This window comes from Desmodus rotundus, chromosome 4, assembly GCF_022682495.2.
Source record: "Desmodus rotundus isolate HL8 chromosome 4, HLdesRot8A.1, whole genome shotgun sequence".
NCBI classification, from domain to species: Eukaryota; Metazoa; Chordata; class Mammalia; order Chiroptera; family Phyllostomidae; genus Desmodus; species Desmodus rotundus.
Genome location: NC_071390.1, coordinates 140,805,888 through 140,950,066, shown reverse-complemented (window position 1 = coordinate 140,950,066; position 144,179 = coordinate 140,805,888). Strand labels below are relative to the sequence as shown.

The 144,179-nt window shown below is 39.0% G+C and overlaps 1 long non-coding RNA gene across 1 annotated transcript; it reads right to left on the bottom strand.

The window, feature by feature from the left end:
- Positions 1–69,994: 69,994 nt before the first annotated feature.
- On the bottom strand, positions 69,995–116,093 carry LOC123478210 (uncharacterized). Its single transcript, XR_006653362.2, has 3 exons — positions 115,888–116,093; positions 86,692–86,826; positions 69,995–72,969 (listed from the first exon to the last, which is right to left on the bottom strand). It is a non-coding gene; the product is annotated as an uncharacterized lncRNA (long non-coding RNA).
- Between the last annotated feature and the right edge of the window lie 28,086 nt (positions 116,094–144,179).

Genomic DNA, 144,179 nt, shown 5'->3' with positions numbered 1-144,179 from the left:
AATATGTGAAGCAAATCTTGATAAAGGGAGCACAGTACTACAGTCATAGTAGGGGATTTTAACACCCTATTAAGATCAATGGATAGATCGTTCATACAGAAAATTAGTAAGGAAACAGCAGCCTAAAATGACACACTAGATCAGATGGATTTAATTAATATCTTCAGAACATTGCACCCCAAAGCAGCAGAATATACATACTTTTCAAGCACACATGAAACAATTTCTAGGATAGACCATAAGTTAGGACACAAAACAAGTCTCAGTAAATTTAAGAAGATTGAAATTATATCAAGCATTTTCTCTGACTATCATGGTATGAAAGTAAAAATCGATCACATGAAAAATCAAAGGACACAAAGAGGTGGAAGCTAAATACCATGTTACTAAACAATGAATGAATGGGTTAACAATGAACTCAAGGAAGAAAAATTTTAAAAACCTTGAAACAAAGAAAATGAGAACAAAACAACCCAAAATCTATGGGACACAGCAAAAACAGTCCTAAAGAAAAATTCATAACATCACAGGCCTAATTTAAGAAATAAGAAAAACCTCAAATAAACAATCTAACATTACACTTAAGAGAACTAGAAAAATAGTAACGAACAAAGCCCAAAGTGAGTAAAAGAAAGAAAATAATAAAGATCAGAGCAGAAATAAATGAAATAGAATCTAAAAATTTTCAAAAGATCAAAGAAATCAAGAGTTGGGTTTTTTTGAAAGATAAACAAGATTGACAAACATTTAATCAGACTCATCAAAAACTAAGAGAGAACCCAAATAAATAAAACCAGAAATGAAAGAGGGGAAGTAACAACTGACACCAAAGAAATACAAAGAATTGTAAGAAAATATTACAAACAACTATATGCCAACAAATTAGACAATCGGGATCAAATGGATAAACTCCTAGAAACATACAAGTTTCCAAAACTGTATCAGGAAGAATCAGAGAATAGACTTGAAATTGAAGGAGTAATAATGAAAACTCCCAACAAACAAAAGTTCTGGACTGGATGGCTTCACAGGTGAATTTTAGAAACATTTAAAGAGAACTAACGCCCATCTTTCTCAAACTATTCCAGAAAATTCAAGAGGAGGGAAGATTCCCAAGATCATTTTACAAGGCTAACATTATTCTGATTCCAAACAAGATAAAGACACTACAAAGAAAGAAAATTATAGGCCAATATCTCTGATAAATTCTAGTGTAGTTTTGAGTATTGTCTTCCTTTCCAGAGTCTCTTCTGTCTGCCTTGTTGTATTTCAGGGCAAATATATGAGGGGTCTTCTGAAGTTGAAAATTAAAATTGGCTTTGCTGTGCTCTTAATCAAGTTTCACATATTTAATCTCATTATTTTATCCTTCTCAATATTTTCATCTCTGCACTACCCACCATGGATAATATATTTGAACCCAGACCAGGGTCAGGACCCAGGGACCCTGGGAAATGGGTTCTTGTTTGTTTGTTAACAGATAGATTCTTCTTGGTATGCAGCTTCTACTTTATATTAGTATTTTTGTCATGATAATACTTTATGTCAACTTTAGTAAGTTATCCTTGTAATTCATTGTCCTTATTTATCGTTATGACTCCTCAAGTTTCTCTTTCTGGAAAATGAATCTTCCTTTAATGGTTTGCAATTTTTCATGTGTATTTATAACTAGCCCTTACTTCATATTGTTCTTTATTAGAGTTCGTGTTGTTCTTTGTCAACTAAATCAAATTCATTTTATTTTATTCTGTATATCTTAGGTTATTAGACTCATATAATCATAGAATTCTGGAGCTTAGAGGGGATTTATGGAGTCCAGATTCCCAACCTACTGCTACTAAATATCCCTTTATTATTTCTCTTTCTCCTTTGGATTCCATATTTTGAAAGATTATGGTCTAAAAACAACCCATTTGCTTTATTAATCTTTGCATTGTTTTTCCATCCTCTGTGCCCAATGATGTATATATTGCTCTTCTGAATGTCCCATCAGCATGAGACAACCAGTGTCACAGCACCAAAGTGATACATTTCCTGTCCATGGGGAAAACAAGGAAAACAACCAAACAATGAAACGTAATGTCTCCATGAGCCCCACAGTATTACCTTGAGTGAGTGAAGATTTTCCTGCAGTCTATTTAAAAAAAGAAAATGGCTCACAAAATACTTATTAAAAACAAACAAACAAACAAAAAACCAACTCCTCAGAATCAGAAAAACTTGGGTTGCAATTCATGGACTTAATCTAATCCTGTTCCACAAATAAGCAAAGTGAGACCCCAAGTCACACCTCCCGGAAGGAATGGGTTAGATCCCAGTTTTGTTTTGATTCTGAGTTCATGTCTTCTGCATACTTCCTGTCTTTGAGAAGGTATTGACTAAGGCACCATCATAATCGCAGACTTGCCACTGATTGCCTGGAACTCAGTATCAGTGTATGGACATTCTGCAAACCCTGGGATGCCAGATGTCAGAATAGTTGTGGGTGAAGATGGTACCCAGTCATAATACAGAACTTTTGGTTGGGCAATCTCAGTGTGTCAGATGAGTCTCTCTAGGAATATCCTTTGAAAGTATGGCTGAGTTTCCCCTAAGAGGCCTTTACTTTGGACTTCTATCCATTTGTCTTAATAAATACTTTTAAAGATTTTTATCCTCCTGAGTATCTTATACAAACTAACTCATTTAACTCTCTCAACAGCCACATGAGGCAGGAGTGCTTATTATTTTTACTTTACAGATGGGGAAACTGAGTCCTAAGATAGTTAAGAAAGATAGGAAATCACACAGCTAGTTAGTAGCAGAGTTAGGTGATGCACTCAGGCAGTCTGGTCAGAGTTCTTATTCTTCACCAATATAGCATAATGTCTGGCTTCTTGCAGAGTAACTAAATACCCTGTGGTTAAGGGGTAAGGAAAAAAGAGAGATGCCAGTACTGGCTTCGTCTTTGAGTTGAAGCCTTGGGGATTATGAAGGTCATGGCCTGGGCAGTTGCATGATTGCTCCCTGCTAATCTCTTGGGGCCCATGCAAAGAAATTATCAAGAGGGCCATTTGGGATCCCCTACAAGGATCTGCAACCAATGGGGCACATCAGTATGGTACACATGGGTGATTACTGTGTTACTGTTTTGTTTGAAGAGACTTTAATGGGTTTAGGGGGGCTGCTCGTACCTTAGCTATGGGCAAGGAGCACCTTTCACTCTCCCTTTACTCCAGCACGATGTAACTGCTATTTATTCATCTTAATTTTTGCTTGTCAGTCTCTATTATGGAAAAATTGAAGTGTTGATTCATTATTTTTCTGGTTCAACATTATACATTATAAAGAGCACAGGTAATATTTCTCTTCCTTCAACAGTAGGTAACAGAAAACTAACATTAGCATCCAAATCACTCTAACACCAGAGTTTACAATCATCAAACTATGAAAACACAGAATTTACCTTTTGTGAAGTAGCAGGACTGCTGTGTTGTTGGTGAAATTATCCTTGATTAAAAAGAAAAGAGTTCAAACTGGAATAACCTGCTGAGGATGGAAATTCTGACCTCATTTTGTATTTTATTATTTGCAGGGAATTTTTATTTGCTTTTGCTTTTCCCAGGTGGCTTGCATGTTAGAGGGAAGCAAAGTATATTATTGATGCTTTGGTCAAAAAAAATGTATTCCTTTAAGAGTGTCCCTTTAAGTTACTGTTTGTAATATTCATCTCCAGCAATCTCCAGGGGCTGTAGGCACATTTGCTTGGAGATTATTCCGTCTGCCCAATCTTTAATACAATAACCAGTGGACAATTATTTCATTTGCCCCCCACTGCTCAGTGACATTGATTCCTGCGGCTTACAGACTCCAATGTACCAAATTGGAGGAGATTGTGGCTGTGCATAATGTGGTCACAAGGAAGTAGATTGTTTTTCCTGTAAAGTGCAGTGGGGTTGACTGCTTCCTTTCGTTAGAATGTCTGTTTAGCTGTAGAGGTTAGTTTCCTTGGGCCTGTGTTTCAAGGAGGAAGAAAAAGACTAATTGAAAAACATTATGTGGAAATATTTTCTTCTTTCTTGACTGCATGCCATTTAAAATCTGCATGCCAATTGTTTGTCAATAGTAATAATTTTCCAAAATATTATATGTGATTTCTTACAGCTGTCAGTTATTTAAATACTAAAGTAGAATGAACTTTAGTAACTGTTGAGGAAACTTCAAGGAAAATATTCTCCATTTTTATCTATTTAGGATAATCATAACCCTAAATTCAGTCAATTTAGAGGATAAATTACATCCCTGTAAATTCCAAAAAGGTCCCAAAGAACCCAATTGGTCATTAACATCTTGCAGCATCTACAAAGCATCACTCATATATCTCCAGTGAGAAAGTGCAATGAGCAGATTATGAAATGAGTGACTATTTACTGCATGAGAGAGGTTTCCAACTTGGCAATTTGAAGGCTTTTGCATAATAACTGAATAATAATTATTATAATCAAGTTTTGCTTCTTTGAATAATAGATTCCTACTTAATTAGTAAAAATTACTCCAGCCTGCAATTCATAGAAAATTGCGTACAAATTATGCAAGTCTCTGAGCATTTTTACCTATTTTATCATATACACAATTACTTAAAATTGCCTTAATCTCAGTTCTTTATCATCTTGGGAGATATTTAACTTCACAGGCAGTCTCCAGGGACACAAAATGCAAGTCCTTCTCATCAAAAGGCAAAATAATTGTATTTTTCTTTGATAGTATAATTTTGTTTTGACAAATGAACACTTTAGTCATTATCTGGGCCAAGGTTGTATAAGAAAAGATGGCACAGGAAAATATTCTTTCTGGAACTCTGCTTATCCCAGGGCTCACTGGCTGCTTCCTCTGCTCTCTGTCATATGTCATTTTGGACTCTAATGGAAAATAGGATACGTGAAGAGAAGAAAGGAAAGTTTGCCAGATTCTGTGATGACGATACAGAAGTGGGATATAAACTTAATTTTAATTTGCATCACTTAAATAGGGGAATGTATTTACAGCTTATTCTGCTAACTTGTGAGCTAAATTTATTTTTTTTAATTAGGTGGGATATCACTATGTGACCAAGAAACAGTGAGATCATAATTAGGAGAATGGTTTCAAACTATGTATGTATCAAAATCAGTGAGGGGGAGTTTTGAGTTTGAATATTTTTGGTTGAGTTTGGGAGACCCGTCCATAAGAACGTCTGCAATAAACAACACTCTGATGGCTAATGGCCTTTAAGGTATGATGGGCCTTCAACACCTGGATTTGTTGGGTCTCTGTGCGTTTCTCTGGTCCTCTCTGCACACCTTACTCTCTCTCCCCATGGCCTCCTTACTTCTCAGACCCCATAACCCTCTCATTTCCATTCTGCAGACTTTCTTAGGACTTTCCCTGTCTGTTCTGTGAGCACCTGGTGGGGTTCATGGGGACAAAGCTCGCAGGAGGGTATGAACTCCCTCTATCCACAGCCCCTCCCCTGGGGGCCTTGTCCTCTCTTGTGCAGCACACACGCACACTCAGCAGGCCTCCACCAACTCACCCATCACCCCAGCTGAACTCTGCTTAGTGTGGTCCCACTGTGTCTTGCCCAGGTAAGTCAGAACACCCAGCATAATTTTAATTTATAGAAAAAAGGAGGATGGGAGGGAAAGGAGAGAGACAGATTCCCAGATAGTGACATAATTGGCTACTTTTTAATTTTTTGGCCGATATCATGTCGTAACTTTTATTAAGTGTCCACTTAGGAACATTTAGTTTGATTATTTTATCTCTGATCTAAGATAACATTGCTAGTCTAGTGGTACATCCTGATGATTGTCATTGGCCTTCTCCCTGCAGGGTGGGGAGTCAGTGCCTAGCAGCTGTATTGATCATTGTTTATTCTCAGTCCTGAGACTCTGCTGACCATCAGCAAGAGATTTGCAATCCATAACCTAGTTGTGTGGTTTTTTTCCTTCAAATTCCTATCTTACGTTTAGGTAATAGTTATCTACATTGCAATTGGCTACTTTAAGTCAACTGTTTACTTCTACACCTATCAACCTGGTGGAGGGAGAGATGACTACAGCTATAAAATGGCTGTTTCCATAATAATTACACATGTGAATAGAAGGAGGTGGGATGTGGGCACAGTCCACAGAAAAGTGGTCAGGAGCTGGGCAGATGTGACAGTAGGGTCTAATGTAGGAGCTTTAGAAATATGTTCAAACACTTTCAGTTCCCACTCAGACAGAAAGAACCAGAAAGAGACATGTCCCTAAATGTCAATTTTTTAAGTATTCTTTATTGATTATGCTATTACAGTCTTCCCAATTTTTCCCCCTTTATACCCACTCTGCCCTATACCCCCCAAGCCTCCAGCATTGCCCCCCCTCCTTAGCTCATGTCCATGGGTTATACATATAAGCTCTTTGAGTTCTCTGTTTCCTATACCATTTTTTATCTCTCCCCATCTATTTTATGCCTACTAATTATGCTTCTTCTTCCCTGTACCTTTCCCCCATATTCCTCCCTTCCACCTCCTGACTGAAATCCCTCCATGTGATCTCCATTTCTGTGATTCTGTTCCTGTTCTAGTTGTTTGCTTAGCTTTTGTTTTCATTGTTTTCTTTTCTCTTAGATTCATTTGTTGATAGTTTGTTGTCATTTTACTATTCATATTTTGTATCATCTTTTTTTTCTTAGATAAGTCCCTTTAACATTTCATATAATGGCTTGGTGATGATGAACTCCTTTAACTTGACCTTATCTGGGAAGCACTTTATCTGCCCTTCCATTCTAAATTATAGCTTTGCTGGATGGAGTAATCTTGGATGTAGGTCCTTGCCTTTCATAAATTGAAATACTTCTTTCCAGCCCCTTCTTGCCTGCAAGGTTTGTTTTGAGAAATCACCTGATAGTGTAATGGGCACTCCTTTGTAGGTAACGGTCTCCTTTTTTCTTGCTGCTTTTAGGATTCTCTCTTTATCTTTAATCTTGGGTAACTTAATGATGATGTGCCTTGGTGTGTCCCTCTTTGGGTCCAACTGTTTGGGACTCTCTGGGCTTCCTGAACTTCTTAGAAGTCTATTTCCTTTGCCAGATTGAGGAAGATTTCTTTCATTATTTGTTCAAATAAGTTTTCAACTTCTTGCTGTTGTTGTTCTCCTTCTGGCACCCCTGTGATTCGGATATTGGAACATTTCATCCTGTCCCAGAGGTTTGTAAGTCTCTCTTCACCTTTTTGAATTCTTGTTTCTTCATTCTGTTCCAGTTGGATGTTTATTTTTCCCTTTTGTTCCAAATTGTTGCTTTGAGTCCTGGTTTCCTTCCTGTTACTGTTAGTTCCCTGAATATTTTGCTTTATTTCATTTTGGGTTTCTTTCATTTGTTCTTTCGTTTTTCGACCAAGTTCAATCAGTTCTGTGAGCATTTTGATTGCCAGGGCTTTAAATTCTCTATCAGATAGGTTGGCTATCTCCTCAATGCTTAGCTCTCTTTCTGAGAGTTTTTCTGTTCTCTCATTTGGGCCATATTGCTTTGTCTCAGCACACCTGTTAAGTTGTAAGGGGGCGGGGCCTTAGGTACTCAGCCATGCAGGACAACCCTCCTTGCTGTGCCAGGGGCACTGCCTGTGGGGGAGGGGCCAGAGAGGGAATAGTGCAGCCTGCCTGCTTGTCTCTAGCCCCACTTTCCAATGAATTCTCCAGTGAGACTGGGAGTTTCTGCCACCTGGGGAAACCCCTGCAGTACCACAGTGAGCTCTCAGTCTCAGTTTCCTGTTCAGCCAGCCCTGCCCACGTGGTCCACCACCTCCCTGCCGGTTTTTACCAGTATGGTTGTTCTGGCTGACTTTTTCTTTAATTTCTTGGTTGTCAAAGTTCCGTGCAGTTTGATTTTTTGGCACTTATGGTTGTTTATTGATTTTAGTTTGGTAGTTGTCCTCCTTTCGGTTGTGCAAGGAAGCAAAGGATTTCTACCTAAACCTCTGTGGGGAACCGTTCCAAGCGTGGGAAATGTGGCTCAGCCCCCACTTGGAAAAGCCAGTGGGGAGCAAGGTTGGTGGGCAGGACCCATGTCCATGGATAGGTTCTCCGGTGGGAAATCAGGCCTGCATTGTACCTTGACTGCTATGAGGCTTGCTCTTGCTAAAACTCCCTCACCCTGAATTGAGGCAGCAAATGTTTACTGAGTATCTTTAACTTCCTGAAGTCTGTGCTAAACCACCCAAGTATGGAGTGTGAGCAGTTTCCCCCTTCAGCTGTAACATCCTTGTCTTTTAAGTAATTAGCAGTATTCTGTCCTTTGTTGTCCTTAAAAGGTAATCACCTGTGGTGAACCTGTGCATGGCAAATGAAGACCATCCTCCATGTAATGTGCCCAGAAAAACAATAAAAGCCTGTCCAGGCGGGGATTGGCTCTCTCTTGGGCTCTCTCTAACCCTGACGCCCTCTCTCACTTAGAGAGTGGCCATGCCGTCCCTTTTTCTCCACAGGGTTTCTGTAGTCCATGTGTACTTGTATATTGCAGCCACAACACAGGATCCCGTGGGCCAGGATCTGTGTCACACCTCCATCTTGGCCAGAACTCTTCATAAATGTCAATTTTTAAAAAAGCTACATACATAATAACTTCAGCCCTTTCTTGAATTTAGCTTTTCCTATATATTGGAGTGGTGGTAAGGCAACCACCTTGCTCAGAATATGGGGAGAGAAGGAGCCTGTGAGAGATGTGACTGGAGCACTGACTTAACCTGGGCAAGATGACACGGGGCGGCGGTGAGCAGAGTTCTGCCAGAGTGATGGGTGAATGGGCAGAGGGCAGCTGAGGATGCACTGGCAGAGGGTGAGGCCCTGGGGGGAGAGGAGGCTACAAACAAATAGGACTTCACACCCTTTCTCAGGCTCTTTTCCCCCATACCCCACCAGGCCACAGGTAAAAGAGAAAGTCGGCAGAATGGTAGAGAAGGGTTGTCAACAAGACTCTCAGTGGGGATCCTACTCCCTTTCTTCCCTATGAAACAAAATTCTTAATCTGCGGGGAAAGGAATGAAATCACTTTCAACCCCAGGGTACTGATGAAATTCCACTGCGGTTAAGAGGGAAAGGAAATTTTAAAAAATGTTGAATCCTGAGTGAGAGACAGGAATACGTGCTGGGTTCAGAACTGCGTGAGAATTGTACAGCTGTGGGAAATATACCTGGACCGGAGGCTTTGCCACACCCCATGGCAACACCCAGGTTGCTAGTGAGAATCTTCACACCTAAGTCATAGGTAGTATGGATCACAAAAGTGCCAGCCTACTACATATTTGGGTGGAATTGGAGAGCAGTGAAATCCTTCCCTATTCCATAAATATTTCTCCACCTCCAACCTGGAATATTTTGTTTTGGTGGATCTGGAGCAGGCCTGAAGAACTTGGGTTTAAGAAAAAAATCTCATGGGTTTCCACTGAGAAAATCCAAGGTGTTTGAGTATAGCAATTTACTAATTGGATTTTGTAACTCATAGTAGCTATTCAGTGTTCCAGGTAATGGTATCTCAGTTCCACCACTGTATGACTGGCAATTAGTTGTATGTGAGAATTGAGGATAAAAAAGGAAAAGAATTGAGCAGCTTGAAAGCAGGACCTGTCTTTTACACTGATTGGGAATGCCAGATTCAGCAAATTAGAATATAGAACCCTCAGTAAGACTTGAATTTCAAATAAACAATAAATAAACTTTTAGTATATGTGTCCAATGAAATATTTGAATATTTATCTGAAATGTAAATTTAGGTGGCTTTTTGCATTTTTATTTGGCAATTCTAGTACCAGTGTGTGCTAAGTGCTAGCACAAAGCCTAGCACTTAGTAGGTACCTAACAACTATGTGTGCAATGATTGAATTGAAAGACATCCTTAAACTCTTTGAATATTAATTAAATTATAGTTGCTGGTTTGAAACTGAAGAATCAAAGTTTAGATATGTTGCCAATTCAGAGTCCTGAAGTCTTTCATCCCCAAATATTCCTACCATCAGTCAGGGGCTCAAATTTGTCCATCCCTTTATTCCATGGTGTCTTTGAGATCCCTATGAATCCCTGTCTTCAGGAACTACGGCCTCCTGAGCCAATCTTTAACAAATTTAATGATTCTACTAAATCCTGATCTTTAGAGAAATGGATGACAGAGACTGGCAAGAATTACAGAAGTGAAAAAGGTCCAGGTAGTGAAGTGACTTCCTTAGAAATAAGCCCTGTTTTCAAGGGGTATTTGGATTCTATTTTCTTGTAATGCTTCATTCAGTCTTCCTCTTTCTTCTCCCTCTCCTGAAATTTATGGTTGTTGACAATAGGATGGATATCATCTATATGTGCCCATTACATGGATAGGCTCAAATAGCTTAGCACAGGACATTTTAAGGCCTCAGGTATCTGCTTATGTTTTCAACCTTCTAACAAAATGTGATTAGTAATCCCACTCTCCGTGGTTACTCTAACAAAGAATCTATTGGTGATAGTCTATAGTCACTTAAATAGTAATTTCTGCATCAGATATCAATACACTTTATGGTAGTAAAAATTGCAAAAGCAATAGAGAGCCCTAGAATTAAGCATTTTTACTTTTAAGTAAAAACCTAGTGTCATTTATGCTGGTAGACACATTGACTAGTTTTGGAAATGATTTTTTATTCTAGGAAGAGCTACCTGAATGACTGCTATTTGTTTGAAAACAAAAAAATGAAGAATCCACTCAGTGTTTCGGGGAGAATTTGGAGCTAAATCAAACATGACCTTCACTTTGAATGCAAAAGTCCTATCAGTTTCTTCCAATTCCCACAGGTACCTGGCATTTGGAGTTGCTAGTAAGGTGCTCAGCATATTTACATAGGAGTATGACATTTCCTGAAGTTTGGAGTCATTATATTGAAGAAGATAGGACCTTATTTGCTAGTCTGAGGCATCTGTAGTCAAAAGACACAGGAGGTTTTTGGACATATGTTTCAGCCTGTGATGCTGCCCCAGTAATAGGTATATATGACCCTCTGTACCTATGTACCTGGTAGCTTTTCCATCACCAAAACTAATTGGATAAGATTGGACAGATTTTCTTAGGATACAGAACAGGAACTGTTAATAATCAATAGTGAACTGTGGAATTGAAAAGGCACAATGATTTGGGAGACATGGCATCTGAAATTGTTGGGAATTAATGAGTTAGAAGAGGAAATAGATCTTTCCAGAGGAGAATGAAAAGATGCTCAGAAAGAGTAGAAGAATCGTAATGTTTCAGGGGAGGAAGATAGAAGGTGCCTGATGGCTTAGCTGTAATTTTTTTCATTCTTTGAGATTACCCACATCTTTACAAAAATGCTTATTTTACTTGGATTTCCTAGTATGAGTTTCTGTTCTTTGCAATTGATGATTCCAAAGGCTATTCCCCCCCCCCCCCCGTCTCTGTTGATTTTTCCTTAATTATTTTACTCTGGTAAAGATGGGTCTTCCTAAATTGCCCTGGCTGGAGATAATTGGACATTAAGGTAAGGTTGAAATTTGCAGGAAAATTTTGCTTTTCTGAATGGTTTAACCCATTTTACTCAAGTCATACTCATGAAAAATCATGAACATTACCTATCCTCTATATTAAGCCATTAGTTCATAGGAAAAGCAGCTGCTCTCTTAAGAAAAGAATCTCTGTGTCAACAATGGCAGCTAAGTCAGAAAGAAAGAATGAGGAAAACACATTATTTCTGATGTGTCTGTTTTACCATAATACCAAGAAAGGAGCAACTGTTGCATTCTTTGTAAATTGCTATTTTCAAAAACTGCTGCCAGCAATTGGGACTCATTCAATTTTACAACAGACTTACCCAGCTTGTAACTGAAAAATTCTCTTCAGTTCTTTTGGCAAGTAGATAAGTGCTTAATTTCAATTAGAAGCTAGCGATCACAGAAGTGTGTACCGTTATTAGGTAGATTTGTTAACTACTGTATTTTTCAGACTATAAGACGCAACCCCCCAAATTTGGGAGGAAAATGGAGGTGTGTCTTATAGTCTGAATGTAGCTTACCTGGCTCACTGGGCCGGGGCAGGGGTGGAGCAGAATTTTTTTCCTATTTTCCTCCTCTAAAACCTAGGTGCATCTTACGGTCCTAGGTGTGTCTTATAGTTTGAAAAGTACAGTATTTCTCATTTGTGAGTGTAGGAAGGTAAGCACTTAGGTGCTATCTTTAAAGAAGACAAAGGTACAGATCCACTGTCACTTTATTCCTTCTATGTGTTGGGACTTTTCCTGTGTTTTCTGGGACCCCGTATTAGTCAGGTTGGGTTGTCATAACAAAATACCAGCAATTTATTTTCTCACAGTTCTGGAGGCTGGAGGTCTAAGATCAGAGTGACAGCATGGTTGGGTTCTGGTGAGGACTGTGTTCCTGGCTAGTCGATGGCCACCTTCTCTTCCTATATGGGCAATAATCCATCACATGGGCCTCTCGACCTTATCTAAACCTAATTATCTCCAAAGGCCCCATGTCCAAATACTGCCACATTGAGGGTTAAGGTTTCAACTTATGGATTTTAGAGAGACACATGCTAGTCCATAGCAGGATCTAGGAGAAAAAGATGTATGTCTTGGAATACCAAATCATGTGGGAAGAATCCAAGGAACTAGATTTGTTTGTTGCAAGTAACTTACTAGAATAGTTGTTTTTCTTTGGATTTGAAAATGACTCTTTCATTCTCTTGACTCTTCTGTTCTCTTCTGAAAGCTGGCCAACATTTCAATTAGATTGTGATTATTTCTGGTTTTGATTGGATTGCCTGGTGAGTTGGTGATTATGGCCTTTAATACTTTGACTCTGTTGAAGATAAAATGTTTACATTCTTTCTTCTAAGGAGTAGTGGTTTTTTCATTGTTTGTTTGTTTGTTTATTTATTTTTGGTGCACTGAATAAATCAGTGTTAAGATCCTGAAGAAGTTGCATCCATAATGAGAACTTCAAGGCTTTAATAGAAGTTTTCAATTACAGTTCAAAGAGCTCTGCAAAAGCGGAAAAGCATATTTCTAGTATTTCATTTATTTCTGTTCATGGAGGTTTGGTCATGTAGTATCACTACCATTTTCTTATTAACCACAGTCACCTACAATAACAGCTTGAAAACTCCCTGCTTTTTCTTCTTTATTAAATTTTCTTGGAGAATTACAGCTTGCATTTCATGATCATTAACATTTTTATACCAGCCTTTTCTCGGGAGCTCACATTTCTAAATTGGAATAATTTGGTTGTCATAAAAACTATTAAGACAATCAACTTCTCAAATTGTTTCAGATATTTAAAATTTGGATGTACTACTGAACACTAAAGAGTTCCAGTTGCCAGATTGGTAAGACCTGTTGACTTTATGACCATTTGATGATCACAGAGCAAACGGATATTGATCGAATGCCATCCATATACTGGGAAGTGCTTGGGTTCTGAGGCTACACCAATGAATAAAACAGCTAGAACTATATTCTACCAGGGGAAACAGGCAAGATGAAAATCCATATGTAATCATGTCTGCAGATAAAATAAAGTCAGGGAAGGAGAGAGAATTTACAAAGTGATTTTTGATCAGAATCCCAAGTGGAGAGAGGAAGCATGGAACCATCTGGTAAAAGAGCATTCCAAGTGTGAGGAGCAGTGAATTTTGAGGTTGGAACATGTCTCCCATGTTTGAAGAATTATAAGGAAGCCAGAGTGGCCGAATTTGACAGCATGGTGGAAGCAGTGGGGAATAGGAAGGCGAAAGAAATAAAGGTCCTTTGGCCAGGGTAGGATTTTGGCTCCAGCTACACCAGTCTTGCTGTTATTCAAATCTGGTTTCCATCTTTGGGTTCTTGCCGTAGATCTTCCCTGGGAAATTATTCTCCATGATTTTTCTGATGACTCATTCTTATTTCTTTCATAGCTTTACTTAAATGCCACCTCTTCATTGAGAACTCCTTCACTTGCCTTTCATCACTTTCTTTCCTGCTTATTAGTATTGCTATTATTACTTAGCATGCATTTGTTGCATATAGTTTGTCTTCTCCATCAAATGCTAGCTCTACCCGGGCAAGAACTTTCACCATTTTGTTTTGTTCATAGCTTTGCCCTCGCACCTTGAAAATAGTAAGCATTTCCCCATTATTGATGGATAAATGTTATCATTATATAAACTACCCCACACAATTGGTCAAACACATAAATAGTCATAAGGAAGGAAACTAACATACAATCTTTAGAAGAAAATTTGAGATTTGAATTATGTAATAGGTATAAATCATTTGTAAAGGAAAGAGAGGATAGCAAGCATTGGAAAAGGAGTATAAATAAGTTCCTGTTCAAACCTTGAAAATGATGCTTTATAAGAGTGAGCTATCTGGGCTGGCTACTTAAGATGGACTGTAAAGGAATAATCAAAGATGAGCTTGATAGATACTAGAAGATCAGTCTTTGGAGGTCTTACATGTCACAATGAGACATTTAGGTTGTTTAGGTTTAGCAATAAAGAGCCCCTCTGGTTTCTAGAGCAGAGGACTTAGAAATGAAAATGGTGTTTGGAGTGGACTGTCATGGCATCAGGTGTTAGTGATTGAAGCAGGGAGGTAATAAAGGTGGGAAGTTCACTGGGCAGTTATTGCAATGATTCCAGTGAGATGTAATTATAGAAATTTAGAGCTAGATAGACCCTTAAGCCTTTTCTAGTCTACACCTTTTATTTTACAGATGAGGGAACTGTGACTGTTAAGTGATTCTCAGACATTTAAACTGGGATGGTAACTGGAGAGGTGAGAAGGACAGAAAGATGTTCGAGGGGAATAAAAATAGAAATCAGAGTCATCTGAGAGAATACTTTTCTTTTGCACTAGCTAGCAAGAACATCTGATGTTTAAAATAAGTATGTCTCTCAGGAGATTAATATACATAAGAAATAAAATTATGCTGATTTGGAAGAATTATTCTTAGTATCCTGTGCTGTGCGAGAGTCCTGCAGAAAGTATGCTTTTTAAATAAACAATAGAATTAGATTATCTGATTTTTTGAGGGTTGATTTACTGATGCAGAGCTCTCTGGTGGAAAGCACAGAATGTTGTGATGTACACAGAGAAACGCAATGCTCACTGACTGTTAGACTAAGAGTCATAACCTTGCGATGGGAGCTGAGTTCCGAGAGCTCTAATTCATGAACCCAGTGGTCTGATTACTGTGTCTCCCTTTGAGCGCTGCTTCTTCGAGCATAAGAAAAAATGTAAGAGACACGTCCTGGCCAATGAACATTTTCTCCGATACTAGGTATGAAAATAAATTCATCCTTGGCCATTAGTAATTTTCCTGATTTTACAGTAGAACATTTTCAAAGTTGTTATACTAGGTGTCTATAACTCACGTAGCAGGGAAGTTCATTTGTTAGTGTAAAGAGGTCCTGCTATCTTCCTTATTGTGTGTAAAATTTGGTTTGTGGTCGAGTGACCATGAATTCAGGCTTCTCTGGGACAGTTCCCATTTATGTCTATTGTCCTGCTATAATAATTAATAGTTTCTCAACCTTTCACTATCAAACGTGTTCCAATTTGGATGATGAATTGTATGATGGTTGGAGCTGCAGAAGAAGCTCCTACTGTAACTGCTGTTCACCAGCAGACTTGTCCTAACTTTTAATTACAGGCCATTCATCTCTCCTAGTCCATACCTTCCACACAGAAGAATCTATAGAACCTTTAGTTGCACAAGTCCTTTTCAAATTAAAAAAAACTAGAAATGACTCTAATTAATGAACACATTTTTCTGGCATAACATTTTTCCCAAGAGTGACTATAAAGGAAAGCAAATGATTTTTATCATTTGTGTCCTGGGATGGAAAGTGATTGGACTCAATCTGACTTGAAAAAGCAATCCCTTAAGTTGTGTTTTTTAAACACTTCACACTCTCCTTTATAGGTGGGTACCCAGAACTGTTTAGATCAGTGTATTGTTCGGGCTAGTAATTTAGGGCATACAACAAAAAACGCTGTAACTTGAAGAAAGACAGTATGATGTATTATCAGTGGGCAGGAAGTAAATTATTTCTCCAAAGCTTTTAAAGGAAAGGGTGGCTGGCTCTGGCCAGTGTGGCTCAGTTGGTTGGACCATCATCCCATAAAACAAGGACGTAGGTTTGATCCCTGGCCAGGGCTCCATCCTGGGTCAGGAGCGTAAGAGAGGCAACTGATCGATGTTTCTCCCATCACACTGATGTTTCTCTCCCTCTCTTTCTCCCTCCCTTCCCCTCTCTCTAAAATCAATAGGCATGTCCTTGAGTGAGGATTAAAAAAAAAGGAAAGAAAGGAAAGGGTCATAGCTCTTTCCGATGATCTTTTGAACTGTCTGTCTGGGAAGGATAATATAAGAAGATTCTTTGAAATTTTCTTTCAATCTTATAATTGTATGTCACATACTTTCAATGTACCTGGATGTTAAAAAGCTCTGTCTTGCAGTAGCAGATGGTTTTCTCCTCAGAGACGTCATGGACAGAAAATATGGACCCGTTCTCAGAACTCCTTATGTTTTAACACTCCTCTTGAAGGTTTTCCTTTGGTTCAACAGAAATCTGTCCTGGGTCAATTTCATTGTTTATACCTGCCAATGGCAATCAACAATCTTTTATTGCCTTTCTTATAAAATCCTCTATACTTTAAAGTCAATTATTATTTATTCCTTAGCCTTCTCTTTTCTAGACTAAACAATAAAATTCCTTCATTTTCTCTTATCATTTTCCATGGTAAGACAAGACATTATTTGGACTCCATTGTTTCTTGAGAAGTCACTGCTTAGGCTGGAAACAATATTAGATTTACTAATTTAATATATTTCCTATGTTTTTAGTTCATTCAGGGTGCTCAGTACCTACAATCCATTCTTGAATGGATGAGTGCTAAGACCTCCCAAGTATTTCTCTTAAGGCAAAACTCTATGTGAGTGTTTACTGCAATTTATATCTTAATGACTTGTTGACTTCCTTTACCAATGACTGCAGTACTGGCTCATAGTTAACTCATGATTGAATTAGGTCACACAGATCTTCCCCATTGATTGTTTACCTTGTAACCAATAGGTGTTCTTCCTTCTCAAATGTAAAGTTTGCCAATTTAGAGAAGAAGGTGGACTTACTCTGACATCACCATTCCAATTAGTAAATTAGGTTTCAATGCACTCAGTGTGATAAAACTTATGTTGTAAGGTTAATAGACTCAATGTACACCATAACTTTCATTTATTCATTCTAGAAATGACTCAAAGGAGAAGCAAATATTTATTGAATGAATAAATGGATGAAAGAAATATTTAAATATATTTGAAGTAGCTCCATGGAGATAAATTATAAATGGGACACAGAACCAAATAAAAATGCCTTTCTGCAGAGGAAGGGCATCAAAACTCTGTAGATGTCTTATATCAGAAGGGTAGGGAGGAGGGGAAGGGAAGGAAAAATGAATAATCGATACTATATTTTATTCATGTTGTTTGTTTACATAAGTTTTGTAATTCTCATAATGCCTCCATTAACTAAGAATGATTACTACCCTCATTTTACAGGTGAGAGGCTCCAAAAGTTAATTAACCCTCAAGCTCTCATTGCAAGTAAGCAGCACTCTGCCTGAAGATTGTTTTCCAATTGTACCTTGCTGCCCACCCCCTCAATAAATCAAGAGAGCCCAAAGTTGTGAAGAAAGCAGAAGCACTTTGCTTTACAACTTGGACAGCAATTTGAAATATGGACAAAGCCACTGGGGCCAATAATGGACCAACACAACAAAGCCTTAAATAAAGGATGCATTAGATATGGTTAAGGAAGAAAGGGCACAAATCAACCAGACATGGAGTTTTTTGTTTTGGCACATGGACATTTCCCAATTGCCCACACATAAAAAAGCCAGCTATAAGACGTGAAACCCAAACAATATGTCATTATGGTACAGATATAATGCAGATTTAGTTTAGAATTTTTGATATTACAATTGAATATAACCTTTTCTCTGGTATAACAGGAGTGTCAATATCCCAAATAAGTTGATGAAAACAGCTTATAAATGAGGATCTTAGAAAAGACTTCCCAAGCTATTTCACTTGCCAGGGTCTTTCTCCTAGGTCCAGTGTGTACAGGGAATGCATCAATCTGACTGAGCGGAGTAGACCTGGAGTCTAAGTTTATGTATTTTCATCTGTATCTGTTCAAGCTCTCCTTGAATTGGGGTAAAGGTGAAAAAATTTAGATGACTTCCTGCTGAATAGCTGAAAGCATAGGGAAGTAAAATCAACAACAAAAAAGGACTTATTATGTAAACAGATGATAATCTATATATGTCAGTTGGAAAAGAAGCTCTGATATGAGTAATTTATTCATTCACCAAATGCAGTGTGTCTTGAGTTGAGAAAACAGTATAAAACAAAAGTCCTTTCAGTGTATGATCATTGTTCTCCAAGACCTTAAAAAATTGTCAACATAAACATGCCCAAAACTGTAGATAATTTGTATGGTTTTTTTTTTTTTTTTTGAGTCAAGGTGGAAATATATGCTGGGGAGTGAAATCTCAAATGCCCCAGAGAATAACAGTCTTGCAGCTTCTTTTATGCATTTGAAATTAAAAGGGAATGTAATGAAGATTACATGGAGGTGAGAGAAAGCAAGATGGGCTTTGGATTACAGGATAGTTAAGATTATGTGCTTTCTAGAGGGTGGTTACACTTATTTCAAAGGTGTGTTAACTAGGTGCACAGAAACAATGAACAGTGCTTAGTTAAGGCAAAGATAAACCTTTTACAAAAAAGTCGTAGGCCTGGGGCTTGACTACCCATGGTGGCCTCCCAGTTAGAAATTTAGAATCAGATCACCTTTCAAAGTTTCTTTGCATAGAACCTTTTTCCACCCACATATTAAAGAAGAGTTTAAACCAGCCCTACATGAGTGATAAAGAGAGGAAGTGGATGAATCCCGAAGTAGATGAATGAGTTCATGAGGAGATAGAATGTCTCCAAATGCACACCACTTGAGCTGCACCTTACTGATTTGCAACGATCAGAGATGGGGGTTCAATCTAGCCTGCAGATGGTTTTTATTTTTTGTTTTATATATATTTTTTGGCTAATCTGATTTTTAAACATTTTTTATTAGTTGTAATATCTTTTAAATTTTTATTGAATTTATTGGGTGACATTGGTTAATGAAATTAGATAGGTTTCAAGTATGCGATTCTATTATACATTGACTGTGTATTGCATTGCGTGCCCATCATCCAAAGTTGTCTTCTTCCGTCACCATTTGCCCCCTTTACCCTCTTCTGCCTTCTCCCCCCCCCCCCCCGACCCCGTTCCCTCTGGTAATTACCATACTGTTTAAAACTGGGAAATTTTATATCAAATTCCAGAGTTCCGGTTTCTCTTGATAAATTGTAAGACCCAGTCACCCTGGTTCCTCATTTCCTCATGGCCTGGAGCTGTGGCATTTGAATTTGTCTCCTTGATGTGGAAACCAGGACTATACAGGCAGAGGGGCAATCTGCCAGCAGCCCTCAGACTAATGTGACTAATACAAAGGGTTTCCAGGAAGAAAACTAAAAACAAGTTGGAGCCAAACTGAGGGTGTATTTATTTATTTATTTATTTATAGAGGGGGGTGGGGAGAGAGACATTTATTTGTTGTTCTACTTACTGGTGCATTCATTTGCTGATTCTTGTATGTGCCCTGACTGAGGATCAAACCTGCGACCTCGGGGTATGTGGACAATGCTCTAACCCACTGCGCTACCTGGCCAAGGCAGACTAAGTGTATTTTGAAGGTTAGAAAGTGCAATTTGGATTTGTATCCGGAAGGTTCTTCTCACCACACTCCTATGGAATAATTTGATTTTGTGACTTGTTCTGAGGTGTTTCGAGGTTAATATCAAATAACATCAGACTTTTTCAATTTTCTAAATTGGCACCCACTGCTGTTAACTCATCCGCTAGCAAATGTTTGTCAATGTCAACATATGAAAAGATAGTTTGGAGGCGGGGGAGGGAGGTGGGTTCTGCTGGGGTGGGGTGGAGGGATGGGGAGAAAATGCAGACAACTGTAATTGAATAACAATAAAAATTAAAAAAAGAAAAGGTAGCAAAAAATTATTTACCCTCCACATGTAGAATTAGCTAATTGGGTTTAGTGTAACAGCTTTTCTTTCATGAGAACTTGACCTTAGTTTATATTGTATATTACACAGTCATATATAGTGACTGCTACAAAAATTATTCTAGTTTGAATGATTAATATTTTATGGTTTTCTGTAAAGAACACAGTATTTCACTAATGGAAAGGGGGGAATTAGGATTTTTGAGCTCTTACCAAGTGCCTGGTGCTGCACTTTACATGTATCAATAATATCACATTTTATCCTGTCAGTAGAGGCTGTAGGTTGGGGGCAAAGGCTCAGAGAGTACACACAGTCTGAGGTGCACAGCTACTAAGCGAGTCCTCATAATTTAACCCCAGGTCTATCTGTGGCCAAAGTCTTTTTTTTTTTTCATTTATAACATTGCTAAAGCAGCATGATTCCCAGTTACACTTCAATGTGAAAAAGTTTGAGAATCGTGACTACAGGCAATTAGAAACTGTTGAGTATTTTTTAAAATTATTTTTGATATAAACCAGTGTCCTATATTTTAAAAGGGTGGAATTGGTATTGCAGTATAGGATTGATAATAAAGGAGCACAACTGGAGCAAGAATTCTGACACCGTGAGGATAGGTATTATCCAAAGGCATTACAGATACATTTGAGCCCCCTCTCCCTATTTGGTGTTGACATTTGCCTACAAAGGAATAAATACATAAAGCAAATCTTGGGAACACTTTTATACATTCCATGCATAACAAAAGTTAGTAATTTGTTACAAAATTGGAATAGAAACATTCTCCAGCATATTTTGACACCCCCAAAATTTGGTGCTTATGGGAACTGCATACTTCTGCACACCATCCTCACCTCTCCTCTGAGCAGGAGGCCGAATAGGTGGTCATCACAATGTGTTGGAAATTATAAGATGATGGTTTGGCTTAGTACTCTAGCAGGAATTTAAAAAAATAAATAAAAGGATGGGAGTGTGGCAAGTTGAATAATGGTCCCCTAAGTATGTCCACCTTCTCATCCTGGACTCTAACTATAATAACTTAAAAAAGTTATTAGAAGTGACAAATGAATTAACTCATGCAAAGCCCTTGGAACAGTACCCAACATATTGTAAAAGTCAGGTAATGATAACTACTATTATTAACAGAAAACCTGAGATTTAGACAATTAACCTGACCAAGTTGATACAGCTAGTACATGGTAAAACTGGAATTCCAACTCAGGCAGGCTGTGTGAGTACCGGGGGGGCTGAGTTAATTCAATTCAATAAGCAGTAGATTCAGTGTGAACAAATCAGCCAAACCAGAATTTTTTTAAACATCTTTTGGATTAAAGTTATTCACCTGGTTTGTTGACATCAATAATCTTTTTTCCCCCAATTAGTTGTGTTGGATTAATTAGACACTATTTTAATCTCTTGATATTTTCAGGAAAGAGAACAATGGTGATTCATAATTTGCTTTCAAAAATACAGGTAGAACTCCCTACTACTGCTAAATTATTTCCACTATATTCCTCAACTGTGGAGAAAAAATTTGAATGATCCTTAAATAATATTCTAGAGGCTGAAAAAAATTAATTCTTGCTATTTTGGCCTCTCCTTTAGCAACCAATAATAGTTAACAATAATGTTGGGATCAACTTATTTTTATTATTATGTTTATTAAAAATAATATCTACTCCTGATTCCTGCCTGCTTTTTGTATACAGCATGAGGAATTAATTAAGGCCAAAATTAGCAGGCCATATAGTATATGCAAAATTTTTTAGTCTTAATATATTTTCTAATAACTAAGACTGACATTAAAGACTTTGTTAATTCATATAGATTTATAATTTTAAATTACTATGGCAATTTTAATCAAACTAGATATGTGTAAGTAAAACTAGCTTTTCTATTTGACTGCAGTTGCAACTCACAGATCTCATAATTATCAGCTACTTTCTGGTTTTTAAATGTTTCATTTTTCTGAAGCAGGTACATATTAAAGGAATCTAGATACCATTTTAAACTCACTGCAAATAGCACACATTAAATTACATTTTTCTTTAATAGATCAAAAGAGCTTCTTGTATTTCCCTACCACCTACTTCCAACACACACACAAACAGGCATATCAAAACAAGTGGTTAACTAGCTTTGGCTGTTGCGGAGACTTGGAAAATAACACATATAAAGTCTGTAGGTTGAAATGAAAAATCATAGCTATAAGGGTACTTATTGCAATTATGTCTTCAATTAACTATAATTAAATCTTTTTCTTGTTAATAGTAGTTTTTAAAGCAATATATTCTCAGTTCCTTTTCATTTTTCAAAGCTCTCCAGATGATTTTACCAAGTTTAGTTTGTGATTGGCAGCTTTAAGATCACCCAAGGACTTGCTACTCCAAAAAGTCAAGCCCTCACTTTCTTGCCTCTGGGATCATAACATGAAATTGATTCAGGAGCCCCTGTTCATTTCCTTGTACACCTAACTTCCATCATGTCTGTGTTACAACCTCACAAGCCAGGTGCCCGAAAAATAGCTCTTGATTTGCCCCCATAGTGAGACCGAGGCTTAGTGAATGTGGATTTACTTAACCCTGAGACTGGAGGGTATGAGAGATTACAAAATGACAAGTAATCATGGCTCCTCACCAAGGAGACAGAACACATGGTTCGTAGAAAACAGACCAGAACTGTCTGATGGTAAACTTGGGACCCTGTGTAGTCTGTGACTTAGCTGTACCTTCAAGACACAACAATTCTGAAAACTTGACTGAAGGTTCAAGCCTACTTTGGACACTGAGGCAAGTTTTGGTTTTGATTTTAGTTTTTAAAATCCTATGCTATTTCCTTTCTACAAAACCCCATTTTGCAGGACTTAATGCCTCTGATATATCATGTTTTTCCTTGCTTGCCTGGCAGGAAATTCTGTATAAGCTTAACTATGTCTCAAAGCTTAAGTATTCCTCTATCACCTGCCTATGTTCCAAAGACTGGAATAGCTACACCACCCACTCGTTCAGCTCCTTTTGAATCATTAGGATGGTCTTATTACATAGTTCTGATAAATGAGATGCAAGTACTATCTACTGCTGCTTCTTGCTTTGTTCTCATGTTTCCTCTGGATTAGAATGCAAACTCTATGGCTGGAGATTGGGCAGCCATCTTGTGACCATGAGTTGATGCTTATGAAATAAATGTGAAGAGGTTTGAAAGAGTATCTTAAAAAATAACACACCTCTGGTCTTTTGGTTATGAAGAAAATAAAATATAAAGGGTGACCCCCCAAAACCAAAATTTATTTATAAAAAATGTGTATTTTTTCTTACATGTTTAAACTTCAGTCATCTTCAAAGTACTCTCCATTTGATGCAAAATACCTATCAAGACATTTTCCCACTGCTCAAAACAGGGTTTTTTTTAATGCCTTTTAGAGTCCTTGTTTTTTTGTTCCACCTCTTCCACATTGGCAAAATGTTTCCCTTAGAGGACTTTATTCATCCAGGGAAACAAACAAACAATGCTAGAGGTGAGATTGGATGAATAGGGAGGGTGGGGCATGGGGACTATGCTGGTTTTTGGTCAAAAACTGCTGAACACTCAGCGCGATATGGGCAAGTGCACACATAAATCACCCATAATGAAATGGACAAATGCATTGGAAGAGTCTTAAAAAAAAATTCACGGAAGCCAAATGCAGTCTCTCACAACAACGCAAGCTAGTGCACTGACACAGATAGGTTCCTAGAACACTCACCTAGTGGGGGAAGCCTGCACTACAAGGGACCTGCCCTCCAGAAGATAATCACATTTTGGGGGGCGTCCCCCATGTACTATCCGTTTAACCAAGTCAGCTAAATAAAATCTATTAGTTGTGTTTAAATGCAATTCTAACTGATAGAGCCAGCAGAACAAGTATCTAGGAGCATAAGTCCTGGAGTAATAAAATAATCACCTTTCAACTCCTAATTTCAGCACTTACTAGTTATATAATTCAGCTTCAAATTCTTCATCTATAAAATTAAAGTAATAGTAGTATTTATTCCATAGGGTTGCTGTCAGTTTAAATAAATTATATAAATCCCTTATTCTCATGACTGAGAAAATACTGCCCAAAATATTATCAGTATTGTAAGGATTACATTGCTAATAATAATACTTATGTGCCTAATCAGGGCATGATTAGGAACATTTAAAAACACTAATTCAAGTCACATGGGGTGTGTGTTTATGCGTTTCAAGTGAGTAAATTAGGACATTTCCATTCCAGGTGTGCTAGGCTGGCCAGCCATGAACAGGCCAATTTTCCTCTATAGGACTTTGTGTAATCAGGGCCTAGAATTTTTTAGCTTGCCCTAGTCTTCAAATATTGCCACCACAACCTAACTGCAGAGGGTTTCCATTTAGTAAACTAGGACTTTTCCAGAAATCCAGAGCTGATGTATGTGATTAGCTTGGGACCAGATGGAACACCACAGGGTCAGGTTGGCTTAACAGAAGGTGCTTACAGGTGATTTGTCATCAGAGAAAGTAGAAAGCCCTAAATTACTTCTGAAACTCCATTGGACAGAGAAGTTATTCTAGTTGAAATCTTTTGTTTTCTAATTTTCTCTTTTTCTGTGAAGGAGATGAAGGCCAGCTGGTGATTATCCTTTGCCTGCAAGCCATAGCTATAGTTCTTCAATCGTCGCTGTGGTTACCCCCTGGGCTGGTTTAAAGTCTCGTCTTTCTTCTCTGAGAGCTCAAATTGAGCATTTGGTTTTCCCCAAGCCTGGGATTCTCTTCCCTAGTTTCTTCCCATGCTTCCCTCGTTCTCATCCTTCAGGGCTTAGCTTAAACCACACTTCCCAGAAAGGCCTTCCTGCCTCCTCGCTATCAGACCCCCAGTCACTGAGGGTGCCACAGGCTCCCCCACCACAACTGCCTAGAGAGAGCCCTTTTCACCTAATTGCTCACACCATGTTCCTCAGAGCCTAGGTCCTATGCCTGCATCCTGTCAGCAAAGAAATCTGGAAGGATCCATTTGTTTCCACTTTAGGGAGCTGAATTCATAATGTGAATCATTCTCAGTCAAAGAAAGAGTGTCCCAAAATGTTAAGGAACCACACACATGATAATTGTCCTCTTTACATGGGGATGGATGAGTTCTGTAAGAAAAGAAGGAGGGTGGTAATTTCCAGCAGAACAACTAGCATGATGAATACAGGTTGAGATGTTGTAGCCCAGGGGTAGTGTAGAGAACTCACTGACAGAGCCCAAGTAGATGAAGAAAAGTCATAAAGATAAATGTGGACGAGATGAAAAAATCTTGAATGACAGTATTAATAGAATGCATGTCTTCAAACTTTATTTCTGCAATTTTTGGAGACCTTGCTGATAGGAGCTAGAAAAAGTCATAAAGAACCTGCAAGCCCTGGCTGGTGTGGCTCAGTCGGTTGGAGTGTTGTCCTATAATGGAAAGGTGGCAGTTTTATTCTTGGTCAGGGCACATATTTTGGTTGTGAGTTCCATCTCCAGTGGGGCATGGATGATCCCAGGGCAGGGAACCTCCAGGAGGCAACCAATCGATGATTCTCTCTTGCATTGATGTCTCCTTCTCTCCCTCCCTCCCTCCTTTCATCTCTCTTTAAAATGTCCTTGGGTGAGAATAATAAAAAAAAAAAAGAACTGTAGAAGTTTTCTCCATGCAGGAGAGTTGAGACTTTAATCTACCTGTGGGGCAGACAGACACTTACTTTAGTCTGGAACAAATAGGCTACCCCACAATAATAAGTTTGAGTTTATTCCTGTAGATGACAGTGAATCTTTGAAAAGATTTGAACAGAAAAATGGCATCATTCACAGCATGTGCACTATGGTAAAACCAAAGAGATGACAGACGAATGAGAAATAGAATCAAGGAGTGAAGCAGCATGATACTCAAGATGTGTGATTTCCTCTGAAGTATCTGTGTTTATAAGAAAAATATGAGAACACAAGTTCAGTTGATCATATCCCATTTTTATTCCATCAGTTGTCAATATTGTCAATGTTAACACTAATGGAATACTTTCCTTTATGTAAATGTAAAAGCCACATGATTAGTTTAGTGTAAGGAAGCCTCATTATGGAAGGAATCAAAAGCACATTGAGTCTGATCCAAGTACCAGCTCTAGTATTTTAGGAAATCAGCACAAAAGGGCAACAAGGGAACATTAAAAGTTAGTTTCTTCTTTTAATCTAAACTTTCCCTGTTTAGTGCTTTAGGTCAAGTTCTGTGAAGATTGATGGTGTTTTCCCCAGACTGCATCGACATGTCAGAGTGGTCCTCCGGTTTGTCTGGGCTTACTCCCTGTCTGCCCTTGCCATGGGGGAATGAAAAAGGAACTGACAGGATCCACAGAACAGGGTGGTTAGATGCCCAGATCGGGTCTCCAGTCTTGGCTCTACCTTTGGCAATTGATTTAATCCCTCTGGGCCTCAGTTTCCTCAGGATCATCATCAATAAAATAACAATAGAAACTTCCTTAGGTAATTTGCCCGTGTCAGGCCCTGTTTTAAAGGCATGTAAACCACCAAGCTGAGGGCCAAACACACAGAGGCACTGAATACTGTTACCATTGTTTTGTTATGGGGCAAAGAACAGAAAGAAAGTTCCATCCCAATTCCCCCTTTCTTTTTTCCCACCTCAGTGTGTGCCCATGAAAATATTATCTCATGTTATGGCTGTCAAGAGCTATGTCATATCAACTGCCAGGAAGGACAGAGATTTTATTATTTCTATTTTATTTTTTACTCTCTCTTTTGAAACTGTTTTATAAACAATTGTACATCTTTTCAAAGGTCACCCCGAAGGAGGTGAAACTCTAATACAGAAGGAGATTGCATCAGGTATTAAACACTCTTGTAGGACTTACTCACTCATAGTGTCTCTCTGAGCCCAGAAGGCAAGATTTCTGGATTGGAAACGGAGAGGAAACATGTGTTCTCTCTTTCATTGTATCTTAGGTTTATATAGGTACAGACGATGATCACCAGCTACAAAATGTACTCCTGTGTGTCTACTTCACTGGGCTTCAAATGTGATAACAGTAACATATTAGGATGCTGTACATGAAGAAGATATTAAAATTCATGGGGGATCTGCTCGGTATGGGGTACTCTACAGTGAATTCTAAAAAATCTTGAGGATTTGTAGATTTAGAGATGAGTAATCCTCAACAATTAGTGCATCATGGGGTGTAATGGGAGGTAGGCTGAGAGCCTCCCCTCCCCTCCCTCGCAATCTGGAGGGGGGATGAGAGACATGGAGCAGGGCCATTGAGAGTTACTTTGCATATCAATAACAGTAGGCTAGCTTCACACCTATATACAAAAACCGTTATTTTGCGTATCAACAGCAAGCTAGCTAGGGAGATGGGAGTGAGTTTGACCAGTGATGTAGCTGGGAGGCAGCTCCCCCTGGGTTATGGCACCTGTACAAGAGCTTGGAGATGGTTCACTCCATGTCCTGGGGCCACACCTTCCCAGACTAATTACAGTGGCCAAGAAAGGCAGAAAATGTGGGAGTGCTAGCAGGTGTAGACGATTACAGAAGGAGTCTGAAATGGGGTTACAGATGAGGTTCCAAGCTGGGATTTAAACTAAAGGCCAGCCACCGTGAGGGAGACAATGAGGGACAATGTGGGAAGAGAAAGGGTGAAAGGACTTTCGCTGGTGGGTCATGAGGAGGTACCACGTGGTTTTGGATTAATAACCGGAGATCCCAGTGACACAGCTGATGGTGATAGGGACTGCAGGAGACCTGCTCAGCCAAACACAGGAGGAACCCAGAGTCAAGTCAAGCTATGGACTTCTATTTCTTTTCCTGAGATACGATACCCTGGACTGGCCTGATTTAGCAAGGGGAGGCAGGATTGTGTGTGTTTTACAAGGACTTTGAAATTTAACAGTGACATTCCACCCTTAATTTAAACCTGTATAACTTTTGAATAAATAGTTCCTTCCCTTTTCACCAAACTCTGGCATTGAGAGCCACAGTTCACACGATGGTGGTGAGCAAGACAAACCTAGAGCAGAAAGACCGCAGGGAAGGGGGCTTGTGTCAGTAACAGTATCTGGGCTGCCCAAAGGGATTAATTAATTCTGCAACAAGAGTATAGTACCCAATGTACAAATGCAGCTATACCTCATAATTTACTCCATTAAATGGGGTAAAGGGTATTGAGTGTCACTGCCTTTGAACATAAGCATCAGAAACCACAGAACCTCATGGAGATGCAGTTGCTGACCAGTTGGCCTAGTTTATCTACTAGCTAAGTGAGTGCTTTCTTCAAATTCATGCATCAGAAATATTTCATTTTTATCCCTGGCTGATGTGGCTCAGTGGATTGATTGCTGGCCTGCAAACCAAAGGGTTGCTGGTTTGATTCCCAGTCAGAACTCGTGCCTGGGTTGTGGGCCAGGTCCCCAGCAGGGGACATGGGAGAGGCAAGCACATATTGATGTTTCTCTCCCTCTCTTTCTCCCTCCTTCCCCCTCTCTCTAAAACTAAATAAATAAAAATCCTTTTTAAAATTACACATTTGAATGTTAACTTCTGCTTAATTAGAACTGGAAAAATATAACCAGTCCTTATTAACAGAAATTATTATACATAAAAAGGCAGTTTTTAGTCACTGATAAGACAATCAGATTAATTTAACTGGTGGTCAAGTAAAAATGACTTTTTATCCTCCAGGCCAATATACCTCAAAATGTGTTTTGCAAAACACTAGTCCAGAAAAATAGTCTATGAAAGTAAATGTAGAAATTCTAACACTAACAATATCTTCTAACCCCCATTCTTATAAGACCTACATTTGAAGACTGAGAATCTGAGATATACTCTGGTAAAAACCCTGTTTAACTTTGTTTAAATAAACATTTTCCACAATTATTTCACCACCAAATTCTGTGAATGCAATGTGCTCGTGTTCTAGGGACTATGTTTTAGGGAAGATTGTTCTAATCAAAAACAACTCACAGAAACAGATTAGAAAAAAAAAAAAAAAACTTTAGAAACCAAAACCTGAACCATATTTCTGTCAGATTCTCATAAATTTTGTATTTTATAAAGTTTCATATTCTAGGTTCTTTTACCTTTGCTGTGTAATAATGTTTTTTTAGACTGAGTTTCCAAAAGAGTAAAATTTGTTTGATTTGAAACCCTGCTGTTTTTTATTTTTTGGCAATTTAAGTTTTAAATGAGTTTAGGATAGTAGAGGTATAGGAAGATATTTAAAAATTACATTTACTCAACTCTCAAATGAGTTGTTGAACAAGGTGGTCATGTATGCTATACTTTCTTAGAGAACACTTTTCAATCTGGTACATGTTGTTTCTTCTGTAAAAACGGTCTTCACTAAATATTGAATACAAAAAATAAATATTTCTAAAGTATCTGAAGGGTCTAAAACTTAAGAATAAAACATACCTGCTATGTCCTTCATCAGGCTTACAAGAGAGAATAGCAGGCATGGCCTGGAACCCCTTGTATGGTCCTCCTCAGTTCCATCCCACCCCTACCCCCTCACAGGTAACACTGTCCTTAACACTGGAGCTACCATTTCATCCTCTGCTCTGTAATTATCTGGTATATCCATCAGTCCATGGACATTTTGAATTTTCTCAAAGAAAGAGAAATATCTTTTTTAAATTAAGAAACACTTTTTAACCTCACTATCAAAAAGCAAAGCTGATGAATTTTAAGTATCTTATAGAAGCCTCATGAAAAATTTATTATTAATCTACATCTAAAATAAAACTCGATTAGAGAAACTAACATGAAAGTATCACAAAGTAAAACTAAAAAAAGATAATTAAAAGACAAAAATAAGTTTCAAGGGAAAACATTAAGTAGACATGCACACATATATATTTGTAAAGTGTAGAATTTATAATAAAAATGTGACAATTTTAATATTTTTTTCTTCTTACACAGCACTGGAACTGTGTGGAAACTTTTGAAAATAAAAGACCCCCAACATGAAGCAATTGTGAAGATTTTTGTATAAGCGTTCACATGTTATTAAGACAGCTAAATGAGCAAAAATAATGAAATAAAACATTGGCAATTAATGTTCTAAAAGAAGTGTGATCTGTGTCAAATGAGCAAAAAAGCATTAAGATTTTTTAAAATAAAAAAAGCATAGTTCATCAAATGAAATTTAAAGAGCAATTTACTTTGAAAATAATTTAAACCATCCTGGCTTTGGTCTGCAAACATTTCTAAGCAAACAAAACTACTCTTCTTAACTTGAAATTTGGTTCTTAGAAAAGAGAAGTTGTGATTTGTATGGAAATGAAATGCTGTATATTTTTATAAAGTGAATATATACTTATATCATATTCATTTCCCTTTCAGAATGTTGGTATTTTTTGACATGAAATATTAAGCATTCAAATGTAGTAACTTGAATGAGATTGGGGTTTGATCGTGCATCTCACAAAATGCTAAGTGTTTGCGCTGTTCTGAGAGAAGGAGTAGTGCAATCATTTCACGAGCCTCTTGTCAATTACATGTTAGTATCAGCAACTGATCAGAAGTCATAGATCCATATGTGAAATAGTTCACACAGGCAGTGACTCAGGAATCTCAACTTATTCACACTTTACATCAAAGGATATTAATAGTTTAGCCTATTTGACATTAATACCCTTATTCAATGTTTGATCTATCAGAGTAAAGTAGATATAGTTTCAATTACTGGTTTAGCATTTGATCATTAATTTAAAGTCAAAAGGTTTTATATTTTAGATTCACAATAGGTTGATGGGTCTAAAGGAAATTAGTTTAAGAGTTATCAGCAGATGTGGGAGTAAATTGTCAGATCAAAAGAGAACCCGTCCATTCCAGCAGAACTACTTTTGAGGCCAGTGACCTTTGTCTAGGACTCTCCCAGGAACCATTGCCACTCCTGCTATCAGTTTCCCTTCATTTCAGTCCTTTTCCTTTCTATTTCAAGAGTCACAAATCGCCAATAGAGTCAGATTGTGTCACGTCTTTGCTGCAGATTCTCCTCTGATTCCCTGTTGCCTCGAGGAGAATGCCAAGATTCTCTCAGTCTGGAATCCATACCACCCCAGCTTCATCGCTACCCAACTGTAACACCACCGAGCCTCCCAGCTAGGTGCTACGTCTCACCTCCCCTGACTGCAACATATACTTTATGGCTTCATGCCACCTGCCTATTGTGGCATATGGCCACTGAATTGTGGCCTCAAAAGATATTTCCACTTATAATATCAGAATACCACCTTTGTTTTTAAGAATAAAGATCTTTGGAGATGTAATTAAGAAAAGAATCTTGCAATCTTCCTGGATTAGAGTGGGCCCTAAATCCACTGGTGGGTGCCCTACGAGAGATAGGAAACACCAGCAGAGGAGAAGGCCATGTGAAGATGGAGGATTGAAGCCGGGGCAATGCGTCTACAAGCCAAGGAACACCAAGGATGGCTGGTAGCCATTAGATGCTGGAGGACAGACAATGGATAGTCTTCCTCGGAGCCTCTAGAAGGAACCAGCCTTGCCAACCCCAACTTCTGGCCTCCAGAACTGTGAAGAGAATAAATTTCCATTGTTTTAAGCTACCAACTTTGTGGTAATGTTTTATACACAACATCCCAGCAACCTAGTACATCCTCCCTCAGCTCAGGCCTCTGCTGTTTTCTGTATGAGGAGAATACCTTCCATAACACTAAGCTCAAAAGTCTTAATTCATGGCAACAAGTTAGAGGTGGAAGTTGAAGCCTTGACTCAAATCTTATCTCTGACACTTAATGATTGAAAACCTTTGGTTAAGTTATTGGACCTCTCTGGGCCTCAGCTTTCTTTGTGTAAAAAGTAGGGATAATAATAGAATTTTTAGTAAATACTATGGAATGTATCAAGCACTTGGAGTAGTTCTAAAAATATTGAAAATACTCAAAAGATGTCAGCTATTATTTTTATGTGTCAGAAAAATAACTAACACTGTTTAATGGGAGTAATAATATATAATGATTTTTGCATATCAACAATGAAATATCAGAAAGAGAAACTAGGGGAAAATTTCCCATTTACTATAGCAACAACAACAACAACAAAAAAAACAAAGTACTTAGGAATAAATTTAACCAAAGAGTTAAGAGACCTGGACTCAGAAAACTATAGAACACTGAAGAAATTAAGGAAGATACAAATAAATGGAAGCAAAAAAAAAAAAAAAAATGGAAGCATATACTGTGTTCATGGATTAGAAGAATTAATATAATTAAAATGTCCATACTACCTACCCAAAGCAATCTATGGGTTCAATGTAATTCCTATCAAAATGGCGTATTTCACAGATCTAGAACAAATATTTCAAAAATTTATATGGAACCAAAAATCTTGAAAAAGAAGAACAAAGTAGGGCGGATCGAAATATCTGATATCAAACTATACTACAAGGCCACTGTAATCAAAACAATCTGGTACTGGCATAAAAACAGACACATAGATCAATGGAACAGAATAATGAGCCCAGCAATAAACCCATGTCTCTATGGTTGATTGATATTTGACAAAGGGGACAGGACCATACAATGGAATAAAGATAGCTTCTTCAACAAATGGTGTTGGGAGAACTGGATAGGCACATGCAAAAAAATGAAACTAGACCACCGACTTACACCCTACACCAGAATAAACTCAAAAGGGATATCATAAAAGTCATAAAGAAAGACATAGGCAAGAAAATTTCACACATCCCACATAGCAATATTTTTGATGATATATCTCCTAGGGCAAGGGAAATAAAGGAAAAATAAACAAATGGGACTATATCAAACTAGAAAGCTTCTGCACAGCTAAAGAAACCATCACCAAAATGAAAAGGGAACTGACTGTATGGGAGAATATATTTGCTAATAACACACCAGACAAAGGTTTGATCTCCAAAATATAAAAAGAATTCATACAACTCAACACCAGGGAGACAAGCAGTCCAATTAAAAAGTGGTCAAAGGACTGGAATAGACACTTCTCCAAGGAGGACATACAGGTGGCACATAAACATATGAAAAGATGTTCAACATCACTAGCCATCAGATAGATGCAAATTAAAAGCACAATGAGATATCACCTCACACCTTTCAGAATGGCCATCATTAATGGCGAGGATGTGGAGAAGAGGGAACCCTAGTGCATTGTTGGTGGGAATGCAGACTGGTGCAGCCACTGTGGAAAACAGTATGGAATTTCCTCAAAAAACAAAAGTGGAACTTTTGACCCAGTGATTCTGCTGTTGGGAATATACCCTAAGAATCCCAAATCACCAATTCAAAAGAACTTATATTCATAGCAGCACTATTTACAATAGCCAACTGCTGAAAGTAGTCTAAGTGCCCATCAGTAAATGGGTGGAGCAAAAAACGGTGGTACATTTACATAATGGAATACTATGCAGGAGAAAGAATGAAGAAACTCCTACCTTTTACAACAGCATGGATGGAACTGGAGAGCGTTATGCTAAGTGAAATAAACCAGTAGGTGGAAGACAAATACCATATGATCTCACTTATAAGTGGAATCTAATGAACAGCATAAACTAACAAACAAAATAGAACCACAGGCCTGGCAACATGGAACAGACTGACAGTGACCAGAGGGGAGGGGAGAAGGGGATAATGGTGGAAAGAAGGGGAAGGGACTAGTCAAAGAACATGTATGAATGACCCATGGACATAGACAACAGTGTGGGAATTGACTGGGAGCAGGGGGTGGTGGGATGGGTAGAGGAGGGCAAATGGGGGAAAACTGGGACAACTGTAATAGAATAACAATAAAAAATGATAAAAAGGTATTTAATAAATGAGCTGGTATACATAAAAGACTTAGAGGAGGGTCTGGTACGTGGTGAATAGGCAGTGAATGTTCACTACTCTGATTATGTACAACCTTCTCTGAATTCTTCCATCTTCCAGACTCACTGTAACTGGCCTGTGTGTCTGTCTCTACTGGAATGAGAGCTCTGCACCCATAGGAACCAGCACAGGTCACGAGGCTCAGCACGTAGGCAGTCAATGTTGCATCAGTGAATGCGTGAATGAGCATGCACATGAAGTTGGAATGTGCTTCTATTAATACTAAATCCATTTATTTTGATGTGCGACGAGTTGATTACTCGACTCTCTCACCTACAGTCTGGTAAGCTCCTGGAGGATGAAGCACCAGGCTTTGCAATTAGCAAGTGCTCAATGAGCGCTTCTTGCTGTGCTGATGGACATCCACGTGACAGGCAAAGACCTGCTTCGTATTGGCTATTTCCCGCATTTGGACTGATTCTTTCCCTCACATCTTTGATTCTTCATATAGTTACTGGCTCAGAGAGGCCTCGTTGCATACAGAGGTTTAGGGTTTGGTTGAAAGTATATGAACATTGGTGTTTCCTTGATAAAAAAGTGTTTCTGTCTGTGTGTGCCCAAACACCTGTTTAGGAATGGCATTTCCCAACCATCTGCCACATCCCAACTCTTGTGCCAGGGGAATGTAGCTTTCTAGATGCGGGGGCAGTCATTCAGTACCCACCTTTTCCAAAGCACTGGGTCTCTGTTATGGGAGAATGAATATGGTGGGAGGCAGCATTTGACAAGGAGGCTGGCCTACCACACAGAGGCCCTTTTGGATGTTTATAAGTGAGGAGGTATTGAATATTCCATATAAAGTGCCTTGCTTAATTAAGTATTCTAGTAAAATACCTATCCATTTATTAAATAATGATGAGATATTCTTGCAATGCCAGGCTGTAAAATATAATGGTTAGTAAATATTCCCTAAAACTAAATTTCAAAACACACATATAAAAATTCAGTAAAATTTCATATAATTTCAGCATCCTGTCTTTTCCTGGTGACAGGGAGAAAAATTGCAGAAAGACCTACACTGAAAAATACATTAAGATATGATCAAGAAGTATTTGTGTTGTATTCAAATACCAATAATAATAACACTGTATGTTGCAAATAATTGAATATGACGTCAGTTCAAATTTTCTTCAATCCAGGTAGCTTGTAGGGCCTGCCTGAGAAATACATTTGCTAGCTCCATAAACTTTGTATTTTGGGCTTTCAAGATAATAAACTTGTTCACAAATCTTTTTTGGGGGAAACTCCTATAAGGGAGTCTTATAACTTTAACTGAAATTGTAAATATTCACTTAGAGGTGTCATAATAACTGCTGTCTATTCCGTAAGGCCAGTTTCAGGAGAGAATGTCTCCAAGATAAGTTTAAGATAAGAACATGGGGTAGCAAATGCATTAACAAATCAGACTCATAGAAAGACTAGAAAGAAAGATGGTGCCGATGGTTTAGAAATAGTTTCCAACAGGTTAAATTCTGGCTTTAATTACAAGTCACAAAGCCCAGGAATTGTATATCAAAAAAGTTTATTGGAAGTAGCTTTCTTAGGAGCACTAATATATGTACAATAAATAAACTGGGGGTGATGAAGACAGGTGCTTTATCCTGAATAAGTAAATGCAGATAGACTCATTAATGAGCACATTCCAACAAATGCATTCTCTTAAAATTACTTCCTCAGCCAACAAGCATTATTTCATTAGATTGCAAACATTATGTGTTTGTCATTAAATGTGGGTCATAAATATTCCATTTTGACAATGCTTATTCCATAAAAATCAAAACTATAATATAAATGTTCACTGAATTCACTTAGTAATCACCCCAACATATATCTCATGTACAATAAATTGATCTAATGCCAAGCATCTTTTCTCAGGCATAATTTCCCACACATTTCCAAGTGGGAGTTCAGCATTTATTTCTTTGACAATAAGTGCAGTTTCTTTAAGGAAGCCTCTTTGCTTCAGTGGCATTGACTCTTTCCTCAAGCACATCCAGTCTACCGGTGTGCCCATCAAGGCATTCTTTGTTTCTGCCAGTGTTTTCCGATTTCGAACATTTCCTCTTGATTCTTTCTTAGACATTTTCTCTCTCTGCTTACATTACCCCTCTGTTCTCGCATGTTGTCTACTTTTCCCATTTCAGCCCTTAGCATATTAATCAAAGTTGTTTCAAATTCCTGGCCTGGAAATTCCAACATCTCTACCACTGAGTCTGATTCTGATACAGTTTCTCTCTCTCTCTCTCTGTCTCTCTGTCTCTCTCTCTCTCTCTCTGTCTCTGTCACCCTCTGTTTTCAAACTGTGTTTTTTCTTTTAGTACACCTTGTCATTTTCCGTTAAAATCTGGATATTTTGTACTGAGTAAAAGAAACTGAGGTCAATAGATGTTTAGTGTGAGGTTTTGTATTTATCTAACTAGGACTTAGGATCTGTTCACTATTTGTTGACGCTGTGAGTGTCAGAAGCTGAAATTTCCCCTGGTGTCCTTGTTTGTGTCTCCTGTTATCTTTGGGTTTCGCTCGATACTTCTTATTAAGTGAAATCTGAACTACACAGGTCTTCCCATTGTCTTCTTCCCAGTGCTGACCCCAGCAGCAGTTTCTGCTTTGGGGCTCCTGCTTCATTCAGTTGTGATTCTCTGTATCCGTCTGTCTCTCTAATTTTGGGAGCGGTGGATTGCCCCACCGCTTCAATTTTCTGGGAGATCTAAGAAGAGTGGCTGATTTTAAGTTTGTTCAGTTTTTTGTCTAGTTGTGAGGGCAGGGTGTATGACTTTCAGTCTTCTTACATGCTAGATTGGAAACCAGAAATCTAGAAAGACTTTTTTTTTTTAACTTGTAAGAGCTTGGGAGAAAAATTGAAAAGGTTACTTTTCAATATACTTTCTCCACTATCAACTCAGCATCATTATCAGCTCACCTGTCTGGGCCAGTCTTAAATCTCAGATCCTATGAGATGGGATTTCAACAAACCTTAAAATAGAACGAGACCTCAAGTGTCTCATAAATCAATCTGCTTCCATCTATTTTATTAACATGAACATGTCAGAATCCAAGATGATAGGATTTTCTGAATTTATTCTGTGCTAGAGTAACATCAGTTACCTATGCAACCCATGGGGAGTTGAAGATTATTCCTTGCCGGGCAGACAAAATTAGGTGTTTTCTTCCAATAGTTCCACCCTTTAAAGTTGAGGTGATGAAAATTCTTAGGATATAACTATTTACAGGTTATGAGCCTAATTTTTTTCCTGGCATGCATTACATATAATATGTCATTTACTTTCCATAATTCACACTAGAAGGTAAGTGTTAACACTCTTTGTTTAGAGATGAAAGAAGTGAGGTCGAGAGAGGTACATTGGTTTTCTCAGGGTCCCCTTGCTAATCAGTTACTAAGCCAGGATTCAAACTCAGCTCAGTTTCCAAAGAGAGTACTCTTAACCACTACGCTCTAATTCTCCCTCCAGGAGCAATCATTAGGGAGACAGAATGTTTTTAACATTTACCCATAATTTCTGTTTATTCAACAAATGTTTATTAATCATCTATACATGCCGCCCTCTACGCTGGGCACTACAGATCTGAGTCTCATAAAATGGACATTCTCGGAAGGGAGGGCAGACAATAAAACAGTTTAGTAAGTTTTATAATATACTAATAGATTTAATGTGCTATAGAGAAAGATAAAGCAGGGAAGGGGAAGAGGGACTGCGTATTTAAATACAGCTCAGAGATGTTCTTACTGAAAAGGTAGCATTTGAAGAAAGACCAGGAGGAGCTAAGGAGTCAGCCATGAGTCTGACTAAGGGAAGAGCATCAGAAAAAGAACTGACAAGGGCAAAGGTCCAAGTAGGGAGCTTGTTGGGGGGTCTGAGGAACAGCCAGGACACCACAAGCGGGATTGGATCGGCAGACTGGTAAGGTATCTTGCATTAGGATCTTCAGGTATTTCAGTATTGGATTCACAGAAAGGATGGAGACCATTAGATGGAATGGTTCTTGGGAAGATCCTAATGTTCTTATAGAGGCAGACAACAGAAAGGTGCTGGAGTTTCCAACCAACATTGTTTAAAAGCATGGATATTCCTCAGTTTCCCATCAGCTAATCCAGTGTCAGAAGTATGTGAAGAGACAAGAAGGTAGGATGTGGTGGTGTGAAGGTGAGGCATAATGGTACAGTAGGAAGGTGGCTCGGATGAGTCACAGCACCCTCACTCTACCCCTGGTCCAGTCAGTAACTGGTTGCAAGGCCAAGGGTAAATACCTCTCTCAGTCACAGTTACTTTATATTGAAATAGACTTTTGGATCAATTTTTTTTTCTCAGCAATTATCATGCTTCCTTTTCTCCCTTCTACATCATGTTTCTCATTCTTATATCAGCTCCATAGTAGTAGAGTCATAGCTAATATTTATGGAGTACTTTTTATACCTGAAGTATCATTCTAAGAGCATTAATGTATTAAATCATCTAATACTCAAGAACTGTGTAACATGTATATACTATTATAATCGTCTGCACTATACTTCACAGAGGAGGAGACAGACACCCAAAGATTGTGAATTTGCCCACCCAGCTTTGAGAGCAGGATTCCAGAGAGTGAAGGTGGGCGCAAGGGGGATGGGAAAGAGTCTGCATACAGGACTTCCTGGTCCTGGCTCAGGATCTGCTCAAGCGGCCTCCTTCCACAGCCCCTCCCTGCTCTGTTTCTATAAAATAGTAGAAATAGTATGTAAGATACACAAGCAATCTTAAGTTTTCTAGTAACTACATTAGAAAACAATGAATCAAATTAATTTGAGTAACATTTAACATAATATACTCAAGATATTATCATTTCAGCATATAACCTACATAAACTTATTAGTGAGATATTTTACACCTTTTCTTTGCTTGCACTTAGTTTTAGGCAGCCTGTGTATAATTTACACTAACAGCTCATCTCAGGCCAAACTACACACATTTCAAGTGCTCAATAGCCGCACGTGGCTAGTAGCGGTTGTATTGGACAGCACAGATTTAAAGGGGGTGCCACTCGACTATCATCTCCCTTGGGATATTTTATCAAGAATAGTTGAGAAAATAAACTTTGTTGTCATTGAACAACAAAATAAAATAAAAGGTGTGCAGAATATGGGACAGCAACAAAATGTTATATTTATGTTTCATATGTTTACATAGCTGTAACAAAAGCTAACACACACATAGGACTTACTATATACCATGCTTGGTGCTTTATTTGTCTTAACTCGTGAAGACTTGTGACAATCCCATGAGTGAGGTACTTGACTATTCTTGTGTTGACGATAAGTAAACTGGAAAATTAAGAAGTTGTATAAATTGCCCATGGACATGTGACCAGGTACACAAACGTACTGACTCAAATGAGGACAGTGTGGCTACGGTGTCTATATTTCAACCACTTTGCTGTTCTCCTTATGTGTTAAGAGTTGGGCTTCAAAATTTTAACTGTGTCATTTTTAAGTCAGAGCAGACTGAGTGCGCAACTGGCTGGAGCGAAGGATAAATTCATTTTCACTTGAAGTTGAAGTTGTCAACTGTGTTTCTATCTGGCTTTATTTTAATCTCCCATCGATCCATGGATTTAAACCTGGGGATAGAATTTTAGATCAGCAGGGTACCCTGATGAACGCCAGAGTAAGGACTACCATATATGGCAGCCACACCAACAAGAAACCAAATGTCCTTTGGGGGTAATTACTGCCCTCACCTCTTTGTGTGTTCTCTGTAAGTCCTGTTATCCCAGAGCTCAGACTACTTCCAGGAGGTAATTAGGGGCTGCTGAAGGCCGCATTAACTCTGCCAGGCCGCAGGGGCATTGGAAATGAGTACTTCTCAGAGAGACTCATCTGCTTCCAGCAATTTGCAACACCTCAGCCCTAATCCCCAGAAGGTTGAAGCTGGACTACTTGGATTATTACCTTCTTTTTGGAAGTTTTGAATCTCTTTTTACAGAGACTGATGACATTTCCATGTCTTACGGGGATTTTGAGGGCAGGAAGAGTTGATGTCACACATCTGGAGAAGCCTGATTCAAGGGTAAGGACATAGTTTACAGCCTGGGGAAGAGCATTCACCAAGATTTTTTGACTCATGGCTATATTAATTTTACAGCCAGCTTTCCTGTGTCTATCTTTCTCATAATAATTGCCAAATCCTCTTTTCTGGGGGGGGGGAGGGGCTTGAAGGGCTGTTGCTCATAAAAACCTCTCTTCTTAAGTCCCATACATTTTTAAAAGATGTTAGTTATTATTTAGAGAGAGGAAAGAAGGGAGAAAGAGGGGGAGAAAAACACTGATGTGGCGACAGTCCTGTGGGGCTGAGATCTTTAACCCACGGGGACTGATACTAACTACCACCCAGAGTTAGTATCAGAATTGAATGGAATCGTTCGACACTCAGTTGGTGTCCGAAGAATTAGAGAATTGGTTTTTGATGTGGAACCCCCCCCCCCCCGCAAATATTTGGCGTCAGAAGTGTTCCAAGCATAGTAGCACCACAGCTGGGCTGTGAGCGATCCCAGGTGAGGCTGCCCTGTGCGCACCAGGAGCTCGTGGGCACGCAGGGCTTTGCTCTACGTGACTAAACAACGCTTCTCCAAAAGAATGAAATAATTTCATTTTGAACTTACTCTACAAAACTGACAACTCTGTCACTATAATGTTATGGGATTGCCACTGGCCTCACTCGTGGCATGCCCAGCTTTCTTTGCGGCTCGTTGTTTCTGGGCTGCCTGCACTCTCGTGTTAGTGAGTCTAGTGAATGCCCAGTGAAATTTTATGACTATTTCTGTAATATAATTTAAAATTATATTACAACTCCCAACTTATTCTGCCAGGTACGAAGACAAAAAAGCAAGGCAAAAGATTCCAATAAAGCTGATTTTGGTTCACTTACATACTTGGTTACTAGTTGAGACTGTGTTTTCCCTAAAAGGTTGATATTTGATCAAAGGGCAATGTATCACACTTAAAAGTGCTGCGTCTCTAGTCTTTCAATCCCTATCCGCCCTGGATAATAGATAGATAAAAGATAAAAATAGATTATTTAATCTATTAAATAATCACTGCAATAGTTCTGCTAACAGATGGTGTTGTGTGATTTTGATAGTAGTGGAAAGAATAAGTAAATTGGAATAAATCTTGCATCTTAATAACAGATTAGATTCACCAAAACCCACGGAAACTAAATTAGATTTAAAAAAATCCTACAGCATGTTGCACAGATAAACAACTCTTCTCTGGTATCAGAAGTATATTTTTAAAAGTATATTTTTAGGGAAATATGTAGATTTATGAATATTTATAAAGTAGATTTTTTCTACAAATGGTAAAAGAATTTTATTTTAATTAAAATGTCCTCTTTTTAAGCTGACCCCTTTTCCTACCATTAGAAAGCAGCTTTAGTGCTAAAAAACAATCCATTCATTTAGACATAATCTTCTGAGGCAATTTAAAGTTTTCCACCTTAGCAGCGATGCATCCATTACAGCTATGTGTAATATATCAGCTGAGCTTATCACTGTGTCTTAGGGCTCTAGGTCATTTTTATTTCATTTTATTTTTTGCCCATAGTTGCATTCTCCAAACTCTTCACACAGAATCTATATACTCTTATGAGAAAAACATTAAATGGTATTAGGTACAAAAGGATGTGTATTTTCAATATTCCACAGGCTTTTAAAACCTGGCGAGCCTTACTGAGTTCAAACTACACTAATAACACTTTTATTTATAATAGTGTCGAGCTCCTTTGCTACTCCAAATCAGGAAAGAAAATAGATCATTAATCCCTTACACAGCATTTCATTTTCTGATGAAGTTCTTGAGTGCTTCTAATTTAGTGGGTCATTTTGCCCCATGCTGAACAGCGGGAGCTGGCTGATGAGTCAGCCTAGGTCTCCCACTTAATCCCTGGCGAGGAAACCTTTTCTTGCTTAGCAAAAAAGTACCTCAGGCAAGCCCTTGAGACTCTAGAAGTTTTATTTGCCTTCAGATTATGTAATTTTAAGTGCTTCTTCAGCAATGTTTCTGCTTTTTGTCCCCCTCTTTGCTTCACAGTCCTGAGATCAGCTAATGGAATATCTTAATTAGCAGTTGAAAAAATGGTGAATCCAGGAGAGAATGAATCTGTTCACACCAGTAGTCTAAAATGCCTTCATCAGAAATAAAAGTTTGGAGTTCCACTTGTGTTCTTAATTCTTCCAGGAAATGTCTTCACCCCTCACTGTCCCATCATGTTCTATTATAAAGACAACTGAAGTTCAGAAAAACTAAGTAAAGCAGCAAGAACAAAGGCTGAAGCTGGATTCAAACCCAGGTCTGTTAAATCTCAAAATTTTCAACCACTAGTCTACGTTTATGTTGTGAGATTTGGCTCTCAAAAGCTAAAAAGGCATTTTACAAAGTGAAGAATGTGGGGAGGGGAAGAAAGAGAAGAGAGAGAGAGAGAGAGAGAGAGAGAGAGAGAGAGAGAGAGAGAGAGAGAGAAAGTTCAGGATCCTGAGATGTTCTGACCCTTGGCCAACAACGGGTTATTTCCATGAACCGCACCCTCATTTTCTAGTTACAAGTCTCAAACTTGGCCTTTTCTCCAATAATGTCACTTACATTTGACATATTTCTGCAGGTTGTCAAAACTGCCAGAACTCAGGAATAATTAAGCCCCCAAATTTAAATTATATTTTAAAACTTCTGATTAATACTGACTCCTCATCTAACACCCTCCTTTCCCCTTACTTATAAATCTCCATTTCTCCTAGATTAGGGGGACATAAGCATCTTTCTAGATTCAGTTTACATAAAAACGAACCCCAAATTTGAGAACCATTAGGAGGAAGCCTTATTGGTTGATTGCTTTTCTGCTTATACTAACTTCTATCTTTTCTAACAATCTGCATTTTCTTATCAAATAAAATAACTGTTGTGAAATAATTTAATGCATGAATTTAAAACAATGGATTCACAGAAAAGGAGGAACTTACAAAGATTTTGAACTGCTTAGTTTTAATGCCAAAATTGGGAATAATACAAATGGGAGGTACAGTGAGGTATCACAGGTAGGGTTTTCCTGGATATTAACAGTTCTTAGAGATGTTAGGGACCCCTGAGAAGATACTCAGTTTTCCTCACCTTGCCCTAGAATGTGTCATGGGTTGTGTGGGCAGAGGAGATTTATTGCACCTCATGCATGTGCTGAGGAGTCCCAATGCCACTCTGATTTCAAAAGGTTGACAACAATCACGACTTAAAATAATAGATAGTTCTATTAAAATAAACTGAATTGCTGAGGCTGGATGGAGGTGCTGAGACTGCTCTGAAGACAGAATCATACATTTCAGTGATGGAAGTAACAACACTGAGTGTTTTCTTTAAGGACTGAATGTTCTGTGCGCTTTGCATGTTGAACACCCTGTAAGATTGATAGCAGCTACTTCAGGCCCTTATTTTAAGCATGAGAATAATGAAGTTCTATTACTTGGCTAAGGTCACTCAGGGATTTAGGGACAGAAGCTCAACTGTATACCAGCTGTCCTAAGTTTTAGTCCAGATGCGTTTTTAATACACTGTGCGATGATCACACTTTCAGTTCCTCATCCCGGGGAGACGTTTTGCAGGAAAGTCCAAGCTAAATAACATTTTTTAGGTCCTTATTTTATTTAGGTGTTTAAAGTGAATTATGACATTTCCCAGATGCAAGATGTTCCCTAACCTAATAACAATAGGAGACAAAAGAATGCAGTGAACTAGGCTGACAACTTTGGGTTAGTGCTTTTGAGAGTTTCTCTCTCTCGTGTGCACCTTCCTCAGCTCAGCCAGCCAAGTTCCACTACTTCATGTTTCCTAGGCATGTTGTCTTGGGAAACAGACCATTGAGGATTGTGACTGAAAATTGCCTTTTAAAAAAATCTCAGGCTTCAGGTCAAGATGGTGATTTAGGCAGACATGGCTTTCTTCTTTGCACAACCACATCAAAATTACAACTAAAATATAGAACAGCCATCACTCAGGAACATCAGAAATTGAGCTGAATGGAAGTCTGACAACTACAGAATTGAAGAAACCACATCCGTCCAGACTCATAGGAGGGGCACAGATGCGGAACAGGCTGGCCCCACACCCACGTGGATAAAAATTTGGGAGGGATATCTGGGGAGTGAGGAGTCCCAGACCCAGACCAGGCCCCCCAGCCCTGGATTCCAGTGCCAGGAAGATAAGTCCACAACTTCTGGCACAAAAACCAGCAGAGACTGAGTCAGTAGAGGAAGCTGCTGGAGCCCTCAGCAGTTCCTCTTGGGGAACCCACACACGGACTCACCTACTCAGACTCACTCCCTCTGAGCTCTAGCACCAGGGTGACAGCTGGAAGAGCACCAGTGGTGTACAAGGAGAAACTGAAGGGTCTGGAATTGGGGTGAGCAGAGACCATTGTCCCTGTGCTGAGCCCTCCCCACCCACAGAGCCAGTAGGCTGGTGCCATATTCAAGACTCCATCAATCTGGCTAATACTGTGTGACCCACTTTGGAGATCCACAGAGACTCTACCCCACACAACTCATGGGCACACACAAGCTGCTTTTCCATAAGAATGGCTGGTCTTGGCTCCTAAATCCTATCAAACAAGGAACAGCTGGCCTCAGTCAGCCCTTGTGGCAGCAGCCATCTCAGATTGCTTTACAGCTCAGGCACGGTGCCCTGGGCAAAACACAGGTGGGGGCTGACCTTGGCCTATACCACTCAGGGACTCCCCAGGGCCAGCCAACCTAGTGGACAGCTGCAGACCATGTTGGAGCATCATCACCCTGCCCCTCCACAGCTGATCCTTCACAGAGGGCAGAGGTTGGTGGTCAGTGGTCACTGCCAGTCGTTGCAGATCACTGGCCTGGGTAAATCCCTCCCATTGACCTGCCAACAGCAACCAAGCCTAAACTATAAGAGGTGGGAATATCCAGCCCACACAAAGGGTGTACCTTAAGTACCCAGCTTGGGTGATAGGAGAGGTTGTGCCACTGGACCCTACAGGACACTTACTATATTAGGCCACACTACCAAGACATGGAGTCAAAGCAGCTCTACCTAATACATAGAAACAAACACAGGGAAGCTTCCAAAATGAGGAGACAAAGAAATATGGCCCAAATGAATGAACAGATCAAAACTCCAGAAAAACAACTAAATAAAATGGAGATAAGCAGTCTGTTAGACACAGAGTTCAAAACACTGGTTATAAGGATGCTCAAGGAACTGAGTGAGGACCTCAGCATCATAAAAAAGATCCAGTTAGAAATGAAGGATACACTAATGGAAATAAAGATTTACAGGGAAACAAAAGTAGAATAGATAAAGGTGAGAATCAAGTCGATGATTTGGAACATAAGGAAACAAAAAACAACCATGCAGAACAACAAGAAGAAAAAAGAATCCAAAACAATGAGAACAGTATAAACAGTCTCTGGGACAACTTTAAGAGGTCTAACATTTGTCTCATGGGATGCCAGAAGTGAAGGAGAAAGAGCAAGAAATTGTAAATCTATCTGAAAAGACAGTGAAAGAAAACTTCCCCAATTTGGTGAAGAAAACAGACATGCAAGTCCAGGAAGCACAGAGAGTCCCAAGCAAGGTGGATACAAAGAGACCCACTCCAAGACATATCATCATTAAAAGGCCAAAGGTTAAAGATAGAGAGAGACTCTTAAAAGCAAGAGAAAAGAAGTTAGTTGCCAGAATGTTGCCAGATGGGAGGGGGTAGGGGAAGAATGGGTGAAGAGGTGAGGGGATCAAGAAGTACAAATAGGCAGTTACTGAATAGCCATGGGAATGTGAAGTGCAGTATAGAAAGTAGAGTAACTGAGGAAGGTATACCCATGACCCACAGGCAAGAGTAATGGTGGGGGGATTACCTGAGGGAGTGGGGGGTGCTGAATGGAGGGGGCAAAGGGGGAAAATCAACAACTGTAATGTGAAAATCAATAGAATATAATTAAAAATAAAAATAAATCTCAGTTATGCAGATTTTATAACATCCTGACTTTTATGTCTGTTCTCATTTATCTCAGAAAACTTACTGAAACTCTTCAGACTATAAATTATACGTTGTAATAAATGTCTAAGAATGTGGCACATCCAAGCATATTTATTTTAGGTACATTACCCTTCTGCAGAATGTATTGCTGAAAGCGAAGTAACAGGCTGTTTCTAGTAGTGAGCATAGCTCCAAGAGAACACCCTGTATTAAATGTTTTATATATGCAAGATTTGGGGTTTATGTTGTAATTTTAAATCTCACAAACCAACGTCTAGCAATGATGTAACTTTTTCATTTTTGTGCAAAATAATAAGATGACTTTTGGCAGAAATGTCTAGCCTGCACTTGTCAAATATACATTTTACAACTGCCTTTCGTGGTAGAGAAGCCTGAGTCAGGTTTGCTTATAACTGAATGACTAATGTGGATTGAAATTGGTTTTATAATTATTACATGACTAGATGACTTCAGGAACTTTTATTTGGTGGGTTTTGGAAACAGTGCTTGGAAAAATGAGGTAGCCTCAAACATTAAAATTATGATTCAAAAAATGAAAATGATATAAGAGATTGAGAAGTTGTGATAATTTTTTAAAAAGGACTCACTGCCAACTAGTTAACAGAGAGCTAAACAGAGTAGATTAACGTGGTACTAATACAAAAATAAGAGGCAAAACTTAGTATTCTATAATGTAGACATCACAAATCAGTAAGAGTAAAAAATAATAAAAGAAATAATAGCTGGCCAATTAGTTAAATGTTCAGGTCTGCTTTTCAAAGCATGCACTAAAATAACTTTTACATCATGAAAAATAGTAATAACAATCAATATATAAAAATTAAGCATATTTTTTCATGAGTATCTGATGCCTCAGTGGGGACTAGATGGGGACAATATAAGTCAATCCATAAAATCACAAAGAAAATAATAAAGATAATTTGATATTCTATACAAAACATATAAACCTTACATATGAGGTCATTTATTATTGATCACTTACTAAATGTCAGGTAATTTTTCTGAATGTATTACATGAATTAACTCTTTTAATTCTCAGACACCCAATAAAATAGATACTATTATTATTCCACTTTACAGATCAGTAAACTGAGAAACAGAGTAGTTAAATCACTAGCTCAAAATAACATGATTAGATCTTCTTGCACAACAGATCTTAATATTAATGTATTTAAATTCATCATTCTTTTTCCATGGGTGTCTTACATCTAGCCACTGCTCTTTGTCTTATTTGAAAAATCTTTGCCCTCCCCAAAGCCAACAAGATGTTTGCCAATAAAACTAAAAGTTTCAAAATTTTTTTATTGTCACAAGTCCAAATCCATTTGGAAGTGTTTTTTTGTGTTTGAGAAGCCATAGGATCCTTCTTTTATTTTTAAAAATTTGTGTAATTATTTATCTAGCTCCATTTATTGAAAATGTTCTCCTTTTCCCACTGATCTGCCTCACATCCCTATCATGAATCAAGTTTCTATATGTCAATAGCTCTATTTCTAGGCTGCCTGTCACATCACTAAGTCTGTCTATCTCTGTAGCACCTCCACACTGTCTTAACTGCCTGAGCTTCAAAGCAAGTGCTGATAGTAAACAGAGTCATTCCCGTGGTTATCTTTCTTCTAAAATATTTAGGCCCTTCTTTGCTCTTTACTCTTTCATATTCTCACTTACGAATAAACTTCCTCAGGTTCCTCAGTTGCCACGAAGGTCTCTATTGGAACATTTATTGAACTGCTTTGAATCTCTAGAGCAATTTTTAGAGAGCAAATATCTTTTGAATAGATAATCTTTTCGCTCATCAGATTAACAAATGCCTTTTTTCAAAAATGAGATGACCCAATATAGATGACAGAAAGTGAAATGTTTATTTTTCTACCATGCTTGAGAGAGATTAAACTGTAAATGTAATTTTTCTGAAAAGCAATTTGACAAAGTGAAGAGGTTTAAAGATCATAACTTTAATCCAATAATCAAAGTTTTCCAAATTTATGTATCAGAAAGAAATAATTTGAGAATCTGTTATGATTCTGTATCTAAACATGTTTACTAGAGATCATTAATAATTTGTAAAATTATAAAAAGTCCTAATGTCCAAAAATAGGAATATGATTAATGAATTACAATGCAAGCATTTATGGGGTAATATGTAATCTTTTTGAAGGTTTTTTTAATGATATAAAAAAACACCTGATATAAAGTTAATGTGCAAGAAAGCATGATACAAAACTATATATTTGGTATGATTATAACCTTTTAAAAATTTTAGGAAAATTACTAGAAAAGTATATTTAAATATATCAGTGATTTCCTTTGAAAAATAAAATTATAGGTAATTATTATTCAATTTCTTCTACTTCCCTACACTTTCAAAAGTTATTTTCAAAAAATTATCACAGGTGATTTTCATCAAGAAAAGCAAAGGAAAATGTTTCTCAGAAGCCACTTTTATTTGTGTGAATGTGAAATTCTAAACGGAATGCTGGAAACTTCGTGGTGCTGACAGCCTCTGTCTGGTATCAGCCACCCTCAAAAAACAATGGTTCAAAGGTGACCGTGTCCTCTGGAATAGCTCAGAAGGAAACACATTTCCATGAAGGCTTTTGAAAATTTCAGCAATATTTCCCTGCCCTATTTCTGGCAAAATAAAACAATTCTTCAGGGTGAAAACGGCCAAGGCTTTCAATGGCACTATAGTGTCAGAAAACATTTCACTTAGAAGTCAGACTTGTGAATCTCAGGCACCAGGAGCTTAGATACAGGATGAATTTTTAATCTATGTATAGAACCCAAAACAGCAGGGTGGTGTATCTTTGAAACTTCTATGCCCACGTGTCATTATGTGGATAATCATTAACAAGTGCTTTAAAGCTCAGCTTACCAGATCTTGCTTTTACTATGCATTCGTATATGTTATACAGTGAAGAGACTGCTACACACTACCTAATAATAGAACCACTCAGTGGGCTGAGATGGTCATATGGTAGAACTGGTTACATTTAAAAATTCTGAAGAAACTTCTTACATTAAAAAGTCTGTAAATGAGTTTTAAAATGCATGATACAAGAAGATAAGAGAACCATGAATTAAAGGAAAATAATACGTAGGAATCATAGGTGTTCTTTAAACTTTCTTCTTTTCTTTTTTTAAAAACATTTTATTGTTGTTCAGTTACAGTTGTCCCTATTTTTTCCCCACTGGTCTCCCCCACCCTGCCCACCCCACCTCTCCCACATTCAATCCTCCCCCTACAATTATCCTTGTCCATAGGTCCATTATATACATGTTCCTTGACTTTCCCCTTCTTTCCCCCATTATCACCCTCCCCCCTTCCCCCTGGTCACTGTCAGTTTGTTCTTTGTTTCCATGTCTCTGGTTCTAGTTTGCTTGCTTGTTTGTTTTGTTTATTAGGTTCCACCTTTAGGTGAGATCATATGGTATTTGTCTTTCACTGCCTGGCTTATTTCACTTAGCATAATGCTCTCCAGTTCCATCCATCCTGTCCCGAAGGGTAGGAGCTCCTTCATTCTTTCTCCTGCATAGAATTCCATTGTGTAAATGTACCACAGTTTTTTGATCCATGCATTTCCTGATGGGCATTTAGGCTGTTTCCAGCAGTTGGGTATTGTAAGTAATGCTGCTATGAACATTGGGGTGCCTAAGTTATTTTGAACTGGTGATTTAGGATTCTGAGGGTTAAAACCCAGCAGGGTAATCACTGAGTCAAAAGGCAGTTCCATTTTTAGTTTTTTGAGGAGATTCCATATTGTTTTCCACAGTGGTTGTACCAGTCTGCATTCCCACCAACAGTGCACTATGGTTCCCTTTTCTCCACATCCTCACCAGCACTTGTTTGTTGGTTTATTAATGATAGCCATTCTGACTGGTGTGAAGTAGATCAATGGAACAGAATAGAGAGCCCAGAAATAAACCCATGTCTTTACAGTCAATTAATATTTGTCAAAGGGGGCAGAAGCATAAAAAAGAGTAAAAATAGCCTCTTCAGCAAATGGAGTTGGGTGATCTGGACAGCTACATGCCAAAGACTGAAACTCGAAAGACTGAAAAGACTGAAACTTACACCATTCACAAAAATTAACTCAAGATGGATAAAAGACTTAAATACAAGTCTTGACCCCATAAAAGTCATGGAGGAGAACATAGGCAGAAAAATTTCGGATATCCCACACAGCAATATTTTCACCAATATGACCCCTAGAGCAAAGGATATAAAGGAAAGAATAAACAAATGGGACCACATCAAGTTAAAAAGCTTCTGCACGGCTAAAGAAAACATCAACAAAATGAACAGGGAACCAACCATATGGGAAAATATATTTGCCAATGATACCTCCGACAGGGGTTTGATCTCCAAATATATAAAGTACTCACACAACTCCACAGCAGGAAATCTTTCATCTTTTCTAACGCAGTAAAATTCTACACATCATGGTGTATTGTGAGGAGAGTATCACTATTAGAACTAGATTGCTCTCTGAGAAATATCCTATTCATGGAGTCAAGAAAAGAGGATTATTTTTTTTCCTAACATGAATAAAACTATTTTCTTGTGCCATCGTGTTTGAACTCTGACAGTGATATTCCACAACATGCATTTCCTGCTTCAGCCAGTCCAGGGGAATTCCTCTGGTGCTATGTCATTTGGGAAATCTCATTCGAATGAGACATTTCTCTCATCAGTCCCAGCTTGGTCTGGGGATGTTTTCCTGCTGCCTTCGGGGGATCTCAGTGACGGATGAGTCTCTGGATGCTGTGCCCCACAGCTCAGCAGGAGGAAGAATTTCAAGAAGTCATGAAGTCACGGTAATATGTCGGTAAGAACCCATTGCCCTAGAATGAAAACAAAACAAAACAAACAATAAACCTTGGACATTCCTGACCCTAGAGGATATTCCAAGACTGTATTTGTCAGCACAAGAAGAGATTATAGTAAACATCATCATGAAACTTCAGGTGACTAGCCATGGGAGAATGGACACATTTACCAATCCTTTTGTCTACTACTTCTATGGTTTTGTACAGTGAAGAACAATAAGAATAAAGTTCATGATACTTATATGGCAATCTCGCTTTTAATATTTTTTTACCTTCCAGTGTGACAACTTCAGGTGAGATTGAGCTAAAAGGGACAAATGATGTACTTAATCACCTAATTTACTTAATAAGATTTTTGCTTATGTCATATTTCTAGACAGAAGTCTTAAAAATGTTACTTTACTATTTCCTTTTTAAAACAATAACATAGAGGCTTACTCTTTTAATTTTGTATATTTTTGGAGTATTAAATAAATTAACTACCTTAAGGACCTTGGTTTGGGTCAGTTTATTATCATATCCTATAAATCCTTCCCCCTCCCATCCAACCAGAAATAAACTAGGTGCTTTTTTCAGATTTCATATTAACTATGGGACCATTCTTCTTCAAGAGAAAGAATAGGAACTATATAAGAATAAACCAGTTTGCTAAAATAGCAATTATTCTGCCCTTTTTTTCTGCAAGTTGCTCTTTTTTTCTGTGACCTTCTTTTAAAGGTACAGTATTCCACGTGCAAACCTGGACAGTCTGCCTTTTGCACAGTTACGATCCAACTTCTAAATTCTGTGTAGTAGCACAAGAGTGTGAGGCTATACACCAGTAAGATTATAATTACTGAGATGTAGACTACAAAACACCCACAATAAGATGGAATTAAGTGGAAAGCAGGCTTACATTGGATCTTAATCATAAGGTCTTTTAGATAGAAATGTCAAACAGTCCTCAATATCACACTCTCGTATACTGTAGGGCCACATCAAAGTAGCTACACACACTTGGACAGGTATGTTACAATGCTCGTGGTGTTTCTCTCATTTGGTGTTGGCGTATGAGGAATATTAGTGAAACACATTTAATAGGCTTCCACAGCTGTGGTGACCTCCACGAATTCCAAAGCATCCCTTTTCCTCATCCATCTCACATCTTTATATTACTCTAATAATAATTCTTTATTACCAAGTATGGAAATAGCTGTCACATGGAAAATATTAGTGGAATGACAATAATCCCCTCTATTGGATCTTGTCATCAAAATTTATGAATTATTCATATCTAACGTTTGGCCATTGGCTGTGAGCAAGAGTGTCTTGATGTTGATCGCAATATATGGGCCATTCTTTTACGGGTCTGCACTATGTCTTGAAATTCCTAAGATGTTTAATTCCTTCTTAGTTTTGCACAATGACTTTATATCCTTTGGGATGACACTGCATCTCTTTCGAATGGATGAGATTGAATAAGGATGCAGAATGTCTTATTATATCATCACATATCCTCGACTTTGCCAAACAACTGTATTTTCCGCTTTAGGGAAAAGGAAGGAAAATTTATAGGCTGCTAGTCACAAAAGGAAGATGCAAAAGTGTGTAAACCAGGATCATAAGCATATCAATCTTGTATAAGTGTTCATGTTTTTAAATTTCTCATTCTTAATTATAATTCATAGTGGCTGCTATTAAAGGAACTAGTAGCTTCTGCTTCTGCTTTTGTGTTCTGAAAATCAGAGTAGTTTCATTCTAAGTCCCACTTGCCCGTGTTTAAATTTGAGTTATTTTGAGCATCCACTCTCATCTACTGTCAGAGAAAATTATTTGGTGCATTCCATTATTATACTTCAATTCAACAAGCTTTTAAAGCAATTGATTGTACTCCACAAATGTAGCTGCATCTTTGCAACAAAAAAGAAAAAGACGAAAAAAGGAAAAGGAAAGAAAGGCTGTCTGTGTGAGGCCAGTGTATTTTAAGCAAACTATCCCTGACATCCTCTTTTCAGAATTCTTTTCCCTGCAACTCTAAGCCTCACTACCGTGACCTTAGCAACAGGCAACTCGAATGCTCCCAACAGCAACTTGACAATGAGCTTCCATGGTCATTTTGATCCTTTTGTGGGCTGGGTTTCTTTTTCTATTACTTAGTGAAGTCACAGGAATGCAGAGAGGAACATGGAGAATTGTTTCTCATTGGTGAGTTACAAATGAAGCTGATTGACCTCTAATGCTTGGTTTTGAGGATTTCACAGCAGGCTTTTTGGTAGCACAGATATTCAAGGGGGAGGGGTGGGAGCAGTAAGGGATAATATGTGGAAATTTTTGATCCAGAATTGCTGCTAATTAAAGTGGCCCCCAGAAATGTGCATTTGCTTTGAGAGGTATTTTTCCAGGGATGAGTGGGTATTGGGATGGGGAGATGAAAATGGGAGAGTGGATAGGAAACTGAAAAAGTGTTTCCAACTTGATCTTTTGCTTCCAACCTGGAAGAACATACAGCTGGAACACTGGAACACATCTCACAAGCTAATGCCCAAATACCGCGAGAGGGCTGATGCTGTCCAGGTGGAGCATATGGCCTTAAGAAGGAATACAGGCTGCCAGGAAACAAAGCAGGCGTTTATATATTTTTTATCAGTTCTTCTGATTTTGCATCAATTTGAGCAGTTCAGTGGCTGGGTCTTGAGTAGCCAAGATTGAACTTCAATGTTAACACTTTGCAATGACTAATGAGGCATGTTTAATTGCGAGCTGTATTTTGTTCATATTTCCAAGCACCTTTGAACCACAAAACGATGGCTTTCTAAAAATTTTAGTGCATTTATTGTCTTTTGTCAACATGTATTGTAGTAAAACCTAAGAACAATGGTACAATAAAACATGCCTGTTATTGTGTTTATATCAAGAGTGTAAACGTTTTCATCATGACATCCATGCCCACAATGTGTTTTCAAATACAGGCCTATAAATAAGTTACAAAAATATCATAAAACCCAATAAAAGATACTGTAACAGGATTTTAAAATCTATAAAACTACAAAGAGGGCCATTTGGGGAAGAAAACACTTCCCCAGAAACTCAGTCTGAGCCTTTCCATACGGATGTGGCACTTAGTAGTTTAAATGGTAAGTTGAGTACTGACAAATTTGGCCTACACACGGGCTTACTCTATGACCTTGGGTCGTACATTTGCATGTCCTTGGTTTAATTTCTCTGACTGTTCGTAAATTCCAAATGTGAACTGCTTCTCCTGCTGTTTCCCTAAGGCTTATGGGAGAGACATTGGCTCTGATCCTATCAGTCACCCAGAGGCATATGTCTCATATCGTGGTGTCACTGTGAGTTGTATGCATTGTCCTGTAGAGACAGCTGTGCCTATGGCTGAGCTGGCCAGTTGCCTTTTAAGCCAGGGAAGAGCAGTTCTGTTTTAAGGATACAAGTAGTGAGCAAGAGACAGAGCTGGGCGCATTTTATCAGCTCCCTTCAGTTACTGCTCCTTATGATCCTTGGAATGGATATTGCTCTTCTCATTACTCTTATCAAGTTCAGAAAAATTAAAAGGGTTTTTCTCCCCAAGCTCCTGCAGTAAATCTCTTGTCTCTGTGTACCTGGAAAAGAACAAGTGTGACTATTCTAACAGTGAGGGCTTTCTGAGTTTGACTGAAATAATTTTATGAGTTTTGGAGAAAATGATACTGGACAAAAATGTGTCAGATTTGGATTAAATCTAATCAATAGATTTGTTTGGTTATTAATTGTATCTATACTATAGCGTATCAGCAGATTTTCTTTACTTGAAGGTAGGCATACAGTTACAATTATTAAATGTGTTATTACAGTAATACTTGTTCAGAAAAAATTCTTCCTGAGGTTTTCTTATGTTGAAACAAATAAAAAGATTCTCCCTATGTGAACTCTGTGAAGTAAAGCTCCTATCCCACATAACAACTTAGTAAATATCAATCAGCTGTCTGACTGACGGAATAGAAGGGTGGATGAGTGACACTGTATCCTATAGCTGCTCAGACTATATGCATCTTAACACTGTATTATGGCCAACTTCAGCCTTTATTGTCTAGACCTGGTGTTGCTGTATTTAGACTGAATGCATTTTCTCTTTGTAAGGTGCTGGGAGTGGGAGTGGAAAAACAGGTTTTTTTTTTCTTGTTTATTTGTTTAATGAATCAGGTAACAAGGGAAATCGGGAGAAACACACATTTCATTCCACACCTGATCAATAAAGATCAAGAAAAACAGAACCTGTTTGGTTCTTCTTTATCACAGTTTCCATTACTGTCATTTTGTGGGAATAATTACCATTCTGGCCAACAACTTGTTTATTTACTTCTATGAATCTGTTTTTCGTTATCCCTAAAGGAAGACATCATTAGGAGCAGCCAAATCCCTTAATGCTCCTTAAGAGGTTATTCTTTTGTCAATTATTTTTAAAGCAGAATCCAAACACCTCAATTTTTTAAGTGGTTTAGGAATTCATGCATCAAAGATTTTATTTTCAGAAGCAAACATTGCACCAAAATAGCTTACAATTATTTCTGGTAATATCATAAAATAGCAATAGCAGTATCCCTCAATTTTAAAATACAAAATATGGAGCCTATATGTAAAAGGTATAACTCTTTAACATGGGTAGTTTTTAAAAATCTAAGAAGTTTGGAACATAGTATATCCTCACTATTAACAGCGCATTGTGACTTCCATAAATCCCTTCTTCAATTTCTTTCGGGTCTTCAGATTCTCTGTAGAGAAAATTGGGTTATGGGGTGGTGGCACAACTTTATAAATTTACTACACGTCTTCGAATTGTACACTTAAAATGAATGAATTTCAAGATATAAATATATTGATATATATTTTGTACCTCAATAAAGGTGTTAAAAATATTATAAGTCTATGAATATCCATGCGTTCTTTGTATGCTGGTGTTCTTAGTACAGTGGAATTAGTAATTAAATTGATAATTACTGCTTTTCTGGATTGGAAATGATTAGTTTGATGTGAAGGCTTCTAAAACACTATTTCTGCCATTATGACGATTAAACAAAAATTCAACTGTTCCTCCCCACCCACATTCTGACGCTCTGTCATCATTTATTAAGGGAACTTTTAGTAAAGGGACCAATGCTGGTGAAAGCTGAGCTCTGTAATGCATTTTGTTTTACTTCTTTAACATCTGGCTTCTGAGTACTGTCAGCTGGGCATTTTGTGAGCATCGTGCCCTAATGAGGTGACCTTGAACTTCTTCACTCAGTCCTCCTGACTTTGTAAGCTTTCTCCTCACTAATGAGGACCATTGGCCTTGGACGGATAGAAAGAAAATCAGATTTGGTGCATCTTACTTAGCAGGACTTCAGAGGAAGTCAAAAAGAGTAGATAGGACTGAACAGGTTTTTCTTATTACGTTTCTTGTTTATTTGTGAATTCCACGAGGAATAAAATCTAAAACATTTCCTGCAATGCCTAAAAAGAAAACTCTTGTAAAGATTGTCAAATATTTCCATTTGTTTATGGTTGTTTTAAAAAAGAAGAAAACAACCTGACTTATGAAGTAAAATAAGTCCAGAGAGCAACCTTTCAAGGTGAACATTCCGGCATCACTCTCACCTCAGTAAATTATTTCAAAGAAAGCACAGCAGTGAAATGTTTTCCAGCTAAAGATTACATGTTTCCCTATACCCATGTCCTGCTAAAATAAGGATTTTGTATGTAAAATTTTATATATGAGGCTTTTTGATTACATACCTTGTCCAGGACTCCCAAAGTGATTACTGTATCGACATCTTGCTAGTGTCCTATGCACACTGGAAACCTATTCATAACAACTTTATCAAGGTATTATTTACTTATACACATAAAATGGATACATTTTATGGTGTGTAAACAATTTTTAGTAAATTTATAGACTTATGCAATCATCCCCCAAATCTAAGTTAGAACATTTTCATCACCCCTAAAGAAACCATATACCAGGTAGCCATCACTACCGATTTGTCCCCCTTCCCCCAGCCTCACTCCCCAGGAAACCACTAATCTACTTTCTACTTCTATGCATTCACCTATTCTGGACATTTCATATAAATGGGCTCATACAATATGTGCTCTCTCATGACTGGTTTCTTTCACTTAGCACAGTGTTTCAAGGTTCGTCTGTGTTGTAGCATGTATCAGTACTTCATTTTTTTCTGATGGACACATAGTGTTCCTTCATAAAGATACACAGTATTATAATTTATCTATTTACCACTTGATGGCAATTTAGGTTGTTTCCCCACTTTTGGCTATTAGAAGAATGCTGCAATGAACATCCACATAGAAATTTTTGTGAGGACATGTATTTTCACTTCTCTTGGGGATATAGCTAGCAGTGGAATTGCTGGCTCCTATGGTAAGGCTATGTTCAGCATTTTAAGAAACTGCCAAACTGTTTTCAAGAAATGATTGCATCATTTGGAGTCCCACCTGCAATGTGTGAAGTTCCCAGCTCTCCACATCCTTGACAATTGTCAGTCTTTTGAAATTTTCTATTTTAGTAGATTGGAAGTGATGCCATATATATATATGTGTGTGTGTATACATATATACACACATATGTACACACATACATACACATATATGGATGATTTTATATGTATAAAATAATTACTTTTAAAATTAAGAGGAGAATGAAGTATATACCCCATAACCCTTCATGACTAAACTAGTCCAGTCTCCTCTCCTATAGTAACCTTCAGTCTCTCAAAACTGTAGTCAAAATAAGAACACTTATTTAAATAATGGTATTTTTCCATTAACAAGGAGGCCAATTCAGGAGTAAAACATATACATGCTTTCACCTAAGTCAAGTCATCTTTAAAATATTCTGGGACACATTTCAGTGCTGAGTTTGGTGTAGCAAAAGCCATGAACAATTGCAGGATAAAAAACTCCAAGATTTAGGTACAATATTTCTTCTTTCCCATTGAGAATTCAATTGAAAAGTGAAAAAATATTAATAAACTTCATCCCTATTTTCTACAGGCGAAGCGTATTGCTAATAGAGTAATGGAAGAGAAGCAAGTGTGCTGTTTTCTCACTGGCCCCTGTGTTTTCTGAATTCGTACTGAGGCTCCTTCCTGAGGGTGTTGCTTTTACATTCAGGCAAACTTAGTCCACAGCTATTATTGTTTGGTATGCAGTCAAAGTCTAAGAATTGGGAATTTGAAGTGTGACTTTCTTAATATAGTATTCCGTAATCTCCAAGTATGTGAATTTCCATATACTTTCTACATTGGGGATCCCTGAATTCCTACATTGTTTGACTATAGACAGCTTGTGCCAAACTTGAAGTTAATTAGCATTTCTTGCCAACTAGAGATACAGGGACTTGGGAGGAGCAGGTTAGGGCAGTTTGTATCTCTATTGCATATTTTTCCAGATCAGATCATTTGTTATATATATATATATATATACACACACACACATAAATATATATTTGTACATAAATATATATAGTCGTGTGTGTGAAATGTACATAAATGTGTCTATATATACATTTAATTAATGGGTTCATATTAAATTTGACACTGAACAGCTAGCTTAGTCCTCTATTTTTGGACATTTAGAACATGCACACACATCATATCATATCGCACTCATAAGCTAAAATTATAGAGGAATCAAAAAGTAAAGAAATTTTTATTTCAATGCATAATGCCAAATAACCCTCCCCAAAAGATACATTTCCACCTTCTGTGTATAGGAGAACCTATTTTTCCTATACTCTCATTAATGTGAGCTTTGCCAAACTTATTCTGTGTTGATTTGATGGCATTCTGTATATTTATGTTGTGTAGGACTCGTTTTGCCAATCTATATTGAGACCACTATTTTGTTGATCAGTGATAAGAGGTGAAAAAAGACTCATTTGTGTTTCATCCCTCTTAGGTCAGCCACTCTTTTGGAGAGTAAGATACTCATCCAAAGCCCCAGAGTTCTCAAGAGTTGGTCAAGGGGGAAGGTGTACTTGGACGTGATTAGTGATTATGATTCTCATCATAATCCAGCCTCTGTTCAGTAGGGAGAAGTGCTGCCTCTTCTTCTTCATGCCAGTCTGTGGACCAGGGGGTGCTCATCACATGGGCCATTTTCAGGCTCCCTCATAGGTAAAGATACCCCACATCAGCCTCGCCATCTGGACGGAGGCAGACATGGCGTTTGTTATCATCGTGGCAGGCAAGACTATCTTTTCATTGGTACCATGACTAGAAACATTGGTGATATGTTCAGCTTCTCTACCATAAGCTTAACTTCCCACAAAAGAGTGACCTATTCGGAGATCAAATATGACCACAGGAAGATACAAGGTTCTTTAAAGTACCACAGACAGGAGAAGAACATGACATCATCCTTTTGTCTATTATTATACCCAGTTTAGTGAGAGCCAAACCTGTGTGCACATTGGAGAGTACTTTAACCAGTCACTCTCCAATTTTATTTGGTCAAAGGTGGCCTCATCCTTGCGCCATTCTCTGAGGAAAGGTGAGCTCACACAATGAATAGATCTTGGTCCTTTGGGGAGCAACCCTGAGCTCAGTTTACAGATTCAGATACACTTGATTCTTTGAAGAATGGCTCACTGGCTATGTGACCTTGGGCAAGTTGCTTCACCTCTCTGAGCATCAGAATTCTACTTTATCAAATAGACAAGACATTGCCTCCTTCTCCAAGTACTGCATATAATAAGTGAGATAATGTGTGTGGAGCACTTGGGCAGACAATTTGAAGCACACAGTAAAAACTTTATGATGTTCTGCTCTCTTCTCTTCCTGCCCATTGTGAAGGGAGCCTGGATTCAAGGGAAGAAGATGAAGCTACTCATGTGGCTCAAGGGAACTGGCAGAGATGTCTTGACTCCAGTTTTAAGAATTATTTGGCAGAAATGGTGTTTTGGTTAGTGAAAGTGAAAGTGCAGTGTGCGTGCATGTGTGTAACAGATAAAAAGAAGATTTTAAAAGGATCTTTGAGAAAAGACAGAAAAAATTTATATATTTTTAGTTTACTTTAAGAAATAGAGGCTTTCAGGTTCCAGAAAACATAAACCCAAAACTGATCCCTTGTGAGAGAAAGCATAGCAGATACCCAAGATCTTAAAGATGGTAAAGAAACATGACTCCCAGTCTCCCAGTCTCGTAGAACATGGCCTTCAACTCAGGCCTGGTGAGGGTTAGCCAGCAAGGGGGCTGGAGTTAGAGAAGCTCCTGTTTCACCCCAACCATCATTTTGAAATGCCATCCCGATGCATCAGCTTGGACTAGGGGCTCAGACCCACAAATCAGGCCCTAATCTGCCATCTTCCCAAGCCGAGGGCCTCCCAGGAGTATACCATGTGGACCAGTGACCTAAAATGATGGGCTCAGGAACTCCAAGAACAAGGAGCAAGGATACCTCATCCTAAGCAGACATTTTGAATTATAAGAGGCATAAGCCTTAAGTAATAGCCCCAGTGCACTGTCAGCAAGAATGGAGCTTGAGAACACACCAGGGCCTTATACAAGGCCAGAGCTGGTCACAGTGGTTTGATGGGTGTGTGTGGGAGGTAGTGGTGGAGAGGAGATGGTCTGGAGGGAGAAACAAAGTGTAAAAACTGGGGAGGGTGAATACAAAATAAATAAGAAAATGTGTTATTTGAGCTTTAGAAGATGAAAATCTAGTAGAGGACACGAGATTTATATTGCTGTTTCTGTCTATCTATCTATCTATCTATCTATCTATCTATCTATCTATCTATTTATCATCTATCATCCATCTGTCATCTACCCATCCATCCATTATCCATCCATCTAAAATCTCTCCTCCAAAGCTGAGACAATAGAGTGGCAATGAGAAGCATCATGGGATAAATTAGAGAAATTCCTGGAAGGATTTTACTTCTGAAATGTATGTCCTAAGGGAAATAGTGAACGTGAAAGTGAATGGGGGAGGGAGGCATAGAAATGGGTGTTTCTGGAGGGGATGAGCCACAGTTGCCTGGTGCAAGAGGGAATGAGAGGTGTTGTGCCGGGGGTGCAGCTTTTCTCAGAAGGGATCTCACAGATCAGGGAGGGCTGGCCTCTGGGCAAATGTCCAGTGGGAGAGATAGGTGCCTAATGCAGCACATATTCCAAAGGGACTTGTGGTTCTGACCAAAGCTTGTGGCCCACTGATCTTCTCTCTGGAGGAGCTTCGCCCAGGAGCATCTTCCCTGCTTGCTTAAGTCAGTGATGTTCAACTTCCCAACACTTCAGTTGCTTGGGCGCTCACTCACTCCAGTGCGTTTTTGAGGGATGCAGATGATGCTAAGTGTATGTAAATTCCTCTGAGAAAAGTACCCAGAACGTTTTCTTTTTCAATTCATCCTCCAGGGCTCTGCTTCTCTGTAGGGCTAATGTGAGTTCCCTGGCTACTCAGAATTTGTCGTCTTTGGGTTAAGAGTTCACATCTTCACAGTCCCCCTTCTCTGAGGAATTTTCTGTGAAAGTATTTATTTGTGATTGACAGCTCTACTATCAATGGTACTACCAGTGGTGCCAAAGGCTGCAGCTCTGAAATGTGCTGGGATTTTATCCATAAAACGATGACATGGCTCGATGATCGACAGGTGACTTTCAATTCTAATATTCTCTGCTTTGAGACAGTTCATGCAGAAGCTGGAAGAGCAGCTCTTGGGAACATCAAAGTTGAGTGAGGTCTTGCTCCTGGGGAAAGGAATGAAGACTTAGCAGCAAGATGCTTGTCAATGGCCAGGGACATTGTTCAGTAGAAGGAGGGGAATACATTGGGTGGGAGGGTTGCATTGCTTTTAAAATCCTCAGTTGTTTGGAGAATACATTCATTATCTGAGGTTTTTGAAACAGAAAATCAACTAACAAGAATTCTGAGAAACCTTTAATAATAGAGATGGACTATTTCACTAACCCACTGGCTGTAAGTCCTAAGTGGTCCCAAATCTTAGGCCAAAAGAGCCTCTGCTGGTTGGATAAATGCACTGAATGTTGGTGCCATTAAAGCACTTCAGTTACTTATCCACCAGGATGTATAGACACACACTATGCTGAAACCATCATACATCTGTCCCCTCTTTTACTGTGAAATCAACCAGCATACTATAGCTAAATAGAAGCATTCTCAGAAAAACCTGTTTACTCTGTGTTTTGTGCTGGCAAAACTGCTCTGAGTTCTTTCTTAAAAGTATGGTGGCTGGTTTCCCCAAAATTCTAAGTGCATATGTTTGAAAATTATAAGTATAGAATACAGGTGAGAGAGTCTGTGTCTTCGTGTGTGTGATAAAACAGTACAAAATTTTCACCTACACATTCGTCTTATCTAAGTATCTGCCAAACTTAAAGTTATGTAGAGAAAACAAAGTCATCAGAATATTATTAGATAATGAACTAAACAATTATAAAATTAGCACCCTCTCAAATTTTCCTCCATGCTTAACTCTTAAACATCTAAATATTTAATCCATGCATTGTTAAAAATGAATTTGATGAAAAGGAAGATTGGAGAACTGTTTTAACTACATGTCTAATCATTGACAAATGAGAATCTGGGACAATTCAGCAATTAAATTGAGAAAGAGAAAAGAAATATAGAAAGATGACTATGGACCAAATTATCACTACTTTTACTTCTAGAATCTATACTCACTAAGAACATAATTGACATTTGTAACATAAATTTAGCAATAACAATATGTAAGATAAAGCAAATTTATTTTATAATTGTTATCCTACTTTTAAAATAAAGACTCAACCTAAACTGGAGTTGATTTTTTACTTTAACTATTTACTGTGAAAGGTTCCCTTTCAGGCACTAACTATTGTCATATAGTAAAAAGCTCCTATAACACATAATTCTTACAGGAAAGTTATAACAAACAATAACAAAACACAAGGAGTGTGACCATGCAGACAATCCACTGACATTTTGGTTTATAAACTCAAATTGTTTCTTCCATGCAAATACATACATGTAATTATACATTCTCCCATATCAGCACTTTTAATCTTTCTAGTTCATATAAGCTGTTTTGTTTCCCTAAGTATTTTTTCCTGTGAAATACTTCCTTAGGTTTTTAGATTTAGAAATAAGCTCCATTTGTGCTAATTTTCTGCTCTTTTCCAGAGGAAGCAACAGATCACAGTGCTGTAAAGTTTACTCTTTCTAACTTCCGTTCTGGACCCACACACTCCCCCTTTATGGAGTGTGAGCAGAGGAGACTGCTGTCCCCCTTCCAGGGCAATGTCTCTCAACGTTTTTCATTATTACACCCTTAAGGAGCCTTTTTAGACACTTTTGTCCCTAATTACTCACTACTGACTTTTAATACTACAGATAATCTGCATGCTTGTTAGCATACTGTGGCCCTTGGCGGGGATGTATTCCTTTTCCACTGCTGCTGTAACAAACTACCACAAACGTAACAGCTTAAACTCAAATTTGTTATCATACAGTTCTGTAAAAATAGAAATCTGATGTTACAAAATAGGAGGATGTAAAGTAAGTCATACGGGATATAATGAATAATATGGTAATAACTATGTATGACGTTGAGTGGTTACATGAAATATTGGGGGGGTCACTTTGTAAAGTATATGACTGACTACTATTCTGCATACCTAAACTAGTAGAAAATAATGTTGACTATAAACTTTAATTGAAAAATAAAATAAAATAAAAGTCAATGTGTGTCCCTGTGTTGAAATGACAAAGTTGACAGGGCTACATTCTTCTAAGGAAATCTAGGGCAGAGTCTGTTCCAGCTTTTTGAGGCCACCCACATTCCTTTTTCCCCTGGTGCCCCTTCTCCATGTGCAAAGCAAACATTGCATCTCTCTGTGAGTTCTTCCACAGTCACATCTTTCTCTCCTGCTTTTAAAGACTCTTGTGATTGTGTTGGGCCCACCCCGATGATCCAGGATCATCTTTCCATTTTGAGATCAGCAACCTTAATTCCTTTGGCAACTTTAATTTCCCTTTAGCATGTAACATACTGTGTTCGCAGGTTCTGGGGATTAGGACTTGGACTCCTTTAATGGGACAAGGCTAGGGGCAGAGAAACATTATTCTGCCTCTCAGAGAAGGTCACAAAACACTGTGGTACCTAACATTGTCTTGCCCCTAAAGAACCCATTCTACCCTGCTGAGAACGAATGCTCTAAGATGTAAGTGCTTCCACGACCTCCCTTACTCCCTGTTTTTGGGCTTTCAGGCCAGTGTTCAATAAACCTCCAGATTAAAAATTCTTAGTAGGTGATAAAAAATTCTTAAATAGGTAATAAAACTTTTCTAGATACACATATGCATCTCGATGCACAAACATTTTTCAAAATAAAATTTAAAACAACCATATTTTTTCAATATAGAAAAACTCACCATTGACCTAATCCATCACTACCCATATTACAAGTCTTTTATTTATCCAGTAAGCCTAGGAAGCACATAATAGTGCCAAGTAAAGATTTCTCTATGTCATCATTGAAATACCAGAAATCAAAATTTAGAGAGGGAAGAAGTGATAGTAAAAATTTTTCTAGATTGTGCTGTGTTTTTGTCTCCTGAAACCACTTCTCCTATGAATAAGCTATCTCAGAAGCTGCTTCTGGAATACGGAATATGGAAGCCACAGTTAAAAATGTGCCTGCCTCTCCTGGTGTCTCCAGGGAAATGATCAACCTCATTGTTCTGTTTTGACTGCAGTGTTGCTGTGGAAGCAGCAGGATGCCCGACGTTTTAGACTGGGAGGCTTTGCCCACTGAAGTCTTTCTCTTTAAAAAAAAAAAAAAAAAAGAAAAGAAAAGCCTGAGCCAAATCATCAGCTTTCTGTTCTCTCTGCTACATCAATTAATGGTACCTGAAAATCCAATTCGATTTAATCTTCTTGAAATGGAAGCCTAGAAGAAACTCTTCTTTTTCAAAGGAAATCCACCTAAAAAGCTGTCAAAGATGATTGCACCCTTGGCTTCAGGATGGCAGAAACAAACTCACAGTCATGCTGTCAAATGAGACAATTTAAATGAGAAAATTTAAAGCATATTTGTATCTAGATAGATAATGACTTGGGAAGGAAGGCAGCAATCATATGCATTAAAAATGAAATTACTTGTGCTAGTTGGCAAGTTCTGTCAGTGATGAAGCTTCTACATTTTTTGTCTCAGGCATTCTAAATTCAAAGGATTTGATGATTCCCTACCCCCATCTCCAAGATGACACTATGAAAAAAACCACCACTTTTAAATAAGAATCCAATTCTCAATTAAGTTGTGCAACAGATCAAGTAGGTTTTCAATAAGCTTGACTCATCGGCCCTCTTAAGCCCAATCTTCTATGTGTTTGACACAGAGCCCTTCCTAGACTGTATGATGCTGTGGGCACCAGGGAATTCCTTCTTTTGTCTTAATTGTGCCCACAGACCACCCCCAAAATAAAGAAGCCTTTCCTTATCCCTTCAAGAATAGTTTCTGCTTTCTGAGCTAACAAGTAGCCAACTGGCCCCAATAGAAATTGTCCCCAGGTCCAAGTACCAGAATGCTTTCCTCAGTCTACACCATCAGCCCCTAGGCTTGTGCCTACCACATGCTGCTCTGTATATATTGTTTACTGAGTAAAACATTCAATGATCCTGTCCTATGTGGGCAAAATAGGGATGGATGACTGAGATATGGGAGAGCCACTATACAAATACTGACATTTGAAGGAATGAAAAGATGAGGTATGGAGATGACGGGAGAAGGATGACTGAACCAGAAATCGGATAGCCTGAGTTCAAGTCCACTGGAACTTTATATAATGATTTTATTCTCTCTCTCCCTCTCAGTAGGCTTACCTATAAAAATGGAATGAATAGTGTTTGCCACACCAAATCATTGCAAATATTAAAAAAGATAATGTATATGAAAGTGCTTAGCATGGTACCTAACAAATAGAGGGAGATCAAAATATGGTTGTTTAGCAAAGGAACAAACCAACCAGCCAGCATGGAAACACCAGTTGAAACAGTGACTTCATTGTAGGCCCTTTCTAATGTCCCTTTATTGTAAGGCACTTCTTAGAGTATTCCTGTGGGATAAGGAGTGAGAAAACTTGAGGCTGAATTACATCTTATTGTTGTTGTTTTTCACTGTAGGTAAAGAAAGATCTCAATTATTTTGTGGACTTTTGTTGAATTCACTTGGAATTCCACTGTAGCACACTCAGAAATGGAAAAGCATTCTGTAAATGAGTAACTGAATTAGTCCTTATTTTAAAAAGGGAATAGATTCAAATATATCTAAGTTTTTCACAGCAGGCTCCAGTTCTTGGTAAGCCTGAATAATGAAATAAAAATATGGTCAGATATTTTTTTTAGGTTTTATCTACTTATTTTTAGAGAGGGGAAGGGAGGGAGAAAAATGTCGATATGTGGTTGCCTCTTGCAAGTAGGTTGCTTCCTACTGGGGACCTGACCTGTAACTGAGGCATGCGCCCTGAAACCCAGGCATGTGCCCTGAAACCCAGGCATGTGTCCTGACTGGTAATGGAACCAGTGAGCCTTTGGTTTGCAGGCCTGCACTCAGTCTGCTGAGCCACACCAGCCAGGGCAGATATGATCAGATCTTTTAAGGAACTCTTTGAAAGTAATCTGAATTCTGCATACTTACAAGTATGTAATTCTCCCCTCTTAGTATCCGGCATGTTAGTTGTTCCAACAGCAGTGGGGGCTAGAAGGAAAAGTTACCTTGGGGTTGGAAGAATTAATGCTGATAGTGCAGAATGTTAACTGCATAGAAATGTTGGTCTCCGGCATGCTGGCAAAGATGAAATGACTAAGTGAGAAAAAAATGATAGCCGAATCCCAGTAATAAAGAGGAGAAAAGTTAAAACACAAGTATTCCAAATTTCAAAACAGTATTAGAATGTGGGATCTTAGGTTGGGTTTTTCTAAAACATGCCAAGCATTTACCAAATTTTTGAGGGTTGGGGACATAGAGTATTAAGGATCAAGTAGGGTAGGGAGTGAGGCAGCGAAGGAGTAAAAGTGTCAAACGTGAAGGCAAATAGAAGCAAGAGTATACAAATGGAACATTCGCCACATTTAAGAATCAAATTTAGCATCAAAATCACAAGGATTTGAGAACTGAGGCAGTTTGGGCTGCTATAACAAGACATTATGGACTTGGTGGCTTAAACACACATTTATCTGTCATCTTTATTTCTCTCTTCTGGGGGCTGGAAGTCTGAGGTTAGAATGCCAACATGGTCAGATTCTTGGTGACAACCCTCTCCTGGTTTATTTTTTATTTTTATTTTTTTTATTGTTGTTAGTTACATTTGTCCCACCTTTTTCCCCATTGCTCTCCCCTGCCCTGTCCCCCTCCTCTCCCACAGTCAATGCCCCTGACCACTGTCCATGCCTGTGAGTCCTCTATTCATGTTCTTTGGTTTATTGATAACATTTCCCTCTATGTCATCACACAGCAGAGAGGAAGATCTTCGCTCTGTTTCTTCTTATGAGGGCACTAATCCCATTCATGAGGACTCCACCTGCAAGACCACTTTAAGTAGCTCTCGAATGCCCCACCTCCCATGCCTTTTCACTGGGGATTAGGGCCACAACGTATGAGTTCTGGGGCGACACAAATGTTCAGTCCATAGCAAGTAACAAGATGAAGAGTCCTTGCTTCATCCTTAGTTTCTGTGACTTCCTGAGTTAGTAGCCACAATGTATTAAGTGTGTGAGATGGTTGATCATTTAAAACAGACTCTGGCAACAATCTTGCTAGAAAAACCTCAAGCTAGTGAGAAGTGGCATCATCTGGACTTGACCACATAGTTTCTGACTTTAAATACAACACATTTCAAATTTTGCAAGTGCTTGGGAGAATCAAACAACTAAGTCTGTTGAGAAATAGTTGAGTTTAAAGTACATTTATATTTGAAATGATGATCTCCATTGTTGAGACTGGGTGAGTAGAAGCAACTGGTTTCTCGTGCTTTTAAAGTAGTTGCCACTTTTGAATGGGAAATCCTTTTTCATTAACAGAACAGATGTAAACTACAAATCACATTTTCATTTCCAGCATTGTTCTAGCTAATGTCCCACTGCTGTCACTACCTGACCTAACATTTTATTTTAGCCATGGTTATTGGTTATGTACACAATATGTTCCAATGCATTTTTTTATTGTTTACAATTTTTATATTTTTTATTGTCGTTCAATTACAGTTGTCTCAATTTTCCCCCATTACTCTCCCCTTCCCTACCCACCCTCCACCTCCCACATTCAGTCCTCCCCCCCCCCATTGTCTTGTCCATGGGTCCTTTATACATGTTCCTTGACTTGTATAAGGAACCTTATACTTGTATAAGGAGCCTTCCCCTTCCTTCCCCCATTATCCTTCTCCCCCCGCCCCTCTGGTCACTGTCAGCTTGTTCTTTGTTTCCATGTCCCTGGTTGTATTTTGCTCACTTGTCCAGGCAGGCTTGAACACGAGAGAATCCGGGAGACTTGAGCATTTCACTCTGCTACAAAATCAACAAACAGTCAAGTGGACAATATATAAAGATAATGTAACAAAATAGTAACAGTTTTTTTACTAGAGGGAGGTCATGTTTTTCCCCCATCTTCTACTATACTGTGTTTTCTAAATTTTCTATGAAAGGAAGCATACAATTTTATCATTGTAAAAAAATAACTGACTTGGAAATTTGTACTGTGTTTATGTAAAGACATGCCTTTACTCTTTAGAAATACACACTGAGGTATTTTTACATGCATAATCTCTATAAATTTCTCATGGGCTTATTTAGAAAAAAACAATAAGAATTTAAAACAGATGAACTATTCTAAATTAAAGTAGATGAAGATGTGACAGCTAACTTCCATGTATGATCCTATATCAATCCTTGATTTAAAAATGTTATAGAGGAAATCCCTGGGAAAATCTGGCAATTTTGAATGTAGAATGAATATTAAAAGACAAAATGATATAATGCTAAATTTCTTGAGTGGGATTATTGCATCATGGTTATTTAGGAAAATATCTTTGCTCTTAGGTGATAAATGCTTAAATATTTAGAGGTGAAATGTCAAGATATCAACTGACTCTTAAATAGGTCATGAAAATAAAAAGAGGATAAAGAAGTAAATTCAGTGTGGCAAAATGTTAATTATTGATGAATCCAGATAAATGACATATGGATGTTCATTACCTCAGTCTCACAATTTTCCTATAAATTTAGAAATTCTTGTAACTGTGCAGAAACTCCATTTCTTTAACAGAACCCTTTTTCCTTCCTTCCTGTCAACTCCCTTCCTTAATCATTAAGCCCTTAGGACAACAGATTCTGGTCAGCATCAAACTGTCTTAAGAACAAAGCCTCAGTCTGCTGACCACAGAAACGGAATGTTGTCAAGCTAAAGATAACATCTTGGCTTCACTTGTGTTTCAGCCCCAGGCCTGTGAAGCGAAAAGACCCTCTCTGCCAAACCCTCAGGAAACCAGACAAAAGAATGCCCCGGCTGACGTCAGGCCCTGACACAAGGGTCCACTACCCCTGCCCCAACCAATCAGTACAGCCATGACCCCACCTCCTTCAGCCACCGAGATAATGATTTTTCCCCTTTGTAACCCAACCTCTGGAAGGCATTGGGGATCAACCAAGTCTTTGAGTGTGAGCTCACTTGTGACTCTGGGTGTGGCATCATTTCCTTAAAGATAAACCTTTACTTTCCTAGCTGCAGATTCCTAATCTCTTTTGATTTGGCTTTGATGCATGCAGGCAAATGAACGTCTTTAGTTTCATAGCCTTCTCAAAATAGATAATGGCGGGGGAGGGGGTACCAATATGTGTTTTTAATTTTAAATACCTTTGCTCCCAAGAAGAAAATAGTGTGTTTTGCTTAAATTTTCATATTAATCAAGGTAGATTAATTCATTGATCTGTATTAATCCAGGTGGAGGTGTTAATGGTGAGTGGCACCATATGTTACCATAAGGTTAGACCTCAGTTCTTGAGATAGGTTACGAAAGAATTCAGAGCCCAAAACTCAAATACAAGCGAAAGTTTATTTAGAAATTTACACAGGGAGAAGAAGTGAGCTGGGCTGTATGGACTCAGGAAACAAGTTACAGGGGCAAAAGCAGGGCCCTTGGAGCTTAAGAGAAAGAAAGCAAAGCCTTGAGGGAAGAAAGGGGGAAGGTGCAGGCATGCTCCAGAGAGAGAGCCCACACTGGGTCCTCCATCTTAAGGGGTTTTGTTTGTTTTCCAAAAGCAGGATTTTAGGGGATGTCTCTGGGAGGATCTCTGTAGGGTAAATGGAGGCAGTCTGGCTTCCTCACCCAAGTGTCTGGGCAACTAAGGGAAGCAGTTTCCCATAACCTTGACAATGGGCCTGATAAGTAGTGTTCCCATAGCCTTGAGTGGGCTCACATGTGTAGTATGAAGCTCTGTTGCACAAGATCCATTGGCATCCTGCTGGCTTTGTCTCTAGTACTTAAGCAGGTAGAGACTCCCTGCTGGGTGCCATGTAAGGGGACAGGTGACATTCAGTGTGCTATGCAGAGACATGCAGGGAGACACACAACTTGCAGCATGCGTGGGTCGCCCACCCATGAATAAAGGCACGCCAGACATCCTCACGGCTCTGTGAATATTATTCCATCTGCCTGAATACGGTGAACCTGTCAGGCCTTGAATGGTCGCAACACAATCTCAGCAGAATATTCATCAGCTTTCAAGGTGTGTCCTTTTCTGATTTTGGTCTGTGGTGATTGGTTGACACTAGGGCAGGGGGTTATTAGTCAATGCAGCTGGTCCTGATGTCAGCCGTGGCACCACTTCATCTGGATTTGCTGCTTTTCTGGGCCTGGAGCTGGAACAAACTGAGGCCTGGATGTCATCTCTGGTTTGACCATACTCTGTCCTGTGGTCAACAGGCCCAAGGCTTTGTTCCTAAGATTACTTGGTGTAGGTCAGAACCTCATTTCCCGAGGGCTTAATGTTTAAGGGAGTGGTTGTGCAGGGGCTTAAATGGGAGTCATATGAGGCTATTTTCTGTCCTCCTAGTTCCCCCTGTAAGGGGGTCTACTACATAACTGGTGACATGCCAGGGCAGGAAAGGTCAAGGAGGGTTTGAACAACGTGACCTGTGATATTCTTGGGGAGGAAAGGTCACATGGGGAGCAAGGTCCCACTCCACAATACTTGTTTCCCCAGTTTTGTTCATTGCTAGGCAGCTGGGGTTTTCTGCCCTGGCGACCTGTTCCTGGCCTGTGGTTTCTACTCTGCTCATGTCCATGTAACTGCCTACTCTAACAGAAGTGGTTCACTGTCTTACTTACTAGCTTTATTGCTTTCAATCTGATCTCACAACAGAAGAGTCAAACAGAGCTGTATTAGTTCAAGTCACTGAATTTGAATATTTGTGAAGAGTTGCTCTTTGAGTACTTTCAAAATAGTTTTGAGAGTGAAAGAACTGATTTTTGCTCATGAACAGGTAATTTAGGGTGAAATTACATGCCCCCTACAGTCTATAGTGTGGCTTAACTGTGTATCTTCTGAAGTCGTGTTTTACTTTTTAACTGCCTATAGGAAGATGAAGAAATAAGAAATGAAAATGGAGATATATTGTTTTAAAAGACTCCATTAAAAGCAATGTGTTTGTTTATTCTTTCATTTCAAATTTTGAATTCTGACACAATATCCCAGAAACACCTAAGCTGTACCTCATAGCTCATAGCTCAAAAGATACACACAGCAATTCCAAAGCTCAGTAGGACATTCTTCCTGGTCATAACCTGACTGGTTGGGATTTTTTACATTATAAATCACATACCATATGAATAAATAGTCCATAACATTGTTCAGTAGGTTTTAAAATATGCTGATGGAAAAATAACCTTTTGAAATTTTGAAAACTTTTGCAGCACTCAGAACAAATAAGAGCAGAATGACTTGTAGCCTTGTAGCCTCCAGTCCACTTACAAGATCAGATGGGGACTCCAGGAAAGGAAAACAAACTTTGTCTCCCTGTCTTCTCACATAGTGCATGCTCTGGGCTTCCAAAATGCAACAATTTTCCTTACCTTGGCAACAAAATCTGGGTGGTTCACCCAAAGTTCTCCTGTTTCTGGTGCCAAACTTCATTATACTCTTGAGCAGCTGAGGTAACCCCCTCTTGGTTTTCATTGCAACATCCATTCTCCTGTCCATTCTGGGGACTGGAGGTGGCTTGGACCCAGTAGTTTTCCCTTTCACCATCATTCACGGGCTTGTTGTGTGGTCATCATTATTAGTCCCTGGTATTTCTCTTTCCTTGGCTGTAGGTTGATGAAGTTGGGTCTCCACCCTCGGTCTTATAAGCTGTTTATTGAATTTCCCAACATGGTGGCCTTACTCTGCTAGTTTTAAAAAATATTGCTACAGTTTTTATTGTTTGGCCATACCTTCAGGTATAACTTTTATTTATTTTACTTCCCGTCTTGAGAAAATCCACGCCAGAGCTTAGGGTCAGGGTCACAGGACACATGGAGGCAGGACTCAGCACGCTCTCTCAGAAAACTTCCTCTCGTTAGTAATGATGAATCTGCAGCCTAGGAAGGCTTCAGTGCTTAACTTTTTAAAAACTTTTATTCTTGGGGCCCAGTAACATTTTACCATTCTCTTAGTTCTCTGAAGAGATTTGTTAGGAACTCCCTGAACAAAGAGCTCCAGGCAGCCTCACAGTTGCATTTATAAAACGGATAACCTTTTCAGGACACTCACGGGCTGCCTAGTGAATTGCTCCAATAATTGTTCTTTTGAAAGGACAGAACTCCCAGGTATATATACAATAATGAATTTATTGAGGTGAAGGTTTTTAAAAGATAAGAAAATTTCTTTTGTTAGAGATGTTGTCTGGAATGAACTAAAACTTAAATCTGGTTGCTTAGTTTTTCTTTTGTGACTTTAGAAAAATTTGTAAATTTGAATATCTCCACGAGTTTTCCTTCCTTTCACCCATCAATGTTTGGGTTAGTATCATGTTGATAGTGAAGATTCTGTCAATAGAAGAGGAATAAATTGGGTATCAGAATAAAAATTACCTTGGATAATTAGAATTTTGAGAACATTAATAATCATTTAAATATAATAGAATTAAAAAATAAAACTTTAATGGTAAAGTGATCGGTCTATTTAATCTCTAAATAACATATAAAATCATTCCCACAGAGAAAGGGATTTGTAGCCGTTTTTGTTTCGTTAGAAGACTGCTTTGCTCCCCTCCGCCCCGTGCCCAGTGTCACAGACTGGTCTCCGAAAACAGATTTGAAATGTACCATGTTCATGAACATGGAGAAAAAGAGTGCCGAATGTACTCACTTTTATGTTTATGTCTCTTTTTCATTTTTCCTTTGGACCGTTTGCCTTTTTCCTATTACTTTACAGGTATTCGTATATTCTACATCTGTGCTGGCCACTCCAGTGATGCGGCTTGTCCGAACCGAGACGTTGTGTAAGTGTAACATAAAAACTGAACTTTGAAGATAGCATTAAAATGTAAACTATCTTATTACTAATTTTATATTGGTTATTAAAATGATAATATTTTTGATATAGTGATATAAATATATAATTAAAATTATTTTATCTATTTCTTTTGATCTTTTTAAATGTGATTATTAGAAAATTTTAAATCACACACGTGGTTTGCATTATATTTCTATTTGGACACAACTGTTCTCTGCTCATACCAGTCTTGGGTTGGTAACAAATCTTTGTGTGGGTGTAGTTTGTCATACACTCTGTTTCAATGAAGAAAAGAGATGGTTCTGGCTGCAGAGTACAGACTGTAGGAAATCAAGGAGAAGAGTGAGTGAGTCCCAGAAAATCTTTGGAAAAACTGCTATGGACAGCCTGTGATGAGCAATGACATGCAATTGTCAAGGATGACTTCCTGGGTCTCTAACTGAATCACTGTGCCATTTACTGTGACAGGGAGACTGAGGGCAAAATAGGTTGAAAGGGGGAAACAAAGTGGTCAATTTTTGGCCTGTTAAGTCTGATGCATCAAAGCAGACTTATAAACTGGTTAAATGAATTTGGAGTGCTCATATTCCAAATTCCCATAAACAAGAGAATGAAGCTTGTCTCCTTTAGCTATTAAGGTATAAATGACAACCACACAAAGTCTCCATGACATATAACCATAAGTATGTTTCTCATGCATTTGTGGAAGGGTTGACGTTCAGCTGAACCAGGCTACATTCGGATTCTCAGTGCGGGTTGGGCTCTGGTCTGTTCCACATGTGCTTATTGTAGGATTCAGGCCGAAGGTACAGCAACTAGAGAGGAACCTCTTCGTATGTAGTCATGAATGCTCATGAAATAACACCATGCTCATGTAGAAACATTCATGCCTCATCAGCCTCAGTTGGAACTTGCACAGAATTGTTTTTGCCTGTATTCCATCATTCAAAGCAAGCTGATGACCAAACCCAATGTCATTGGGATGGAGCACTAAACTCTGCCCACTTTGCCAAGGCATCAAGGTGAAGTAAATAAAGAATTCTGTGTCTTGTTGGTGGGAATGCAGATTGGTGCAGCCACTGTGGAAATCAGTATGGAGGTACCTCAAAAATTAAAAATGGAACTGCCTTTGACCCAGCAATTCCACTGCTGGGATTATACCCTAAGAATCCTGAAACACCAATCCAAAAGAATCTATGCACCCCAATGTTCATAGCAGCACAATTTACAATAGCCAAGTACTGGAAGCAACCTAAGTGCCCATCAGCAAATGAGTGGATCAAAAAACTGTGGCACATTTACACAATGGAATTCTACACAGCAGAGAGTAAGAAGGAGCTCCTACCCTTTGCAACAGCATGGATGGAACTGGAGAGCATTATGCTAAGTGAAATAGGCCAGGTAGTGAGGGACAAATACCATATGATCTCACCTTTAACTGGAACGTAATTAACAAAAGAAAAAAGCAAAGAAAATATAACCAGAGTCATTGAAATTAAGAACAATCCAACAATAGCCAGAGGGGAGGGGGAGGGGACAGTGGGGAGAAGGGTTTTTAGGAACTACTATAAAGGACACATGGACAAAACCAAGGGGGAGGGTGGAAGCAAGGGAGGGAGGTGGGTTTGGCCAGGGTGGTGACAGGGAGTGGTGGGGAGAAAATGCAGACAACTGTAATTGAACAAGAATAAAGTAATTTATAAAAAAAAAAAAAGAAGCAGAAGGATGGTATGGACAATGTATCAGCAGACACACGTTAGCCGAGGTGCTAACAGAGTGACTGGTGCTCCTGGGTCTGTCCTTTTTCTACCACCATATAATCAGCCTTCCTGGTGGGACAAGCAGAGTGAGGCTTTGGGGACAGACTGGAGGAAAAAGACTGGACAAAAGTTTTATTTTTTACCAGAAGGACCTTGATTTGAGTTTATATTGTAATACTGAAATTGTAAAAGTTCCTTAAGTTTCCTGAGCCCTATATTTCTCATTTGTAGAGATGAGAACATATGATTTACAGGGCTGCTGTGAATATTAAAATGAAACTATTTGCTATTATTGCCTTTGCTCTTCTCTCTGTATCCTATAGATACTGTTTTCCACTAATACCTCATTATATCTATTTGTTTACATCTTTACCTTTGTTCTTCCCAAACTATAACACCATAGGGGAGAACGAGATCAGATTTGTAATCATAACATCTAGTATAATACTGGGTATGTAAAATCTTCTCTAACAGGTTGAATGAATTATTCACTTTTCTCTTGTAGAAATTATAGAACAAAGGTGGGCCATATTTCGTGACTGCCAATCTTCTCTTCGATGACTGTATTATGAGTTATTTTACCATGTAGTAAAATGCCTTATAAAGTACCTGACACATATTATGAGCTGTATAAATCTTAGCTTTCATTCTTTTCTATCTGCAGATTTTTAGAAGGAACATAACATATGACAGTGAGACTCTGCACCATTGGACATCACAACACTCTAAGCTCTTTAGTTAACAAATAATTTTAACCAACCTAAAAGTTCCCTTTTATAAAGTTAATTCTGTATAGTAAAATTCAGCAAGTGCTTCAGTAACTATAGTGTACCTGAGAAGCTTTATTGCTCTGGTGAATTCTCAGAAGGGCATCCAAAAGAAGACTATACCAGATAGTTACATAGGAGCTGTTCCAAAAGATTTTTTCTATAGTAAATTTATCCTGGAAACATTATTTTTACTGTTAATAGAGATTGTCATTCTAAGTAAACTCATTTACTTATTACTGATCGTGTGATACAGGTCTGATGTCCATTCAAATGTTATTTGTCTATCTTTAGTGATTAATATTAATTCTTGTGATAAAAGTATGTATGAACTTCATCAAAATTAAGGAATTTTGTGCTGCAAATTATACCATCAAGGATGTGAAAAGACATCTAACGGAATATGAAAAACATATTTGCAAATCATGTATCTGATAAGGAATTTGTATTTTTAAAATATAGGAAGTCATACACCTCAATAATTAAATAATACAATTAAAATGGGAAGAGAATCTAAATAGACCTTGCTCTAAGAAAATATAAAAATGGCTAATAAAAACACGGAAAGATGCTCAACACCATTAGTTATTAAGAAAATGCAAATCAAAGCCAGGAGAAGCAACCATTTCACACTGACTAGGACAGCTGTGAGCACAAAGACAAGCAATAACCTGTGAGGAGAAATTGAAAGTCTCCCACCTTGCTGGTGGGTGTGTAAAATGATGTAGGAACTTTAAAAAACCTGAATGGTACTTCTTGAAAATGTTAAACATAGAATTACCATATGATTGAATAATTCCACTCTTAGGTTTATACCCAAGGGAAACGAAACCATAGGCACACAAACTTGTAAATATATGCAGCAGTATTATTCATAATAACCAAAATTGGAAACAACCCACATGCTCATCAGCTGATCGTTGGATTAACGAAATATGGTCTAAGCGTACCATGGAATGTTATTCAGCAACTGAAAGAAATAAAGTACTAATACGTGCTATGGCATAGACGAGCCTTGAAGACATGGTGCTCTGTGAAAGAAGGCAGTCACACACAAAAATACGTATAGATCCATTTGTATGAAATGTCCCGAAAAGGCAAATCTGTAGAAACAGTTGATTAGAAGTTGCATAGGGAAGGAGGGGTAAGAATAATTAATTACTGTTAATGGGTTTACGTTTTTTTTTTTCTGTGTGATAAAAATGTGGTGGCGGTTACACAACTCTGTAAATAGACAAAAAGACACTGAATTGCACACTTTAAATATGTCAATTGTATAATATATGAATTATGTCTCAGTGAAGTTGAGAAACTAAGTACAGTGTAAATGTTTGCAGGGTTATGTTGAGAAAACCTTCTCAGGTAAATATTATGTAAAAGGTCAGACTAGCCTCAAATTTTTATTCCATTAGTAACGCAGCAATGTCACTTCCATTGTGCATTGTTGAGTACTTATCCTATATCCAGTTCCGCTCTGAGTTTGGGGTAGACAGTGGTTAATAAGGGAGAGAAGACATGTGTTTCTCAAATTTGCATTCTTGTGGTAGCAGGAGTAGTAAGAGACAATAAAAAGCTTAGAAATACTAATTTCATATAGTCATGAAACATATAAAGAAAAGAAAGTAAGAAAATTGATACAGTAAAACTGGGAGTGGAGGAAGGAAGAATGCGGTTGGCCTCTCTGACCTTTGAGCTGAGATGCAGGAGCTGAGAAGTCAGGGGAAGCACTGGGAAATAATGCTCCAGACAGAGAGAAGGATGTTGTAAAGGCCCCAGGGGGAGGAAGACTCTGGCCGTGTGTCTGGAGCATGAGTGAGAGGCAGAGAGATGGGGTAGGAGTTAGGCTCATATAGCACATCATAGGAAGTTTGGATTTTATTTTCAAGGCATTGGAAAACATTGGAGGATTTGAAAAGAGGAAAGACTTGAGAAAACTAAGTTTTGTTGGCCAATCTGAGCCCAAGGGGCCTTATTCACTTCTCGATCTAACCAATGATATCCTGGATTTTGATACTGAGTCTGGTACCATAATGGGATGAAACTTTTGAGGGAGACAGGGAGCATATTTTGCATGTTGGAAAAATGTAAGTAATTATGACCAGAGGACAAAGTGTAATGACTGAAAAACATGGTGACGTTATTGCAGCTCTTTCTACCAAGAGGAACTGTTTCCCCAAGGTGATAGGAGTGACATTGTGTGAGTTCTGGACACTAGGCCTTAAGGGGCCTTCATGCAGTTGGGAAGATTGTCCTAATGGTGCCATGCCATTAAGAATCCTCGGATGAAAGGCAGAGTGAGGACCGGGTTCCCTTACCCCAGCCATGTCAGTCGACTCTTGTCCTTGTCATCCTGCCAGCTCAACGCAGCCACATGAGCCCAAACAAGTGAAGCAGAAAAAACACCCACTCAACCCACAGAATCACAAAAATCAATGAATTGCTGTTGGTTTAAGCCCGTGGATTGGAAGTGAATTTTTTGAAGCAGCAATAGATAATTGACTCATTATCTCTCCAATGGCTTTGACCTCTCCTTTCCCTCCTCTATCTTAACAGTAATTTATCTTACCTCCAGCCTCGTAAATGTTCCTTCTACTCCTGAACCCTGTGTTGAATAAGTTCATAAATTCATCTGTGAGTTTTCCATTTATTCTGCTTAAAATGATTTTGCCCATCTCCTTCTTACCACCGATGGTCTCAGCTCAGTAGTGACCTCCTCAAAGAGGCCTTTCTCAATAGTTCTTATCACTTTCATCCTCAGTATCCTGTTTCTTTTAGTTCATAACAATTAGAATTCTCTAGAATAATCTATTATTTTACTTGCATTTTGTCCATCTCTTTCTATGGAAATGTAAGAGCTGTGAGAACAGAGACTTTATGAGGTACAACACTGTATTACTATCACCCATATCATTAACCGGCTTTTACATATTGAATAAATGAATGGTGGATACATGAATGGATGTTTAGAGAATACTTTTACTAATTTTTATGTGAAATAAGTTCTGGATAAAGTAGATATTCAATGATCCCCTATATGTTAACTATTATGTTCGGCATTTTAATGGTAATGGACCTGAAGTTCAGTGAGATTAAAGTATTATCTATTATAGAAAGTGGCAGAATAAAATATGAATCCAGATCTTTAATACATCAAAGAGCTCTTTTCAGGTGCTTTTATATTTAAAGTAGGGTGTTAAAGAATGAACAATTGTGGCCATACCTGAATGTCAGTAGTTGGATTGTAAAGAATGCATTTTTTTTCCAAAAAGGTTCCTTCCTTTCTCACAATTTTCACCCTGTATCATTGACTACCAGGTTGGTACATATGAACTGATTTGCATCAATGTGTGAAAGATCACACAGGCTGCAGGGCACAGCCAGGTTGGGGTGACACTGAAAGGGATCCTAAAATTTATGTAAGTAAAAAGGACCAAGAATAGTGAAAACGGTTTTGTAGAAAATACAAAGTGTAGGACTTACACCGCCAGACTTCAAAACTTACCATTAACCTAACGTATCAAGACAGTGTGATACAGAAATAAACCCATATATGTACAGTCAATTGGTTTTTGATGAAGGCGTTTAAATAATTCAATGAGGAAATACTCTTTGCAGAAAATGGTGCTGGGGGAATGGTTAGCCTCATGTAAAAAGATGAATGTTATCCCTTAGGTTACACCATACACAGAACAACACAAAGAGGATCATAAATCGACATGTTAATGTATAAAATGTCTAGAAGGAAACATGAAATTTCTATTAATATGTATCTTTTGAGAAATCTCTAATTAACTTTAGTATGGCATCTTGTTTAATTTATTAAATTACTTATATTTTCAATTTACTCTGTTAATTCCTTCTGTTCTGTATAGTGTATCATTATTTTTGCATCTCACAGGTTTGTCTGAACCCTCTATAGGCTGTGGCAATGAACACCGGTTGTGAGTGGGCATATCCTTTGGAGGGCCACCTTTCAATCTTCTACACTAGCCAACATAAATGAAAACATGTTTCTCCACAAAGACTCATTTGCTGCATTATTCATAGTATCCCCAAATGGAAACAACCCTACATCCATTTACAGGTGAATGGATAAACAAAATGTGGCACATCCATATAACATACTCACAATAAGAAGAAACGAACTATTGACATACACAAAGCCATGAGTGAGAATCTCAAAACATTATGTTAAATAACATATTATGTGATTACAGTTGTATGAAATCTCTACCAAACCTATAGAGCCAGAAACATATCAATGGTCTCCTCGGGTCTATGGTGAAAGTACAGATGGACTGCAAAATGGCACAAAGGTAGTTTTGGGGTGGTGGAAGCATTGTAAAGGTGGAATGCACTGATGGCTGCACAGCTCATAAATTACTAAAACTCACGGAACTGTATATTTACAACGGGGAAAAGTTTTATGACTTATAACTTGTAAACCTGTTAAAATAAATCCAGAAGGGGCCGTGAGCTACCACACCAGTACCCAATCTCTTTCATAGCCATGGCTCCTAGGACGTGAGATAATGTAAAACAAGACAGATAGTGGCTGAGTCTTGGGAGAGTTTGTTGCACACACAATGCACCTTACTTCATGAGAGGCAGTAGTACTCGGTGCCACAATCTAGATTACTATTTCCACCACCATTATCTAACCCTGCCAGTATGGCCACTTTTGCTGTCTATCTTTGTTCCCCATATTTCAAGATCACTATACAAATAATGTATACCAACATTGTTTTTCTTTGCATGGAACATATTATAGCTAAATAAAGTCCTTTTTAACCTCAAACCTGGTCTCATTTTATTTCCTTTCTTTCTTGAGATAATGCTTCTAGTGTTGTAATCTATCCTTTATATATTTACATTTACAATTAGTGTGCTATGAACATTTTCTTTTGTGTGTGTTTTTAATAAATGGAATCGTTAAGTATTCTTTTTTGCAACTTGCTGTCTTTCCTCACAAAATCTTAAGGTTTGGAACTCTAGTCTTGATAGTACATAATTCTTTCGAAGTACAACATATAGTTCATGTCTTTTAACTCCCATTGTCTGCTGTTCCACCATGTGAAAACATTGTGTTTTCTTCATTCATCCCATTATTGGTTAACATTTGATGATTCTATTATTTTGCTGCTACAAACAAAGCTGCAATGGGCAACCTCTTGACTTGGTACAAGTGTTTCTCAAAGAAACATATCAAGAAGTGAATCTGTTGGATGGTACAGTATGTCTACATTCAGTCTTTCTAGATCTGGTCAAATTGGCTAAGCCGATTATACCCAAAGCCAACAGTGCATTACAATTATTCCCGGTCTGTGGTTCACTCTTCCCCATGCAGTAAATCAGAAACCTTAGGTCCCTGTAGTTCTGTTACCCACTGTATCCAGCTACTGGAAGAGGAACTTGAGTGTGCAGGAGGCACAGCTGCTTCTTACATATTTTGTTTTGGAACTTCTACTCTGATTTCAGCTGCTGAGAACTACTTTCAAGGCCACACCCAGCTACAAGAAAGGCTAGCAATTGTTTGGCAACCACTTTCCAGCTAAAACCATGTGTTCTGGGAAAGAGCACAGGAGTTCAATCAACAGTTTCGTATGAGTTTTTAATCTCTTCAACATCCTCATCTACGGTACTGTCAGAATATAATTTTTGCCAATCTGACAAGTAAAATATGGCATCTCATTGGTGTTTTCCTTTGTATTTCACAGATTTTGACTGAGTTTAAGAAGAAATTTTTTTCTGAAAAACTGAAAGATAAACAGAACAGGTAAAAATAATGTTAAGGGCTAAATGTCTGAGTTGCCCCCAAACTCATACATTAAATATCTAATCTTCAATGTGATCGTACTTGGAAGTGGGGACTTTGGAGAGGTAATTCAGTATTGATGGTATATAGGAAACTGTTCTGCGTGGTGTGGGCCCAGCTCCCACTCAGAAAGGCCAGGGGGGAGCGAGGTCTGGCACATAAGACCCATGCCCATGGATAGGTTCTCCTATGGGGAATCAGGCCTGCATTGTACCCAGGCTGCTATGAGGCTTTCTTTTGCTAAAACTTCCCCACCCTGAATTGAGGCAGCAAACGTTTACTGCACATCTTTAAAGTAACTTCCTAAAATCTATGCTAAACCTTGGAAGGATGAGTGTAACCAGTCCAACCACTTTTCCCTTTACCTTTGCAAATATCCTCCTTTTTGATGTAATTATCATCCTCTCCTTTGTTTTCTGTAACTGCCTAAAGCAAACCTGTGCATAGTAAATGAGGATCATCCTCAAAGTAATGTGCCCAGAAAAGCAATAAAAGCCTGTCAAGGCAAGGGTCGAGGTGCTTTCCTCTTGAGAGAATGGCAGTGCTGTCCCTTTTCCTCCACAGGACTCAGTAGTCCGTGTGAATTTGTCTCGTCTCAGCCACAACACATGGAACTTGCGGGCCAGGATCCGCATCAATGGTAGACCACTCGTGAGCAGTGTTAGTGCCCTTATATAAAAAAGGCCAGAGATTCTGCTCCTTCTGCCATGTGATAAGCAGATGATATCCACATCAAATGATCTTGATTATTCAGTGAAACTATGACAGAATGTCTGCATTCTATAGAAGGCAGTGGCTGGAGGACCAGGGCAGGCAAGGTTGTGTGGTCTGTCTCACTCCCCAGTTGTTCCTCCCAGTTTATCTGCATGCAGATGTGGGACCACCCACTCCATTAGCACTGCCTTGCCTGCCCCGGTTCTCCAGCCGCTGCCTTGCTATGAGTCCTCTCCTCCTCCGCTGCCTGTCTCCTCCCCTCCTACCGGTCTGGATGAATGTTTCTTCTTTAACTCCTTGGTTGTCAGACTTACATACAGTTTGATTTTCTGGCAGTTCTGGTTGGTTTTGCTTTTAAATTTGTTGTCCTTGTTTTGGTTGTGCAAGGACAGTGTGTCTACCTACGCCTCCATTTTGGCTGGAAGATGTCTTCCCATTCTTTTAGCAGGGTCTCTCACAGAGCAGAAGTGTTTAATGCTCATGAAGTCCTGCTTCTCAGTTTTTTCTTTCACAGATCTTATTTTTGGTGTTGTTTTTTTTTTTAAGTCACCACTAAACCCTAGGTCACCTAAATTTTCTCATTTGTCTTCATCCAGGAGTTTTATAGTTTTATAAAACTATAGTTTTTTTATAGTTTGCACTTTACATTTATGTGTACGATCCATTGTGAGTTAATTTTTATGAAGGCCATAATGTCTGTAGATGTCCAGTAGTTCCAGTACCATTTGCTGGAAAGACTATCCTTTCTCCACTGAACTGCCTTTGTTCCTTTGTCAAAGTTCAGTTGATTCCATTTGTGTGAGTTTATTCCTGGCCTTTGTTTTGTTGATCTATTTACCTATTCTTTGCCTATAACACATTGTCTTGTTTAATCTAGCTTCCATAGTAAATCTTGAAATTGAGTGGTGTTAGTCCATTTATTTTGTCCTTTTTAATAAGTGTTGTGGTGACTATTCTAAGTAATTTGATTTCTATATACACTATAGAATTTTCTGCTGTCTGCAAGATAACTTTATAGAGTTTTGATTGGGTATTTCCTTTCATTTTGTAGTCATTGTGATTTAAGTTTCTTCTTTTTCTACACCTGCAGTCCTAAGTCCCCAACTTTATTCTCTTACTTTTGTTTTTCCATTGAAACAGGAAATTAGCACACACTCCCTTTTCTAAGATATTTAGAACTCTTTTGAATAGGCTGAGCTTTTCCTAGTTCTACAGATGAATTTTGTAAGCTCCTTTTTACCTTGTTTAAGCAGACCATGAACTCTTCAGGCTCACCCTTCATTCTCTATCAATGATTCATTTATTCAAACAGTGAAAGAATTTGTATCTTGACAGGAGTCAAAAGTAGCTGCTTATCAATGTAAGAAAAAATACTGACAAATTTCCTTTATAATGTTATCTCATCAAGCCATGTCTGTTGAAAACTCTCACACACAAAGATTTCTCTTTGCCTGTGTTGTTCCTGCGTTACTCTACTGAACTTGATCATAAGCCTCCTAAACATAGCTAAATGGAAAGGTTCGGGGTTCTTCCAGCTATAGTTGACACTGCAGAACACCTTTATCAGAGACTTTCCTGCTTGCTGGGTTATTAGATGCAGGTAGAGTGGTTGTCAGTAAAATATTCACCAGAAAAATATTTTGAATTGAAAATACAGGGCTTACGTTGAGCCTGACTTCAGGGGTACATTCACAACAAAACACGAAGCAGCATTCACAAATCTTGTCATGTGTGTATGTGTGTGTGTGTGATGCAAAATCTAGTATGTCCTTTAAACTCTTGTTGAGTCAGTGCCTGTGCATCCTCTGTGCATGTGTGTACACGCATGCTCAGGGATGTGGTCCTATGCGGGCAGTCTTTGCTCAGCTCTCAACTCCCAATGGCAGAGACCTTATCTTTTCTGTTCACCACATATGAATGAATTAATCAATGAGTGAATGAATAAATAAACACCTCATGTATGAATGAACAATTGCATGAATGAAGAGTTCTACATACCTTTCTAATTTAAATACACTTTTCTATTTTAAATAAATCAGGTGCTTGGTAAAATTTTGGTTTTATGTATTATTCTGTGAGTCTCTTGAAGGTGAAGAATTGTGTTGTTATAATCTCTGTATTTCCAACTGCTAGCACAGTGCCTGGAACTTAGTACCCAATATACCTTTTTTAAATTAAACAAAGTGAAGAGTGACTTCAAAGGGAAATTCATTTACTTCTTACTAATTAGCAGCTAAAAACTGAAAGTCTAAACGAGCACAGGAACAAAGGCATGCCCCTGAAGAGTCACATGTATGTCTCTGTGTGTATGTGCCTGTCTTGCTTCATCTACCCTCAGTGTAGATGAAATTTTGGGAAAGCTTTCTGTTAAATTTTATATTTTATGATACAAAAGTAAGAGATGCAAAGCCAGAAAGGTATTTGAGGTACGGAAGGGGCCAGTGGAGGGATGAAGAATGTAAGGTAGGAAAGAGAATGGAATGAAGAGAAGATGCCTTTACTAAATTAAGATTTGAATATTGAAATTGTGGCACAGTACAGTCATTGTAGGCTGTTTTCTTTAAAGCTGAAGGGAGCCTGGAAAAGGGACCAAAGAAGAGTCAGGAGTCATTACTCAGTTACCCAAAATAAACCTCAATCAGGTTACATGTGCTTACTGTGGTCAGTGGCCATGGAGAGAGTGATTGTTGCTAATACCACCTGGTTGAAGAGATTTAAAATTTCTTCTGATGAGATTATTTAAATCAGAAACCTCTGCCAATATTTCTAGTGTGCCATTGAATTTCATAGTAGAGCTTTGAAAACTCTTTTTAACCTTAGTAAAATCATTATTAGTTAAACAAACCCTCTTTCTCCCAAGAACCATAGCAATAAGAGTAATCCTAAATTTCCACTAAATGGAATGTTGGCATAACAAATCCTCTGCTATGTTAAACCACCGGCCAAGGCCAAAACAACCAAAAATACGTTCTGTGAAAATTTGGAAAAAAACACGTCTTAAAGAATAAAGCACAATATGTTGGTATCCTGTTATCTAATATGATTACCATTTCAGTTTTTACAGTGGATGAGACCCTTTAAGATTAATTGTGTTAAGGGTACTTCCTTTCTATACTCATTTGCCAAAACTAATTAGAAATAAGGATTTCCTGCAGATGAGAGTCATGAGCTATCATGTGAGTGTTGTAACAAGTTAGTACTTTTTTTGGGATTATCTCTATTGTGTCTGTTAACATCTTTAATTCTTTCTTTCTATTGTTGTCCAAATTATAATTTTTCTCTTCTCATTCATTTACCTGTTATACTAGTAATAGTGTCATAGTATGTTCAGATACCAATTTTTCTGGCCACAGGGATTATTTTAACTTTAAAATCTAGCTCTTAAGTATTAGAGGGACTGTCAGTATATTTTCCCATTATTTTAAAATTTCTGTCATTCTCTCTCATTGAATACATTCACCAAAATTGTTCAATATGAGCAGAACAAATACATAATGTTATTTGCCTTCCAAATTAATAAGCCAATTCAACAACATAAAAAGAACTATACTATAAAATCAAATTGCAAATTAATGTACAAATTAATGTTTGTCTACTTATAGAAGCACTTTATCCTAAATAAAATCAGATAGTTAAATAGCTGTAAATCATACACCTATTTCCAATTTTGAATAGATACTGTGAAATCAGTATAATATGTATTTAACTGTTTCTACCATTTTAGCTTTGCCTCTATAATTTTCTACCTTTCTGTAGTCTCTTCACTCAGTATAGACTTTGGAATTTTAATGTAAAAGAAATCATATCCATGAGATTTTGGGATTTGACTGAGGACAGATATGAGGTTTCCACATTCAATCCACTTGAATCTTTGCATGCTATGCCTGATGCTCACTTCCGTTTCTTCAATCCTGCCTTATGTATTCCCTTGTTCTAGTGTGTTTGCCACTTAAAATTGGTTATTTGACTAGAATTTCAACCAATATGTATCTTTTGAGAAATCTCTAATTTAGTATAGCATCTTGTTTAGTTTATTAAATTAGTTATATTTTCAATTGACTCTGTTAATACTTTCTCTTATGTATAACGTATCATTATTTTTGCATCTTCCAGGTTTGTCTGAACGCCCTGTAGACTGTGGCAATGTTCCTAACCAGCTAGCCAGCATTTCACAGATTTTTCTAGTTACAAACTTACCTGTGAAAAACTGCAATGCTTGAGATAAATCTTTGCAACAGTGAATATTTCATTTTAAAGTCCAAGTAGCTCAACTCTCCACAGAAACAGTGATGAAACTCTTCAGCTGCAGAAACTCAAGGCAAATCTCTTGACCTTTTGGAAATATAATCACTGTCATTCTTTTTGATAAGAAGCCCTTGAAAGCAGAAAACAACTTTTACTGTTTATATGAAAAGCTTATTAAAACAAAAAATGATTTTTATTTACTCAGAGATATTTCTCTGTATTCGAGTGATCTTATTTTGTTTATATGTGGTCCCCAAAGGTGTGGTCTGATTTTGTGAATTCAACATAAGGACAGCATACTAAATGATCCAGGCAGAGTGAGAAGCAGTTTCTGAGTGGAAATAGGAAAAATTTCAAAACCTAAAAATGTGGAATTTGAATGGCATTCTCCACATACCTTTAGAACAGACCCAGCTGTTATGATTGATGGATTAAATAATAGTTGCTCAACTCTGTTATACAAAGTGTGGTCCTCAGCATATCCCAGCATATCTTCCCGGCATATCCTGGGAGATAGTCAGAAACTGAGGAGCTTGAGGCTCATACCAGACCTACTGAATCAGAATTTACTTTTCCCCAACATCCTCAAGTGGTTTGTATGCACACAAACTTTGAGAAGTGCTGGCTTCATCCACTTCTTGACTCAAAAGATGAGAAAATCAGGCAAAAAAATGTGGACTTTGTGTAGGGTTAAAAATAGAACTTTAAAAAAAAATAATGAAAGCCACTACTTGCTAGTAAAATCAAACCAGTTAACTTGAACTAATATGTAGAAGAAAATAGGAAAGTTTGATCTTACATAGGAAGCATTCTCAGAAGCAAGTGCAATTTAAGACGTGCCTTGGTTTGCCCAAAGCCAGGACATCCAGATGAAAAAGCATTTTGACAAGTCATGCAGAGGTGCTCAGTACTAGACATTTGGCTCACTTAAAGAACATTCCAGGGGTTTGGGTGTAAAATACTACTGTTGCAGCCTACACTAGGTCGATAGCTTCCTTACAGAACTTCGCAGATGACATAGTATTCACACATTGGGCAGGTGTGTTTTCCTGGGTCATAGGTGTCCTGACCCTTGGGCATTTGGCCTGTGGGCACACAGTGCTGTTGTGTGATCCCGCTGCTGAGCTGTTGAACAGTGGATCCTGTGGTGGTGCTTTCTGATAAAACACTTCAATGAAGCCTATTCAGCATTTTTCACCAAAGCTTTATTTCCAGAAGAAGTTGAAAGTGGTATCTAGAGAACAGAGACATTGATTTTACTTTTAAATTTTTTCACTGGAGGAAAGAATGAGTTCTGATCCCAGTTACATAATTAGAAGCACCTAGTGTATCTGTTCCTGAGCAGATAAAGGGCAGTCACTTCTGAAATGAATTAAGTCAACCATTATTTTTTCACTAAATTACTGGAGTCATTTGTTTATTCTTGTAACTCCAGCTGGAACATTTTAGGATTAAAGGTGACTTCCTGATAAAGTAAAGAACTATTTTCATTTTACTGATTTAATTTGTTTATTGTCCTGATCAAATCCTGGATATTTCCCTTGTCTTAGTTGCAGTTATTGGAACTTTCATGAAATCAGGCAACTTCTGATCCAAACTACGTATGAACTGATATGTTTTTGCCAAAGACAACGATCACTACAAATTAGCCTATTTTTACTGAAACCACATTCTTCCAGCTTGGATTTAGCTTTAATTTTGAAAAAAGAAGAACTTAGAAATAGTGAAATCTACCATCCAACTCATTTCACATGCAAGGAAAATTATGAAAGAATTATATAAATATTATGATAATGATACTTTAATAATAAATATAAATTATAAGCTTTTTTCATAGTATTTTCCTAACTAAAAGAAGTAGAAAAAACTTTCTTTTCTAGCTACTTTAAGAGTATGGTAATGTCACATATATATATTTTTTCAGAATCTGGATGGTTTGAGAATCTTCTCCCCATTGTTTCCCTAAAATGCCTAGATTTCTTTTTCTGTTCTCTTAGAGTTAATGATGAAAGAGAAAGTAGTTTGATAGCTTTCCGTCACTTAAAATCTATTGCCAGGCATGGTACTAAGTTCTCTCAGGAAGGAAGAAGTCTCTACCTTTTAAGAGTATACATTCTGCTTCATTTCTCATTAGACTGCACTCAGGTCTCACCTCTGGAGCTTGGTTTCAATGTAAGAGCATAAGCATGAGAGGAATGGACCAGGCTTGCTGTGCATGTTCAGCTCGGCACTTAGGACATGGGCGCCAGGCAATATCTTTCTGGAAGATACTTGTGTTTACCATATGAGCATCCCCTCTAAAGGTAAGGAAAATCCCACCATCTACTAACAGTCTTCTTATATTATGAACTAGTTAATTTTTAAATTTATTTAAATCGTTTATTTTCCTCTTCACATTTGGACTCTAGAACACTAGTTCACATTGCCCTAAGAAAAGATATATCCTTAATATTGATTTTCAACTTTACTCACGAACAATTGAAAAATTTCCTTCTTGCTCTCATATTTCAGGATCTGATGAACTAGCTGTGGCTGTCCCTTATCTTTACCTTTTGCAATTTTTAACATACAAAATAGCCTCATTCAGTCTTTACCTTTCCAGCTATGGCTCTAAATTTTTTCATTTGTCTTTACAGACGTGTCCTCCACAGCTTGTATTGGTTTACTTGTCTTCTCTGGACTTTTCCAGGTTAATCATATTTTATTCATCACAAACAGATCTATTAAATTTTTGTTAGTGAGCAAAAAAAGAGGAAGAGCTTGGTGTGTTATAAGCTCCATGATTAATTTAGATCAATATTTATATGTATAGTAACTTTAAAAGTTGGACATTTTTTGAGTATTCTGATGCATTTTAAATTCTTATTTTGTTTAATGATGTTTTCACATTATTTTATACTACTATTTATATTATTAGATATCTCAGAGTTTACTACCTCGTAATAAGTTGTAAGTTGTTGACACTGAAAATAACATTTGCTAAAAGCTAAACAATGGTTTCTGATCATTGGTTAATGTGGTGTTCTGATTTTTGCATGAAACAAAACAAAAAAGCAAGCAAAATACAACCAGAGACATTGAAATAAAGAACAAACTGACAGTAATCAGAGAGGAGGGGAGAGGGATAATAGGACAGGGGATGATAGGGGAAGGGCCATCAAGGAACATATATAAAGGACACATGGACAAAGCCAAAGGGTGTAGGTTTGAGGGTGGGAGGTGGGGATGGGTGGGGTAGGGGTGAAGCATAGTGGGATGAAAATGGAGACAATTATATTTGAACAACAATAAAAAAACATTTTAACAAAACTGTTTTAGCAGTTCATACCACAGTATTCTTCACATCTTATATAAAATGAAATCTAAGGTTTTTAAAAAATTTCTCATGTTTTTAGTAGTGAGATTTTTATTATAAAGTTGATGTTTTCAATGAAATGGAACTTGTGAGCCTGCAACATTCTATAAATTCCATATTTTAAATATCTAATTCCAGGAGTAGGTATGATTGCTCCAAGATTATGACCAGGTTAGGAGATATTTTCTGGCTTATTTCCAAATAGTCATCTTATTCTTGTCTTATACCATTGTCTTTTTTTCTTAATCATATGTGTCCAATATGATAATTTTGGTGTGAGAAAAATCATATTTAATCACTTACCTTGGGTCATATTTAATGGAGCATAATTGATAAAATAAAATCCATTCTTTTGGATATAATTGTGTTGTATTATTAATGCATTAGCTTTGTAAATGCTCACTTGAGAAGCATTAGTCACTTTTGCAGTTGTTGTTCAATTGCAAAGTATAAACTGTTCTATAGTGTTCCTTCCTGGAAGAATTTTTTGGTGTGTGTAAATTGAGGATTTCCTCTTATACATTCTCCAGCACTTAAAATATGTATTAAACACTTAAAAAATATCAAAATAAAACTGATTTTAGATCTGATTCTCTAAGGAATTCCATTGTTTACGTTTTTTAAAAAATGTGATCCTTTATGCCCTACACATTTTATATTATTTTTTATACTTCCTTTCTCATTGTGTTGTGGATTTGGAAGAGTATTCATTATTTCGTATTTCCCATAGCTTCTAACTAAGCATGTAATAAATATTCATTGAATTAAATGCCAATTTTTTACATTAGTAAAACAGTTTGCACCTATTTCCAATTCCATGGTGATTTAGTTAAAACATACAGCCATGGTGTAAAACTTTCTCCAAGACATTTTGAAAGTTTAAACAAGCCATATTTTCAGTGTGTGTTTTCCTACATAAATATGTATCGCCTCACAGGAGTCTATTCGATTAGTCAGACATGATTTATGCTTAGGAGAACCACAATACTTTTTCCAATCAGATGATGTTTGAGCAAGTGTTCCATGATCTTGCTCTTTATTATATATATTTTTTATATTTGCTCTTTATTATATATGGAATATATATATAAAATAAATGTATATATTTATGTATATGCAATTCATTCTAATGGATCTTTACTGATGCTGGGCACTGGGAGGCCTTTCCTTAGAGCGTTCACAATTCTACAGTATTCATAACATGTGCTGCTGCATGCAGCGTGCTCCTGGGCCCACATTCTCCCCTTTGAAAGGCCATTCTGTTGACAAAAGTCAACTGAACACAAGGGCCAAAAGGTAGGAAAAACCTAAGTGTCCATCACCAGATTAATGGATAAACACAAGTGATGTATATATACAATGGAATATTATTCAGCCATAAAAAATAGTGAAATCCTAACACATTCCTACAACATGTATGGACCTGGAAAACATTATGCAAAGTGAAATAAGCCACTCATAAAAGGGTAAATATTACATGATTCTACTCATATGAAATATCTAGAATAAGTGAATTCGTAGATATAGAAAATAGATTAGAGGTTATTGGGGGCTTGTAAGAGGAGGGAATGAGGAGTTTTTGCCTAGTGGTTAGGGAGTTTCTGTTTTGGGGTGATGAAACGTTTTCAAACAGTGGTGAGAGTTGCACAACATTATGAATGTAATTAATGCCACTTAACTGTAAATTTTAAAATAGTCAAAATGGCTAATACATTTTGTATATCTTACCATAGTTTAAGGATATTTATAATTTGCCCTGCCCAGTGTGGCTCAGTTGGTTGGATGTAATCCTGGCAACCAAAAGGTCTCTGGTTTGATTCCCGATCAGGGCACATGCCTGGGCTGTGGGTTCAATCCCCAGTCAGGGTGCATAAAAGAGGCAACTGATTGATGTTTCCCTCTCACATAAGTGTTTCTCTCCCTCTTTCTTCCTCTCTTCCCCTACCTCTAAAAATACATAAATAAAATCTTTTTTAGAAATTAGTAATATAATAAAAACCATGATTGTACACTTTAAATGCATGAGTTGTATAGTATATGAGTTCTATCTCAATCAACAAATCTGCTTTTTTAAAAAGTCAGTTAAATATTGGGGAGTCAAAGCATATGGCCCTTTAATGTCCTTGTTATCTTTTCCTTAAAAGAAAATATGGAAATAATAATAATTATAAAATGACAAGAAAGATTCCTGTTTTCACTATGAAAATAAAATAAAACATGGGGTCTAGGCTGATTTGTGGAAATATGTGGAAATCAATACACAAATGGTGTTCTATAACACCCAATCATCATTAATGCACTTTAAAACTTTCAAAATAAAGTTTCTATTGGAAAGACTTATTAAATACTTTCTGTCTCACTCCCTCTTGGCAGAGCTGGTCATATTTCCACAATGTCTTTAGATACTTGTGATGGATCGTTTCATTCCCAACCCCCCCATCTAGAAACTCTACAAAGTGCAAGAATTGCTTTGTAGTATGAAGGGCCCCTGAGTCTGTGAACTGCACAGCTTTGCCAAGATTGCCAGCCTGCCAAATGTTTAGCTGCCAAAAGACTAGCCCAGGCTTCCTCGTATAATGAAAGTACAAAAAAGGCCATGTGCTTGGAGGACTTGCCCAATTCTGTCTGCTTCATAGAGAAAATAAATCTCTGAAGAAGTCCAAGGGAGAGCTACCATCTGGTCAGACTCCTGGTTTTCTCAATATGGCTCCCACAGCCTATCGCCAAATGTCAGAAGGGCTTCCTGTGTTGGACGGAGGCGGACTGCAGAGTTTGGGGCCAATATTCTAAAATCAGATGGGAGCCTAATGAGGTGGGACTTGGCAGATTGGTTTCAACCTGCAGTCTCATCATTGCTTTTGGCACATTAACAGAAGGGTCAACATTTCAGCAATAGAAATTGCAGCAATTTAATAGCTGGCTCTGTAGTTGCTGACTATCTGTTAATTTTTTGAAGAATCCACAGCACATCCAAGTAAAAACTTACCCAACTGCTACAACACTGTGCATCCCAGATTACTGGAAGGCAAAGCTGTTGGAAAAAACTACAGAACTGTTTTCACAGTGCTGACACTTTGCGGCTATTTGGCCCAATTTCTGCACACTTTGATCTTCAGTTCTAAAAGCCAAAAACAATTTTTCTTTTGTATGAGGTAGATCATGCTACAAAAGTTCACATCTTACAAAAGCCCTTTGTTTATGGTAAGTGATAGTATGAAACCTGTGTGTTTATCACGTTGTTACTCTGGCCTTGGTGACCTGCCTAGCTTAAACATCAACTGTGTTTATTTGTCGAATTTTTCTGTTCACATCTGAAGGTGGTGGTAAATAATAAGGTCAAAATATTGATCTATATATTGATATTAGATTTTTTAAGACCGTTAGAAATCACTGATGGGGTGTGATAACTGAGCCAGAAAGATCAGTATCACTTTGGGAGAATCTGAATTATTTATTTGTTGTCTTTTCAATTTATTAGCAAAGGCCATACATTAATATTTTTCTTCTCCAACTGAAAACTCTCGTCTGTGAGTTTTTTAGTCAAGCAAAACATCTGTATGTAGTTGTCCTTAATAACTGGTAGGATAAGTAACTCAGCACAAACTGAGCCTCAAAATCACACCATATGTGAGATATTTCTCCCTGCTGGTCTGTGCTGTTGTCACTTCAACTCAACGTATCCAGCTCAGGCACCTGCTCTCACCATATCCTCCCCATCCCTGCCCCCCTCTCTCTCTCTGCCTCTCTGTCTGTCTGTCTGTCTGTCTGTCTCTCTCTCTCTCTCTCTCTCACACACACACACACACACACACACACACACATACCCTACTCTTCTTCATATCTCTTCAAAGGGAACCCCTCTAAGGCACTCCCCCTTCTTCACCTTCTCTATCTAGTCCGGCATCAGGTCTTATTGGCCATGCTCCTGGCCCTTCCTTTCCCCTGAAGGGACTCCGAACATGCCACCCACAATATGCTGCTTTGGCACTGATTATGTTGAAGGGAAAGCACTTGAAAAATCGCAGACTCAGGAAAGGCTCTCTGCCCTCTTTTCTACCTAAAAGCAGATCATAAAATTTCCCATGAAAGATGAAAAAGGTGAAAGGATTAAGAAGTACAAATTGGCAGTCACAAAATAGTCACTGGGATGTAAAATGCAGAGTCAATAATATTGTAATAACTGTATGGTGCTGAGTGGGTACTGGAAACATCAGGGGGAACACTTTGTAAAGAACATGATTGTCTAACCACTGTGCTGTACACCTGAAACAAATACAAACTAATGTCGAATGTAAACTAATTGAAAAAAACGTACCCCATTGTGACCTGCCAGCAGGAAGAATGTAATTATTTTTTATGAGAAAATGTGAAATCATTAAATATGGCAAATGAAAGTTTATTTTATCTTATCAAGTATTCTTTTAATCCAGTGATTTTTAACCTTTTTCATCTTATGGCACACATAAACCAATTACTAATATTCTGCAGCACACCAAAAATATATTATTTTTTGCTGATATGACAAAAATATTAGGTATACAGTAATCTTGTTAATTTAGTATTTTTATTAATAATAATAATGATAGTAATTATCTACCCTTTTTGCTTCAAAGTGAAAAAATCAGGTGCCTATAATTATATATAAGGATTTTTGGTACAAAGAATTAATCAATCAGAAGCAACCTTATTATGCAATATGACCAATAAGATTAGTGACGAATAACATTGTAAAACCTATTTATTTATGGTTCAAGACTGGGCATTCACACTGGACAGCTATTGTGTTGGCTGTGGTTGTTTTTTTATTTGACAATTGAAAGAAAAAACGGTCAGTGCCCTTGACTAAATAGTGGGGTATTGTATATTTTAAAATTCTGTGGCACAATGGTTGAAAATCACTGTTCTAATCTGTCATTAAATAGTTGCTTGAAAAAAAAAACCCAGAAAGATTTCCCATGAGAAAGGTACCCTCCCTGCAATAGAAAATACTTCTCACTGGAGACTGGACCTGTGCAAACAAATCTATTAAGACAATCCTTGCCTTCCACTAGGTTCCCTCATATATTTCCTAGTCACTATTCCACAGTTTACTGCCCTGGCCTGTTTTGCCACTTTACAAATTTATTACTTCTTTGTTTAAAAAGTATGTAAGCTCACAGTCCTACTTGCTTCGTACATCTAGAAAAAAAAAATGAGAGAGAGAAAAATTTTCCTATTGCCCTTGGTGTGGTATTGTAAATTGTATGGAATACAATTTAAAAGTACAGATATGTCCCTGGAATTAGTTATGCATGAGCCTCTTTAATTGGCTCACACTGTCTCTCCTGCCAAGAAGACGCACTCTGCACTTAGGTGGTGAAGCTGCTCCATTCCCCTGGTTGTCTGTCGCCTTTGTTTTACACAACCTGCTTGGCCATCCCCAGCAGCAGCCTTCACACTCAAAGTCCTTGTAGATGTCACTGAAAATTTAGGGGTTTTTAAAAGTGTATTCTACATTTGATTATTCTTCATTTTATAATGCTTCTATTTATATCTCTTTCTCCTGCATGCCCAACTAGACAATGCATGCCCTCCGATGGCTTCCAGAGCTTGGCATCCCCAGTGGCAAGTGCACTGCCCTGTATTTATTCACACTTATCAAAATGGTGAATGGATCATGGCAGGCCAAGGAGGCAGCAAGTGACTGAGGCATCCTCCACCCTCATGGAAGTTGGTTTATTGAGGAAGAAAGAAACAGGTCATTAAGCTGCAGCATATGGATTAAGGGCTGTTTGCAGTGCATACATACATTACTAGGGGACCTAATCCAGGCCACGCAGTCCAGGGAAGTTTTATGGGAAAGTGATATTTGAGTTGAGACCTAAAGGGTGAGCACTCAGAGCTTAGTGACTGGTAATACAGGTAATTCTCTAATAACTGGCCCACAGAACCAACTTTACTGTAGAGAGTGGACCAGATGTCATAGGGAGATTTAAACCAACTGTTATGATAACTTCAGGATAAGTGAAGGACAGTTTGTAATATAAATGCCATTTTATTTCATTTCCAACTTCTCTAAAATCTTCCTCAAGAAGGATAATTGTATGCTGTTATTTTTGTCAGCTTAGCTTTTTAAAAACAAATTATTCTGTCACTGAAATGAATCGTTTTAATTCAGCTTAGTGGACAAAGACTTTCCTGAGCAGAGCAGATAAAGAAACAAGAACTGAAGTAACTGGCTGAGGAAGTTAAAGCCGAAGGCCAGGCAAGAACAAGGGAAGAGAATCAGAGTCAACACACAAATGGCGGAGGACGCTGTTGCTGAGCTGGAACCAGGCTGGACCTCGATGCAGATAACTAACCAACTGATGGTTAGAAGACACAATGCATGGCTCTTACTCATCTGCTTAAAAGTCCAGTTCTTTTCACAATTTAATCATTTCAGTTGCTTTAGTAACATTTGCTTTCATACCAGAGTGTTTGCAAATATTACATGAACTGATCAAGCTAAAAGTTCCTTGAGAATTCAAGGTCTCTATTGAGACTCAAGGTCTCTTTTACTTATCACTTTCTTTTGTGTGACAATAGAGGGTTTTTTCTTTATAGAATATACTAAAGAGCAATGATTAAGTATGTCCTCAAATGACATCAATGTGTACAAGTAAATAACTACAGCAGTCCCCTCCTTATCCATGGGGAATATGTTCCAAGACCCCCAGTGGATGCCCCAAACCAGGGGTAGACCAAACCTTGTATATACTGTGTCTTTTCCTACACATACATACCTACATGAACTTTAATTTATAAATTAGGCAATTTTATGGATAGAAGATTAGTTCTTAGTGATATTGGCATATAACTTTTAAATTTTTCTTGTTACATTAAGAACTTTCACCTTTTCACTTAAAGGAAGCACTTTATAGCTTCTCTTTGGCATATCCCAATTGCCAGCATCACCACTCTTGTGCTTTGGGGCCACTAAGTAAAATAAGGGTGACTGGACACAAGCACTGTGATCTGCCTGCAGCCAATCTGATGATTAAGCCGGCTACTAAGTGAATGACAGCAGCATACAGGTGGTACACAGGACACGTGTACACCAGGCAGGACAGCATGGGTCAGCGAGAGATTTCATCACACTACTCAGATCAGCACAGGATTTAAAAATTTATGAATTGTTTTTTATCTTGATTTTCCATTTAATATTTTTGGTCCACAATTGACCGTGGGTAACTGAAACAATGGATAGCGAAACTACAGATACGGAGGGAACTATTATACCAAAATCATGGGCACTCGTAAAGGTATAAATAAGAGGAAGAAAAGACATCTGTAGAAGGTTTCTCTAAGGCTGTGCGAAATGCCCAGGGAAATACCTGGAGTCCTGCTGTTCTCTTGGTGCTGACAAAAAGTGCACCAGGGAAGATGGGGAGAGCCTAGAGCATAACTAACACAAGAGGAGATTCTGTGATCTCCCCAATAATCATTTTGCCTCATACGAAATTTCTGCTAATTAGTGTTACTCATGGGAGACAAACAGGGTCCTAGAATGTACATGAGCCCACCCACCTGGGAATCAGGACCCGAAAGGGCATGATCCACTTGTGGGAAGCAAGGAAAGTGATAGAAAGTGGGGTGAGAGCAGAGCAAGCAAGTGGCATTGTTCCCTCTCTGACCCCTCCCCCACTTAAAGCACCACAGTTCAGTGTCATGGGTTGCCACACCCTGGAGAATACCTAAGGCTCTGCCCCTCACAACATAACAGGTGCACCAAGACAAAGACTTATGACCCAAATGAAAGAACAGATCAAAACTCCAGAAAAAGAGCTAAGTGACAAGGAGGTAGACAACCTATCAGATACAAAGTTCAAAACACTGGTAACCAGGATGCTCACAGAAATAATTGAGTATGGTTGCAAAATAAAGGAAGAAATGAAGGCTATACAAAATGAAATAAAGTTAAATATACAGATAACCAACAGCGAAGAGAAGGAAACCAGGACTTAAATCAATGATTTAGAACAAAAGGAAGAAATAAACACCCAACTGGAACAGAATGAAGAAACAAGAATTCAAAAAAATGAGGAGGGGCTAAGAAATCTCTGGGACAACTTTAAACATTCCAATATCTGAATTGTAGGGGTGCCAGAAGGAGAAAAGGAAGACCAGGAAATTGAAAACTTACTTGAAAAAAGAATGAAGGAAAACTTCCCCAATCTGGAAAAAGAAATAGACATGCAGGTCCAGGATTCTCAGACAGTCCCAAAGAAGTTGGATCCAAGAAGAAACACATGAAGACACATCATAATTATGTTACCCAAGATTAAAGATTTGGAGGGAATCTTCAAAACAGCAAGAGAAAAGGAGACAGTTACCTACAAAGGAGTTCCCATTAGACTATCAGCTGATTTCTCAAAAGAAACCTTACAGGCAAGAAGGGGCTGGAAAGAAGTATTCCAAGTCATGAAAGGCAAGAACCTACATCCAAGATTACTGTATCTACCAAAACTATCATTTAGAATGGAAGGGCAGAAAAAGTGCTTCCCAGATAAGGTCAAGTTAAAGGAGTTCATCATCACCAAACCCTTATTATGTGAAATGTTAAAGGGACTTATCCAAGAAAAAGAAGATGACCAAAACTATGAACAATAAAATAACAAACTCACAACTCTCAACAACTAACCTAAAAACAAAAACAAAAACAAAAACTAAGCAAACAACTAGAACAGGGACAGAATCACAGCAATGGAGATCACATGGAGGGTTGTCAGTGGGGAAGGAGAAGGGGAAGAATTGGGGGGGGAAAGTACATGGAATAGGAAGCATAAATGATAGGTACAAAATAGACAGGGGGAGGTTAAATATAGTATAGGAAATGGAGAAGCCAAAGAACTTAAATGTATGACTCATGGACATGGACTAAGAGGGGGAATGCTGGAGGGAGAGGGGGTGCAGGACAGAGAGGGATAAAAGAGTTAACAATGGGACAACTGTAATACCATAATCAATAAAATATACTCAAAAAAAAAAGAGAGAGTGAGCTTTCCTAGGACTCAGCCAAAAGCGTGTCAAGGAATGTCGTCACTGCTTTTTATTTTCTGAGCTGGATATAAGGCTGTGCTCTTCCACAGGAATTCAAGAATGGAAGAACTCCATTTTCAAATTAGATAGTATATGTAACTCTCATATACACACTGATAAAAATAAAGATTTTCTGATTGAAGCTGGCAATTAAAGCCAACAACTGACTCCCTTCTTTGCCATCTCTATGATGATGTTGTTGCTCCTAGCGTCCCCCTCCTAGCAAACACAGACCTTCCTGGGATGGCTAAACCCAGGTCACTCACTATCTCCCTGTAAGCCAGGCTACCTTGCAAGGCCCGGAGTTGCATGTCCATGGTCTGTGATGGATAAACTAAGAAAGTGCAAAAGGAAACACTGTCTCAGGGAGTAGATTGGAATACTGCTCCTACCACAACTGCGGATCCAAAGAAGTCAAAATGGACAGGCAGCTGGACTGGTACGTGGATGGTAGACAGTCCAAGGTGGGGCTTGCTATAACTTTGGCTCAAGCCAGCAAGAGATGTTTTTGAACCTGGAGCAAATGTGCATTATAATTTACTGAGATTTACCAGAGTGTTTGGATTTCCATATTTTCTTGTTAGATGTGTGAAATAGCTTCATTTATATTTCAGTATTTTATCCATGTCATAATATTTCCAGATATAGGCTATGTATTCAGAGTTTAGTAAAAAGACTATAAAAATGTATCAGGATTCGAAATTTCCCATTGCAGCAATACTTAGCCAATGACTATTAAGAATTAAACATGGAAATAGAGAAGATAAAACTTTCATGTGTTAGAAATTTATTTTTAATGAACAGCATTTCCTGTCTACTCAAATGAAGGAGTGTGAATCAGTTGAACATTAATTATGAATGCTGATATTTGAAATATGCAAGGGCGCACTTAGACCACTAGAGCATCACTATGCTTTCATTATGCAAAACAAAACATCATCACCGCAGAGTCTTTCAACATGGACAAAAATCACTAACATTCATTTTTGCCCGTGTCATTCTAATCAGTTTGGAAATAGGGTTCCAAGTTGACAATATTTTACTCATTATTTTTTGTCTACTGTACATGGCTCAGATGCTTATTGTTTCCTCCATGTAAGTTAGAATTTTAGAGCAACAAAGAAGAGTGTAGTTCCTTACTATCACTCCTCTGGGATTTCCCACAGGCCCAGGCTCAGGTCTGGGTTTGCTGTAGCCATGTATATGAAAACCTTATCCCCTGAGGCAGAGCTGCCCAGCCAAGCCCAGTCTGGATCATCAGAGCCTCAGCTAACCTGCAGATGGATTGAGTTGGCCCGAAAGTTCATTTGCTGTTTTCTGTAGGATGACTCTAGTAGCACCTAGTTGTCTTTAATGTCGTTCAAAACAATTTGTGTTAGATTGTACTGTGACAGTTGTCATATCAGTGTGCATTTAAAAAAAACTTATCAAAATTTGTGTATTTTTGTGTACCCATTTTAATAGTGAAAATGGAAGAAAATGCATAACATTTTCAGCATGTTGTGTTTTATTATCTCCAGAAAGGTAAAAATGCAACTGAAATGCAAAAAAAAAGATTTGCGCAGTATATGGAGAAGGTGCTGTGACTGAATGAATGTGTCAGGAGTGATTTGCAAGTTTTGTGCTGGAGATTTCTTCCTGGATGCTCCATGGTCAGGTAGACCAGCTGAAGTTAATAGCAATCAAATCAACACACTAATTGAGAACAATCAACATTCTACCATGCAGGAGATAGCCCACATATTCAAAATATTCAAATCAATAAAGTTATTGGTGAAAATGAAAAATATGTCTTTTACTTTTTGAAAACCATACAGGCTTTTTGGTCAACCCAATATAAGCATGGGAATAAAAGTCTTTTGCTCTAAGCCACTTGGTTTTAGAGAGGTTGGTTTCCAGCATTATTGTGACAATAGCTGATCAATGTAGAAATACAACCCATCCTACTCCATTTCTTCCTTCAAAGCATGTCTGAAGAAGAGAATATTCTGTCAAAAAGTACTTGGGTTCACATGTAGAAAAATAGGTTGTAGTTACATCGTTAAAGAGTGCTTCTATCATCTTGACAGTTGTACTAAAAGCTAAAAAGGGATTCATCACAGGCATCTAATGGGGCTTTGTTGCTCATAACACATAGGCTGAAAATTTTCAGAGAAAATCCATAGATAAAGCACCTAAGGAAATCCATACTTAGGATATTATGCAATTCTAACTCCTGTGGATGAACGGAGTCTGCATATGTTGTCCCTTTGCAGGGAAAGGTTAAGCCTGTGTCCTGGCAGGATTATTAACATCCTGAGTATGTTGTACATGGGTCATTATTCTTCCTGTTTAGGCGGTAGAAAATATATAGCTTTCACTGCCATGCAAAGACATTTTGCTGATGAAATGAGAAATTGCAGACAATACGTTATGGATTAAAAGGAACAAAAGGAAAAGCAGTAATCCTAGGTTCTCATCTCCACCATTTTCCAGGTCTGTGGCCCTAGGGGATGCACTCGATCTCTCTGTTCTCTGTACTGGTACATGTAGGATAGAAGTGATATCTTCTCCAACTATGCTACAGTGCTGGTGTGAGGGTCCACGTGAGGATGCTATGAAACTGCCAAGAGCTACACGTATTTTACTCTGTGAAACAGGTATTAAGAGGCAACGTATCATCACACTGAAGGGCAATGGCTTTGAAATCACACAGACCTAGGTTCAGACTCCAACTCTGCCATTTCCTACATGTATGATCTTAAGCAAGTTACCTTACCATGTGAGCCTCAGATTCCCCTGAAAAATTCGGTAATAAAACCTGCTGTAGAGTTGTGGGTACTAGATGAGGTAAAGAATGTGAGGCTTTTGGCACAATGCCTAGCATAGAGTAATGGCTCAAATATGGCAGATGGCTGATTACCACACACTGTTTTCTCAGCACTGCGGATGCAATGGCAGTGAGGACAGGCATTGAACCTCTATTGTCACACCAGTCTTTGCACCGGGGAGATGGTCCAAAAATCTGCCAATCTTTTTGGCCTTCGATTGCAGAGTTGCTGAAGACCCAAGGTCTTCCCTCACTCTTGCTATTCTTGATGAATGCTATTTTCCAGACAAGAGATTTTACCATCTGCCCATCTCCCATGCTTCCACCACCAGCTTGAATCTTCAAGAGTCACTCTACATGGAAACATCTGGGTTAGACTGACTCCAAGAGGATCAGCCTTGTCTCACCCTGACGATTTTCTTGGATCTACACCTGCACAATTCATTACCCCACAATTTGTTATCTCTCCATGTGGCAACCAGAATGTGCCAGGACATACTGACAGTTAATTCATGTCAGGGAAAGCAAGTCACTAACTCTGGACCCTATTTTCAATTTATAAGATAAAGAAAAAAATCCTATTATTGATTGGTATATTCAAATAAAAAAATTTAATACCCCACAAATATTGAAAATTGGTACCATACATTTCCTTGATCTCTATTAATGAATAAATATTTCCAGTGGTACTAAAAAATTCAAAATGCATTTATAAATTGAACCACTTATTAAGCTAGAGTGTGCACTTTATAAAGGAGCTAGTGTCCTGTTAGATGTAAGGTGATATTTAAGACATTTAAAAACATTTAGTTTCATCTCAGTTCATCACCATTCCATTCTCACTGTGCAAAGTTCAGGAAAAGAAAGAGCATTTGGAAGAAGGATCAGAAGTCACCCAAAGCCCTCCTGTCTGCAAATGATGACCGTTCACATTTTGTTGTATTTTCTCTCAGTCATTTAAGATTTGCTGATGTTACAAAGCTAGGTCTCTTTCAAAATCCAACGGGGTATTTGGCATTTTTGGATTCGAGCTTTTCCAAGCCACCAGTGTTTGGGCTGGGCATCCAGAAAGATTGTTTAAATCATGAAATCAACAAACACTTGCTCTCTGAAATATTTGTGTCCAAACCTCAATCATTTAGCTTAAAAATTAAGAGGCATGATTCAACAAATTGAATTGTGTGCTGTATTCTTAGTTCTACTAAAAGGAGAATAACAAGTCACACTGACAATTGCAGAAGCACTTTTTGGGATTTGTTTTTGAGTGTCTTCCATTTGGAATTTCCAAAATCTACACAGGCTCCAAACCAAAGAAACAAACAAAAAAATCCCGGCAATTTCCTGTCTATTAAGCTCCAAATGGACAATAACAAGTACAATGAAAACAGCAACCTATTTCATGAGTTGACAGACTCATGAATATTAATCCCATCGCCATGGTTGAGAGATGGAAAATTGTTATTGAATAAGACTCTTTCATCAAACCAAATATTTCTTAATGCTCCAAAGTATGTATCTGGCATTGTTTCTGCTTTACACATCTGCTGCTGTCTTTGAACTCTGATATTAATCTGAAGTTTGCATGCAGCTGCACAGCTCTAAGATAATTAGTTCTTTCTATTACATATTACAATCGATAGGGCAGACCTCGAAAACATTCAGAACTTGGATTTGCATGAACTCTGAGCAATTAGAAGACTTTTCCAAAATTCACATCAATCTTCTGGAAAAATTTGTACTATTACCTAGTGCCTTCCTGAAGTCATTTACATCTAACCTCTTTATGAATATTTTTCCTGTCAGCCTGCTTCTCTTCATTTTTATACTTAATCGCCAGCACGACTCTGTGATTCTCTTTGGCATATTTCAGAGACAAGACCAACCTGGTGCAGGTGACATCTGCCCTGATAGATATGCCAGCAAAGCACTGAGTTGGCTTTTTCTATTAAACAGGGAAGACTTTGATAACAATTCTCCTAGAGTATCAGAAATTTGGAAACACCTATATAAAAGTGGTTTTATGGTCATCTCCCCATAGGAGATGAAGCCCACTACCCCAAGAGTGCTGACAAAGAAGCGCATGTCATACATTGTAATTTCTTTCCACATCAAGACGGTCACCAAAAGGAAGGGTTCCAGGGCCTTGCAAAGAACAGAGATTCTCGGTGTTCTTGTTTGATGTCCAGTGTGTGTTGTCCATGAGAGACAGAGAAGGCCAGGAAGGAAGGGAAGTGAAATCCTGACATCAGAGTGGGCAGGAGCTGGACTGAGGGTGAATATGGAATACTTGGATGGAAAAACAGTTCAAGCGAACTGTTGTGTTCACTTCCAATCAGCACAAGCCAGCTTGTACTTGTCAGGGAATACCACCCAGGAAGGCATCGCTTACAAAACTCAATTTCATGAACATAGTTTGAAAAGGAAATTTCTACTTGTCAACAGCATTCTTACTTGATTTATACTTGGTGTAAAGATATATCCTATCTTGATGATTAATTTTCCCAGAAGACCGTCTTTATCTTTATAAACAAGCAAATAAAATGTCAAACTGTCTGACTGCTGTGTGTGAGGACAGTTTGCAGGCATGTTATGGGTTTTATGCTCCCTGTCCTCATTCCCGAATATTGTTCCTGTTAGGAGGAATATATCCTGCTCAGCCTACAAGCGTCACTGTTATCTGGTTTATTGGGTTTTTAATTGTTTCCCTAAAAATTCACATCATTTATATATTTCCTTACTTTTACAAAAACCAATTTTATAGTCTGATCAAAACCCTGCTGGTAATTTTAACCTGGTAGAAAAGTATGTTGTTTTTATTTGTTCTAGAATATGCTCCATCCAGTCAAGCTGGCAGAAGCCTGAGGGGGAAGAGCACACCTGGATCATCTGACTGATCTTTCCTTCTCACCTGGTTCTCTTCTTTGACTTCCATACCATCGTACCAGCCTGGTTTTCTTCCTGCCTTTCTGAACACCTTTCTCTGTCTACACTGCTGGCTGCTCCACCACCTGAACTGGAATTTCTCAATCATTAGCCCTAAGAGTCTTCTCTTCTTACTCCACACTCTCTTTGGGAGTAAGAATATTCATTTTCTTACTTCCCAGATTTATCCCTCAAGCTCACATCTCCCTTTGGGGGCTCAGAGTCCTATCAGCCTGCCTATTTGAAATATTAATTTGGCTGTCTCAAATTCAATGAGCCAAATTGAACCGTCATCTTCAGATCTGCTCCCCCTTCACATTTCCACATTTCTAGTTGATTAAAGATGCCTCCAGTTTACTTGCTACTACTTCCACCAAGAGGCAGAGTCCATATGCCCTACCCTTGAATCTGAGCCAGCTTGATCAGAGCGATGCTGTGAAGTTTCTGGCAGCTCCCACCTTCTTTTCCTTGGAATACTTGCATGTATGTAGAACAGAACTTGTTACCTAGAAGTAGGATGCTGCCGTAACCAAATAACAAAACAAGCAGCATTGGCTTGGGGACAATGGAGCAGGTCGGAGCTAAAAGTGCCTCAAGAAGGCAACTGGTGAAGACTCAAAACCGGTGAGGAAAACGCTGGAGAAAAGATGACTCGTACTGTAGAATGGTGGAAAGTACACCAAAACTCTTGTCGCAGAATGTGGAAAGTAGAACATGTGTCTTATGAACTTGTGGCTCCGGACAAGATTTCCAAACAGAATATCAGAAGGGCCAACTCATTTTGTTTTGTTTTTTTAATCCACATGTGCTAAAATATGAAAAGAGAGCCCTGAACTTTAAAAAAAATTGTTAAATTTCAACCTGATTTTAGAAGAACTATAAAGAAGCCAGAACTTTCTGGCTTTAAAAATAAACTACCTCTCATCCTCACTTTCATCCAGGAAAAAGTTCTCAAAGGACCAAGGGCCAAGACCACATCCAGGGCTCCACCAGAAAAACACGGCCTCAGGCAAAGGCCTCAAGAGTGTAGAATTAAGATCCCTGGCTAAGACCACAGAAAGATCTAAGGTTATGTCTAGTAGCATTTCTGAGAATCAGAAGGCTGGTATTTAGAATCACAGATACTTTAGGGGAGGGGAGAAGGGGATAATGGTGGAAAGAAGGGGAAGGGACTAGTCAAAGAACGCGTATGAATGACCCATGGACATGGAAAACAGGGGGGGACTTACTGTGGGAATGGGGTTAGGCTGGATGGAGGACGACAAAGGGGGAACAATTGGGACAACTGTAATAGAATAACAATTAAAAAAAGAATCATAGAATCATTTTAGGTTAAGTAACAGGGCTTTGAGGTTTTGGAGCAGGGTTCCACAACAGCCTCACTAATTACCCATGACACTGAAGGGTGTGCCTTGGAAAGAAATGTAGGTGTGGCTTTTGTGTAATGGAATTGATTGTAAAATTGATAAATAAGAAACCTACAATTTAAAAAAAGAAATTGTATCAGCTAAAAATTAAAGGGCAAATAGTACCTTCCCCAAAAGAGGGGTTTGGACCCCCAAGATTCCATACAAAGAAAGCAGGTTCAGAAAGGGGCGCTGCTGCACTATGGGTTGTTTCTTATGGAAGGAGGACTCAGAGGGCAGAACTAAGTACTCAGAGAGCAGAGCCAAGAGCTCTACAAGATTGTCCTCAGGTGATAGGAATTACCCTGATCTAGGAACTGGCAACGTGTGCTGGCGTGAACTGCAAGCTTGCGGAGCACAAGTGATGGCTGTCGTCCTGCTGCTTTCAGATGGGCTGCTGCTCTCCTTTCCTGCTTTCTCCTCCTCTCCACATTCTTTAAACATCAGTTTCCCAGGACTCTGTCTGCTTCTTTTCTTTCTCTATTTGTAATCTCTCTCTGGGAGATTGCATCCCACCAAATATCCTTAAGTGACATCCTCATGCTGATAATTTCCAAATTTTTACCTCCAGGCCAAAACTCCTTCCTGAACTCCAGATTGATATATCCTACTGCTCACTTGATGGCTCTGCCTGGACATCTAACAGCCATCGAAAAAGTCAACATGTGCAAAATCAAACTTCTGAACTTGACATACTTCACCTTTCAAACCTGGTTTTCTTAATCTCCCCATGTCTGTAGAGAGCAGCTTCATTATTCCAGCTGCTCAAGTCACTAATCTTGGAGGAATCTTTGATGGCTTGTTTCACCTCTTTCCCCCATCTCCAATATATCAGCTAATTCGATTGGATCTAGCCTCAAAATAAATGTGGAACCTGACAAATTCTCAACTCCAGTACTGTCTATCACCATGGAATTAGCCACTGACATCTTTTGCCTGACTTGATGGAAGAGCTTGCCAAGTGGTCTGCCTACTTCTGCCTCTCTTACCACAGTCTAGAGTCCTCAGGAAGCCTGCGGCTTCCTCTCTGATTTCATTGGCTTCTGTTCTCTTACTCACTTTTACCATTCTGGGCACACTGGCCTCTTTGCTGTTCCTCAGACAGTCTGAGCATACTGCTGCCTCAGGGTCTTTGCACATACTTTTCCATCTGCCTGGAATGTTAGCAGGCTTTTGTTATGAGCTTACAAGCTCCCTTTCCCTGTTTTATTTTACTCAATACATGATTACCTGCCATAATACATATTTATTGTCTATTTATTGTCTGGAGTGGAAACTCCCAGAGAACAAGAACTTGGGCTTTATTCCACATTATATCACCAGTTAGTTCCAAAAACAGTATGTGGCTTGTAGTAGACGTTCAATAGGTAAACATGAATAAAGAAATGAGTGAATAAAGACAGAGTCAGGAATTATTTGGGGAGATTATTTAGTCAAATGTTGTCAGGAACTATTCCAAGATAGTTGATGTTAGAAGAGGAGAGGGTGTTTTCTTGCTTCAAGAAAACATCCTAAGAGATTAAACAGAAAAAGGAATAGGTTATAGGAAATTGTACATGAAACAAATAAATGAGTAATCTTAACCTATTTTTCTCTTCTTGATTGAACTATGAGAAGGCAGGTGGGAGGGGAAGAGAACGCTGACTGTTCCGGTGCTGAGACATGACAGCTGACAGCAAGGGAGTGGACAGCAGAGTTAGCAGTCTTTGCCCTTTGTCATCTTCCATCACCACTATCAACAACAGATCACTTCTTGCCACCTTTTGCATCTGACCAGAAAAGGGAAAACTTGTGAGATATGGTCTCTGACCTTAAGAAACTCCTACTATAATGACAGGAACATGGTTTGATGGTAACAATGATTTAGAAACATTAGTTAACCACTTTCCTCCTTGTGGTTTGGTACCCAGGTGCCCTGGGCAATACTAACGAAACTGTGACAGTACTTAGTGCCATCTGTAATTTTTCTTATAGCACTGAGATTAGTTTGATGGCTTTAGAAATTTAATGGAGATATTTACTTTGAGCCCCATCTTTTTTGTGTGTGTGTGTGGCTTTACCAATGGTGGTATTTTAGGGTTACTAACTTTCTAATTGGATTAACAGTGCCATTATTGGATTAAGAGTTTTATTAGTGGATTCCTGTTTCCTTGGTAGAAAGCTCCTCTGCTTCCCCTTTGGTCTAATATACAGCCTACAGGCCAGCCAGATTACTTTCTTTTCCCTCTTCTTTAGAATTAACTTAATCCTTCTTTTCATCTCTGTACCTTTGTCCTTCCTTTTTCTTTCAGGCTGTTCAGTGCTGACCCATCCTTAAGCTGATTCTTATTGAGGAAGTCCCCAGACTCTTTCAAGTCAACATGGGATTTTCTTTCTAAAAGCACATTTTGAGTTTACCTCACTTCACACAGTTTAGCACTTCATTATCCTGTTTCGTGGAAGCGAAGTTTTGTCTCGAAGGTGGCACCGAATCTTTCCCATCTTTGAATGACTTACAAGGCTGAGTAAACGGACAAGAACACTTTAGGTGCTGAATAGCTTTGTTCAAGAAAATATGACTGAAACTGAGTGACAAGCTGTACAAACATGGCAATCAAGGAATAAGTTGGGAATGAGAGGATTCTTTTAAATATTAGTTATCCTATTTTAAAACTGGAATGCTAGTAGTGAGCATGAATGGAAAACAGCATTTGTGCTTAATTTTGAATGGCAGTAGTATCAATAGAACAAGCAAAACAGAGACAGACTCATAGATGCAGAACAGATGACAGCTGGTGGGGGGAGGGTGGGAGGTGGAGGGATTGAGCAGAAAGGAAAAAGGACTCATGGACACGGACAATAGTCTGGCAATTGCTGGCGGGGAGGAGGGTGTAAGGGGACTAAATGGTAATGGAAAAAATACAATAAAGATTTTTTTTTTTTTTTAAAGAATGAAGAGTGGGATTGACAGAAGCAATAAGATGTGAGGAGGCAGAGTCTGCGCAGTAATCACTGCACTTCATAGGTCAAGTTAACCCAGCCTTTCTCCTCCTGGGGGCCCAGAGCGGCACTCAGGAGTACGCGAGTACGCGGCTCAGGTTACATTAAAGAGTTTCCAGCTTAATTGGTATTTGGGTCAAGTAGCTTGCTTTGTTTATCTCCTGGGCCACCAACTGCACCCCAGACAAGTCTCTCATCCCTGAGGAGATTTAGGAGCAAAACCGAAAGGCAATATAAGTGACAACCATTTAGAAGTTCGTGCGTGAAATCCCATTTACCCCCATGTCCTTGGGAGTCTGGCCTCCCGCGTGGCCCGTCCAGGATGGTGGTCACACTGCAGCACCCAACCTCTGGCTTTCTAGGAAGGTCAAGGTTGTATCACAGCCTTGAGTCACTGAAAAAATCTTAACCAAGACAACCCTGAAAAACAAAATACTCTAAATGACTTCAATTGGCAGCTTTTGAAACAGTCGTGGAAAACAAAGAAAGAGGGAGTGCCATCTCGTTGCCGACGTACTTGATTATGCTTCTCCACACTGTTCCTCTGGCAAGAGCAGTGTAGTTCTTAATGAGCAATTTCAAATATCCTTGAAGTAAATACACCCAAAGGAAAATACTTGAAAACATATAATCTTCAGAAGAAGCAATTGGGCCTGAGTGGTTTCTGCCCAAATCAACTGCAAGTTAATGACTTGGCCTCAGGTACACACACACACACACACACACACACACACACACACACACTCCCCAACACCTGTGTTACTGAGGGTTCCTCAGACTTCAAAGATCAGTCACATATCAGGTACCTCAGAAGATGACAATTGAACCGAGGCTACAAAAGGGACAAAATATCAAACATTAAACTTAAGATTCCTCTCTAGAGAGAGTCTTCAGATGCCAAGGTTAACAGTCTTTGATCCCTTTACTGTCATTTCTAGTCCCGCATTCCCATCAAATTTCCTCATATAATAATGATTTCTTAACCCACCTCCCTGGCTCATCCTTCTTGGTTCTGATTTCTCATGTGTCAATCCACTAGATTAATGCTTCTGAAGTACCACTTTGATTATTAATGCCAAAATTTCTGAGAGCCTGTTTATGTCCTTAAACTTGGCACTGAAGAGACAATAAGAGCAAAACAAACATTCTGCATTCAAGGGGCTCCCTGTGTAGTGGGTAAGAGAAGTGTGCCAACAATAATTAGAAAAAATATATGCTGTCAACAGAGGCAATACTAGTTATTATGAAATGTTTGGATCTATTCCAAGGGGCTTAAGCACATTATTTTATTTAAAATTTTCAATAAGCCTGTGAAGTAAATAGTATTACCAGACTAAAATAAAACATTATTATTCAGACAAGGAAACTAAATCTCAAAGCACTTTAGTAAAAGCAAGTGTGTGGCAAAAGCAGAATGTGAACCTAAGTCACTTAATGATAAAGTAAGCAATTAGAACTCTAATGCGGTCTAGCTTCTCACTCATAAAGTGCCCCTCAATCTCTATGGAAGGTTTCTGAGATTAGAACCACGAGGCATCTAAGGGTGTGAGCTAGGATGCCAACCTCCTCCTTCAAATCACACGCCCCTGGAACATTGGTTTTGTCATTGATTTTGGAATTCTGAAACATTTCCCAAGCATCACGTAGCTCAGGAGCCCCTTCATCTGTGAAGGGAGGAAACCTTTTGAGCTAAAGCACTGGGATTTCAGTGCCTGTTCTTGTAACCGGAATCCAAGCCACTTGTCCATTTATATTAATTATGAGGTTGCTACGTGTATAGATCTTGAAAGTTCTCATCACAAGAAGAAATGTATGTAATTATGTGAGCTGACGGATGTTAACTAAACTTAGTCTGGTGGTCATTTTGCAATGTAGCCATATATCAAATCATTATGTTGTGCATGTTAAACTAATACAATGTTATATGTCAATTATATTGCAATAAAACTGGCAACAAAATGTCTAAGAATATACCACCACAAATAGGCCCACTGTGGAAAATCAGGACACAGAACGTTATAGAGGAGGAATAGCAAAAACTATGAAGGTCACATTATAATTAAAGAAAATGTGGCAAAGAGAAGTTGAGTGCCTTGCCCAAGGCAACACAGCTAATGACTGATGGAATCCAGATTTGAACTTGCACTTGGCAAATCTGGAATTAGTTAGAAATTAAGCTAAATTTGGCCAAAAAAGAAAAGAAAAAAAAATATGGAGTTCATGATGAAATTGAAAAGAAAGGGGACACAACTTTTATTTCTGTTTATATGACATACACCAGAAATGTGAAAATTTCAAAATCCCACAACTCATGCACAAAAAAGGGACCTTTAGCTCTGATCCTTGGAAGAAAAGGAAGGAGAATTTTATAACCATCCGATTAGCCGATTTTAAAAATCTGCAACGCCAAGTGAGGATTAGATTGTGGGGGATTGGAAATCTTTACACAGTGCTAGGGAGGATGTCACCATTGTTAAAGCATTGCTAAGAGCAGATTAGAAGGACTGAGTAAATCTGAAGGTGCTTTGGCTTGGAACCTAGCCATTCCATTTGTCTTATAAACCACAAAGAAGCCTGCATACCTGGCAGAGCAGGTATTTGTAAGAGAGAAAAATTGCAAATAGGCTAGAGTACCAAAGACAGGATTATGGACTAATATATTGTTATCTATCATATAATGGAACACTATATAGCACGTAAATGAATGAATAAAAAGTTAGTTAAATCTTGAAAACTTTACATATAGCCAGAACAAAACAAGTTGAAATAGTATTTCATTTATATGAAAAATAATACTATATGTTGTTCATGGTTACCTAGGTGTATTAAAGGTATAAAAATGCTTACTTTGATCATAAAGACAAATATAGGACAGCTGTTTCCTCGAGGTAGGGAAGATGGAGAATGGGATTATAGTGGAATATAGGGGCTTTAAAACACCTCATAATATTTCATGGCTTAAAATAATTTGAGATAAATGTGATAAAATATCAAGACTTTATAAAATAAAGTGCCATGTGCAAGAGCCTTTATTTAATTAGTCTCTATATTACTTGCCTAAATGCCTGAAATATTTTAAAATTTTAAAGAAGTTACGAAGGAAGTAACTGTGACCTTACTGTGCAGCCACAGAAGACAGCTCGGGGACGCCGGTTTGTGACTAGTAAACACAGCTCGGAAATAATAGGACAATCAGCTAGTTTATCTGATTTTCTTCGTGAATCAGTGACAGACTGTAGTGCGAACATTCTAGCTCTGATTCGTGAGCTCTTCTCTAGTTAAAATCACATGATCGTTTATAAAAGCTTTAGGGGAAAACTTCTGAATTAAACCATTTATAGCTTTTAAACTACTCTGGATTAGTGTGTGACGAGGTGGATAATTATTTTCTATTAATCCTGACAGTAAGTATCCTGCCTCATCTGATCTTTACTTAAGGTACAGATTTTTTGGATAATTAAACAGCTTCTTTTGATGAATATTTTAATATAAAAGGTAAGGATACCAGAATCCTTTAAAAAAATGCATGAGCAGGAAAATAAAAAATTGTAATAGCTGTGTGCCTCCCCACCCCACTCCCCCTCCAACTGAAATCCATGAGATTTAGATAGTTTTCTCCTCCTTGAGATGAGAAAGCCAGTCTCCATTTCCTATAAAATAATAGCAGTAAAAAAAGATCCTGCATCAATAACAAATACCAATTTTCCCCAAAGGCTCTACTTTACTCTAGTTATTATTTTTGATCTTTTAATTATTTTGAACCAATGGACAGCAAGTATATGCTGCCAGCTTATTAGCTTGCATTAGTTAGACCTGAGCCAGCAGTTTTCAAACAGCACTCAACAACAGATTTGGGGTGTGTGTTCTTTCCTAGAAAAATATCTCCATAGTGACTATCACATACGTCCTTCAGCTCATGTAATAGCCTTCCCACTATCTCTGTTCACTAAGATACCCAAATAAATTACTCTTACATCTTTCTAGAATTAAATGTTATTATTACTTTTATTACTGCATTTGTCTGAAGATCTAATTAGAATATAGCTACCTAAGTTCCAATCACACTGAGCTGTAATCTTTGCATTTCCAGATTGGCTACAAGTTAACTGCAACCAACTTGACCGAGTATGTACAATGTTGCAGACATTGTATTGTCATATTATACATCCCTTACAACAAAAACTCCCTACAGGAGTTATTATTCCAATTTGCCAGATGAACAAACTTTGGCTTGGAAAGGTCTCACTTCCATTTGCAGCACGGATGGATATTCAAATTGCTTGGAGAGTTTTTGAAACACACCGATTTCTGAAATGGAGACTTGCAGGCAGGAGAATTTTTAGGCAGTGCACCTGGAAACCACAGGGTAAGGAGACGGGGACGAAGGACGGGGCAAGGGGAGAGTGTGAACTGTCATGCCGTTGCACAGGGCCCTCGGCCAACCCCAGGGAGTGCTCTAATTGGAAGACTTTTCAAACTTATCCCCAAATGGAGCTATAGGGCCAGTGTTGTACTCTTATCAGCTGATCTTTGCAAGCAGGCTGCTCCAGGGAGAGCAGTCTCCTGGCTGACGCTGCGATTCCCAGAGCGGACCGCAGCCGTGAGCTGCCAGCAGCCTGTATTTGCAGCAGCTGGAGGAGTGAGTGCCCGGGTCCTGAAGGCGCGATCTGGGTAGCACCCCACCCAGGGCTATTTCTTTTTAATTCCATGGATGATTGCAAAACAATTGAACCTCTGTATCATGACTTGCCTATTTGGTTAGCATTGCAATCAACCGGGGACCCAGAGAACCATGCCTACTTGTGTATTCATAGGTAAGAACTGAAGTGGAATACTGACCCCCACAGCACCATGCCCTCACCTCTCCATACACACTTACAAAAAAAATTACTTCATTTGAGACTGAATGCAACCTCTGGAGGAGCTCCGGTTTTACAGGAGAGGACATTGAGACTCAGAGATTGTAAGTGCCCAGGTCACACATGTAGAAGGTGTTTTTGATTTTGCAGCCAATTTTAAGTTCATACAGACCCAGCTGCCTTGTATATTTCAGCCTTGTGTCCAACATGCCAGGGTGTTAATGAACCTCAACTTCCCTTCTTCTGTAATGTCTGACACATTTTAAGCTTCCCTACAAAGCACAAGCCCAGCACAACCAGTGACATTAAATGATGAAGAAAACATAGAAACAGTACATCACTGCATAAATGTCTGCTTTATAAGTCACCCTTAATAAGGGAACTTATTAAATTATGCATTTTAGCACAAAATAAACCAATTGATCTTGATAACCATTACATCTTATTTACCCACATGTACTAGGAACAGATGAAATGTCATAGATACGAATGACCGTGCCTAAGGAAAGTTTTAATGCCTAGTATCTCCAAAGTGGAAGAGGCCACTTCAAAGCAATACGATATGTCGGTATGTAATGTTCCTCCTTTTTCAGTCTGCATGGGGCGTATCCTTAGCCTTCTGCAGCTTTTCTTCAATATTCTCAGGGGAATTTTTTTGTTCGATCTCTCTCTCTCTGTCCCTCCCTTTTTATTTCCTCATTTTGGTGGAACCTTCCAAAAACCTGAAAAAGGGCCCATAGGAACACATTATTTTAAGAACTGAAATGTCTGAAAAACTCTAGTCTACACTTACACTTGATTTATTATTCGACTGGAAATAGAATTTTAGGTAGTAAATCTTTTTTTTTTTTATTTTTAAGGTGATTTCCCACTCTCATCTGTGTTCCAGGGTAGCTATTAAGACATTTGATGCCATTCGGGTCCCTTCAGTACATAAACCACTCCCTACTCTTTCTTCCCTCTTTTTATTCCTGCAAATCCCCCAAATGTCACAGTGATCATATTTAATATACCTGTCAATTTGTTACACAAAATGTGGTATTACATTATTCATTGAAATCTTGGGGAAGTTTCAAGTGAAAGGCCAGGAGTCACCTTCTGGATTCTTCTCTACATTCTGAGGTAAAAATAACCTGCAACATTAATGTTCTCACTAAGTGGAGAAATCCCCCAGACACAGGACACTAGTTAAATTAGATCCATTTGTCAAATAGATTGAATTCTGGTCACATTTACTCCATTTATCAAATGAGACTACTCTCCTCACTTAGGTGTGATTTTGTTCCCCAATTGCATTTATTTCATACTATAGAGGAAAGTAGATGGCTTGGGGAAGATGCCAAGAAAAGAAATATGTTTAGCACATATTTCTATTATAATATTCCAAAATATAAAGTTTGTTTAAGCCTAATAATGTAATGAAGAATTAAAAACTATTTCTGGCAAAGCTGATATAACCCTAAAGAAATAAATATATTAGTTTTGAGTTTTATCATAAATTCAAACATGTTCTTAAAATAAATTTAAAGATTATTAAAGTGAAATTCTTAATAGAGTACATGATTTGGTTTAGCAATTAAATATTGAATAGTATAAGGATGTCAAGGCATAAAATAAGGGTCCCCTAAAGATTTTTAAGCAAAGATCATTACAAATCACAGTGCCCAGAGAAGTTATACTTGCAAACTACAAAGTTGCCTGCCCAGAAATCCCCGCGCTTACCCCCCCACACCTCAGTCCGTGCTCTCTCCTTCTCACCCCGGGCTCCAGGTTCAGGAAAGGTGGCCCACGGGGACTTCAGGCTTCCTTGCCCTGCACGTTCTGGGTGGTTCCAGCCATTAAGAAGCACTGGCAGGAGATCATATGGCAGGAGGTGAGAGAGGGATCGACTTCTTCATTCCTCACCCTCTCGGTTCCACTGCCGCCCGCTCCCAGCCTGGATACGGTGGCATTCCTCTGCACACAGCCACTCCTACCCAGAGGCAGCCGTGTTCGCCCTGTGCTCCAGTCACACCGCCCTTGTCCTTTGCTCCCTCCATCAGTTAACGCCTTCCTGCCCGTTAGACCTCGGTGTGGTACTCTCAGAGCCCTCCTGTTGAGCTCTGTGCACTTTACGCTGAGGAGCGCACAGCTCTTCCCGCTGAAACCCGCACTGGTACAGCCTACTCTCTAACTTCCTCTCCCATCTTGTCCTAGCCATAGGGACGATACCTAACTATACGCACAGCTTCTAAGCTCTAAGTATACCATTTCTTCTCATTTCCCTTTATATTCATCTTATATTTGTCGTTTAAACTCCCTTCCAAGGTCACCTTCCCTGGAGACCCTGCTTGAGCCTGAACGTGACTTAGATTTGTAGACTCTATGCATTTTTTCAGCCTGTTGTTACCATTTAAACTTGTTTAGAAGATTTTAACGTTACTTATCTACCCTCCACCCCCACCACCGAGAGCCTCTTCGGAGCAGACGTCATGTCTCCGTGTCCTTCAGTCTCCAGCAGGTGGAATAAGACTGTTGGTTCAGATCAATCCAGAGGGATTGTCAGCCCCAGTCAATCACAGATTATGGCAGTGGGTTGAACATAGGAAACAAAAACTAAAAAAGGTGTTGGTGAAAACTAATCAGGAAGATGGAGAAGGCAAGAACCACGAGAGGTTCACATGAATAATCTTGCAGATTTGGGTACCCCTGTCGGGTGAAGACACGCACAGTGGGAAATGGCTTAGGGAGAAAAGGATGTTAAAGGCATCTTCCAGGGATGCAGATGGAGGGGTGGAGTCTGGGAGAGAGAATAAGCTCAGATAGAATGTCGGTACCTTTCTTCTAGGGCTTGAAGCCAATTGACATGCTGAGATTTCAGAAGGAAATAATCTGGTGCAAGTTGTGTGAGACCAAGGGATGTGGGAAAGGGACGAAGCAGAGGCAGTGAAGAAAAGAGAGGCAAGCAGGGAGAGAGCGCATCTCTCAGTGCCACAGGGCAGTGGGTGCTGGGTCTCCAGGGAGATGAGGTCTGGACAAGAGGGTGCAATAAGGGGAAAGAAAGGTTAGCAGGATTGGGGTTGGGAACCTGCTGAGGGTCCTGGTAGCAGATGGCAGACCAAAGGAGTTGAGGAAGGAAGGGGGGAAGAAATGGCAGAAGGACATGCTGAGGAATTTGGAGGGGGTGATAATGTGAAGACGAAGTAAGTTTCCGAAATGGATAGAGGAGATGAGGAAAGTCTACTCTGATTTCTTTGAAAACTTCCAAAACATGCAGGCAATGTCATTTTTACACTTTTATTTTATCTTTACAACCTTTACACTTTTATTTTATTTTATTTATTTTTTATAAAGTATGCTACCATTTGTGGGAACAAAGGAGACTGGCTTTGTATTCATATATGCTGTGTATGCTCAGAATACCTGGAACTAGATAACTTTCTCAACTCTAATTAACAGTAAGTTGTCACTGGTAGGTTTAAGTGGGCGTGATTTACTCAAGTCTCCATGTGCCTTTGTAACTTTTTAAAACTCTTTTATTGAATTTATTGGGTGACATTGGTAAATAAATTTATACAGGCTACAGGTGTACAATTCTACAATATATCATCTGTATATTTTTTATGTGTTCACTACCCCAAGTCAAGTCTCTTTCCATCACCATTTATCCTCCTCCCCCTTTGCCTCTCCCACCCCTTGTCCCCCGGTAATCACCATACTGTTCGCTGCGTCTGTGGGGTTTTTTGTTTGCTTGTTTTTGGCCTAATAACCTTCACCTTTTTCACCCAGCCCTGCAACCTCCCTTCCCTCTGACAGCTGTCAGCCTGTTCTCTCTCTGTTTCTATTTTGTTTGTTAGTTCATTTTGTTCACTAGATTCCACATATGAGTGAAATTATATGGTACCTGTCTTTCTCTGACTGGCTTATTTCACTTAGTATAACGCTCTCCAGGTCCCTCCTGTCGCAAAGGGTAAGATTTCCTTCCTTTTTATGCTTTTAAATTTGTAATTTGTCTTATAGTATTTGTCCCCAGCTGTCCTTGGTTGACAGATTGAGGTTATCACTGGCAGCATAGACATGTGTGAAATTTTATTATTTTCACAATTAACTCCAGCATTTCCAAACTTTGCTTTATCACATTGTCTTAGTTGTTCTGCAGACACCGCTCTCCAAGCTGCAGCGTGCCCATCCTTTGACCACTTCAGTGGGCGGACCTGCCAACTCCATGCGGACATGTTTGTGCACCCGTGCAGTCTGTGGGTGCCTTTTTGGGGAATGGATTTTAAGGTGAGTCTTACATTCAGTGGTCATTCGAGTTTAAATTTTTGAAATTAGAAAAAGAAAAATGCTTATTTCTTCCCTAGAAAGCTTTTTGCCACTCTAAGAATACTAAGATTTTCATTACAGCAGTCATACGCTCCCAACACTACTCCCCAGGACTGCAAGAAAAGCTGACAAGGTGGACATAGATACTGATGTGCTGCGTCCTCAGAAAACGGAAGGTTGAGGGCGAGTTGCCGAGACGTGGGATAAAAATAAATCCTGTGACTGGACACGTGAGAGATGCAGTCCTGAAGGCGAGAGTGCCGTGCGGGTGTTATTTCAGCTAGAGAAGGAAAAGAAAATGGGGTTCTAGAATGAAGAAAAAAGAGGTGGAGGAGGAGAAAGAGAAAGAGAAGGAAGAGGAGGAGGGGGAGGAGAAGCAGAAGCAGCTGAGAAATAAAAGTAAATGCTGAAATTGAAGAGTTTGGCACCTTGCAAAAAGTGTGTAGAAAGAATAGACTCAGCAGAATAGAAAAAAGACCTGGAGGTGTGTGGGTGTGTGGAATTTTTCTTTTTTTCTCATCTTCATTTTTAAAGATCCATTCTTGGTTGGAAGTGCAGAATCACTTGTATTCTTGCTGTGGAGATAACAATCTCGATTGCACAGCAGCCTGTGCTATCGAAAGGACAAAACACAGAAATCCTATTATCACAGTCCCTGGTTTGGTGATAGAGATGAAGAGGCCAACTTGTATTGTTAATCAAGTGTGCAGATTCCTAAATCTTGGTAGACATCATATTACATTTGGGTGTTTGGATGTAGGTTTATAAACGATTATGGCTACTTTCCATCCTTCCAAAACTTAGGGTGGGTGGAAAAGTTGGAAGTGATGGATTCTCCATAGAATGTGAAATCAAGATAATATAGATTTTTGTTTCCTGCTTGTGCTGCAGCTAATGGAGAAGGAGAGAGCAAACTGGAGTATCGTGAGAAGTATTTCCAACATATCTTTGTTTTCTTTCTTTAAAAGCATTTCCACCTGGTATTCTGTACTCTAATGTTCTGATCCTGAAATCTGAATTCTTCAAGCATCTGCTCCTAAACAGCAAAGAGACTTGACTCATAAAACAGGAAAGATTTTTCCTTAGCACCTTATGCTATGTTTCTACTCAGAGCCTGGATCTGCTGGGCATCGTGTTCCTGAAGCCGTGAAGTAAAAGTCACGCTCCTTGATGCTAGGAAGTTGAAAGCTGTTTAACTTTAAGAAGGGTTTATTGAAATGATGATGTAAGTTCCCTGATTAAATAACTTCACCAGAACGTTCTGTCTACAACATGCTTTGCCAAAAGACTTCGGCGGAAGACTCTAAAGTAAACCTTTACAACTAAGGCAGCAGCCTGGATAAAGAAGAGTAGGTTTGCTCCTGGGGGTCGGAGTGAGCGGAAGGGATCTGCAGAGGCAATGCGCCAGCTTCTCTGAGTTACACACCTCTGACGGGCTCTGAACAAGTGCACCAGGTTAGTAACAAGCCAGAAAAATTCCTTGGCAAGTGGACTAGGGCAACTGAAACAGGTAGCTGAACAAACCGGCCGAGCAACTTATAGCGAGATACAAAAGGCCACCTAGAGTCACCTACAGAAGGTCTAGAGTTATCATCTAGGCCTCAGATATATTTCAGCTCCAGGCCCAGAAAAGCAGCAAAACTAGGTGGGTGATGCCAGGACTAGCTGCAACAACTAATCGCCCCCTGCCCTGGCACTGACCAGTAAGTGAAGACCACAGCCCTGAAACAGCACACCTGGAGAACTGATGAATATTCTGCTAAAACCCTCCCCTGAGACCTCCCCTAAAATTCCCACCTTCGAGAAAGAGATAAAAGCCTCAGGACAAAGGACCCAGCATGCTGGGGAGCAGCCCACACCTTTCCCTTTCTCCTCTTCTTCCCTCAATTCCCCCCCACCACAGGCATGTGCCTCCTGAACTCCAAGGGACCCTGAGACTTGCAATGGGGGGGTGGGGAATAAGAAGAGGCAGCTCATCCCAGGCTAATCCCTTGAGCCATTCCTCAAAGCCCCCTTTTCTCTGACTTCCCAGTGAGCTAAGGCAGTCCAGCCTGGGCTCTCCTGTTGCTTCTTCTATGCTAAGCCCTTCCTTGTTTCACTGTCCCCGGCTTTAATAAATGTATCCTCATAGTCACCTGGGCTCGTGTTGTGAAATCTTTCCTACACAAAGTCAAGGACCCACATGCTACCAGCTGGCCCTAGGCAGACCCACTCAGGACCAGGTCCCTGTTCAGTAAGAGAAGGAGCTCAGCTATTCTATTTCCCTATCAGGATGGCAGAATGTGCTCCTTCCATTTATTTCAAGGCAAACAACTCTCTTCAGGTGTTTTTTGATACCTACCAACTGTGGTAGAGATTACTGTTTTTGTTGCCAGTATCCACTTTTACCTTTGGACAACCACTCCACCGTCAATCTCCGTCCGTGTGGTTTGACAGTTACTGTTACCGGCTTGTCTACAGAGACGTGCGTGTGACGCGTGCCTGGCTCATCGGAACCCTGCACTCACCCAGCCACACTCATTATTAGTTCAGGGGTGACCAAGCGTCCCTCTCAGAACCACGTATATTTTCTACGCTCCTTGTAGGTGTGGAATGCACGCCTAGAGCCATTGACTGCCGCTTTGTCATCATGAGGGGTGACTGAGCATGTCATCAACACATGGGAATCCAGTAACATCAGAAGTTCTCATGAAAAACGGACACAATTTTCAGAATAAAGCAGTGACATCAGTATGCCCCCCCAGATCTGCTGACCTGGTGCTGAGGTTTTTATGGTATCTGCCTCTGCTGCCATCGCCGAGAGCTCACTGTCCCTTTCCAGGCCTTACGGCTTCTGCTCACTCACGACCTTCAGCTACTGCCTTCTGTCTCTGCGTGTCTGGCTCCTGTGCTACTCCACTCTTTGGGGCTTGCTACTCCACTCCTCATTCAGCATAATTAAGTAAGAATGCCTGACTGACTTAGTTCTTCACTACCTTGTACAAAGTGCTCCTGTTAGAAAAATATAAATTTTAACATCATATCTAAACTATGAACTGCATATGTTATATGTGTATATATGTATATATAATAGATGTACTCTATATTTTATACATACAGCCAGATACAGAAGGTCACCTCCCTAGAGATAACACCTAGACCTCACTTGTATTTCAGTTCCAGGCCCCTACATACATGGTACGGGAGGAAAAACTTATACCTTCTTAGGTTCTGTGACAGAGTCTGAGAATTAAGCTAACATACAACAAATTCATAGGAGACAAGTGTATGTGGCATTTAATATTTTTTTTTGTGCACACAGGACTCTTCATGAGGAAAAAGAAGACCCAAAGAAGACTTTCAGCTCCAAAAGTTTTAAATCTTCTTAAATGAGGAGCAGTAAATTGTGAGGATGTGGCCAGCAGCTTGGGCTTGGGGGCAATAACCTGTGGGCCAGTGACTAGGAAATGCGTGGTGAAAATAATGGAAGCGAAGAATTGTTTTCCTAAGTTTGTTTGTACAAACACATTTTGGCATTGACTCATAGTCTCCAGGGATGAGAATGTTTTTCTCTTCTAGGTACAGGGAGGGCACATGTCTCAGGAGAGACCTTCTGACTTGTTTTGTTAGATAGAAAGCAGGGCAGAGATCCCTTTCTGCATCTGTGCTTTCTCAAGTACCTTCCGCTCAAAATAAGCAACAGGCCACAGTGGCACCATTTTGGAAGAGCATGTTCTGAACCGCTTCAGTACCTTTTATAATGTATACTTTAAAAAATAATGAATAGGTGGAATATATATTTTTTAAATGATTTATTGAGCACCTACTATGTGCTGGGCATTGTTCTATGCATGTTAACACATTTTATTCTCACAAAAACTCACCAGGTAAGAACGATTATGATCTTCATTTTATGGATGAGGAAAATGCTTTAAGAAAGTAGAATGAAATGTAATTTCACTGCTTTAACTTTTTTCTAGGTCTGGTTTTTCTTTGATAATTCTGATATTGACAGTGAGATAATATGGGCAAGGTGTATATTTTTAATCTCAACACATTGAAAATAAAAAATTTTATTATGTATTGAAATGTATGTATAATAAATATATATTATATATTTTCATTTAATGTCAACAGATTGTAAATTAAAAATTTGATTGTGCATTTACATAAATACATATTATAGATTTTCATTTAGAAGAAACATTTTTCTCTGAGATCTGAGAACATCCTGTTCTGCTTTATTTTCTTTTTATAAAAAAATCAACCCGTCTGTTATATTTGCCATGCAAAAGAGAAAATATTCCTAGTTGGGTTAATTTTCACTAGTTTAAAGACATTGTACTAAATAGTTTTCAATAATAACAGCTTCAAAAATCTTTGTTCCTTTTCCAAAAGGCCCATTTAGAACACTCCTTGAATGTCGTGGTGCCCAGATGGTGCAAAAGTGAAGCAAGATGCTGCCCCGGAGCTGGGTGTCACTCAGGCCCCCCACGTGCCTGCTCTGTGGGCATGGCCAGCCTCAGGGAACACAGCAGGCAGGCACGCCAGGGTTTGAGAACTCTGCAAAGTATTTCTGCATTAGTAGAAAAAGAAAGCAAACTGACCAGTGATATTTGTTAAATGTCAGCATTTGAAAAGAACAACAAAAGCAGAGTTAAGTGAAATTCACAAAGTTCTAGAAGTAGCAGGGAGATTCTGCTGAAAGGAGACCACTGAGGTTGGGTCCTCTGTCCTCCATGCACTGAGTGTGTGGAAGTGTCAAATCTTGGAGGGGAAAAGATGAAGAGTAAGATTATTTTGCTTAATTGTTTAATGTTTCAGAGTTTTGTCTATGATGGAGGATGACCATAGCTATATGACGAGGTCTGTCCAGAAGGTGTCCAGCCATGTACTGTGAAAAATAGAGACCTTTATTGAAGAAGATACAATATACAAGAAACATTGTATATAGGACAATGATGCCTCCGTCCCCTTTAAAGTAGGCACCTTGGGACCTTTCTCAGCACTGTTCAAAACAGTTTGCAAAATCTTTTGTTGGAATTGCCATCAGCTGCCCCATTGTATTTTCCTGAATCTCATTGATGGTCTGAAATCTCTTCCCTTTCAAAGGTGATTTTAATTTTGGGAAAAGTCAGAAATCACAGAGTGCCAAGTCTGGGCTGTACTGGGGTTGAGTCACCTGTGTGATTTGATGTTTTGCCCCAAACTGCACAAGATGTGATGAATGAGTGGGCACATTGTTGTGATGAAGCTGCCAGTCACAAATGGCCCATAGTTGTGGCTGTTTTCGTCATACTGCATCTCTCAACCACCTAAGAACACTGAGGTAGTACTCCTTATTAATTGTTTGGCCTGGAGGAGTGTACCTGTGATTGACAACTCCTTCCCAATCAAAAACCACAGTCAACATGGTCTTGATCTTGCTGTGACTTTGCTGTACCTTCTGTGGGCATGGATACCCAGGCGACTTCCATTGGGATGACTGGGCCTTTGTTTCTAGCTCATAGCCTAGGCCCACAATTCATCTCTAGTTGTATGACCGTGAGGAACTCTGGTTCATTGGTACCAGTTTGAATCGAGTCATTAGCAACTGCAACAGGATGTTTCTTCTGCTCTGGTAACAGAAACCACAGAACGAATTTTGTCACGGCACATTGCATGCCAAGATCCTGTGTCTGAATCTCGGACACAGTAGTTTTTGGAGTCCCCAGATCAGCTTCTAGTTCTCGCACTGTCCGTCGCTGATGTTTGTTGATTGCAGACCATACACATTTAACATTCTCAGGTGTTCTGCTTGTCCCAGGCCTTCCAGAACGTGGATCACTTTGAACAGATTCTTGACCATTTTTGAAGCATTCGTGCCACACTTTTATTTGCACTGCACTCATTGCATCATCCCCCAAAGCCTTCTGAATCATCTGAATAGTTTCTGTGGAAGAAAGTTCAAGATTCACACAAAATTTGAGGCAGGTCCATTGCTCTACTCATTTAGTCATTTTGAATGCGATGGCCACATAGTACACAGGTTCACTCAACAACTTCTACCACCCCCACTGACTGGTACAGTGAAGTTGTCATTGTTCACACATGCACATCCAGTCCACTCTCTTTGGCTGCCAGGTTACAATGATGTCATGCAAATTATTCTTATTATATTAACAATGGCTGGACTTTTTCTGGACAGACCTTGTATATCATTGTCCCAGAGAAAAATTCTCAACTTATGGGGGACCACTTACAAAAGCAACTGATTTCTAGTACAAAACTCTGGGTTTGGAATTCCTCAGTCTTCCAAGAGAAGGGAGTGGGGCTGGGGGGCGAGTAATTTGCATGTTGAAGGTGCCGAACAACCTCTTGAGTTGGGTCTCGGGGTCTGAAATCTTGAGCCTGTATTCCTGGCCCTAGTGGTTTCTAGCTGGGTGACATTATATAAGAAACTTAGAAACTTTTTTGTAACAGTGTGGAAATTGTTAATGGTGGGAAATTGTAACCCACCCCAGCGTTCTTTTGACACTGTTTCTGTAATAGCTGATTTTGACTAATATGTAGCTTGTAGATAAACAGCGTGCTTGTATAAGAATCCTAGCAACTAGCTTCAAAAGATACAGACTCCTGCCCTGGCTGGTGTACCTCAGTTGTGGGCCTGTGAACCACAAGGTAGCTGGTTCAACTTCCAGGGTACATGCCTGGGTTGTAGGTCAGGTCCCCAACAAGGGGCATGCGAGAGGCAACCACACATTAATGTTTCTTTCCCTCTCTTTTTCCCTCCTTTCCCCTTCTCCTTCCTCTGGCTGGAGGTTTGGGATGACGCACACCGGACCATCACTTGCCTTATCAGAATAGACTGTGCTCGTCTGCACATAGAGAACTCTCCAACCTCACCCCCTTGATCTCTTGGTTCTGTTCCCATCTCCTTCCTTACAAAAAATGTGGAGATAGGCTTTGAGATACGAGTCCCTCATCTTCCAACCAGAGAATAAACCATATTTTCTTTACATCAGCACCTGCCTCTCAAATACTGGTTTTCATAGTGGCAGGCAGCCAGACTTTGTTCAGTTACACTTTGACTTTCTAAACCTCATACCTATAAAAAGGGGTGAGGCAAAATATTTACTTCTTAAGAGGGTTATTAGAGAGGTGAGCCCTGGCTGGTGCGGCTCAGTGGATCGAGTGCCAGCCTGCTAACCAAGAGGGTTATTAGGATTAAAAAGTAGCGTCTAAACAGGCTATTCAAGTGCCTGGTGTACAAACAAGGGGGGAACCCCCTCAAATGGAATTATCTTCTGGTGGGCAGTCCCCTTGAAGTATAGGCTTCCCCTGCTAGGTGTTCTAGGAACCCATCTGTACCAGTGTACCGGCTGGCGTTGTTGTGAGAGGCTGCCTTTGGCTTCAGTGAATTTTTTTTTAAGACTCAGTGTGTCTGTCCATTTCATGATGGGTGATTTAGGAGCACACCTGCCCACACTGCACTGAGCATTCAGCAGTGTTTGACCAAAAATGGCACGACCCCTGTGCCCTACACTCTCTATTCACCCAATCCCACCTTGAGCAACTTTCGTTTTCTGTTTTCCCTGATGCAAAAGGGTCTCAAAGGGAACCATTTTGCTGATGTGGAAGACATGGAACAAAAAACGGCAGAAGCACTAAAAGGCATCAAAATCAACGAGTTCAAAAACTGTTTTGAACAGTGGAAAAAAGTCTCGATAGGTGTATTGCATCAAATGGAGAGGACTTTGGAGGTGACTGAAGTTTTAACATGTAACAATAAATACATAATTTTTCATAAGTAAATTCCAGTTTTTTGGGGTTCCCCCCTCATAGCACATGGCACCTGCTGAATGTTATTATGATTCTCCTCAGCAAAAACATGCACTGTATTAACTCGTGACTCTTTTCACTAGGCATATTCTGAAATTTTCTCTTTTGATTTCTGAGGCTTTTAGAATTATGATTGAAATGCCCACTGGTGACTCCTTTTAAACCTTTTCTTTTTAATCCCTTGTTAGGAGAGTGTATTCAATTAGCTTCTCTCTACAGTAGATTTTCCAAAGAATATTTTGAAGCCTAGTTTTCCCAGAGAAAACCATTGTGGGGGAAAAAAGAAGTGGGGCAGAGTTAGGTGGGGCATGGGTTTCTAAGGCCAAAGAAAGCTTGGGGAACCCTAGATTAAATTATTTTTGAAGAATCTTTCAAAAAATCGTATTGAGTTTTAGTTAATTATGATGTAATGAATACCTATATAGTGCTCACTGTGTGCAGGCATTGTTGTAAGTGCTACATGTAAATGCTAATTTAGTAGTTATAAATTGTTATAAGTGCTAGTACTTATAAATTTAGTGCTTACTGTGCACAGGCATTAAATTGCCTACTGTGTGCAGGCAATAAATTGTTATGAGTACTAGTATTTATAAACTTAGTGCTTACTGTGTGCGGGCATTGTTGTAAGTGCTAGTTAGTATTTGTAAAAATACTAGCATACTAGTTTTACAAGGTAGAAGACATCCTCATTTTAGCAATAAGAAAACAGAGAGGTTAAGTGTGTGGCCTAAGGTCTCACAGCTAAAAAAAGAAGAGTTGATACTCTGGTTCCTGGACTCTACTTTGAACACCTCGCAGGTTCTAATAGGTAGTTTGAAGCTCCAAGTGGGAGCTTGACTCGAATGTGCACTTCCTCTGACTACGTAATTCCCTGCACTTATCTGGCCGTAGAACCCACTTTTTCGCAGAACATCTGTGGGACTAGTTTTCTCCTTAAATCACAAATTCACAGATCTCAGTGGAGGAAGGAAATATATATTCTTTGAAACTGGCTCTTTGCCAGGTATAGTGCTGGAGTTTTGCTCCCAATGGTAATAGGTCATCAGGACACAAGCAAAGCTTTGACCTGAAAATGATGGACTGTCCTTGCATTTGATTAATAAAGTCTGTATGAAATAGCATAGCTAGATAGCTCATCCTCACTGCTGGATTTTCCCATCCATCAGACACAACTATTTGTGCTATCAGCCAGAGTGAAATAAACTAGGTGTTGGGATCATAAACAACAATCTCAAAGTAGATCACAAATCATTTCCAAAAGAGCTCCGCCCACCACTGCGCTGAAGGTGTTTGCATTATAGAGAGCCCAGGGTTTTGACCTTCTCCGGAGATTACCCGTCTCCTTAATCAGGCTCCGCTCAATCACTTCAGGTCTCTTCCCTCCAAAACACTCCTACTACCTGGCAAAACAATGCAGACTGTTCTAGAAGCTGCCTCTCTTTGTGAAGAAGACAGATGTTTATCTGGAGTTGGGAATTTTAAACTGACGCATAAACAGAATAAAGTCAAAGTTTAGAAATAAACATCCTATACTCACCGAAATCTTCAGAAAGTTAAAGAAAAAGGCACATACAATTTAAATGCAATGAACTTCAGTAGGAAGGCATCTCTGAGCCAGAGTGTTCGATTTAAGATAATCTACGCTGAACATAGAGGTGGAAAAATTGAAAAAAATCATCAGGGTGTCTCACGTTTGTTATTCCTTCAAATCTAAATGACAACAAAGCCATCATCCATCTCTAAGTAAAGAAATTATTTTTATAACTAGTTTGTGTTTATGTCTTCTACTTCATTTAAATATGGTTGCTAATAAGGATGAGTAAATAAATCTCCAAATATTCTTAAATACATAGGCAAAATTTATGCTTCACTGCGTATCATTTATATATCTCTTTAAAACTAAAAATAATTCAGAGATAATTTTGTTCTGTTTTATGTAGAATAAAGTAGAATGTTCTCTAAATGTAGTTGGATTTAACTGTAATTTTTATCCCACTGCAGCTGAAGCTACCATATCAGCTTTTAGGGTATTCCTAAGAGAATAGTAAACAAACAAAACCCTCTCAAAACCCAGAATGTTCACTTTTTTGAAAATTACTTTTCTTTGAGAAATACTTTGCAAGGATAATATGTCAAGAATGAATTTTCCACAAAGTTGTAAAACTCCAGGAACATGTTTTTGTAAGAAAAAAATCAGTTATACAGAACCACAAGGCTTTGATATTTGATACCAACCTTGGTGTTCAGACACTTACTTAGTGAAAAGCGACTCATTCTTCCCTTCTTTGGAAACACATCGCCATGCACCACGTAATTTTTCTCTGCCTATTCCCTATTAGGAGAGAGATGAACATATGACCAAGGTAGTAATGAATGCATGTTTTATTAATTTGTCTTTTTTTTTCATCTCTCTCTGCTGACTGTGCTTTCCCGCTATTCAACAAGGGTTCTTCTAATCCACACTCATTGCTGTACGTCATAAATGGGGCAGAGCAGAAAAATAAGGTTAAGAAGTAAAACACTTCCCTTTCCAATTTTGTTTTCCAGAGTCTGAGCACTAGGCGCAGGGGTGTCCAACCTCGCGGTGTCTCTGGGCCACACTGGAAGAAGAGTTGTCTTGGGCCACACGCTAAATACACTGTGACACGTAATCACAAAGAAATCTCATAATGTTTTAAGTAAATTTCCGATTTTGTGTTGGACTCAATTCATAGCCATCCTGGGCCATATGCGGCCCACAGGCCACGAGTGGGACCACCCCAGTGACCAGGGGTATTTCGATGACTTTCACAGTGAGATAAAAAGGACAGAATTCTGATCATAGATAGCCCCGAATTTGGCCAGAAGCACTAGGAAACTTTTCGGCAATCTAGAATATTTCCCTTGGCTTGGTAGTGGATAAGAGACTAGAGATTCAGAGCTTGTCGGAGTCAGGAGACCAGGGTAAATGACTTCATGTTACATGCGGGCAAAAGCTGACCAGCCCACCCAAGCACACCTGTTTGGAAACTGTTAGTAGCCTGGACAAATCTAATTAAACTCTAGACCATGTATCAAATAAAAGACCTTCAGGAGAGACCCTGGGGAGTGACCAGGGCTATGAGATCTTGGTCCACAGAACTGCTCCCCCCTGGATCCTACCCTTCCCTGGAACAGCACTACCTATGGCAAATGCCCTTCTGGGCAGAACTAGGACAACATCTCAACAGCAGACAGCAGCTTGCCCAGTGAAAGCCAAGCAGTAATTCATTCACTCATTCATTCATTCATTTATTCATCCATTTTAATTAAGTCAACAGATATATATTGAACACCTCCTATTGCTGGGCGCTCTTGCGGGCCTTGGGCAGAGAGAAAAGAGCCTCATGACTCTTTCGTCCTCCTGGGGAGACCAACAATAAATAAATAACATAAAACAGGTCAGGTAGCTGAAAGTGCTATGAAGAAAAACAGATGTCGGGGATTAGAGAGAAAAGGGAGAAGATTCTAAATATGGGCTAGTCAGGGAAAGCGGCTGTGAGGACTTGGTGTTTGAACTGAGACCTGATTGCAAGGAGGGCGGGAGACTAGAGGAAAGCCAGGGGGAGAAAAGTGCTCGGGGCAGATGGGGCAGTGAATACTGTGTAAACACTCTGGGCCTGAGCCCTGGCTGGTGTGGCTCCGTGGACTGAGTGCTGGCCTGCGAACCAAAGGGTCCCTGGTTTGATTCCCAGTCAGGGCACATGCCTGGGTTGCAGAGCAGATCCCCAGTTGGAGGTGAATGAGAGGCAACCACACTTTGAAGTTTCTCTCCCTCTCTTTCTCCCTCCCTTTCCCTCTGTCTAAAAATAAATAAAATAAAATCTTACAAAAGACTCTAGGAACAGTGAGAAAAAAGTAGGTTAGGCAGCAGCTAATTTGTGAAGGGAATTCATTGAGGGATGCAGAACACAGAGGTAACATTTAATAGTCCACTGCAGACTGAACCTGCAGAACAAGGATGTCACGAGCAAGGTGTACAGTACACCGAAGTGTCCAGGTAAGAAGCGTAAAGTAGCTTTTGAGTTGCACAGAGCTCAGGCTGAGGCAGCTGAGGTGGGCCTGCTGCTCAAGGTACTTCGTGTACACTCCTGCCTGCGAGTTTTCAAGGGAGATTTTATTGGTTGTGTGTGTGTGTGTGTGTGTGTTTTATAATGCATTTTATTTCAGTAACAAGATATAATATAGGACATTAAAAAGATGGCATATATAAAATCACTCAAAAAGCATATAGGATAATTATATACTATACATTAGCCAATGCAATTAACCCAGAATTTCATAGTACAGTAATATAAGTACATTAATATCATATATAAACAAAGTGCACAAAACTGATTAAAAAATACAAGGGTCTAAAAATGCCTATTTCACAAATGGAGACAATTTTATATAATTTGGGAATGTAAACAAAGTTACTGTTATTTGTCATTTTATCAAGAATTTAAAATACTGTCAGAATTTTTTTTAATCCTCATCCAAAGATATTTTATAATTGATTTTCTAGAGTGAGGAAGTGAGAGAGAGGAAGGGAGAGAGAAAGAAACGTCAGTGTGAAAGAGAAACATTGATCAGTGGCCTCCCCTCCCTGTATGCCCCCTGACTGGGGGTCGAACCCGAAGCCTAGGTATATGTCCTGACCTGGGATAAAACCTACCGCCTTTTGGTGTACAGGACAATGCTCCAACCAACGCAGGCCCCCGGCCAGGGTTTTTTTTTAATGCATTGGCTTCAGGTGTACAGCTTAGTGGCTCACACTCCTGCTTTACATGGTGTTCCACCTGATATTCTCAGCACCCGAGCTGGCACCACGTATCTTTATCACCATATTGTTGTCTATATTTCTTATGCTTACTTACTTCATTGTGACTATTTTGTAGCTACCAATTTGTCCATCTTATCCCTGCACCTTTTCACCTAGTGCCCCAACCCACCTTCCCCTGTGGCAACCATCCGTTCTCTCTCTGTGTCTATGAGTCAGTTTCTATTTTGTTTATTTCCAGATATAAGTGAAATCATATGGTATTTGTCTTTCTCTGACTGACATATTTCACTTAGTGTAATACCCTCTACATTCATCCATGCTGTCAGAAGTGGTAAGATTTCATTCTTCTTCATGGCTAATATTTCAGTGAGATTTTAAAGGTCAACTCTATCACGCAAATTATTGGGAAGGCTATGCGGTAAAATGTCAAAAAAATTCTGCTATGCTACTGGCTTAAATCACGTCTGGAATCTCTAACTTCATTCTTTTTCAAGACCATTAGCATTGGTTATTTTCAGATACAGAAAATACGGTATCTGTGTGTGCATTCCTAATGCTTGAGAGGCAGTGATAGAATTCTCAGAGAGTTAGGGGCTCACTTCCTTCCTCACCTCTAGATTTCGGTGTAATCCTTTTAAATGCTGGTTTAGACCTGGTACTTTTCCTTCGTGGCTCTTATCACAGTTTTGTTCACATGTTTATGTGTATGATGGGTTTAAAAATAATTTGTTTTATAGCTGCTCTCAGAATTTAGATAATAAACTCTACCAGGGCAGAGGCTAATTCTATTTTGGTTATCATTTTATTCTTTTGTTGTCATTAGTTCTAAAATGTAGTAATATAATCAAACAAAATATGGTCCACTTAACTTTTTGAGCTTCCACTTTCTCCTGATGCCTATTGTATGGAGTTAGAAGCAATATGTATAAATTATTAACACAGAACCTTGCACACAGTAGGTACCCAGTAAATGGTATTAGTGTTATCATTATTATTATGATAAAGTACTTTTTCTTGTTTTCCCCAATTAATGCAATATCATGAGGATGTTCATGCATCACTAAATATACTTTTGAATCATTATTTTCCTGGGCTACAATATACGCTTTTTATTAGACTCAATTTTTGAAATAATTTTTCTTGTTGAACATGCGGTTTTTCTCCAGCTCGCTAATCTAAATAACCCTGTAGTGAACATCCATGTGTATAAAACTATAGCCAAGTTCCTGCTTATTTCCTTAGGGTGGGTTCCTAGAAAAGGAAAGGCTGGTTTCCAGTATATAGACTTCGGAGAAAAACTTTCTTTATATAATGCTAAAGTGCTTTCCAGAAAGTTCAGCCCGGTTATTTCCCCAAGTGTGGTATAAATAGGTACAACTACTTCACTGCATTCTTGATGCCATGAAGTATTTATTTTACTTCTTCTCTTAAAAAAATTATGTATTTATTTATTTTTAGAGAAAGGGGGAGGGAGGGAGAAAGAGAGGAAGAGAAACCTCAATGTGTGAGAGAAACATCAATCCAACAGGTTGCCTCTCACGTGCCCCCAGCTGGGGACCTGTCCTGCAATCTAGGCCTGTGTCCCAAATAGGAGTGGAACCACAAAACTGGGTCTGAGGGACACTGAGCCACACCAGTTAGGGCTTATTTGACTTCTTAATTTAATAGTCAAAGTGGTATCTTATTGTCATTTTAACATGTGTTTAGTTGTCAGTGACTTTGAACATTTCTATATCCTCAAAACACTCGGTTCCCTGGGACCCTTGGACTCCGCCTCACTGCGCTTCCTCCTGCCCCGCCGGGCGCTGCTTCTCAGTCTCCTCTGCGGTTTGCTCCTCCTCAGCATCCCAACTTCACGGTACAAAGTCCCAAGAGTCCGTCAGTAGGCCACATTTCTTTTTCTACATTTACTCCTTACATGATCTAATTAGTCTCCTGGCCTTAAATACTATATTGACGTTAGACACGCCCAGAGTTATAGCTCTAATCCAGATATCCCTCCTGAACTTCAGACCCATAAATCCATTTTCTGTTCAACGTCTTCACTTAGATGTCTTGTAAAAATAAAATGAAATGAAATTTCAAACACAGCTACACTGAACTTCTAGTGTTTTCTTACAAACCTGTTCTTTTTCAGTTTTACTCATCTTTGGTGTTGGCAACTCCATCCTTCCAGACTCAGGCCCCAGACCCAGGACTTCCTGTGGAGTCCTCTTTCTGCCACATCCCATCCTAACCCCTCAGCAAGCTCTATTGGCCCCTCCTTCAAATACAGACATAATCTGACTGATTCTCAAAATCGTCAGTATTTCCTTGTCATATAGTTTTCTTTTTAATGCTATCTTGACCCAATTCTGAGGCACCAGTGGGAGGCTCGTCTGCTTCCCCTCTCAGCAGTCAATTAAGGATTAAGCCCACACTTCAATAACTTCCCTTGTTGGGCTCTCCCACTCAGGACAACTAGACACCTGCCCTATTCACTCCTCAGCCAGATAAGTGGGCACCAGATAAGTAGGAACAGCTTCAATGCCCTGGAGCCTGCAAATTAGCAAATCAAATTAGCCAATCCACAGGGGCCCCAGTGGAAACCTAACTAATCCAGCCCTCAGAGAATTTAGATAATGGACAGGTAAAAATAGTTTTTAAATAACACTCAGAAGGCTTACTTTATTTTTCTGTAAAACCATAAAGAAATGACTCAAGTACAGTAAACCCTTGAGCAAAATGGGTTTGAACTGCACAGGTTCACTTTTTTCAGTAAACATGAACAGTACTGGAAATGCATTTTTTCTTCCTTATGTTTTTCTTAATAACAGTTTCTTTGTTCTAGCTTACTTTATTATAAGAATACAGCATATAATACAAAATATGTGTTAATCAACTGTTTGTTACCTATAAGGCTTCTCATCAACAGTAGTTATGTTTTTGGGGGGTCAAAAGTTATAGATGAATTTTTGACTAACCCTGCATTGTTCAAGGTCAACTGTGTGTGTGTGTGTGTTTGGGTATGCAGGTACTTCTTTAAATTCTATGACCAAATGTTCTTCTTTTCATAAAGATTTTATTTATTTATTTTTAGAGAGAGGGGAAGGGAGGGAGAAGGAGAGGGAGACAAACATCAACATGTGCGGTCGCCTCTCACACGCCCCCTACTGGGGACCTGGCCCACAACCCAGACCTATGCCCTGAGTGGGAATCGAACCAGTGACCCTTTCGTTCAGAGGCCGGCACTCAGTCCACTGATTCACACCAGCTGGGGCCCAGGTGTTCTTAATAAAGATTTCTTACTGTGTATTGGCAATTTTTATTTTATTTATTATTGATTGATTGATTGATTTATATTGTTATTCAATTCCAGTTGTCTGCATTTTCTCCCCATCCCTCCATCCCACCCCAGCCAAACCCACCTCCCTCCCTCGCCTCCACCCTCCCCCAATTTTTATTTTTCGTAACTGAGGTTTAAACCTCCTTTTTAATCTGACAGATCTCTCCGAATGGGTGAAGAACAGACTGACAAAGACAGTGGAGAGAAATGAGACGCGCAGGGAGAATGAGAAGACTCTAAGAAGAGGAGCTTTCCTCCTGTGCCACTCCATCCTTTCAGTTCGTTGCTCCTCTGATTTTGGCCTTAAATGTATCTTCTTAAGGATCAAGACAGCATTTTTGTTACCAGGATCAATGCTCCTTTTGTGAAAAACAATAGTGATGTCATAAATAGTAACTCTATTGAGTGTTGTGGCATAACGCAACACTAAATACTTCAGGTCACTTATTCGTCACACTGATCCTAGAAAAGCAGTGCTATTCCAATCCTCATGTTACCAGTGAAAAAGCCCAGGTTCTGAGAGGTCAGTTGAGAGATGCCTTAGAGTTCACTGCTTGATTGCTACATGGGTGTCAGATGGCCTAATAATTCATATTATTGGCAGAGAGAGAAAACTTATCTCAGGGAACTGACCGCGGTAAACTTGAGAGCAGATGCCTCTGAGGAAGCTCTTGATAATAAGGGTATCCTGGCGGGCCATTTATTAGAAGGGCAAAAAGCAATCACCACTGTGCCCTTTTTTTTGGTTTTAGGGGGAACTGAAGGACCCGTGCCTTTCTCTGAGCCCTAACTGCCAGCCAGGACAGCTCTCAGCTGTGGTTTTATGTCGAGAAAATCATTCTGACCGCAGCGATCTATGTGAAGGAAAGGAACTCCTTTCTGCCCCAGCGCCTTAATAAAGCTTCATGTCAGGGCACCACGTAAAACAGCAGAAAAGCCACATGACTCCTTTCCCCTCCACGTACTGCCCTGCCCCCCGCCTGCCCGCACTGCCCCTTTATTGTGCTCTGTGCCACTGGGAGTCTCCTGTGATATTGAAGCCCTCCTTCCCGCGTCCTTCCTTAACAGCAGTGCTCCTTTCTTATTTGCTGACTACTGCTTAACCTGCTGAGATCTCTGGTCTTGTTCAAATAACAGACATTTCTTCAGAAAAAAACCCCAACAACATCTAATTAAATTCTAAATGACAGCACTTTACAAAAAGGGATGGATGCTTCATTTTTTTTGCAAGTCACTAGTTCTGTTTCTTGGGATTTGCTCTTGCTTGTTCAGAATCTCACTTCAAGGCATTCTGATGCAGATTTAAAGCATTCTAGAAGGAAATAAAATGCAAGGTCTTATGGCATTTAGAATAATTTGTGCATCTCATCCTCTAGGCTAACAGCCAAACTGCAGTTGGAGAAGTTTCCTTCACATTCCATCAAGGCTAGGGCCACGATAAATCCTTTCGGAAGGAAATCTAAATTGCAATTGTATAGAGAAATCTGGGGAGAAAAATAGTCCAGTGTTACCCTGCAACCCCCAGATATTAGTAAACTTCACTGAAAAAAAATTGTCAGGAGAATATCTGGTAGAAGTGTAAAACTTCCAAGTAAAGTTTGTTGCAGCTGTTAAGAGGAATGCACATTAAAGGGGCCAATTAGCATTTATCAAGAGACGTTGGCATTTGTGAAGTGTATTTACTCTGGGTGGCCAAGTACATTTCTGTGTGTATTCAAAGTGGTAGGAATTAGAAAATAATAAGCCAGTCACTAGGTGGAGGGTGGGGTTCCTACACGGCCTAGAGTAGCAGACTCTAAGGGACCCTCATTGGTTTTCTTTTTCTGACACATTTTTAAAATTTCCAAAAACTACAATTGCCCTACATTTAGAGCTGAAGAAGCACGTGTGTAGATGACAGCTTACCATGCCCACTGCCTGCACGAGGGAATCAGCGTCAGCTACGGCGGCAGTTTCCTGTTGGCGATCCTGCCTTCTCCTTCCGCCCGCTTGGCTGCCCTGCCTGTGTTCGTGCTCCACCCTAGGGTCGTGGGGTACAGGTATGAAATCTGGCTACCTGTCAGTGGGCGGCATACAGGAAGCAACTGTTGGGTTCTGTTCTTCTACAAGCGTTTTGCATCTCCAGGGCACGCCCTCATGATGAGAATGCATTGAAGTTCATGGCCATGACCTTTAGAAGCAGAGTCAGGTATATGAGAACCAACTGGTTTCATGACTGAATCTTAATAACTCCCCTGATGACTAAATCATATTTATCTGCTCCCTTGGAGAGCTCTGGAATACCTCGGCGTTTTCTCAAATTGTCCAAAGGCAGTTTGCACCGAACCCTTCTCGCTGTGGACTGCTCCACATCTCAGGCTCTGGCTTTAGTTTTTTTCAGTCTTGACTTTCCTTGTCTTCCTGCTGGATCTGAGATCTGGTTCTGCCCTTTAATAACATTTGATGGTGTCGCTGGTGCAGGTTTCATCCATCATGCCTCAGGTCCCCTTCCAAAAGCGGAACCATTTGATCTTTCCAATTCTTTCTTTAACTCAGACTCGCTGGGCTCTGCGATCACCACAGAGCATTTGCCAATTCATTAATTCTGAGGACAACTTGGCAGGTTAAGTATTAACCTTGTACAAACTAACAAACAAAAAGTCACTGGATCATTTACTTGGTGAACAACACCTTAAATTCAAACCTCAAATAATTTAATTAATAAGTTTGTATGGATCAGGAAGAAACTGACATATGGCATTATCCTGTTTTATCCTCATCAAGGAGGAAAGTTAACGTCTACTTCAGGTGGTCTTAATTGTCTGGGCTTTCCTGGATTTTTAGATGATGAAAAAGAGAGTTCTTATTCTATAGGTTGGTACACCTTGGCAGGTCTAGCTAATTTCACGTGGAAATCTGGCAAATTATGCTGTGCTGTTACTTTGGGGGAAAAGGAATGCTTAATTTGCGGAAAGGGAGTGGGCATTTTCCATATGCTGATGGGCTTGGTTTCATTGGTGGAGGCCTGAGGTCTGGAGATGTGGAGTGGAGATCTGAGGACTAAGGAAAAATAGTAGTTAGGGAGCAGTGGCCAGACTTGAGCAGTTGTCTCCAGAACGGTCACCCAGCTTCCTCCCCTGCAACTCACCCATCACTGCCTACTGGGTGATACTTCTAACATAGCTGGAATGATATGACCCCTCTGTTTAGACACTTTCAATTGCATCTACTGCTTTGAAGATAGACTCAAGTCCTGTCAAGGTAATCAGGGTCTTAACTCTCTGGCCTTGGCTACTCCTCAGCCATCCCCTCCTTGCTCCCTCTTTCACAGCCAGTCCATTGGCTCACGGCAGCTGGCCTCACGTCTGTGCTGTCCCTGGTGAAATCCTACTCACCTGTCAAGACCAAGTTCTATATCACTTGCTCTGTGGGAACTCTCCTGACTCCTTCCGTGCTGAATGAACTCTTCCCTTTCCTGTGACTTTGCTGTGTCATGTAAATATTTCTATCCTGGGACCTATAATCCATTATTTGCCATATTTGTTCAAATGTTTGTCTCCCTCACTATACTGAAGGCTAGCTGAAACCAGGGACCTTGTCTTTTTTTTGTTTTTGTAGCCTCGGAGTCAAGCAGATTTTATAGCACAGGTTAGACATTTAATAAATGTTTGTTAAAATAAACTGAGGGGAAAACACTCCCAACTGTCTGGCAGAAGGCTCTGATTCTGAGGCAGAAGACCTGCGAGGAGACATGGTTTCCAGAGTCACAGGAGACATACCTACAGCTAATTCAAAGTTGCGTGACTGTCACCAGCATCTGTCTTTAACACTCGCACTGCACTGTTGGAAGAGACGGCACACGCTAATGATTCTTAAAGGCACTGACCTTAATTTTTTTTCTGTTGTTAGAGCAAGTTGCATGACTTGCAGCAGTAATTTTGCCCTTTTGGCATCAAGAAGGCAATTCACACCGTTTAAAATTGCAGTTCTGAATTTACTCCATGATATCAAAGTATAAGCGACACAGTCCAAAAGATCCATATGGAGGTAAGATTTAAAAAGTCAGGATTGAGCTGCACAGAGCAACTGCTCCACCTTCGACTGGAATTCCCGACAGCTTCCAGCACCTGCTGCCAAGCCCTGGGTTCAGGCCTGTGCGCATTTGGTGGTTGTTAAGAGGATAGTCCCTGGGTGGTGGATGAGGAAATAGGGAAAGAATATTTGGAAATCCTAACATCTTGCTTCAGACATTCTACATAAATTCGCTGAGACACACACCCAAACCCCCCTGAGAAATAGGTACAATCATTTCCAGTTTGGGAAAGGGGATGGAATATTTGAGAAACTTCAGTAACTCACTTGGAAAGTCATTAGAGCTCATAAACCAAGACTAGTGACAGAGGCAAGAGCTGAACTGAAACTCCCTGACTTCCAGTAGTCCGATTAAAAGTGGCAGCTAAGAACCCACCTCTCCGACCTAGGACTCAACGTTTGGGCTCTGCGGGTTGTGGGCAGGGGCCACGCCTCCACGCAGTTGCATCTATGCCATTCTTGGTCCTTCATTTTCTACAGTTCGTTCTTGTTGGCATCGGTCCCCAAACTGGGGTGGGTTTAGAAGAAAAAGGATTTTTGTCATTAGCCTGTAGTTCTGGACACTTCATTGATTTTACTCCCACAATAGGTAAAATGTGTCTAAAGCTAATGATGGAAAGGAAACAAAAGTATGTTGAAAGACAAGGGTAAACATATTTAAGAAATTAAAACAAAATGATCATTTATTGTTTTTAATATGTAGTTAAATATGACAGCAGTATTACACAAATTGTTCCCTTCTCCGCCTTCTAAAATCCCAAATTTGTGGACTTCAACTGAAAGTGAAAAACAAAATCAAACATGATTTAATTCTGAAACTAGCATTCAACAGAGAGAACACAGGTAACATTTGGCCACCGCCCGCCTCCAGACCTTTAAAGATGAATATGTCACCATGGCAGTCGATAGATACACTGGCTTTCTTACAAAATCATTACTCAGAAGAAGAAAAAAAGGATTTCCCATGTACCGTAAGCAGAACCAGAAGAATTATAGAAAAACTTGGTGTAAGAAGCTGTGTGAGGAAAACTTTAATGAATTATTGCAATCGTAGGATCTCCAGGTAAAAGAGAGATGGCAAATTGATGGGCTGCGAGGAAATACATTCAAACTTAGATAATTATTCTTACAGTGAAAAGAATCAAGAAGCTTGCAGAAAGAAGTATGTAGCATCTGAATTACTCAATTTAAACAGTAGATTTCAAAAAGATCACATCTCTTCTGCTATCAGACACCATTAGTGCAAGTTCAGATACAATCATTTTTACATTTGCAGGTTCAGGTACGTCAAGAATGAGATAGTCATGGAGTATGCAGATGTTAATCTCTGCCTGAGAGCGCGCAGCCTCAGAACGCCCGGTTGACATGGCCAGGGAAACAGACATGACGCCCAGAGGACTGGAGTAAATGCAAAATACTCAGTTTTCCAAACCTTGTAGTAAAATGAAGTTTTGGAAAACTTCTGCAAAACTAACCTTCGCCTGAAAGACACGTCCTTGATTTGATGGGCGGTCCGCGCTTTGGAAAAGTGAGAAACAAACTTGCTGTGTGCAGTGCTCACCCGCACGGTCCTCCCTCCTTGTTTGAGGTGGACTGGGTTCAGAGGGTCAGATGCCCCCCAGTGTTCTCTTTCAGAAGCACCACAGTTGGCTTTGTGATTCTGACAAAGGCTACAATTACACCCACTTCGAAATGCATTTACAAATGTTCTGTGTGCCGGTGCAACTGGCATAAAACACAGACAGCCCCCGGGCGCCCAGCTTCTCCTTTCACACTTCAACATTTCAAATTGCTACAAGCAGAGTTACCAGAAACAGTAGTAAATTCCTGGCATTGGGAGTTCCCATGATCCCAGCTGGCATGCAAAAAGGCTGTCTCTTTTTCCCTCTGAAAACAGCGTACTTCCCAGGCACTGTCCAAATGCCTCAGATGAAGCACATGAAAGATTTGTTTTTGACCAACCTATGAAAGACTTTCCTCTCTCAGCTAGGGCCCCGAGATGTAGTTATATACTATTTACAGGATGTCTGTCCAAAGAAACTTAATTTATTTCCCTAAAGTGATTTTAACATCTCTTCGCCAGGGAAGCTCTGATTTTACTTAATGGTATTTTCCAAGTAGCCTGGTGGAGGGCACTTAATTTGGGACTTTATTGCCCTGCTACAAATATGACAATCTGAGCATGTTTTTGTTCAAACACCTTTAAAATGATCACAAAACTCCACTACTATGTCTAGACAATAGTCCTGGAGTCTGTCCTGAGACGGTCAGGCTTCACAGAGATCCTGCTCTGGGTCTGCAGTTAAAAGTGCCCTTTCTTATCTTTTCCTAAAAAAAAAATACATTTTTTTATTGCCTGCGTGTTATGGCTCCCACATGGTCTCTGGTATGAGGAAACCAAAGAATGTGGTTTGTAAGTCAGAGGAAAACGAATGGGAAGTCTCTTTTTGGTCATTACCTGACCATAAGTAACCCAGGTCCCTACAGCAAAGGCCTGGGTGATTTAGGACGGGTGCTGTAGGAGAGGGACAGGTGGATGATGGCCAAGTTTTCGATTAATTGGGGGCACGCTTTACTTTCTGTGTGCCATGTGTTTCCAGCATAACCTGCGGGGTCTGCACCCCAGTATCGGAATGACCTAAATCTGAGCTGATCCCAATGGAGTATTTATTTGCACATTGCTCAGAGGAAGTTAAAAACTCTGCTGACATAATATTTTGATCTTTATTTTTTCTGTGAATCACCCCCATCCACCCACTCTTATGTTTTATCTTTCCCCACATACAAACTTCTAAAATTAGTCTCATTCTATGTGTCTATTTCATAGGCACGAACGGCCTGTAGCTGCATGTGAGTGACATAAATGCATATTTTTGTAATGCTTGGGAAAAGAGAGGACGTGCTTCAAAATTAACATGTCAGTATCTGCCATGTCAACACTTTTACTGTGTTTTGTTAGGAGAGAATTTTTTTTTTGGAATTCTCAAATGTTAATAAATCTTAGAAATTACAAAACGATGAGTACCAGCATATGATATGCATTGTTTTTTTCCAACCTTTTATTCTGGATTTAAAGTAACATTGAATCTTACAGTGTGAATAATGATCTGGAAATTAACAAGAATTAACATTAAGCAGCAAATGATGATGTATTCCATAAACTTCTATGGAGAAATGACTTAAGAAATTATATAACTTCATTCTCATAATTATCATCTTACTTCTTTTCAATAATCATGGTGAGAACAGAGGGCACTAAATGGATTAAAAGTTATGTGAGGCAATAATTAAGCAATTGTATTACAATTTAAGTTGAAGATCCACTTAATCAAAATGTTAAGTAATACCATGTTGTCTGATATGACAGTAGCAGAATAGACATTATACCCACACTCGAGGCTCTCTAAGTCATGCTTCTCTGATTTCTGTGACTGTCTAATGAGAGCTCACTCTGGGTGTGCTTGTCAATATTCTATGCCCTTTGACTTTGTAATCAAGGCTTTCAATCGTGTATCCATACTAGTGACTTGTAGTCAATAATTATGAGTGCTTTCAAAGTCTGGGTTGGGCTTTTAGCAAAGGAATACAGGGAGACCTGATAGGCCAGTGAGGGGGTTGTTGTTAATTGAGGGACTATTCTTAAGAGGCAGGCTTTGTAGAACTTTGCCAAGTGTTTTAATTGGTGTAGAAAAGACACAAGTACTAATGGATGGATTCAGAGTCATCCATAGGAAATCACTAACCCTACAGGAAAACTGACATAAGGCACATCAGATCAGTAGGAACTTTGGCTTGATCTGAAACTTCCAATTTTCAATTACTTGGGATAGTGAAAAGGTTTTTTCTTCTTTTTTCCCCACAGAGAGACAATAAAAAAATCAGTATCAGAAATAGAAAACTCACCAGATATACTTAAAATTAGAAGCACCAAACTCTAGCTTCTCTACACATTTTGAAGGTAAAGATGAAGGAACATGATTTGCAGATGTGTGATGTGACCAGAAGAAAACTGCTGAAAGCAGTCGGAGATGCTGGAGTTTTGTGAGGCCAAGTCCACACTGGAGCAAACACGACTGCAGCGCCTGTCACAGCAGCAAGCCGAACAGCCAGACAGCCTCATCTCTAGCCCCCCAAACCCAATTCCCGTGTCCAGAGATTACCAATCTTTCCATCTTCACTCAGTAAATTTGTAGAACTGAGAGATGGAGCAATAGATAAGGATGATATTGGATTATGACTGAATTAGTGACTTTTTACAATTCTTTTTAATGCAGAGAGTTTATGATTGCAGTCTTACTGTGAATAAAAACCTATCTATGATAAAAATGAAGCTCACTAGCTAATCCAGTAGATTTCCTAATCCCACCCTAGAGGACATTAGTTGTCACAACTAGATTGTGTGTGTGTGTGTGTGTGTGTGTGTGTTAAGAGAGAGAAAGAAAGAAAGAGAAAGAGAGAGAGAGAGGAGACAGAGTTTTTGGCATACAGTTAACAGAATTAATAGAAACTTGGAAACAGTCAGGACAACTTGCACCCCCACTCCCCAACAAAGAATAATGGGCCCCAAAATGTCAGTAGTGCTGAGGCTGAGAACACCTGAGACAGTCTAATAAATGACAAACAGCCACACACACCTAAAGTGCAAATGCTTCTTTGATACACTGGTGCTTCTGGGGTACCTTAAAATTATAATGTTAATAATTCACAAAGGCACAACAGAACTATTGGTGCAAAAAGTGAGTTATTATATTTAGTCAGAGAGAATTCAAGTGGCCTGAAAGTTCCTCCAGGGTCGGGGACAACTTTGAATGAGTAACTTTTCTCATCAATGAAATTAAAAGATCATTTGAAATAGAGCAAACAGCACAGACGTGCGTACATTGATGTACCACATTTCAGAAACATTCTTAGGGAAAATTCTTGATGGTTTCTTATCTAAGTAGAACAGAAAATTGGAACTGGAAATCGGATAGGGTAATAATATTGATCACACTTACTTGCCAAATTGTGTTTGAAGATTCACCATACTACAATTATCAGTGACATGCCTGATCTCTCACTATCTATTTATTACTATACTCATATACTGCAAGATCTAGCACGGGAGCTTGGTTCCTGTAGGTGCTCAATAAATATTTAAGTTGATTGAGTGGTTGAATGAATAAACAATTACAGGAATGAATCAAAGTGCTCTGTAAAATGTAAAGTGCTTTACAAACACAGTGGAATATTAGTATATAGGTAATAGGTAATCCCACAGAGCTCATATTTGCTTAACAAAACCTTCTTAGGGCAATAAAGTTCAGATAGTTTAAGAAGCTAATAAAAACCCTGCGATAACTAGAACTTGAAATCGCTGGTGATTATAAAAGTGGCACCATTCTTGAGACAGCAATATGATAGAGGAAGATTGGTCCACTCCCCTGCAGGACAGAGTAGACAGGCACACAGCGAACAAAGCTAGCTCTGCGATGGACTGTGGCTGCGGAGCTGCTTGGTTGGCCTCACGTGCTGACAAAGGGGTGTAGGCAGGAGAATTAGAACAGAAATAACCTGACAGGAGTGTTCAAGACCTAGTTCAGACAATGGGAAAATTACTTTTCTCAGCTGGCCTCAATTTTCTGACCTGTGAAACAAGACATTGAATTAGGTGACGTCCCACAATTTTGGTATATAGATGCTGAAGCCAGGAGTCGGGGCAGGGATGAGAAAGAAAAAGCAAGAGCAACTTTTGGAATTAGTAAAGCACATTGTAATAAAATACCT